Source organism: Symphalangus syndactylus, chromosome 10, assembly GCF_028878055.3.
Source record: "Symphalangus syndactylus isolate Jambi chromosome 10, NHGRI_mSymSyn1-v2.1_pri, whole genome shotgun sequence".
Classification (NCBI taxonomy): domain Eukaryota; kingdom Metazoa; phylum Chordata; class Mammalia; order Primates; family Hylobatidae; genus Symphalangus; species Symphalangus syndactylus.
This window is the reverse complement of record NC_072432.2, coordinates 21,172,083-21,316,261: the sequence shown is the minus strand read 5'-3', so window position 1 is coordinate 21,316,261 and position 144,179 is coordinate 21,172,083. Positions and strand designations below refer to the sequence as shown.

The 144,179-nt window shown below is 36.8% G+C and overlaps 1 protein-coding gene, 1 long non-coding RNA gene and 1 other non-coding gene across 8 annotated transcripts; 1 reads left to right on the top strand and 2 right to left on the bottom strand.

The window, feature by feature from the left end:
- Positions 1–34,249: 34,249 nt before the first annotated feature.
- Positions 34,250–34,353, bottom strand: LOC129492444 (small nucleolar RNA U13). Its single transcript, XR_008660891.1, has one exon. It is a non-coding gene; the product is annotated as a small nucleolar RNA U13 (small nucleolar RNA).
- Positions 34,354–53,406: 19,053 nt separating this feature from the next.
- Positions 53,407–58,711, bottom strand: LOC134731503 (uncharacterized). Its single transcript, XR_010113812.1, has 2 exons — positions 58,188–58,711; positions 53,407–53,594 (listed from the first exon to the last, which is right to left on the bottom strand). It is a non-coding gene; the product is annotated as an uncharacterized lncRNA (long non-coding RNA).
- Positions 58,634–143,031, top strand: MINDY3 (MINDY lysine 48 deubiquitinase 3). Of its 6 annotated transcripts, none has more exons than XM_055296661.2 (15): positions 58,634–59,013; positions 71,358–71,437; positions 76,003–76,063; positions 77,676–77,849; positions 81,011–81,062; positions 81,965–82,079; positions 84,676–84,749; positions 85,580–85,659; positions 97,841–97,911; positions 102,640–102,720; positions 125,049–125,121; positions 132,004–132,076; positions 134,634–134,721; positions 138,950–139,021; positions 142,055–143,031. In XM_055296661.2, exons 1-15 carry the CDS (start codon positions 58,920–58,922, stop codon positions 142,202–142,204), a joined length of 1,338 nt encoding a protein of 445 aa, XP_055152636.1. In that variant the 5' UTR covers positions 58,634–58,919; the 3' UTR covers positions 142,205–143,031. The 6 variants fall into 6 exon arrangements, with proteins under 6 accessions (XP_055152636.1, XP_055152638.1, XP_055152637.1 ...); XM_055296666.2 differs by lacking the exon at positions 58,634–59,013 and adding an exon at positions 61,111–61,195; XM_055296663.2 differs by lacking the exon at positions 102,640–102,720 and having other exon boundaries at positions 58,663–59,013.
- Positions 143,032–144,179: the final 1,148 nt, after the last annotated feature.

Below are 144,179 nucleotides of genomic sequence, written 5' to 3'. Positions count from 1 at the left end.
TAGAGCAATGGGAATTATCAAATCTAAGGGATGGAGAAAAAAAGATTGAAGAAAAGTAAGCACAGATGAAAAGACCTGTGCCTATGGGACACTATCAAGAGGACCAACATACAGACTGTGGGGGTCCCGTAAGTAGAAGAGAGAATGAAAAAGGCAGAATATTTAAAGAAATAATGGCTGAAAACATGTCACATTTGATGAAAAACATAAACATAAACCTGCAAGAAGCTCCACAAACTCCAAGTAAGATGAACTCAAGGAGACCCACCTCAAAACACATTGGAATCAAAATTTTGAAAGCCAAAGGGAAAATCATGAAAACACCAAGAGAAAATGCAATTTGTCACATACAAGGGATCCTCAATAAAATTATCAGCAAATTTTTCATTAGAAATTATGGAGACCAGGACCAGGGCTGGTGGCTCACACCTATAATCACAGCACTTTGGGAGGCCGAAACAGGCAGATCACTTGAGGCCAGGAGTTTGAGACCAGCCTGGCCAACATGGCAAAACCCCCTCTCTACTAAAAATACAAAAATTAGCTGGACATTGTGGCCCACACCTGTAATCCCAGCTACTTGGGTGGCCAAGGCCTGAAAATGGCTTGAACCCAGGAGGTGGAGGTTGTGGTGAGCCAAGATCACACCACTGCACTCCAGCCTGGGTGACAGAACGAGACTCTTGTCTCAAAATAATTTTTTAAAAGAATTTTAAAAAGAAATTGTGGAGAACCACAAGGCAGTGATCCAATATATTCAAAGTGCTAAATAAAAAGCCTGTCAAACAAGAATCAAACATCTAGCAAAAGCTCACTTAGAAAGTGAGAGAAAAATTAAAAGGTTTTCAGATAGACAAAACTTGAAGAAGTTCACTACCACTAGAACTGACCTACAAGAAATGCTAAAGGATGTCCTGCAGGAAGAGATACATTGGACAGTAACTCAAAGCCAAATGAAGAAAATAATCTCTCCATAAAGGTAAATACATGAGCAATTATAAAATCTAGAAGTGTTATAACAATGCTATGTAAGTGTACTTTTTTCCTACATGATATGAGACTATTACATTAGAAAGTAATTACTGTTCTAAAAGCTAGAATTATTGTAACTTTGGTTTATAATTCTATATCTGGTTTTCTAAATAATTTAAGAGGCTAATGCACTAAAGGGAATTATTTATGTTATTTAGCACACAATAAATAAATATGTAATTTTTTACCTCAATAACTGAAACAGGTGAGGATGGAGCTGTTAAAGGAGCAGCATTTTGTCTATTATTGAAGTTAAACAGATATAAATTCATATTAGCATGCTATAACTTTAGGATATTAAATGTAATTTCCATGGTACCAGCAAAGGAAAACTATAGAATACATACAAAGAAAATAAGAAAGGAATTTAAACATTTCACTATAAAAAATCAACTGAACATAAAAGAGAGTAATGCAGAAAATGAGGGACAAAATTGCTGTAAGTCATGTAAACAAGCAGCAAAATAAAAAGTATCTTCTTATCAATAATTACTTTAAATATAAATGGATTAAACTCCCCAACTAAAAGGTATTGACAGAATCGATTTTAAAACAAGATCCAACTCTATGTTGTCTATAAGAAACTTACAGATCAAAAAACATAAACAGATTGAAAATGAAAGGATGAGAGAAGCTATTTCATGCAAATAATGATGAAGAGAGAACAGGGGTGGCCATAGGAAAATCAGACAAAATAGACCTTACATCAAAACAGATTACAAAAGCCAAAAAGTACACTATATATCAATAAAAGGGTCAAGACAGTAAGAAGATATAACAATCAAAAACATATATGCAGCTAATGACAGACTATCTAAATATATGAACCTAGAACTGACAAAATTGAGGAGAAGAATAGGCAGTTCTATAATAGTAGGTGAAGACTCCAATACCCTACCCTCAATAATTAATAGAACAACCAGAAAAAAAAAACTAAAATAATAGAGGACTTAACAGCAACAACAACAACAAAACCTAGATCTAACAGATATATAGAGAACTCTCTACCCTAAACAATAAACACATCCTTCCCAAGTGCATGAGATATTTTCCAAAATAGAGCATGTGTCAGGCTAAGAATTAACTCTCAGTATATTTTTTAAAATACGTATAACACAAAATACTGTCTTTGACCACAATGGAATGAAGTTAGAAATCAACAAGTGAAACTGGAAAATTTATAAATTTCTCAAAATTAAACAGTATGCTCTTAACCAATGGATTAACAAAAGAAACTAATTCAAAGGGAAATTAGAAAATCGTTAGATATTATATAGCACAACTTATGGAAAACAGTAGAAGTGTCAATGGTTAAATTTATAAACACCTATATTAAAAAACAAGAAAGGTCTCAAATCAACAACCTAAGTTTATAACTTGAGGAACTAGGAAAGGAAGAGCAAACTAAATCCAAGGCTAGCAGGATAGAAATAATGAAAATTAGAGCAGAGATAAATAAAATAGAAAATAAAAAAGCAATGGTGAAAATCAACAAATCCAAAAGTTGTTTCTTTAAAAAGATCAACAAAATTGACAAACTTTTAGTTAGACTAATTAAAAAAAACAGAGAAGACTCAAATTATTAAATAAGAAATGAAATTGAAGATATCACCAATTCTAAGAAAGAATAAAGATTATAAGAGAACACTCTAAACAATTGTATGCCAAAAAATTGTATATCCTAGATGAAATGGACAAACTCCTAGAAACACAAAACCTACCAAGACAAAATTAGGAATAAATAAAAAATCTGAATAGACCTATAACTAGTAAGGAGATTGGATCAGTAATAAAAAATCTCCTGACAAAGAGATGCCCTGGACACAGTGGCTTTGCTGGTGAATCCTTCTAAACATTTAAAGAACACAAATTTTTCTCAAACTTTTCCAAAAAGTTGAAAAGGCGAGAACATTTTCTAACTCATTATGTGAGGCTAATATTACTCTGATACTAAAGCCAGACAAAGATACTAAAATTTAAGAGAACTATAGGCCAATATCCTTTGTCACCATTGATGCAAAAATCCTTAACAAAATACTGGCAAACTGAATTAGGCAGCATGTTAAAATAATTTTACACCATGACCAAATATCATTTATTCCTGGGATACAAGAAGAGTTAAATATAAGAAAATCAATCAACACAATGCAACACATTGACAGAATGAAGAAAAAAACGGTCATGTCAATTGATGTAGAAAAAGTACTTGACAATATTCAACACTGTTTCGTAATGAAAACACTCAGCAAACTAGTAATAGAAGAAAACTACCTCAACATAATAAAAGCCATATATGAAAAAAACACAATGAACATTTTACTTCATGGTGAAACACCAAAAGGTTTTCCCTAAGATCAGAAAGAAGGTAAGAATGCCAGCTTTGACCACCTCTATTCAATATTGTACCGGAAGTTCTAGCCAGAGCAATGAAGCAAGAAAAATAAATAAATGCATCCAAATTTGAAAAGAAGATATAAAATTATCTCTCAATATAAGTTTGTATGTAGAAAACTCTGAAGATTCTACAAAAAAAAACTGACAGAACTAATAAATGAATTCAGCAAAGTAGCAGAAATTAATGCACAAAAAATCAGCTGTATTTCTATGTACTAACATTTTAACAATATGAAAAAGAAATTATGAAAAACAATTTTATTTACAATAGCATCAAAAAGATCAAAATACTTAGGGACTAACTAAGGAGGTAAAAGACGTATACAATGAAAACCACAAAATCCTGCTGAAAGAAATTTTAAAAGGTAAGTAAATGAAAAATGTATCCCATGTTCATGGATTGAGATAATTAATATTTTTAATATGTTAATTCTATTCAAAGTGATTTACAGATTCAACACAATCCAATCAAAATTTCTATTTTTTGCAGAAAAAGAAAACCTTATCCTAAAATTCATATGGAATCTCAAGGCATGCAGAATAGCCAAAGCAATCTTGAGAAAAGAACAAAGCTAGAGGACTCACACTTCCTGGTTTCAAAATTTGCTATAAAACTGCAGTAACAAAATAGTGTATTACTGGCATAAAGACAGACATATAGAGCAATGGAATAGATTAGAGAGCCCAGAAACAATCCCTAATATATAATCAGTCTTTTCAACAAATGGCCCTGGAAAAAAAATGTATATCCACATGCAAAAGAAGGAAGTTGAACCCTTACCTAACATTATATTAAAAAATTAACTCAAAATAAATCAAGTATCTAAATGTGAGACCTAAAACTATATAACTCTTAGAAAGAAACACAGGGAAACTTTATGAAATTGAGTTTGGCAATGATTTGAATGTGACATCATAGTATAGGCAACAAAAGAAAAAAATAGAAAAATTGGACTTCGTGAATTTTTAACATACGTCAAAAGACACTATCAACATAGTAAGTAGACAACGCGATTGGGAGAAAAGATTTCCAAATTGCATATCTGATTCTGATAAGGGATTAAAATCCGGGCTATATAGAAAACTTCTAAAATTCAAAAACAACAACAAAAAATCCCAATTTAAAATTGGTGAAATAAGTAATATGAAATAATAAAAATTACATACAAATTATCTCAAGAAATAGAGGAGGCAAAAAATCTTCTCAACTCATTTCTTGAAGCCACATGGTTTTTTTAAAAAAACTGATTAGAACATTTCAAAAATATAATTACAGACAAATAACCCACATGATCATAGACACAAAAATCAATAAGATACTGCAATTTAAACCCAGGAATATATCAAAAGAATAATAAATACGTCATTACTAGGTGGGGTTTTCCTCCCCTGATCCCCAAAGTGTAAGGTTGACTTAACATTCAAATATCAATCAGTGTAATTCAACATGTTAACAAAATGAATGAGAAAAATTATGTAATTACCTCAAAAGATGTAGTAAAGTATTTGACAAAAGTCAGCACTCCTCATTGATTAAAAAAATTTCTGCTGCTACAATTATACCAATAGTTAAATATTAAGCCCTGCCCCTTACAATCAGGAAAACAGTGAGACTATCAATTTTCACCATGTTATACAACAATGTAGTAAACGTTCTAGCCAAAGCATTAAGAACAACAAAATAAATATTTTAAAATTTTGTAAATATTGGGAAGTAAAGAATGAAATTGTCACTATTAGCAGAAAACATGATATGTACATAAGAGAATTCAGCAAGGATTCACGATGCCAAATCAATATATGGAATCAATTGCATCTCTATATAAGAACAATAAATAAATGGAAAATGAAACATAAAAATAGAATACCATTTACAATAGCATTTAAAAAAGCAAATACCTAGTAATTAATCTGACAAAAGATATGCCAGATCTCTATGACAGATTTCTACAATGTTCTTAGAAAACTATTGCTGAAGGGTTCAACTTCATTCTTTTGTATGTGAATATACATTTTTCTATTTCTGATAGAAATGAGAGATCTAAATAATAGAAAGATAGGCCGAGTTTATTGTATGTGTATGCTATTTAGACACCTATTCTGCCCTAGTTGATCTTTGGATTCAGCACAATTCCAGTAAAAATTCCCGCGTGATTTTTTGAAGAAATTAACAAGCTGATTCTACAATTTATATTGAAGTGCAAAGAACCAAGTGTATTAGTCCATTTTCATACTTCTGATAAAGACATACCCAAGACTGGGCAATTTGCAAAAGAAACAGGTTTAATGGACTCACAGTTCCACATGGCTGGGGAAGCCTGACAATCATGGCAGAAGGTGAAAGACACATCTCACAGAGTGGCAAACGAGAGGAGAACTTCTGCAGGGAAACTCCCCTTTATAAAACTATCAGATCTCATGAGACTTACTCACGATCATAAGACTAGCACGGGAAGGACCCGCTCCCATGATTCAATCACCTCACATCCCTCCCACAACACGAGGGAATTGTGAGAGCTACAATTCAAGGTGAGATTTGGGTGGGAACACAGCCAACCATCTCACCTAGAATAGTCAAGATATTCTAGATGTAGTAAAACAAAGGTGGAGGAATTACCCTACTGTGATGATTAATTTTACCTGTCAACTTGAGTGGGCTAAGGGGTGCCCAGATAATAAGTAAAACATTATTTCTGAGTGTGTACACGAAGGTGTCTCTGAAAGAAATTAGTATTTGAATCAGTACATTGAGTATAGAAGATCACCCTCACCAATTCAGGTGAGCATCATTCAATCTGTTGACCTAAAGAAGCAAAAAATCAGAGGAAGGGTGAATTAACTTCCCTGTTTGAGCTGGGACATCCGTCTCCTCCTGATGTCAGACGTTGGTATTCCTTGTTCGTGAGCCCTTGGACTCAGGCTGAATTATACCACGAGCTTTCCTGGCTCTCCAACTTGCAGATGGTAGATAATGGGACTTCTCAGCCTCTATAACTTAGTGAGCCAATTCTCATATTAAATATATATCTGTGTTCTGTTTTTCTGGAGAAACCTGACAAAAACAACTATTTTATTTCAGAAGAGTTACTGGTATTAATTAGTTACTGGTATTAATCTAGACTGCACATTGCCTTAAGAATAGATAAATAGGTTGATGAACCAGAATAGATACACCAGATATCTCCATGCATTTGGGATCATTTGATTTTCTACAAGAGCACATGTCATTTCAATGGGGGAAATAAAATATTTTCAAAAAATCATGCTATGAATAGAATAACCATGATTCTATTATATATTCTATAAACCACAAAAATTCTATTTAATCTATAAACCACAAAAATTAATTTGAGTGGAATTATAGGCATAAATCTAAAAATATAAAAATCTACCAGAAAAAATGTATTCACAATCAAGGATGGGCAAAGATTTAGAAAATAAAAAGTATTAACCATCAAAAAGATAATATAGACCTCATTAAAAATAAAATGGTCTGTTTGTCAAGATGCCATTAAGAAACTAAATGGAGGCCAGGCACGGTGGCTCACGCCTGTAAACCCAGCACTTTGTGAGGCCAAGGCGGGCAGATCACGAGGTCAGGAGATCGAGGCCATCCTGACTAACACGGTGAAACCCCATCTCTACTAAAAATACAAAAAAAAAAAAAAATTAGCCAGGCATGGTGGCAGGCACCTGTAGTCCCAGCTACTTAGGAGGCTGAGGCAGAAGAATGGCATGAACCCGGGAGACAGAGGCTGCAGTGAGCTGAGATCGCACCACTGCACTCCAGCATGGGCGACAGAGCGAGACTCTGTCTCAAAAAAAAAAAAAGAAAACAAACTAAATGGAGAAGTCCTTGACTGGAAGTGCTTGACTGGACTGTCAATGCACATATCTGGAAAAGAATGCATACCCAGAACATCTAAAGAACTCCTTCAAATCAAAAATAAAGAAATGAACAACCCAAATTTTTTAAACGGGCAAAAGATTTGAACAGACACTTCACACAAAAAAAATCTTATACTAAAAGCCGATAAGCAAATGGAAGGCTCTCAAAATCATGATTAATTGGGGAAATACAAATTAAAAAACAATGAGATACTACTACACACTCAGCAGAATGGCTAAAATGTAAAAGACTGGCAACACTCTATGTGAGGATAAAAACAATTGGAATGATCACGCATTGTCAGTGGCAGTGAAAAATGGAACAATCACTTTGGTAATTTTATATAAAGCCAAACATTTAGCTACCCATATTCCAGCAATTTTATTCCTAGAAATTTAACCACAAAAATAATAATAATCAGAGCAGCCTCATTCACAATAACCAAAATCTAGAAACAACCTATCAAAGGCGAATGGGGAAACAAACTGTGGTATATTAGTATCATTTAATATTATTCAGCAGTGAAAAAAATGAACAACTGAAATATGCAACAACATGGATGAATCTCAAAAAAAATTGTGAGCAAAAGAGGAGGACACAAAAGAATAGATACTTTATGATTTCATTCATAATAAGTTCTAGAACAGTTACGGTTAACCTTTAGTGATAGAAATCAGAACACTGGTTGCTTCACAGGTTCTGGGTCTGAAAACCTGGGTTTGCAATTGTCTGTGATGCTATTTTTTTAAAAAAAGTTCTACAAACGAGGTAATTTATAAATAATAGAAGTTTATATCTCACAGTTCAGAGGCTGCAAAGTCTGAGATCAAGGGTCCAACAGATTGAGTCTCTGGGGAGGGCTGGTCTGCCTGCTTCAAAGATGGCACTTCTTACCATATCCTCCCACAGTGGAAGGGACAAACACTGTGTTCTCACAGGAGGAAAGGGGGCAAAGTCATCTTTTTCAACCCCTTTAATGAAGGCACTAATCCCACTCATTAGGGTACAGCCTTCATGATTTTACCAGCTCCCAAACGCTGCGCTTCTTAATATCACCATAAGGGTAATTAGGAATAAATGAATGTTGAAGGGACTTATTCAGACCACAGCAAAGTTTCAGTGTCACCAAAAATTCCCCAATCTTCCATCCCACCCTATTCCCTTATTTTCTTCCCATCCCCTCTCCTCAGTTCATTTTATCATCATTACAATGTTTACAAGGGAATTCCTAGTTAACTCATAGTACAGTCATCTGCAGATTGGAGACATGTTTTCTGTACAGTTTGGCCAATGAGTTTGTTACAGAAGAGAAGGATGTTTAGTATTTTTTAATGAGCTTCAAGACAGACCCCAAACTGTCACTTTTATTCACAAACCTTTTTGTAGTTTTTTCTGATCCAGGTTCCCTGGCACTATTATTTTTTAAATAGCCTGTACTCCCTCAATAATCAAAATTTGTTTCATATACCTTTTCTTTTCCATTTCTTCTTTTCTTTCCCCTTCCTCCTCCTCCTTTGTTTTCAGGCCACTTTTCCACTAGAAGTGATGCTGATTGCAGAGGGAGTGGCTGAGAAGTGGAGGGACAAAAGAACTGTAACAGGCAAATAGGATAAAGCTGATGGGGATTAAGTAGGGACCCTCCCCCACATTGGGGAGGAGAGCTTGCTTTAGGATGGAAACCCAAAGTTTGGCATCCCCTAAGTAACCGTGACCCAGAAGCCGACAGGCCCTCCTAGGGCATGCAGTCCAGCTTCAGAGCACTGCAGTCTCTGAAACTGGTCTGAGATGATCCTAGGCTGCTACAGCTCTCAGGGGCCTGGAAAAGGCACATATAAAGCCCTCTCAGGAGGGAAGATATCATCCTAGGCCTGAAATTATTTCTATAAACAATTCTGCAATTGCAACAACTGGCACAAACTAAACAATAGCTAAGCACCAAAGGAGGTATGAAAACAGGAAGGAACATGAGCAGAAATGTTACACAACACATTGAGACCCAGAGGAGCTCCAGTGATGTTAACAGACACAGATTCTAAAATAAGAATGAATGAATCAATCAAACAAAATGCATTTTCATTTATTAAAAATAGCCCTTAATTAATGGACTTAGGAAGGATCCTAAGAAAAATGAGAAGTGAGGCAAGGACCAGGAGAGCTTCTGCCTTCAAGTCCTGTTTCTGAGCACTGAAGGGAGGACCCCAACAAGGCCTTGGTAAGGTACAGTCATGGTGGTGGTGGCACAGCGAAGCTGCTTGACTGTAAGCTTCATGTCATCAGTGATGGCCACAGACAGGGATGCAGAAGGCAGGACTGGCACGCGGAATATCACATTGCCCATTCTCTTCTCTAGGTGCTGTGTCTATGGTATGTCTTATTCTCTGGATACAATTCAGGATTATTGACCTAGAGTTTTAAACTTTGAGGGGCTCTCTAGAACTTGAAGAATAAGACAGGACATCCTTGACAATTTGGAGAGATACAAGATTTACAAAGATGGTTTTGGAGCTGGAATCATTCATAAGATAGGAGATTGGGCGTCATTCAACTCTCAGACCCAATTATATCACTATGAGCTCTACACACCAGAGTGTCAACATTGCCTGTTTGACTGTAGCTTCATGATAATGGAGAATCTGTCTTTCTTACTCAATATGTTTTTCCCAATATTTATCACATTGCCTGGCATTGAGTAGAGGCTCAATAAATGTTTGTTGAGTAAATACATAGTCACAAAAACATTCAGAATTAGGTGAGGCATCCATTAGCATATTTTGATGTCGATTAAATTGAAATGTACTGAGACTAGGTAACCTACACAAAGTCACTTAAGTCAGTCAATAAAGTGGTACTCAATTTAATCATTAATAATGATAGCTAATGCTTACTTAACACTACTATATACCAAGCACTATTATAAGAATTTTACATACAGTAATTTTAAGGCCCACTGCAATCCCATTTGGTAGTTAAATGAGAATCTCTGTTTTACAAATAAGAAAACTGAAGCACAGAAAGGCTAAATAGGCCGGGCGCGGTGGCTCACTCCTGTAATCCCAGCACTTTGGGATCCTGAAGTGGGCAGATCACTTGAGATCAGGAGTTTGAGACCAGCCTGGCCAACATGGTGAAACCACATCTCTACTAAAAATACAAAAATTAGCCAGGCATGGTGGCAAGCACCTGTAGTCCCAGCTACTCGGGAGGCTGAGGCAGGAGAATTGCTTGAACCCAGGAGGTGCAGGTTGCAGTGAGCCGAGATCACACCACTGTACTCCAGCCTGGGGACAGAGCAAGATGCCATCTCAAAAAGAAAAAAAAAAAAACAAAAACAAAAAACAAAAAACTAAATAATTTTCTCCAGTTCCTGTGCCTCCTGAAAGAGTTGAGCTGGGATTCAGTTGCAGGTGGTCAGGTTCCCTAGCCTAAGCTATGAACTATCACCTCCAATTCAATGGAAAAATATAACGAGTTCAATCTCAGATTTCCTCTTTCTAAAAGAGTCTCATTGTACCATGCTGTCTTTTTTCTAAATGCAGTCAGTTCAGTCGGGACTGTGTTGATTCTGAACCTTGTCCTCCTTGCAAAAGTTTCATCTTAGATATTTTTAGTTTTCGTAACTAGTTAGAAGGTTAGGCATTCTGTTTATTTTAAAAAACATACAGAAATATTGATGTATTGAGTCAAAGTATGCTGTTACCTAAATGAGTTGATTTTTAATGAAAACTAGTCGGTCCTATCTGTGATAAAATGTAGCCCAACACTGTTAAAAGCTACTCAGTAGCTTTTGGGACAGTGCCTTCTCACTGCAGGAAGTTTTACTTAAAACATGTTGATTAAGGCTGGGTGTGTTGGCTAAGGCCTATAATCCTACCTCTTTTTGAGGCAGAGGTAGGAGGATCCCTTGAGGTCAGGAGTTCAAGATTAGCCTGGGTAACATTGTGAGGGCCTATTTCTCAAAAAAAAAAAAAAAAATTACGCCTGGTAGTGTGCATCTGTAGTCCCAGTGCCTTGGGAGGTCAATGCAGGAGGATCATTTGAGCCCAGGAATTTCAGGCTGCAGTGAGCTATGATGATGCCACTGCTCTCAGTCTGAGTGACAAAGCAAGACCCTAACTCTAAAAAAAAAAAAAAAAAAAAAAAAAAAAAAAAAAAAAAGTCAATTAACTTGCTGGCTATACTAAATTAATCTTTTCCAAAGGGCTTTAAATTTTCAAATTTAGATGTTTATTGTCCAATTATGAGACATCATGTTTGTGATAATGTAGCAATTTGACTCTACTATTTTTGTACATGGGCTAGTGATTTTCAAACTATGGTTTCAGCGAAGAGTCTACTGCCTAAACGGGCTGGCTTTCCTGTTTGAAGGTCTTTGGCCTGTTTGTCAGAAAAGAAAAGTTTTCTGTTCTATGCATACATATTTTTAAAGGCATTTCTTTGCTATATCAGTGTGCCTGTTTCAGGTATCAAATATATGCTTCATATCTGTGATGTGATAAAATCAATATGTATAAAGTCTTCTATTCTCAAATTTATTTAGACATCAATATTCTTTTTAGCCAGATATGTGAAAATTGGTATCTACTTAAGTCCAATATAGAGCATAAAGAGAATTTTCAGAGAACTAAAGCACCATTTACTAAAATTTAAATTGAAGGTGGTGGACGAAGATAATATAGCATTTAGAAAACAAATTGCATTTTGCAGGCAACACAGAGTGAATCCAGCTGGAGAAATCTCCTACATTATTAAAAAAAAAAAAGACTGATGCAAAAGGAAAGCATTTTAGGGCGTTGAGAAATGCATTCTCTTATGGGATGAACTGTCTCATTAGTGCAAAGTGGTCTTGAATTCTATATGAGGGTGAACCTGAGGCCAAAGGCAGTGCCATCGATGGTACACAATTCACTCACATTTGGGCTAATATTATATAATTGAAGGCTTTCTTGGGCTTATCATATCTTGACACCCAGTGCAGTTCCTGAAGGCCAGGATTGCTTTAAATGCACTGAAAAAAAAAACAAAAAACAAAATCAAAAAAAACAGGCAGACCCTACTACATTGAGCATTTGTTTTCCAGTTTTGTGCCTTTCTTTCAGCAGGATGGCTATTCCACAGAGAAAGTACCTTCAGTATAATAAACTGTCATAACTGTATCCCAGATCTGCCATTCCCCTCCACATCCACTCTCCATCCTCCGCCATCTTGTTTCTTGCTTGGGAGGTCAACTCCTAAGGCCCATAGCAATAGGTGCTCCTTTCCTCAGGCTTGCTTTTGAGTTAGCAAATAGAGAGTCCCAGCAGATCATCAAAGGGAGAGAGGAAAGTGTAGTTGGTTGCCTCAGGCTGGTCATGTCCCTCCACAGAAGGGCACAGTTCTCAAAACACACCATTTTCTCCTTTCAATTTCCAATACCATTATCTCAACTCTTCCTTTTGGTCCTAAGGTTGGCCACACCTGGTATATTAGCCCCAAGGCACTGTACTATCTCGGAATTTCTCTCGGCTCCCGCGCTACCCCTTTTACGTAGTCCCCTTACAAAACACCTCTGCCCCCTCATGAATTATCCTAACTTGAGTGTGCCAACAGATTCTACTTGGGCTTGATTGATGAAGTTAACAGCATCAGAAAAAAAAAATGTTTTAAACTCTTAAACGTAATAAAGAGCACTTAGAAATTGTGTTAAATTCTTCTGCAAATCAAGAAGGTATAACCTTCCTTTTGCTTATAAAATAAATAGTTAAAACATTTTTAAGTAAAATGACTAAAGAACTTACTAAAGCCTTACTTTATCCTTTACTGGACAATAAACGTGATGCAATATAAACCTCTGACTTAAGAGACCATCCTTCGGTTTTCACTTAGCACCTGTTATATACCAGACACTCTGCTAAGCAATGGAGTTGCAGCAATTGATAAGAGACAATCTCTGCCTTGAAGGAGCTGACATATATGCACCGATTATTTTAATGCTGTGTGAGAAGGGTGATGAGAAGAGAAAGTGTGTTATAATTCAGCTCGAAATACAAGCAAAAGTTTCCAGCAAGAAGAGGGATTTTTTTTTTTAACTGAAAGAAACTGAACCCTTTTATACCTGGAGGGAAGGAACAAATTTCTGGAAGAGACGCCAAAAAATAAAGTTAAGAGTAAACATAAAATTAAGGTGTTAGAAGCTAATTACATGTCACTTTTTTAAAAAAGAAAAACTTAAACAAGAGACACCTTTTGTTTACGTGGATGATGCAGAGTTGAGTATTTTAAATTATGAAAATCAGTTTCAGCACTGCAGTCCAGAAGGACTCTATCTCCACCCAAGGATTTATGATTACTCAGCCATCTGTGACCAACGGTCCCCACAGAATTGTTCCAAATTTGTTCTCCGAAGTTAAGCCTATGACGGAAAAAAAAATCTGGCACCCATGTAGTACATGAACATCTGGATTCATTTTGAACAGATAAGAACCAGATACCTGATATTTTAAATTTTTAATGACCATAAGGAATAATGTGGAAATATATTACTCTATTGTAATAAGGTAGAAAGAATTAATTAAATATATTGGAAGCAGACTGAAAGTGGTTGCAATGCCAAAAGGTCTATGAAATTGCAGAATACTATTTTGAAGATTTACTTTTAGAAAACAAGAGGCCACAGGGTAAAGATACTGGATCCTAAAAGTCCATTGAATATAGGATTCATTGTCCCAAATTTTGTTTAAATTGGAAGATCAGTCACTTTAAAAATTGTTCTTGAAAATGCATTTCAAATTTGAATGTCTGTAAGTTAGATAACACATACATGATATGGCTGGCAAGGGATGGAGTGGACCTCGTTCCCAGAGAACAAAATATAATTATAGAAAAACTAATTCTAACTTGAAAGGCTACAGCTTTAATTACAGCCTTCCTTAGACCAACACACTAACAGAGGAAGGATAATCAGAAGCACCGGCAAGCAGTCCTGATCACTGGGAAAATCTATCCCAATGTCTACTTTATCCACAGCCCTTTGTGCTTCTCCAGATTCACTGCAGAGATGAATATATTAATAGATGGAGATGGGCTGGGCACAGTGGCTCACGCGTGTAATCACAGCACTTTGGGAGGTCAAGGCAGGCGGATCACAAGGTCAGGAGTTCAGGACCAGCCTGACCAATATGATGAAACCCCATCTCTACTGAAAATACAGAAACTAGCTGGGCATGGTGGCGGGAGCCTGTAATCCCAGCTACTTGGGTGGCTGAAGCAGGAGAATTGCTTGAACCCAGGAGGCAGAGGTTGCAGTGAGCCGAAGATTGCACCATTGCACTCCAGCCTGGGTGACAGAGAGAGACCCAGACTCAAAAACAAACAAAACAAACAAAATAGATGGAGATGTAGTTCTTAATCTTTAAAGCTCACATCTATCTCGATTGCATTCTGTTATAACAGCCTAGACTGAGTAAGACACCTGTAAAATCAGAAGCTTGGACAAGGTACCAGTTCTAAGCCAGGCACAGAGGAATCAGGGATGGGTATGTCCTGGCCTTAAGACACAATCTAGTGTAGAGATAATAGGAAGATTCAGTAAAGCAAAGCAATGAGGCTGCTATGGAACACAGAGAAAAGGAACTTAATCCCAGACTTTTTGTGACTCCATTTCTTCACAGCAGATAAGGCCATGTGAACAATGGGATCATTTGACCCTGAACCAACTGACTCATTCTAGAGTTAGATACAAAGCCGAAACAAGAAGTAGAATGATATGAAAAGTTGCCCTTGCATATTTACAAAATTTAAAAGCCTATAGAGGGAATATACAGAAACATCAGTGGAACAAATTGAGAGTAGAAAATGTTCCACAAATGGTGATCTCATTATAAGTTAAAGGTAGCACTTCAAATCAATAAGGAAATATGATTTAATAAATATTAATAGCCAACTATACAGCCACTTGTTTTCATTAAACATTTAAATATTTACATGAAAATGACAAATTCCAGAAATGTACCTGGAAAAGGGGTGAACATAAAGAGGCCTGCTTTCCAGGCCTCAGGAATAACAGCAGAGCAAGGCCTCCGACTCTACTCCTTTGCGAAATACTAGGACCTCATAAGGCCTTCTGTGCAGTGAGCTGGGGATTAGGGTGGTGGCGGTAGGGGAGAGAGGTCTCAACAAGAGGCAATAGCAGGGCCGGAAATAAAAGGTTGGTCCTATGTGACAAAGCACATCTTGGGCCAATAGTGCCTGTCCCCCAAGAAGCAGACCAGCCAAGGGAGCTGCTCTAGCTTGCCACCAAGAACGATGAACATCCCCTCCTTCCTCCAAATATAATGAGATTATCTGCACATATTCCTTTTTATGAGTTTCTGTATGTTTCCTTCCTGGGAATTTATAAAAAGCCTCTTACTAGGTAAAGTATATGAAGTTTTTAACGTCTGTAATACATATATATATATAAAACCACATATATATATATAGTGATACTAGATATATAGTGATACTAGTATAAGATACTTTCTAGAAGGAGTATACCAATTTTTGCTCCCACCAACAGTGTGTGAAGTGCTGCCAGTATTGAGTAGTATCTTATTTTTTTAATTTTAGCAAATAGGTGAAGAATTGTATCTCTCTGTTATAAATTGTATTTCCTTGTTGCTAATGAGATTCAAATTGCTTTCAACTTTCAGTCTCCTGTGATTATCCTGGTGTGTGTGCATGTGCACACAGATGTGTATGTGTGTGCATGTGTGTGCACGTGTGTGTGTATCCTCTGCTTTAGACTGCTATTCTTTCAAATTGGCTATGTCAGTATAATTTCATCTCTCTATATACCAATGTCGTGTCATGCTGACTGTAATGGAACTTGGTCACAAGATCACCCAGCATAAGACTTCTAACTGTCAGAGGAAGGTTTTACAGACTGTGCAGAATTTACCTGTTGATAGAGGTTAATTATAAATGTCTGTTCTTTTCTAAATCTTTCCCAATGCCTAAGTGACTTGTGGAGAAATGCCCCAGATTTGGTTTAAGGTAGCTAGACTTATAGATATTTTAGATTAAGTATACAAAATACATTTATTCAATCAGGGTACTACCCCTGATTGTATAGCACCTGTACAGCACTTTTTCTTTCCATTTCAAGTCCAAGTATGGGAACAAGCTCATTATTCTAAACAACGAATAGTACTGGTACCATCTCTTTATAATTTATGTCTTGATTCAACACATAATGCATCTTTTAAAATCGTACATTTTTTTCTTGTAAGGGATTCATTTGGCAAGAGACTTTTCTTAATCACATCATGTTTCTTAACAACTCAAAGAGATATTTTAAGACACTTAAATATCTTTCAAATGTTCCCTCCAATTTTTATTTTTAAATCCTTAAATTTCTACTTAGCACAAAGTTTTTCCTTACAACTATTTCTTTTTTAGAATGAATAATAATTCACTGTGAACACGTTAATGTAATACTAGTGCAGATCATTTAAAAGCACTTATTCAAAGTAATAATGCTCATTCTCACTCTCCAATAACTTGGCCACATATTACATCTTGACCCTTTCATTTATTGAGCAACTACTATAAATTGACACGATGCTCTGTGGTCATGAATGTGAACAAGACAAAGACTCAACAGTCAAAGTGTTTATAATTAAGGTTGCCAGGTTTAGCAAATAAAAATATTAAATTTTCGGTTAATGTGAATTCTAGATAAATTCTTTTTAGTGTCAGCATGTCTCAAATATTTTATGGGATTTAGTTATACTAAAAAACATTTAGTGGCATGAACCCAGGAGGTGGAGCTTGCAAGGAGCCAAGATTGCGCCTCTGCACTCCAGTCTGGGCGACAGAGCAAGACTGTCTCAAAACAAGAAACAAACAAACAACAACAACAAAAAACATTTAGTTCAGCTGAAATTCAAACTTAACAGGGCATTTCGTATTTTTTCTGGAAATTTAGTTATGATCTGATAGAGGAATAATAAAAATCACGATGTATTTAATAAACATAAAATAAACAGTTGTATTAAGCACCAGAAAATAGGAGCTTAAGCTAGGTATGTTGGCTCACACCTGTAATCCCAGCACTTTGGGAGTTCCAGGTGAGCAGATTACTTGAGGTCAGGAGTTCGAGACCAGCCTGGCCAACATGGTGAAACCCCGTCTCTACTAAAAATACAAAAATTAGCTGGGCATGGTGGCACTGGCCTGTAATCCCAACTACTCTGGAGGCTGAGGCAGGAGAATTGCCTGAACCCAGGAGGCGGAGGTTTCAGTGAGCCGAGATTGCGCCACTGCACTCCATCCTGGGTGACAGAGTGAGTCTCCCTTTCAATCAATCAATCAATCATCATCAATAAAATAGTAGTTAAATCATGCTATGCAAATTGAGAAGTGGAAGATAAGAGAAGGATTTATTAAAGAGTTGTTTCTGAACTGGGTTTCAAGCAAGCAAGTTATATTCAGACAAATGGCAACCACTGGTGTTCCAGAAAATGGGGAAGTCAGAAGTAATGTTGGACGCAAGAAAAGAGCCACATTTATCCTGATAATTGTGGTCCATTTGGGATGGCAAAGAAGTTTATACTTGGAGATATAAAACAAGCGGTACCATAAATAATGTAAGTCTAAAGTGATAAAGTATGAAAAATATGCACCACATTATATTTCTAGTATATTAATTACAAATTCAAGGGTACAATAGTTCAACAGTACAGGTCGGTGATGTAATTTCTGTCTAGAAAAAACAGCTATTTATATCAAGAGTTATAGCCCCCTCTACTGGTCAGAAGGAGAAAAATCCTCCGTTGATAATAAATGCAATGGTTAGACAGACTGGATATTTCATTATAAACCATTTAGTAATACTGGCAGTTTTGTGGAATGTCTTATTTTAAGCTGCACAAGTGTTTTTATAAATACTGCAATTCAGAAACAAATTAATAATACAAAACACTCCAAAAGTTGGGGGATTCCTTTAAAGCCATTAAATGGAAAATGTTAGATCGTTCAAATGAAGTTCACTCAAGTTCTTGCTTTCCTCACCAAGATTAGGGTTTTTTTCGTCTAATCTGACCAAAAGTCCCCAGATGGCAAACACTAAGTCTGTTATAAAATACATTTTCTAATTACCTATAAGAGAACTATGTGTAAATAAGACTTACTCTGTGGGCCTGTGGAAATACTGCTTTCATCCCAAACCCATGGAAATGAGCACCGCAAGAGCGGCTTAGCAATCTTCAGTTGAAACAATTGGTCCCGAGTGGTTCTTACTGGACCACTTTGGGAGCACTTCTCCACAGGAAATAGTCCTCAGTACACTAAACTTCTTCAGCTGCTAACTTGCTGATTGACTCCTGGGTACCCTCAATTAATCAGCACCACCTGTTTAACAAAAGCAAATCACTCCCTATTGTCTGTTAGATCAACTCTAAAATCTCTCTCTGGCAGGAATTTAATCTCTCTGCCAACTGGTCTTGACTCAGCTGCTCACATTCCTGTCCAAAGCCTGGATTCCAGCGAGGGTTCCTCCTCCTTGGTACCCACTCTGCCGTGGGTCTCCCTGCAAAAAAATGAAATAAAATAAAAAAATTAAAAAAAATCCTACAGGAAAATGTAACTTCTCTCTTTTCAGGGTCTACCTCAAGTCTCGGCATCTACTGTACTATGCAGCTACCACCTATCATGTCTTAACTCTCTAAATCCTTCATGTTCATTATGTTTTAGACTTGCTCCTATATGTCTTGTTGTATTTACTGTTTTCTTGTCAATTTCTGAGCCAATACATGTGTAGGACCCCCTGGAAGGTTAATAATTTGGTACCTTTCTGATTCATGTTAGTTACATGTTAATCCAGAAGAGATTCACGTGGTATGCGGAAGCACATAGGGCAGGGACCACAGAGCTCAGTCACTACCCTACTGTTTCCAAGACCTTCCAACTTCACTCCCTAAAACACAAGCCCTGCAGTATGGCGTGTCTCTAAGGGTCTCACCATCCTCTTCCTCATCCTCAAGAAGCTACTTGAAAACATTCATTCCAGACACACATAGTGCATACCCTCAGAAATGAGTTGTTTATAGGATCTTCTCGGTCTTGTTATTTTTCTACTGATATTTGGCATGCCCTCCAGACTGAGATACAGCGGTTGCCTGGCTAGCCTACTCTGTGGCCAGCTCTGTATATATTAGAGTAGTCCTTGGCTCCTCAGCTACCATGTTTAGATACTTTATTTTAGTCTTCTGTATGTGCAATGGGATCTGTCATAATTCAGCATACACTAAAACTGTTTTTCTTTTTTGTTCTCTTCACCTTTTAAGTTCAGGATTACATGTGCATGATGTGCAGGTTTGTTACATAGGTAAACATGTGCCATGGTGGTTTGCTGCATAGATTATCCCATCACCTAGGTATTAAGTCCAGCATCCATTAGCTATTCTTCCTAATGCTCTTCCCTGCTCCACCCCACAACAGGCCCCAGTGTGTGTTGTTCCCTGCTGTATGTCCATGTGTTCTCATGGTTCAGCTCCTACTTATGAGTGAGAATATGTGGTGTTTGTTTTTCCATCCCTACATTAGTTTGCTGAGGAGAATGGCTTCTAGCTCCATCCATGTCCCTGCAAAGGACATGATCTCATTCCTTTTTATGGCTGCATAGTATTCCATGGTGTATATGTACCATGTTTTCTTTATCCAGTCTATCATTGATGGACATTTAGGTTGATTCCATGTCTTTGCTATTGTGAATAGTACTGCAGTGAACATGTGTGGACATGTATCTTTATAATAGAATGATTTATATTCCTTAGGGCATTATATACCCAGTAATGGGATTCCTGGGTCAAATGAAATTTCTGCCTCTAGGTCTTTGAGGAATCGTCACACTGTCTTCTCTAATGGTTGAACTAATTTGCACTCCTACCAACAGTGTAAAAGTGTTCCTTTTTCTCCACAACCTCACCAGCATCTGTTAGTTTTGACTTTTTAATAATAGGAATTCTGACTGGCATGAGATGGTATCTCACTGTGGTTTGATTTGCATTTCTCTAATGATCAGAGATGTTGAGCTTTTGTTTCATATGTAAAACTGGATAAATACTGGAAAAATTGACCATAGTCATGGACAGTCATCATTATGCTTCTGTCTACCATTCCTGGTTTAAGGGTATTAAAGAGGTTTTACATGAGCATTTTGAATTTGTTTATGTTCTTAGGCTGCAAAGGTACAGTTCTTTAAAGTATATGTGTTACTTCAAGAGAAGAATGCCTTACATAACATATAGTTACTTTAGCAATTCCAAACAACCTAAGAATTTCATTTCTAGCTATATGACTGACAAATTAACCTGACAACACCAACACTAAAGCATTAGAAAAGCTTAATACAAGTTAGCAAACATTCTTCTGGGGCAGAGTACTTAAAAATACATAAGAGAAAAAGGATATTATCCAAAAATGTCAGGCATATTTGACAAAGAACCAAACATAAAATTGGAATATTTATTAGAAAATAAATTTACTTGTTATAGCAGAAACCCCCTAAATATTCAAACTCTAAGACTATTATATTCACTTATTTGACATAAGGTTTGTGTCTGCAATTGTGTCTCAGCCATTGTGACCCAGAACATCAAGCTATTTTGTATATATTATATTCAGGATTGAATCTCAGCCAGGACACAGCATAGTACGTGAGACATGGCAGATACCCAATAACAGTTCGCTACATTATTTGAAATGAACAAACCACCTTAGACTAAGTACTCTAATGTAATTAGCAAGCATAAATTTGATTTGAGAGCACCTATTATCTATTAATTAAACAAAAACAGCAGAATACACACACACACACACACATACACACACACACACAATTTATCTGATGAAGTTGCACACTAGGTATACCAGTCGTTCATTGCTACAAAGCAAATTGCTACAAACATTGTGGCTTTAAGCCATATTAATTTGTTACATCACAGCCAGGCAGATAAGAACTCTAGGATGACCTGACTCATTCATGGCTGGATTCTTTTCATGGGGTCTCCCAGTACTGAAACCAGGGTATCAGCAAGTTGGTCTATTATTTGGAAGATATGGAAGAATCCACGTCTAAACTCGTCCAGATTGTTGGCAGAAGTGGAGGTCCCCATTTCCTTGCTGGCTATCAGCTGGGAGCCACTCTCAGCTCCTAGAGGCCACCTGCATTCCTTGGCCTCTAGGAGCTGGGAGTGGTCCCATCCATCTTCGAAACCAGCAAAGATGAATCAAATCCCCTCCCAAGCTTTGGATCTCTGATTCGTTTCACCAGTCCATTAAAACTTGGCTTTTAAAGGGGTTCGTGTAATTATATTTTCTCCTTTTTTGCCATATAATATAGTTTATAATCATGGGAGTGGTATCTCATTGTATGCAGTTTCCACTGCACTCAAATGGAATAGAATTACACAAAGGTAAGGGCTATTGGGGTCTTCTATAGAATTCTGCCTACTGCATGCCAAGTGTGTTACTTAGTTGGTAGTTACGCTATGTATTAAAAGAAGATAGAACATGGCCAGTTGCAGTGGTTCACGCTTGTAATCCCAGCACTTTGGGAGGCTGAGGCAGGTGGATCACCTGAGATCAGGAGTTCGAGACCAGCCTGACCAACATGGAGAAACCATGTCTCTACCCAAAATACAAAAATCAGCCGGGCATGGTGGCACATGCCTGTAATCCCAGCTACTTGGGAGGCTGAGGCAGGAGAATTGCTTGAATCTCGGAGGCAGAAGTTGCGGTGAGCCGGGATTGTGCCATTGCACTCCAGCCTGGGCAACAAGAGCGAAACTCCGTCTCAAAAAAAAAAAAGAAGAAGAAGATAGAACATATACTTATTAATTTAACAAACATCTATAGCACTCCATGTACCAGATGCTATTACTACAAAGATTAATAAACCATAGTCCCTGCCCCCAAGGAGATTGACTTATAAATACGCCTTTACCGTGGTGAGTGCAAGAATGGAGAACTCTTGAAGATATAACAGATGGGTCTGAAACTTGACATGGGACCCAGATGGGTACTAGCACGAGATAATAAAATCTAAGCAGCATATCAGATGGTAGAGGGCCTTGCACATCATGCTAAGGGATTTGGTTGTATTCTGTAGTTGATACAGAGCCCTTAGTAGTTATCAAGCAAGAAAATGGCATGAGATTCCTGCAAACAGCAGCCATCCAGACATTGACAATGTCACTAGCAATAAATAGTATAATGCCAGCTTCAGCATATGCAGACTGACTCAATATTATCCTTACTGTTTGGGGGAGAAGCAAATTCCAATGACCTAGTGGCCAAAAATATTAGTGCAATTTTCAGAGGAACCTAATTTGTTAACTCGACCATCATCTCGTCACTGAGAAAATCTGACTCAGCCCGGCATCTCCTCCATCAATATTCTGTGACAAATTTCTAATTCACCATAATCTACTATGTCATCCTTCCAAACTTTCATGACTTTCCCACCCACCCTCTGCCAGGCTTTTCAACTACCCACAAAAAAAAGATTTTTTTATAGACTAGAATTGAAGTTTTGCACACATTTTTTTATAAAAAGCTGCACATTTTTTACCTGCTGTTGTTTCCTGAGAAAAGGTTACAGGAATCTCAAGTAAATTTTAATGAGTTGGCTTCTTGGGTCTCAAAACTGATTTATGTAGGGAAGCATTTGAGATTTTGTAGTAAGTGCATGGTTGACATGAATTATCACGTAGGTGTACACCATTCCACATACATAGTCCTCTTAGTTTAAAGAGTATCCAAGTTACAGAAACAGAATAATTTTTAAATGTCACTGTTGGATCTCTGCTAACTACAAAGAACTAAGTATTTAGAAAATCAAATTTCTGCCTCCTAGAAGTGACTCATCATTAACTTCTTGTCAGAGGAATATATTGTTTAAAAAATAATAATCGTGGAGGAGGAACGACTATTTCCTGATTAAGAGGAGAAGAAAAAAAAAATCAAGTAACTCCCTTTGCATGACTGTCCCTACTCGTGAGTCCATCCTGTTCTCCCTCCTGTTAGCAGACATGTGTATGACTCATGAGATTCTATTTGAAGTTTCAGCTCTGCTACTTTCCTCCCAGAGTAGCATTTTCTGGCAAAATCTATGAGGTAATGAAATGGAGAAGCCTGAGCTTTCAAGATTCCTGACTACCAAGAAGACAGGTCAACATTTTTAAACAGGAAGGCTCAAAAATCAAAATAGTACTATTTAAAGGAACATAATGTCATCTCCCCTAAATATTTAAAAAATCCATACCACGATAAGGTAATGGGAAGTTTTAGGGCTTCTATAAATTAACTTCTGAAATATCTAAATTCCTCAAAAAGAATTTTTATTCAATTAAAAAAAATGCTTCTTAACACCTACTATGTTCAGGCAGGATACCCTGCATGGGAAATACAATGTCGAATGAAGCGCCTTGTCAAATTCTATTTTAACCATAGGGTGTGGGGAGTTTATATGCTGGGAAACCTTCAAATATCAACCCCCCACCCACGCATTGCAACCATGGAAGATTTAGTGATCTTCCCAACTGAGGTAGAAGGTAGGTGGGGCTTGACTCTGGAACAGATTGAAGACTGGCCAAAACCTGGAAGAGGCACCAAAAGCACCTTTCCATAAGACACACCTACCAGTGCCATGACAGTTTACCATCACCGTGGCAACACCCAAAAGTTACTGTCTATTTTCTAGCTATTTCCTGAACAACACACCTTTTAATTAGCATGAAGTGGGTATTAACATGACTGCCAAACTTCCCCTAAGCTGCTACTCTCTGCACGCTGCCTATGGGGTAGCCCTGCTCCACAGGGGCAGTCACGGAACTGGAACACCACTGATGCCTCAATTAAAGCCGTTTTCTTCTACCACTGGCTCACTCTTGAATTCCTTCCTGAGCAAGGCCAAAAACTTGAGCTAAGCCCCATTTTGGGGGCTCATCTGTCCTGCAACACAACCGGATGTTATAACTTCTTCCTGTAAGGAATCAACCGTATGTAGAGCCTTTAGCCCATTCTTCTTCATATTCAAGTTATTTATTCAATTGTCCTTTTAAGCACCATTATCAAAACAACACAGTTCACCATATTTTAATTCCCCCCAACGCATCCCTTTATGAACTACAGATCCTCCAAGACAAAAACTTTTCTTCTGTAGCCCTCAAAGCAGAAATGTTAAGAAAATATTAGACAAATTGAAATATTTCAGTTAATTACCTTTCATTTTCTATAACTCTGACTCAATGAAGAGTCCAGTTGTACGATGTGAGGTCATAGTCATAGCACCTATTCCTGTGGCCTTGTAGAGTTACAGAAGAATCTATTATTTTGCCATTCTCAGGGTTAGCAAAATTTCCTAAAAACCTAAATTCCATTGAATAGTACTAAGAATATGTTATTTTCTGATATAATAGTAGACAATAAATTTTCTATAATTTAAGGGATGTCTTGTACAATTTCAAGAATAATTCCCGGTCGGTTGGCATCTACAAAGCACGGCAGGCAAAATTCTATAGGAAAAGAGCTTTGTGAAATTTCACAGGTGGAAAAGTCAACCTCTCCTTATCTTACAAAAATACAGTAATTAGATCATTTTTCTCAATATATATAAGGATACTTAAGCCTTCATTTCAATATCAGTTAAGATATTGGATATTTTGGATAATTAACAAATATATGCTTTCTGTACCTTTGGAAAATTAAATAATAGGCTTTGAAAATAATATTCAGTTCATTTAGTCTATTAACAGGGTCCAAATGCATGAACGTTTGGGGCAGACTAGAACATCTGTCTTTTGACTGGAGTTCTGCTGATTGCTAGATAGATGCCACGGTTGGTACCAACAGCTGTGGGAGATAGGTTGTGAGTGATTTTTTTGCTGGTTAAGTATGTAGTCTTACATTTTGCAGGAGGTATAGACATATTGAAAATAGCAATATAATTGCCACACTGAACCACACTCTACTATTCTAACACTCACCCCCTGAAATCAGAATCCTTGCTGCATTGACAAACTTTTTAACAATGTTCTATTTTAGCTTTATTCCCCTAATATTATTAATCATTATTCATATTTTGGAAGAAAAATCTACCAGAGCACTTTCAGCCTAATCCTCTATTCATCAATAGGAGAAGTTTCCCAAGAAGTGCTCCTTCTTGGAAAGGAGAGTGGAATGTTTCATAAGGTTCTGGCAAGATAGCATCACCAAAGTCAGCAAGCACAAATTATTCTTGCATCTTAGCAGCCATTACTTGGGCAGCTTGGTTTCATCAAGAGAAGTGAAGAGAAATAGTCACTGGATAAATTCAAGTGAAGGCAAGGTGGGGAAGGACAGCTGCCAGGGACAATGACATGCAAATACCACAGTGGGTAATTCTTTTTTTTTTTCAACTTTTAGTTTAGATTCAGTGGGTACATGTGCAAATTTGTTACATGGGCATATTGTGTGATGCTGAGGTTTGGAGTATGAATTATCCCATCACCCAGAAAGTAAGCATAGTACCTAATACCTAATAGATAGGTTTTCTTTTTTCCTTTTTTTTTTTTTGTGAGGCAGAGTATCACTCTGTTGCCCAGGCTTGGGTGCAGTGATGCAGTCTCAGCTCACTGCAACCTCCGCCTCCTGAGTTCAAGCAGTTCTCCTGCCTTAGCCTCCAGAGTAGCTGGGACTACAGGCACCTGCCACCATGCCCAGCTAATTTTTGTATTTTCAGTAGAGAAGGGATTTCACCATGTTGGCCAGATGGGCCTCGAACTCCTGACCTCAGGTGATCCACCCACTTAGGCCTCCTGAAGTACTGGGAATACAGGCGTGAGCCACTGCCCCCAGCCAGGTAGTTTTTCAAACCTTGCTTCTTTCTCTCCCCACTCTTATAGTCCCCAGCGTCTATTATTTCCATTTTTATGTTCATATGTACTCAATGTCTAGCTCCCACTTATAAGTGAAAATATGTGTTACTAGGTTTTCCATTCCTGCATTAATTCACTTAGGATAATGCTGCATCCATGGTGCTGCAAAGGACATGATTTTATTGTTTTTCTGGCTGCATGGTATTCCATGGTGTATATGTTCCCACAGTGGGAAATTCTCAAGTCTCAAGTCCTGCAGGGTTTCTCACAAGATTAAGCTGATTGAAAGTAAAGGCTAAAACAAAATAAGAAAATTGACCCTTAGCAATAAGTAACAACAAAACTCCACTATAAGTAGATAGCTTCGGCCGGGCGCAGTGGCTCACGCTTGTAATCCCAGAACTTTGGGAGGCCGAGGTGGGCAGATCACGAGGTCAGGAGATGGAGACCATGGTGAAACCCCGTCTCTACTAAAAATACAAAAAATTAGCTGGGCGTGGTGGCGGGCGCCTGTAGTCCCAGCTACTCAGAGAGGCTGAGGCAGGAGCATGGTGTGAACCCGGGAGGCGGAGCTTGCAGTGAGCCGAGATCGTGCCACTGCACTCCAGCCTGGGTAACAGAGCGAGACTCCGTCTCCAAAAAAAAAAAAAAAAAGTAGATAGCTTCTAGCTCAGGACATTACTTACATCACTATAGTACTGTACATACGATAGTACATATATACTATATATGTAAATGTAGTATATGTGCATATGTACTGTATATGTATATGTATTATATATAGTACACATACACAGTGTACTACTATACACATATACACATATAGTACTATATAGTCCTATAGCATACATGTATATATATGCTGTATATAATATAGAATATATGCATATATGTATACTATCTATATACACTACATGTAGTATACATATACATATAGTATATATGTATAGTATATACTATCTGTAGTATACACATGTGTATATATAGTATACATGTACTATAGTATGTACAGTACTACAGTATATATATACTATAATAGTATACACATATACTATATACATATACTAATATATACAAATATACTATCTACATATAGTATATCAGTGTATACTATTATAGTGTGCATATATACATAGTATACCTATGTAGTGCAAAGTATAGATCATTATATAATAATGAATTTTGTTAATATTTATTCAACTCCTGCTGAGCAAAGGATATTAATTTTTGTCAACATGTTGCACAATTATGCAGTTGCTTCTTGGTAAGAGGCAATTTGGTATAATGACTACACTAGGTCTTTTTTGTGATTTGAAAAAATATTAGCCTTGGTTACATGATTTTATAGATTTTTCTGTTTTGATTGTTGTTAAAACTACAAAATTAATTTTGCTTTATTTGTATATTTAGTTGTTCATTTAAAAATGTATGAGTGCTATATGTAAAGTGTTTTGCTAGGGCATTATAGAAAATGAAGTATTTGACTTGGCGGCTTTAATATGCTTGGGATAAAAGTGCTAAGATAAAATCTGTTAGCAATATCAATGAGAATCTTTGGCACAAGATGAGTAACTATATGTTTATTTTCCATATCATGCATCTTTACTTCTTTATTTACAACTAATAAAAAATGAGAAAATGTAATGCCTTTAAAAATCATCCATAATTTCACCTTCTGGTAATAAATGATATTAAGACTTTATATCTTTCAGCCTTTTTTCCATACATGTAAGTGAATTATATGTGATAAGGAAAAAAGACAGCATCGTCAGTTCTGTGCTGGCTGGGAATCCCATGGCTGACAGCAGAGTGCCTTGGCGTTTACTGTCCAGAGTGGGGTTGTAGGGGATGGGGAGATACAAGAGGAAGCAAGTTTGGCTTGAATAAGCTACGTAGAAAAGAGCATAGCATAATAAAATAGATCTGGAATGTGGAAGGAAAAGAGAAAAGACCAGTCCAGTAAAGACTGTGGTGTGAAACTTTAGGTGATCTGGAAAGACCCAATAAAGCTTTGAGTAGAGGTGACAGAGAGAGAGACAGACAGAGAATGAGAGAACAGAAGAAAGTTTAAGAAATGTATGCCATTTACATTTAAATTGCATTTCAAATTTTGGGAAAATGTCACACTTCTAATTATTGAATGAAGACCCATAGGTGACTCAACTGAAATGAATATGTTTCCATGTTTTCATGACACCTGTTGGATTTGTGCCCAGCTCTACGCATTCCCTTTTTTTCCAGTAACAGCATCAAATCCCCAAACCTATTCCTGGCAGCAACACTTGAAATGACATAATCTATTTCCCTGGCCATATTTAATACACTAAGGATAGACATCATATATGTATATATTCTTGGTCCAAGTCTCTCCAGGAATTTGAAGCTGGAATTTACAGAATGCCAAGCAGTGTCTAGATACAGCTGGACTGTAATATATAAAGTTGGGAGTTCTGGGATAGACATAACCCACCACATGGATCATGGAATTAAACAGAGAGAGAGATGAAAGATGAAGAATACTGACAACTTTTTAATACATGGGTGAGACTTTTCTTGGGACATTTCTCATAAGAAGTAGCCTTGGCATCCTTGAGATCTCTTTGTCTTGTTAAAATAAATTCCTTTTTTTGTTGTTTTGACTATTCAGGTTAGCATCTTTTTTTTTTTGCAACCACACACACACACACAAACACACACAGATGTTTGGTACCTGTCTTTTCTCATTCAGTAATATCGCAGGAATCTTTTTCATATTAATAAATATAGATTTACCTCTTCTACATCAATTACTGCATAATTTTGCATTGAAAAATGCCCCATAACTTATTTAAGTAATCCCTATTTTGTGCATGTTTTGCTTTAATTAACAATCTTTACACATACATCTGCATACTTATTCAATAATTTCCTTAGGATAAATTTATAGTAGCATACATGCTGGATCAAAGAGTGAATATTTCTTTTAAGACTTTTGAGACATGTTGACAAATTATTTTTAAAATATGTAACAATTCATCAAAAATAGCTATAAGTATTTACTAGTTCAATAGGAGGTGAGACATACATCCTGTTTTAAGGTGCATCCCTTTGATCACTAGAGCAGTACAATATTTATTCACATGTAGGTCATTTTCTTTCTTTGTTAATTATACTTTCACATTCTATTCTTAATTCTTTTTTTTTTAGATGGAGTCTCACCCTGTCACCCAGGCTGGAGTGCAGTGGTACAATCTTGGGTCACTGCAACCTCCACCTCCCGGGTTTAAGTGATTGTCCTGCCTCAGCCTCCCAAGTAGCTGGAATTACAGGTGCATGCCACCACACCCAGCAAATTTTTTGTATCTTTAGTACAGACAGGGTTTCACCATGTTGGCCAGGCTGGTCTCAAACTCCTGACCTCATAATCTGTCCGCCTTGGCCTCCCAATCTTAACTCATTTTTATAAAGGTATGTGGTTTTGCGTCCTTGATTTGTAAGAGATCTTTTAACTATATTAAAAGTAAGGAGTTCAGAGATAGACCGGGATCATGGAATTAGAGAGGAGATGAAAGATGAAGAATACTGACAACTTTTTCATATTTTAAATATATTAAAAGGTATTTTAAATATAAATCTTAGTCCTTTTTAGCATATGTGCTACACATATATTTCCCTAGTTTGTTATTTAACATTCACTTATCTGTCTGGTGGATTTACGACCATTTTGTTTTAAATTTTTCTTAATTTATCATATGGCAATCTTAACCTTCTACATTTCTGCCTCTGAGAATATGCTTAGAAATTCCTCTTGCATTCCAAGATTATATAACCAGTCAATTGGTTCTCTTAGTTTTTCCAGGAAGGGAATCATATGATCATCTCCGTTCTATTATTTAAAACTGTTTTTCCTTTCTTCTTCCTTCCTCCTTTTTCTGTGTCTCATTACATTGACTAGAATTTCCAAAACAATAGTAAAAAAGAAAAAAGCAACATAGATAGTAGGCATCCTATGTCTTGTTCCAAACTTCAGTGGAAAAAACAGATAGTGTTTTTCTGTTAAGTCAGTGTTTGGCAATTGGATTCTGAAGCACACTGTTTATACTACCAAAGTAACTTGCTGTTCACAGCTTCCTGGGAGGTTCTGTGCAGATTGGAAGTTGACTTTGCTCAAATGCCTCTTCAGCATCTCTAGAGCTAATTTTTTCTCCTTTGACCTATTGATGAGATAAATTATATTAATAGATTTTCTGATATTGCACCATCCTTAAAATCCTAGAAAAAATTTAATTTTGTTGTGATGGCATTATATGTTTTAATTCCTCTTTGAAAACCTTAAGATCTATATTCATAAGTATTACTTGTTTATAATTTTTATTTTTCTACATCTTTTTCAAGTACTTATAGTATGAATACACTAGCTATAGAGAAATAATTCAATAAGTAATTTCCTATTACTGTCTAATAACAGTTGGCTGTGCAGAGGAGGTCTGTTGTATCATTCACCTTTTCTCTGGTGATAGTAACTACCCCTCTCTCTATTCTTAACCATGTGGTTTGGTGGGGGGTTTTTTAACTGTTTTTATTATGGAAATTTTCAAACATATGGAAAAGTAGGGGAATTGTAAACTGAAACACAGTGAATCCATCATTTGGTCCCAGCTTCAAAAACGACCATATTCTTCACAATTTGTGTGTGTGTGTGTGTGTGTGGTTTTAACGAGCAGAGAGTTTAATAGGCAAGAAAGACAAGAGAAGGCAGAAGGAAGAAGCTCCCCTGTACAGAGATAGGGTGGTGGGGGGGGACTCCAAAGCCAAAATAGGAGGTCCCTCCCCAATTTTTTCATCTATTCTCCCTCATGTTTTAAAAATTTAATGCTTGGCCTCATGTGATTTCACAGTAAATTCTTCATGATATATCTTTAAAGGATGCAGTGAAATGAACCAATAAAGTGCCCTAGTTCTTTAAGCTTAGAAGTTTTTTGTTTGTTTTTTACTTCAAGCAAAACATCTTAACTAAGGTAGATAGCACAATTTGTGTGTCTAGAACATTTCACAGGCCTTGCTTATACATTCCTGAGTCTAATATGTTTGAGGGACCACTCCTCTAATGCAGTCTTTGCATTTCTTCTATGATTATTAATCAGAGTTCCTGTCATATGCTTTATGTGTTGTTTCAGAAATAAACTTTTCTCTTCACTGCTTTTGGTTTATTATTTTATCCTTTTTTCTCTATTTCTCCTATACCTTTCTCCTATAGCTCTTTGGTATATTTTAATGTTCCTTTATTAGGTTTTATTGAATGGTACTTTAGTTAACTTATACCTATGACTTGTTGCCTAATAATAAACAATGAGGCCATGAATTTCTCATATTTTATGAAGTTAATAGTTTTACTTTGGCCCAGAAGTTATACAGGAAATAATTTACATGTTTCTAAGTAGTTAATTTTTATTATTTATCTTTTGTTATTAATTTCAATGTGATGGCTTTGTGATTAAAGAATGTGTTCTGCACACTTTACACATTTACTGAGAAATATATTTGTGTCTGAATACACCATTGATTATGAGAAATGTTCTAAGGCACTGCTTAAGAGAATGTACATCCTCAATATAAAATGCAAAGTTTATAATATTTATACATGTGTCCTAATCTGCTTTGTGTTGCTATAACGGACTATTTAAGACTGGGTAATTTAAAAAGAAAAAAAGGTTTATTTGGCTCATGGTTCTAATGGTTGGAAAGTCCAGGATTGGACTTCTGCATCTGGTGAGGGCCTCAGGCTGACTCCACTTATGGCAGAAGGTGATGGGAGCTGGTATGTGCAGAGATCACACCGCAACAGAAGAAGCAAAAGGGAAAGTGGGGAAGTGCCAGGAGCTTTTTAACAACCAGCTCTCTCGGGAACTAATAAAGTGAGCACTCACTAACAGCAAAGGAAGGGCATTAATCTATTCATGAGGGATCCTCCCTCATGACCCAAACTCCTCTCATCAGGCCCCACCTCCAACATTCGGGGTAAATTTCAACATGAGGTTTAGAAGGATGAAACATCCAAACCATAGCAACATGTATGTATGTAACTGTAAAATCAACATTTGTTGTTGTTATATTAGTCACACTGTATTTCCAGAAACACAGAGGACCATATATCCTGAAAAATTCTCCCAAACTACCCAGGAATGAAATATACCTGTAATCCCAGCACTTTGGGAAGCCGAGGTGGGTGGATCACCTGAGGTCGGGAGTTTCAGACCAGCCTGACCAACGTGCAGAAACTCCATCTCTACTAAAAATATAAAAAAATAATAATAATTGGCCGAGTGTGGTGGCATATGCCTGTAATCCCAGCTGCTCAGGAGGCTGAGGCAGGAGAATCCCTTGAACCCGGGAGGCAGAGATTGCTGTAAGCTGAGATTGCGCCATTGCAATCCAGCCTGGGCAACAAGAGCGAAGCTCCATCAAAAACAAAAGAAAGAGAGAGAGAAAGAAAGAAAGGTAGATAGATAAAACAAGCCTCTTTAAATGAAGAGCCAAGCATCCAAGAATAAGAAAAATTCTTAGGAAAAAAAATAAGGTGTTTAGAAAGCTGAAACCTGAATGGTAGCTGAAGCTGAAATTTATGGATTATGTGTTTTGCAAAACTTCTAGGGAGCAGGAAACAAGGCCTTGTACCTACTTAAGGGAGCTGGGACTGAGGCGCCCACCAGCCATACTTATTAAAGGTTGCAGAGTCTATCACATACATAGAAGTAAAAGGACTGGCAATAATAGCCCAAAGAGCAGCAAAGATGAAATATAAGTACAACATTGTGAGATTCGTATACTCTGTATGAAGTGGTGAAGGTAGATTGTAATTTATTAAAGATATATAGGAAACCGACCAGGCGTAGTGGCTCAGGCCTGTAATCCCAGCACTTTGGGAGGCTGAGGTGGGTGGATCACCTGAGGTCAGGAGTTCGAAACCAGCCTGGCCAACATGGTGAAACCCCATCTCTACTAAAAATATAAAATTTAGCTGGGCGCGGTGGCGGGTGCCTGTAATCCCAGTTACTTGGGAGCCTGAGGCAGGACAATCTCTTGAACCTGGGAGGCAGAGGTTGCAGTGAGCCAAGATTGGGCCACTAACTCCAGCCTGGGTGACAGAGTGAGACTCCATCAAAATAAATAAAATAAAATAAAATAAAATAAAATAAACCTAGAACAGCCACTAAAAAATAAAGCCAACAAAGGAGATAAAATGGAATTCTGAAAAATACTAATTTGTTCCAAAAGAAGGCAGGAAAAAGAGAGGGGAAAAAAACAAATATAGGACTAACAGGAAACAAATAGCAAGAGTTAAAGATTTAAAGCACAGCGACTTGATAAATACATTGGCTGTAATTTAAGTGAGCCCAGTGGACTCAGAGTGAAACAGACCTGGGCCAGGACTTCATCGATTTCCTTTCCCCTGTATACACGTGTCTGGGGCATGGGATGGGGGCTCTGTGGGGAATGATACCACTTAGGGTCGTTGGATATCAGTTCCACCTTGGATCTGTATCCAACAGCTTGCAAGTCTTGTCCTTTCTCCAGTGTACATTTATCCAAATAAATGGCTCTAGGCATCTTTGTTGAAGGATGAATGCAATCACTATTTCATACACTTGCTGTGGAGTTGTGGAGTTCTTTTCTATGAAGACTGTAGATCTTCTTCAGTCGATGAGTTCAGAGTGAGAAAGCTCAAGCCTGGATACTGGACAAGGGCTAATTTTTTTTTTTTTTTTTTTTTTTTTTTGATACAGGATCTTTCTCTGTCACCCAGGCTGGAGTGCAGTGGTGCCATCATAGCTCACTGCAGCCTTGAACTCCTGGACTCAAGCAATCCTCCTGCCTCAGCCACCCGAGTAGCTGGGGCTACAGACATGTACCACCATGCCTGGCTATTTTTTGTTTGTTTGTTTTTAGTAGAGACAGGGTATCACTGTGTTTCCTAGGGTGGGCTCAAACTCCTGGCCTCAAGCAATCCTCGTGCCTTGGTTTCCCAAAGTGCTGAGTTTACACACATGAGCCACTGTACCTGACCTATTTGCTTTTTCCATGTCAGATGGGTAATGTGCCCATGTTGCAATAAGGTTTGGGAGTGACACATCTCACACATGCATGTGAATACTCAATCATCACACTTACAAATTACCAGAAGATCTCATCATTTTCTGTCAGAGCACCCACCTCAGCCTCTGCTCATCCATGCTTTTTTTTTTTTTTTTTTTTTTTTTTTGAGATGGAGTCTCACTCTGTCGCCCCTGCTGGAGGGCAGTGGCATGATCTCGGCTCACTGCAACCTCTGCTTTCTGGGTTCCAGTGATTCTCCTGCCTCAGCCTCCCAAGTAGCTGGGATTCCAGGTGCGTGCCACCATGCCCAGCTAATTTTTGTATTTTTAGTAGGATGGGGTTTCACCATGTTGGCCAGGATGGTCTTGATCTCTTGACCTAATGATCCACCCACCTCAGCCTCTCAAAGTGCTGGGATTATAGGCATGAGCCACTGCAAGCAGCCTGCTCATCCACTCTTTATGTCTTTTGACTGCATACAGCAGGCAAGGCCTTTATTGACAACTTCTTTGGACACTGTGATGCACCGCTCAGATGCCCCTTCTATGAAAGGCTTGAGGTCCCAGATGCTGGGATGCTCTCTGAAGACACCTTTGAACTGCCAGCATCCTTAGGTATCACCCAGCTGTAGAGACACTGTCAGCTAAGGTCATGCTCCTTCCCAGAATGGCCTACATCCAGTGACTGCTTGGTGCAGGAATGTAAAGGGCTAGCATCCCTACTCAATTCCAGACAATACTAAAGGGCCATTTCAGCTCCAGCACTCCCCTGTAGTTGGCCAAGACTGGTGTTGGTTCTGCCACAGAGCTGGATTTCCATCTGCCCAATCCTGCTTCCATAACCTGCCTTCCACAGGTATTGACTCCAAGTGCACTCTAAATTCTGCCCTAGAGCCTGCGACAGTTGATCCCAGGAGTATTCTGTTAAAGCAGGAGATAAGATGGGGTTTTGAAGATAGCACCTGCCACTGGCTGCAGTAAGGACCACATCCGTAGGGGTAGGCAGAACACAGGTGCTGCCAGAAACTTTCGCTGGTGGTGAAACAGGATGGCAGATCAGTAGTACAGGGGTGCACTAGCTGGTATATCAGAGATTTGAGAAAGATAGAGGGAATCACAGCTACAAGGTCAAGAAAATTGGATGAGTAGGGTTCAACTGTGTTAAACTCTGGAAATAAATAACAAAAATCTGAGACTTATTAATGGAAAACTATGTCTGAAAGCCAGGTGGTGTTCTTTGTCATATACCTCTCATTGGGAGGGCAGTGAGAACTGAGGGCCATGTCCATGTATGAATTGTGGAGGTGACTGAGCTCCAGGGAGAGTTAAACTAAAATCAAAGACAGATCCACTATTCTGAAGTCAGGGTTTGGTTTAGAAAGAATAGATCCTGGCCAGGCACAGTGGCTCACGCCTGTAATCCCAGCACTTTGGGAGGCTGAGGCAGGCAGGTCACTTGAGCCCAGGAGTTTGAGACCAGCCAGGCCAATATGGGGAAACCATTTTTCTACCAAAAATACAAAAATTAGCCGGATATGATGGCCCATGCCTGTAATCCCAGCTACTCAGGTGGCTGAAGCAGGAGAATCGCTTGAACCCGGGAAGCGGAGGTTGCAGTGAGCCGGGATAGTGCCACTGCACTACAGCCTCAGTGACAAGAGCAAGACTCTGTTTCAAAAAAAAAAAGGAAGGGAGGAAGAGAGGAAGGGAGGAAGGAGGGAGAAATGGAGGAAGGGAGGAAGGAAGGGAGGAATGGAGGAAGGGACGAAGGGAGGGAGGGAGGACAACGAGAAGGAGGGAGGGACGGGAGGGGAGGAAAGGAAGAAAGGGAGAAAGGGAGAGAGAGAGGGAAAGAAAGAAAAAGAAAAGAAAAAAGAAAAGGGAAAGGAAAGAAAAAAGGAGAGAGAGGGAGAGCGAGAGAGAGAGGAAGAGAGTCCTGACACACAGGAAGGGGGTATCTGGTTTGATGCTGTCTCCAAATCTTGAATTCCTAGATGTCTTTGATTCCTTCGAGACTGCACAAATGTCCATTCTTTCTATTAAAAGCTAGCATGCTCCACCTTGCCTGAAGACAATGCTAGAAATCTTTCCCTTGCAAGTCGAAATGTGCCCCACCTGAGATCTGCCTTTAAGTCCTTTCCTGGCCTCTCTAGGCCTATAAGCCAGGTGAAGTCCTAACTTAAGCCAGTCAAGAATGTGCAGGGCCTGATAAGAAAAGAAAGCAAACTATACTTCAAAAGGAGCTGCAAGACTTAGCCTGTGCACACTAGAAATATATATACAACAGTGAGCTCTGTAGTTGGTCCCACTAACCTTCCTCTTCCTGGTATCCCACAGACACACCAGCTGGAAGAGCAGTTCCTAGAAAGCCTGTGACAAAGTAGACACAAGAGGTAGACTGTACTGAACACTCTAATACATCACCCAGGTCCCCAGTCAATAAAGGGCTCATGGCTCCATATTTTAGGGATGTTATTGTCAGATATGCTTCAGTTGACAAACCTTTTGGGATGTCAGTGGCAGAGAGCTGCCTTACCCAACATTATACCCTATGATGGTTCATTTTATGGCTCAACCTGCCTGGGCCAGGAGATGCCCAGATATCTGGTGACACATCCTTTCTAGGTATGTCTAGGAGGATGTTTCTAAAAGGGATTAGCATTTGACAAAGTAGACTGAGAAAAAAGATGCCCTCCCCATTGTGGATGGGTATCATCCAATACATTGAGGACCTGAATAAAACAAAAAAGTGAAGAAAGTTTGAATTCCCTCCTTATCTGATTGCTGGAGCCTGGACATTGATCTTCCCCTGCATTCAGCACTCCTGCTTCTCAGGCCTTCAGTCTTGGAGTGGAACCTACAGAACCAGCTTTCCTGGATCTCCAGCTTGCAGGTGGTAGAATCACATCTGCCTCCAGAATCAGCCTCCATAAGCCTCTATAGTCATATGAGCCTATACCTTAGAATACATCTCTCTCAAGAGAAAGAGAGATAGAGATTTAGATGTCTGTCCCATTGGTTCTGTTCCTCTGCAGAATCCTGACTAATACCTGCCCCTTCCCAAGGTGGCCAACATCCACTGATTGATCAATGTGGGACAATAAGGCCTGGCCATCCCAACCCAACTTGGAACACTGCTAAAAAACCATGTGAGTTTCACAGCTCATCCTGCAGGTCAGCCAGGCTTGTATGAAGTTCATTTCCCCTGTTTAATGCCACTTTCTTTCCCTCAGTTTCAATCCCAAGGACACACCTGAGTGAAAAACCTGCTTCCTAAACACCAGCCTCTTTCTAGAAAACCCAACCTGTGACAGCGGCTCAGCACTCTTGCCCTTAGGAAAACCATATGTCATCTCCCAAATCCCCTGCAGATCAGGTTCCCCTGAATGAAATTCCAGTCTTGCTACCTGTTATAGTAATTATGTTCATCTTTCTTCTGATTCTTAAAGGCTGCCTCCTGGCCTCTGCTTTCCTGGGATCTAGTATCCTCGTTGCTACTAAATTGCTCAGTTCTGCAACACCATCAGCTACCTTCAGCCCCAACCTACAGAAGACAGACTTTCCTGAGGTTCTCAAAATGCTGGTGCCCCTTCTCCTCACCAGGGCATTTCTTATCAATTTGGCAAATGTAGTATTTTCTAGACCCTCCTGAGGACAGTCAGCTGGTGGGATTTCTGATTAGGTACAGTAGACTCGTTATAGCATTTTCAAGTCCTTGAACACCCCTTTCTCCACAATCTCTCATGGATTTTCTGGCATCTCTACTTCTGTTAAGAGGTGTATCAGTTTTTCCAAGCTAAAAGCATGCTTACTAACTGTTATTTAGCAACACATCAAGAAACTTTATAATAGAGAAGTCTTGAGAGTCACCACTTTGGTCACCCAGATGATCAAAGTAAACACCACTGGACAAATTAAAATCACGTGAGAGAATGCAGTGAGAACACAGTATCCCCTGTGAGAGACTCCCACCCAGAATCCATAACCTAGATCTCCTCATGATGAAACATGAAACAAACTCAGATCGAGTGACAACTGCAAAACACAACCGTCCTAGTGTTAAGGTCATTGTCATGGGCTGAACTGTGTCACTCCCCAAATGCATATGATGAGGCTCTAACTCCCCAATGTGCCTATATTTACAGATAGTGCCTTTAAGGGGGTAATGAAGGTTAAGTAGTCATAAGAATGGGGCCTCCCATAGAACTGGTGACGTTCCAAGAAGAAGGGAGAGCGAGTGTGCTCTCCAAGCTTGCATAGAGGAAAGGCTGTGTGATGACACAGAGAGAAGGCAGCCGCCTATTAGCCAAGAAGGGAGGCCTCACAAAAACCAACCCTGATTGCACCTTAACCTTGGACTTCCAGCTTCTATAACTGTGAGAAAATGAATGTCTGTTGTTTAAGCCACTCCATCAGTGGTATTTTCCATGGCAGCCCAAGCTATCACAGCCACATTTATGGAGATCTGCATTTTTCTACCATCCCTCTCTCTTTTCTTCCCTACTTATTGACATTTTAGCTAATATTTCCTAGCTTCATGATCCTTTTTCTAAATAAAGAACATTTCTTCTTGTATCCTACTAGGGCTGTAAACAATGTCCAGAGATTTACTTCTTGGAGTATTTTCCAGGGGAAGTGTGTTGTGTTCTTGCTGCTCCAAATCTGTTTTCTATGAACTTCAACAATGATAAATCAAACTCTCATTTTTATCAGTTCTAAGTTAAAGAATATGATGTAATATAATATATGACCACTTTGCATAAAATTTCTGTAAAAACAATTAAGAGCTATAATTTTTAATGAATCAAAAGCATGCTTACTGCTATCAAGAAGTATAAAGTCTCGAAATTAAAAGTTCATCCTCATTAAAAAAATCATTATTCACTTCCCTGACATAAAGGAAAAAGGGCAAAAGTGTACTCTGTTATCTCTCACAGAATGGATAAGAAACTGCAAACAAACTTTACAGGAGTGTAATGGCAGATGGGGATTGAGTAATAACAAAATAAGTCTTAGATCTGCCCTCACTCTCTTTTGTGCCAGGCAAAAGTATATTTTCCACTCTTCACTTACTACCCCAGTTAGAAAAAAATGCCAGATCTGAAAGTTGAAGAGGTCCTGCATGCACAATTTAAACCTTAATGAAGATAGAACCATATGGCAACACAATTCATGGAAAGGAAAGGGGGAAAATATCTATTATCACAATTTAATAAAAACAACATTTGGCTGGGGGTGGTGGCTCATGCCTGTAATCCCACCACTTTGGGAGCCTGAGGCAGGCAGATAATGAGGTCAAGAGATCAAGACCATCCTGGCCAACATGGTGAAACCCCAGTCTACTAAAAATACAAAAATTTTCTGGGCATGGTGGTGCTCACCTGTAGTCCTAGCTACTCGGGAGGCTGAGGAAGGAGAATCACTTGAATTTGAGAGGTAGAGGTTGCAGTGAGCTGAGATCGTGCCACTGCACTCCAGCCTGGTGACAGAGCGAGACTGTGTCTCAAAAATATATATATCTATACACACATATATATATTTTTTATTATATATATTAAAATATATATGCAAATATATATATGTGTACAAATATAAATATATATATTTTAAAAATATAGATGTACAAATACAAATATATATATATTTGTAGCCAGATGCAGTGTCATGTGCCTATAGTCCCAGCTTCTCAGGAGGCTGAAGCATGAGGATCATGAGCCCAGCAATTCAAGGCTGTAGTGCGACATGATCACGCCTGTGGATAGCCACTGCACTTCAGCCTGGGCAACCTAGTAAGACTCCCATGTCTAAAAGGAATAAACAAATAAAATTAACATTTGTACTATTCTATACACTGTATTTGTCCTCTAAACTTATTCACTTACTCTACAACAGAGAAACTATAGTTAGAGTTAAAATTTCATCTGTTCAGTCTCCATTGTGGAATAAAAAAGAGAACATAATTTAGAGAGAGCTAGATTTTAGTCTGGGCTCCAACTCTTACTTTCAGTGTAACTTTTGAAAATGTATCTTAATTGTGAAATGGGGATTGTGACAGAGTTGCATAATAAGAATGAACAAGAATAAACTCAAGAATAAATTTCAGAATGTGTCTGTGAACCACAGATATATGCTGTGTAAATGAAAACTACACATTCAAACTTAAACCAAAGGAAAATGATTTTAAGAATATTTCCCAGTTTACTAATAAAAGAAAAAAATATGTTCAGTGTATTAATAATTGCATCGTTTAACATATAGCCCCTAACTTGGATGTCTGCTCCCAAACAAATCCTATTTTGTCTACTTTGAAACTGAATTTTTCATCTGCTGACCTATTCATCTAATTTATCCAAATGGTTCTAAGTGTTTGTTTCATTTCTTGATATTTCTGTTGTTTACAGTTTTAGCATTACTAAAGAACTGCATCATTTTCAATTACTGTTTTTTCTGATCATCCATCACAACAATGTAGGACTAATTAGCTTAGAAGAGCTGGCTGTTCTTGAAATCCCTGAGGAGAATCACAAGAAGCCTCAAACTAATTTTTCTGTCAGTGGCTCATGCCAACTTCCTATTACCACCTCCTGTGATCATGCTGTGACTTTGACAACTACCCTTGAGGAAATAGCTTTGCCAGTTTACAAGAGTGAATTGCAGGCAGAACAAAGCATGGGGTAGAGTCTGATGTCATCCTTTCTTCCTTCTCTTTATGACAGGGCATATGAGGTTACCCATCTCAAGCTATCCCCACATGACTGGCCACAACTCGAAAGGGATCGCCACAGTGTTGTTTATGGCAACACATAGCTACAAAGAGATCTTCTGGCAGAGCTGTGACCCATGTCCCATGTTATATTTAATGGTATATGTAAAGAAAAAAACACAACTATTGTCTTGCTTTCCTTGGTATTGCAAAAAAAGTGAATTTTTTTTTTTTTACTAATACCTAGTAGTTTTTTTAAATTTATAAAATGAAAATAAGATGAGAATTTTCAGGATCAAAAATATTAAAGCAGATATTCTCTATATATCAGAGTATATAACTACCTATTATGAATATTATTTTGGGTTTTTCATGACTTTGTAGACAAAATAGCAGACATATAGTGTGCAATTTCTAGACTTAATATACATGAGAAGAATCCAGCCAGTTTTGCTCTGCAATATAACTTTAACCATGTAACATTTTTTAAAACCCTAAAGTCAAAGTTTCTCAGGGTGCAAAAGCAGCTCTAAAAAAGCTGAGATGCTTATCAGTGCAACTAATGACAAAATACTTTTCTTGCACAACATTCAAATTATAGTACAATGGCGCCACCTGTTGATGGACTGGCAGAATTGACTCCTAAGACTACAGCACAGTATCAAATGTTTACTGGAATTTTAAATCAAGGGATAGAACATAGGTCATTGACCATTGAACAGATAATATATCAGTGAGATGGCTAGCTCACATTTGATGTGGTTATATCAATTGCTACTTTGACTTTCTGGCATTCTGTAGAATGGCACAGCATTTCCTTAAGGGCTAATCATTGCATGAACATAAGAAAATGTATAATTAAGATTAGTTTTCTTACATATATTTAAATGTAAGTTTTAGAGAAAAAGTTTTTCTAACATTAAGTTTTTTCTTCCAACACATAGTTACACTGGATTGAATATGAGGGTTCTGCAGAACACATTTTGGGAAAACTAAACTCATTTTTTGGAAATATGCTGGACTGGATAAATAACCAGTAAACACATTTAAAAATTACTCTTATAACATAGCAAACATATTCTTAAAAAAAAAATCTGTCGGAGGCTTCCAAGATGGCCGAATAGGAACAGCTCCAGTCTGCAGCTCCCAGCAAGATCAATGCAGAAGATAGGTGATTTCTGCATTTCCAGCTGAGGTACTTGGTTCATCTCATTGGGACTGGTTGGACAGTGGGTTCAGCCCATGGAGGGTGAACTGAAGCAGGGCAGGACGTTAGTTACCTCACCCGGGAAGTACAAGGGGTCAGGGGATTTCCCTTTCCTAGACAAGGGAAGCCGTGACAGTCTGTACCTGGAGGAATGGTACACTCCTGCCCAAATATTATGCTTTTCTCACAGTCTTTGCAACTGGCAGACCAGGAAATTCCCTCCTGTGCCTGGCTCAGCAGGTCCCAGGGCCACAGAGTCTTGCTCACTGCTAGCGCAGCAGACTGAGATCCACCTGCAACGCCGTAGCTTGGTGGGGGGAGGGGCGTCCGCCATTGCTGAGGCTTGAGTAGGCGGTTTTGTGCTCACAGTGTAAACAAAGAGGCCAGGAAGCTCAAACTGCATGGAGCCCACTGCAGCTCTGCAAGGCCTACTACCTTGCTGTAGATTCCACCTCTGTGGGCAGGGCATATCAGAACAAAAGGCAGCAGACAGCTTTGGCAGACCTAAGTGTCCCTGTCTGACAGCTCTGAAGACAGCAGTGGTTCTCCCAGCATGGCATTTGAGCTCTGAGAATGGACAGACTGGCTCCTCAGATGGGTCCCTGAACCCCTGTGTAGCCTGACTGGGAGACACCTCCCAGTAGGGGCTGACAGACACCTCATACAGGAGGGTGCCCCTCTGGGACGAAGATTCCAGAGGAAGGATCAGGCAGCAATATTTGCTGTTCTGCAGCCTCCACTGGTGATACCCAAGCAAACAGGGTCTGGAGTGGACCTCCAGCAAACTCCAACAGACCTGCAGCTGAGGGGCCCGACTGTTAGAAGGAAAACTAACAAACAGAAAGAAATATTATCATAATCAATAAAAACCACATCCACACCAAAACCCCATCTGTAGGTCACCAACATCAAAGACAAAAGGTAGATAAAACTACAAAGATGGGGAGAAAGCAGAGCAGAAAAGCTGAAAATTCCAAAGACCAGAGTGCCTCTTCTCTTCCAAAGGATTGCAGCTCCTCACCAGCAAAGGAACAAAACTGGACGGAGAATGAGTTTGACGAGTTGACAGAAGTAGGCTTCAGAAGGTCAGTAATAACAAACTTCTCTGAGCTAAAGAAGCATGTTCTAAGTCATTGCAAAGAAGCTAAAAACCTTGAAAAAAGGTTAGACGAATGGCTAACTACAATAAACAGTGTAGAGAAGACCTTAAATGACCTGATGGAGCTGAAAACCACGGCATGAGAACTTCATGACATACGCAAAAGCTTCAGTAGCTGATTCAATCAAGTGGAAGAAAGGATATCACTGAATGAAGATCAAATTAATGAAATAAAGTGAGAAGACAAGATTAGAGAAAAAAGAGTGAAAAGAAACAAACAAAGCCTCCAAGAAATATAGGACTATGTGAAAAGACCAAATCTACATCTGATTGGTGTTCCTGCAAGTGACGAGGAGAATGGATCCAAGTTAGAAAACACTCTTCAGGATATTATCTGGGAGAACTTCCCCAACCTAGCAAGGCAGGCCAACATACAAATTCAGGAAATACAGAGACCACCACAAAGATACTTCTTGAGAAGAGCAACCCCAAGACACAATTGTCAGATTCACTAAGGTTGAAATGAAGAAAAAAATGTTAAGGGCAGCCAGAGAGAAAGGTCAGGTTACCCACAAAGGGAAGCGCATCAGACTAACAGCGGATCTCTCAGCGAAACCCTACGAGCCAGAAGAGAGTGGGGGCCAATATTCAACATTCTTAAAGAAAAGAATTTGCAACCCAGAGTTTCATATCCAGTGAAACTAAGCTTCATAAGTGAAGGAGAAATAAAATCCTTACAGACAAGCAAATTTGGAGAGATTTTGTCACCACCAGGCCTGCCTTACAAGAGCTCCTGAAGGAAGCCCTAAATGTGAAAAGGAACAACCGGTATCAGCCACTGCAAAAACATGCCAAATTGTAAAGACCATTGATGCTATGAAGAAACTGCACCAATTAATGGGCAAATAACCATCTAAGATCATAATGACAGGATCAAATTCACACATAAGAATGTTAACCTTAAATGTAAATGGGCTAAATGCCCCAATTAAAAGACACAGACTGGAAAATTGGATAGAGTCAAGACCCACCAGTGTGCTGTATTCAGGAGACCCATCTCAGGTGCAAATACACATATAGGCTCAAAATACAGAGATGGAGGAAGATCTACCAAGAAAATGGAAAGTGAAAAAAGAAGGGGTTGCAATCCTAGTCTCTGATAAAACAGACTTTAAACCAACAAAGATCAAAAGAGACAAAGAATGCCATTACATAATGGTAAAGGGATCAATTCAACAAGAAGAGCTAACTATCCTAAATATATATGCATCCAATACAGGAGCACCCAGATTCATAAAAAGAAGCTTTAGAGACCTACAAAGAGACTTAGACTCCCACGCAATAATAATGGGAGACTTTAACACTCCACTGTCAATATTAGACAGATCAACAAGACAGAAGGTTAACAAGGATATCCAGGACTTGAACTCAGCTCTGGACCAAGCAGACCTAATAGACATCTACAGAACCGTCTACCCCAAATCAACAGAATATACATTCTGCACAGCACCACATCTCACTTATTCTAAAATTGACCACATAATTGGAAGTAAAACACTCCTCAGCAAATGCAAAAGAACAGAAATCACAACAAACTTTCTCAGACAACAGTGCAATCAAATTTGAACTCAGGATTAAGAAAGTCACTCAAAACCGCACAACTACATGGAAACTGAATAACCTGCTCCTGAATGACTACTGGGTAAATAATGAAATGAAGGCAGAAATAAAGATGTTCTTTGAAACCAATGAGAACAAAGACATAACATACCAGAATCTCTGGGATACATTTAAAGCAGTGTGTAGAGGGAAATTTATTGCACTAAATGCCCACAAGAGAAAGCAGGAAAGATCTAAAATTGACACCCTCACATCACAATTAAAAGAACTAGAGAAGCAAGAGCAAACAAATTTAAAAGCTAGCAGAAGGCAAGAAATAACTAAGATCAGAGCAGAACCGAAGGAGATAGAGACACAAAAAACCCTTCAAAAAATCAATGAATCCTGGAGCTGGCTTTTTGAAAAAATCAACAAAATAGATTGATCGGTAGCAAGACTAATACAGAAGAAATGAGAGAAGAATCAAATAAATGCAATAAAAATGATAAAAGGGATATCACCACTGATCCCACAGAAATACAAACTACTGTCAGAGAACACTATAAACACCTCTATGCAAATAAACTAGAAAATCTAGAAGAAATGGATAAGTTCCTGGACACATACACCCTCCCAAGACTAAACCAGGAAGAAGTTGAATCTCTGAATAGGCCAATAACATATTCTGAAATTGAGGCAATAATAGCCAACCAAAAAAAGTCCAAGACCAGATGGATTCACGGCCGAAATCTACCAGAGGTACAAAGAGGAGCTGGTACCATTCCTTCTAAAACTATTCCAATCAATAGAAAAAGAGGGAATCCTCCCTAACTCATTTTATGAGGCCAGCATCATCCTGATACCAAAGCCTGGCAGAGACTCAACAAAAAAAGAGAATTTTAGGCCAATATCTCTGATGAACATCGATGCAAAAATCCTCAATAAAATACTGGCAAACCAAATCCAGCAGCACATCAAAAACCTTACCCACCATGATCAAGTCGGCTTCATCCCTGGGATGCAAGGCTGGTTCAACATATGCAAATCAATAAACTTAATCCATCATATAAACAGAACCAATCACAAAAACCACATGATTATCTCAATAGATAAAAGGCTTTTGACAAAATTCAACAGCTCCTCATGCTAAAAACTCTCAATAAACTACATATTGATGGAACGTATCTCAAAATAATAAGTGCTATTTATGACAAACCCACAGCCAATATCATACTGAATGGGGAAAACATGGAATACTATGCAGCCATAAAAAAGGATGAGTTCATGTCTTTGCAGGGATATGGATGAAGCTGGAAACTATCATTCTCAGCAAACTATCACAAGGACAGAAAACCAAACACTGCATGTTCTTACTCATAATTGGGTGTTGAACAATGAGAACACATGGACACAGAGCAGGGAACATCACACACCAGGGCCTGTTGGGCCTGTCGGGAGGTGGGGTGCTGGGGTAGGGATAGCATTAGGAGAAATACCTGATGTAAATGACGAGTTGATGGGTGCAGCACACCAACATGGCACATGTATGTATACCTATGTAACCTGCACGTTGTGCACATGAACCCTAGAACTTAAAGTATAATAAAAATTTTAAAAAAATAAAAAAACACTCATGCAAAGAAAAAAAAACACATTATACTTGCAAGAAAGTAAGGGATACCCCATAGGCAAAACCAGAAGAAGAACCCAGAAAATAAGAGCAACAAACCAACGAACTTAATATTTTTCAGCTGTCCTGGAGGAAAGAATATGCATTTTGAGTGGTGGTAACTGGTTTCAAAGTTGTTTGGTTTGAAGGGCTCAAGCCAAAATATAATAACTTGAACTCGACTAGTGATGTCACTAGTTGAAACCGAGCCATTCAAATGGCTGTATCATTAGTGCAAGTGTGGAATAGAAAAAAGAAATATCTGCCAGCCCAGGAAAAAAATAAGGATGCTTGTAATCTTGACCTGGGATCTAGATGGATAAGTAAAATGTCGCATCTGAGAATTTTTGATAATGGAGTTCCTGGCATGGGCTCAAGTTCTTCAGTCCATTATCTATGTGGTCCAGGAATGTTTCAGCTGAGAAAGCAACATAAAATTGGCCTGTGGTTGCATCATGCGTAATATCACTGGAAGTACCTGGATTAACCACATTCAAAACCTCTTTAGGGGACACATACTCTCTTTAGACCATATAACCAGATAGGATTCTTGAGAAAAAAAAAAAAAAAAACAAAAACCTCCATTGAACATGAGTTCATAACTCAGAAAACTAACAAGAAAATATTTTATTATAAGTGAGTTAGTAAATACTATCATGAAAGTTCAGGCAAATTTGGAAAACAATGAAATGGAACTTGTATAAATAAAAATATGTTATTGAAATTAAAAACCCAATAGGTTGGACAAAACAGATAAGACAGAGCTAAGCAGAGAATTAATACATGGAAGACTTTATTGCAGATATATAATGCTCCAGAGAGAAAGGAATGGAAAATGGGAAAGAGAAGTTGAGCCATGGAAGATGGAAGAACTAAGCCCAATGTATGTCTATTCAGATTTCCATAGATGAACAAGAAATGAAATGATGGAGAGAAAATATTAAAAATGAAATGGTTGAAATGTTCTCCAAACTGATGAAAAACACAATTTCCCCAATTGACAACGTATAACACTCCCAAGCAGGATAAATAGAAGTGAAATACCTAGATAATCCAGTGGAACAGCAGAAACTTAAAGATGAGGAGGTAATCCCAAATGCAAACAGAGAAACAAGACAGGTTTCCTAAAAAGGAATGACAATCAGATAAACCACCGACCTTTCAAAAGTAACAATAAACGGCAGACAACTGTAGAATGCTATCTTTAAGGCATGAGAGAAAGCAACTCACACCTTATTCATTTATTTCACGTATTTTATTTTTAATTTATTAGAGATGAGGATTATTTTTTCCTATTCCACACTTTCACTAATGGTACAGCCATTTGACTGGCTCAGTTTCAACTAGTGAAATCACACAAGTTCAAGTCATTATCTTCTGGCTTTAGCCCTTAAAACCAAACAACTTTGAAACCAACTCCTACCCCCAAAAACATATACACTTTCCTCCAGAACAGCTGAGAAATATTGAGTTATTTGGTTTATTTCTCTGATTTTCTGGGTTATTCTTCAGATTTTGCCTATGTGGATATCTGTTACTTTCTTGCAAGTATAAGTTTTTGAGAGTATGTTTGCCATGTTGTACAAGTAATTTTAAATGTGTTTACTGGTCATTTATCTAGACCAGCATATTTCCAAAAACAGTTTATTTTATTTTTAATTCAATAATCATAATACAGACAAGGTCTCATCCCTAAAAATAAAAAACTGTACCTACCTTATGTCAGTTAAATGAGTTAACATTTGTAACTCTTAAACAGGGCTGGCTCATAGTAAATGCCATGCAAATGTTTGTTAAATAAAAATAAAATACATAAAATCCACCCTCCACCTCTGCCTCCTGAGTAGCTAGGACCACAGGCGCAAGCCCAGTGGTGAGCATACCCTTAATTTTCATTTTACTGGTGAAAAAACTGAGGAAGAGTTAGGCAAAGAACATTCTCAAAGTCACATGGCTAGTAAGAATTTAGACCTTGGAATTTTATCCCACCTAAATTATCACATAAGAATAATGACAAAATAGGTCAAGTGTGGGGGTACACGCCTGTAATCCCAGCCCTCCAAAAAATTAGCCAGGCATGGTGGCATGTGCCTGTAGTTCCAGCTACACTGGAGGTTGAGGTGGGAGGATCACTTGAGCCTGGGAGTTCAAGGCTCCTGTTAGCCAAGGTGGTGCCACTGCACTCCAGCCTGGGCTACAGAGTGAGTCACTGTCTCGAAAACAAAAAAGAATGACAAAAATAAGCACCTTCTTTACAAATCAATGTTTAGTGACAATAAAATTTATCATTAGAAGAATACAAAAACTATATGCTTTACGAAATGGGAAAAAAGTCCAAAAAGAAAGGTAAGCAAAGAAAGTGACAACTAGGACAGTAAACCTGAACAAACCTTGACTATAAAAACATAATACATATGAAGACTAATTATAGAGATTACACAAAGGGGAACTAAATATTGGACACTGCCTCTATTCTAATATGATCTTACAGATTAAATGAATTATTTGTTAGATATAACAACTCTAAATGTGTGAATATCAGATATATAAATATAGTGATATATAAAGCAATGCTCAATACAACAGCAAGAAAAGTATTGACAAATCTACCTCAACAGTGGGAGATTTAACAGTCTCCTAAATGATTAACTAGATTTAAACATTTTTTAAGGCTGTGGATGGATAAAACAATGAATTAATTTCTTAAACTCTTAGTAATACATAAAATCCTCCACCAAAAAATCAGAGAGCTGATATTCCTCTCAATTATGCATGAAATTTTTTTTAAAAATTGACCATGAACTAAGCCTAAAAGCAACTTTCACCGAATACCCAAGTATCAGGATTATAAAAACAATTGTCCTCTGAACAAAACATAATTAAATTAAAACAATAACAAACAGATAACTCTAAGAGACTGAAGGTTTAAAATCTACTTGTACATAACAAATGGGTTAAGAAAAAAATGAGAATCATAAAACATTTGAACTGAATGGTAATTATAAAAGTATTATATGTCAAAATTTGTATGATACTTAGATTGTAATTTTATAGCACTAAATGTTATATTAGAATGCAGTAGGAAGGTTGAAAAATAATGGACCAATCATCCAACTCAAGGAGTGAGAAAAACAACCACCAAAAAACAGAAGGTGATCATTTTGCAACTCTCAATGGAATAATTGATTCAGGCAAGAATTTTTAGTGGCTGCTAAACCATTAAATAAAAGGCTAACAGAGAATTGAAATGACACAGAGCTAAGGTAGAGCCCACAGGTTACTTGCAGGGGGACACCTTACATGAATAATCAATGTTAGCAACACTAGTAATTAGATGACCAGCTTTTGATGTGATGCAGTAAGAAAAAACACACCATTATTCTTAAGATATTCTTGCAAAGAAGTGTTTTGCCATCTGATTAATGTACTCAGATTAAATCGAATCAAATCTTTCCATCTAAACTTCTGATTTATGGGAAATTCCAAAACCTAAGCAAGGTACAAATCAAACATTCCTACAAGGAAACAATCAGAATCAAATGTTCTAAAGGAAAATTGATACCATCTCTTCAACAGATTAATGTCATGAAAAAACAGGGGAAGAGGAATGTTCTACGTTAAAATATTCTTTAGAGAAATGCCATATGTTGTCATTGATCGTATCGTGACCTGTCAAAATTAGTTCTAAAAGGCGTTGTAAAACTTAATGGAGACATGCAGATAAAGACTGACAATAAATTACTTTAGGAAATTATTAATTTTCTTGGATGTGATAATGTGGTTATGTGGGAATGTTTTAATTTTTAGAGATGCATTCTGGAATAACTAGGGAAAAATTGTTATGACATCTGTAATCAGTTATTCTAAAATTTACCAAAAATAGATGAAACAAATGACTTAATTATTAAATCTAGGTGTGACAGGTGTTTATTATACCTTTCTCTCCATTTTTTCATATGTTTGACATTTTTAATAACACATTTCAAAAATAAAAACCAAAGAATGTAGAAGCAGCCTTGGGGGCTCTACTGTTGTTTGCTTTTGAAGGTGCAAAAGACCTCTGTCTGTCCATTTAGGCTCCAATCCTGCCTAAGGCTGCTTCCCAAAGCAGCAGAATGTGCAACACGATGCCCAGGGGCAGAGGTCATTCATTCTTCAACAAGCATGACCTTCTGCCTGGACAGACGCCATGCTGGTGATGATGACATGAATTGAACCAGGGAGTTTGTTAATGATCATATGCCTTTTCCTCCCCGGGTTTTCTATGCAACATTCCAATATCGGTTTTTAGCCAAGCAAATCTGGACAGCTTCTAAGAGAACCAAGAAAATTGGGAGAGAGACTGGGATAAAATTAAAAGCAGTTTCAACTCATAGAATCAATTTTGTTTTACTATCGCTGACTTAGTTCAAAACTGCCAGACGTTCTTTTCTGGGCATCCAAATCCATTCAGTTTCTGAGCTTTCCCCAACAGAAATTGTCATTCTTCTTCCAGACTATGGAAGAAGAGTTCAATATTGTACCATAATCCCCCACCTTAGCCACAGTCTCTCTTTCCATATTTGTTACCCATGGTCAAGAAGGTTGAGTATAATACAGTAAGATATTTTGGGAGAGAGAAAGGAAGAGACCACATTTACATAACTTTTACTACAGTAGTTCATTATAATTGTTCTATTTTATTTTTTTGTTCATCTCTTACTATACCTGATTTATAAGTTAAGGTTTATGATAGGTATGTATGTATATGAAAAAACATAGTATTTTTAGGATGAAGTACTATCTGCGGTTTCAGGTATCCACTGGGGGTTTTGGAACGTATCCCTCATGAATTTTTGCCATATTGGCAAAAGTTAAGCTGCTGGATTTGGTATGTTTTTATTGGAGTCTCCATTCATCCAGAGGGGATTTGATCAGTGCTGTGAGGGAGTCACAAAATGCACAAAAGTAACAGTATGAGAGAAAGGTCTTAAGGATTAAGGGCAGAGTGTGCTATAGAAGTCCAGAAAAATGCTAATTACAGAATCGAACCTGAGACAGGCTATGAATCATGAAGCTTTATTTCTATTAGTCTTTTTATGTATTCTTCTTGCCTTCCTTTATTATATTGAATAGAAGTGATGGTTGTAGGATGTCTTATATTGTTGCCATTCTAAAAGGGAAATTTTTCTTCATTAAGTATGTTGTTGCTACAGACTTTTTGATTTTTGGTATGTGTATGGATGCTGTGAGTTTCCACCTAGATTCCTTTCATTGAACCAGTCGGTATATCCATCCCCCAGCTACTGTAAATTCTTGGCAGTTAAAAGTTTATTACTCTTTCTACAAGGAGTAATTATCCTTGACCAAACTAGAGCCACAGGGACAATCCGTGGCTAATCACTGACTGATATTGAATTGCAAAGACTGTCTGCTTTTTAAGTACCATTGAAATGATAAGGAAAGAAAATGACAGGCTTGTACTTATTAATCAGCAACCTAAGATGAAATATGAGAGTCAAAAATGGTCCCTGGCAGCATTTCAAACAAACACGCAAAACCAAACAAAACTTACTTCCTGCAGTGGCAGAAACAAACAAAGCTGAAGGCCAAGGCAGAATTTATTTTTTGAGAGTAGGAGAATTTCAGAAAAAGCTGAATTTTCTTTGTCTTGGTGAAGGTCCTAATAATAACCAAGTGGGATCTTAGAGACTGGGGATGGGAACACCTAGCCTCAATTTCTCTTTATGTGTGCCTGTCCATAGACAACTTGAGTACCCTCACAACATGGCAGCTGGCTTCCCCCAAAGAAACAGAGCCACGAGACCAGGCAGAAATTGCAGTGCCTTTGAAAATCACATCCCGTTACTTTCACAATATCCAGTTGGTCAGGCAGTTGGGGTCTTTTCAATGTGGAAAGGAACTACCCAAGGACATGCCCATCAAGAGGCATGGCCACTGGTTGCCACCTTGGAGGCTAGCATTAAGAACATCTGTGATTCATGGAAGGATATCAATGTATCAACAGGAACAGGAGTTTGGAAGAAATTGATTCTAGCTTTCATAGATGACTTTGAAGGGATCAAGACCTCAGTGGAGAAAGTAACTGCAGATGTGGTGGCAATAGCAAGAAAATGGGAATTAGAAGTGGAGGCCGAAGGTATGACTGAATTGCTATAATGTCACAATCAAATTTTAATGGATAAGGAGTTGCTTCTGATGGACGAGCAAAGAAAGTGGTTTCTTAAGATGGATTCTACTCCTGGTGAAGATGCTATGAACACTGTTGAAATGACAAAAAAGGATTTAGAATATTCCATAAACTTAGTTGATAAAGCAGCAGCTGGGTTGGAGAGGATTGACTCCAATTTTGTAAGAAGTTCTACTGTGGATAAAATATTATCTCATGCCTCAGAGAAACCTTTTGTAAAAGGTCAATGAATACAACAAACTTCACTGCTGTCTTAAGAAATTTTCACAACCACCCCAATCTTCAGCATCCACCAACCTGATCAGTCAGCAGCCACCAACATGGAGGCAAGACCCTCCACTAGCAAAAAGATTGCAACTTGCTGAAGGCTCAAATGGTCATCAGCATTTTTTAGCAGTTGAGTATTTTTTAAATTACAGTATATATGTCCATTGTCTTTATTAGACATAATGCTATTGCACATTTAATAGACAACGGTATAGTGTAAATATAACCTTTATATGCACTAGGAAACCACAACACTTGTGTGACTGGCTTTATTGCAATATTCACTTTATTGTGATGATCTGAAACTCAATCAGCAATATCTCTGAGGCATACCTGTATTTAACATTTAATATTTTTAAGAGACTGTATTAGTTTGCTTGCGCTGCCGTAACAAAATAGCACAGACTGGGTGGCTTAAACAGCGTAAATTTATTTTCTCACAGTTCCAGAGTCTAGAGGTCCAAAATCAAGGTGTTGAGAGATTTGGATTCTTGTGAGGCCTCTCTTCCAGGCTTGTAGATGGCCACCTTCTCACTGTGTCATTACATGGCCTTTTTGGTATAGAGGGAGACATCATGCTCTGGTGTCTCTTTCTCCCCTTTGAAGGAAATCAGTCGTATTGGATTAGAGTCCACTCTTAGGACCTCATTTCATTTTAACTACCTTCTTAAAGGCTCTATCTCCAAACCCAATTTAATCAGGGGTTAGGGCTTCAATATATGGATTTTGGAGGGACAGAATTCTGTCCATTACACCCTCCATAACCTGATATTCCTGACTCATCTCTCTTTACTAACACAAATGCTAAGATTCTGCCACGAGAGTATTTCAAGCATAAAATGCACATCCTCCCCTTCTTCTCTAGTCAAGATTTTATCCAGCTCAAACTTCTCTGGTTTTCCTCCCTTTCTTCTCTAGTCAAGATTTTATCCAGCTCAAACTTCTCTGGTTTTCCCCAGTTCAATGCAGAAATAATTCATATGCCATCTTTGCTCCTTTATAATGTTTTGCCTAAATCATTAATAAAGCTAACATAAGAATAGTATTTTTCAATGCTTTTAATTCTTTCATGCCTAATGTTCCCTATTAAATATCACAGTCGTTGTATGATGGTTATTACTAAGATCACTTTATGAATGTAGTAACTGAACCTGAAAGAGGGTATTTATTCATTCTATTACAATCGAGAACATTAAAGAATGAGCTTTTTGTAGATCATGGCACCATTCACTGATATATGAAACATTGAGAGTAAAGCAGGGTTTGTGGGAAGAGTCTTGTTTAATTTGGCACATATTGAGTTTGAGGTGCCTATGACACATCCAAGTGTGTAAATATTACATGCTTACTTTATATAGCTAGTCTTGTGTTAATGTACAAGTTGGAATTTTATCTTCTCATTTCATAATGTTAGCACAAGTGCTAAAATGGCAAATGACCTCTTTTATTCTATGTCTTAAAGAATAATGCCATAATTATTTGTCTATTCCATATATGTTTCCGATATGCTTTTTCTCCCCATTATCCCCATACATTTCAAGTTAAAGACAGCCACTTTTTAGAATCATAGAAGTGAACAGGACCTGCAGTGAATACGACCTTAAGAAATAACCTATATTTAGTTCTCTTATTTTACAGATGAAGAAAGCAAGGTACAGCTAGTTAAATGATTCACCCAACATCACACTTACTGCCCATATAGGGACTAACATGCAGATTTTCTAATTCCATTTCAAGAGACTATTTCATTAGACCTCTGATTCCCTAACAGTATTTTGCAGAACATAAATGATATAAGAAGTTCAGTGAATGAAATGATTCAAATGTGTCTTTTAACATTAAACACAATCTCCACTCTTGGAGAGTTGCGAGAATGACTTGTTTAAATTTACTTAACCCAGCATTTAATGACAGATCCCCTTTGCCACCATGTATTAATGTCGGTAGGAGATGCAATGGGGAGTGCTGCACTATGCCACCCTTGAATATGATGTCGGTGAGTTTGAAAGGGACTTGTATGCTCAGGTGGACAAGCATTATCCTGCTGAGATAAGGTTAGGATGATGCAGAAGGAAGTAGTTTCATTTGCTTTGCTAGATTTATGCTGCTATTGGAAGGCAGAGGACATACAAATGAAAAAGTTTTAGTAATAAATGAGTATGTGGTTGTTTTAATGACCCACCTAAAATTTATTAATCTTATGACAGGGTGAGTTTTTGAAAGACTTGATTTCTTCTAGGTAAGGAGTAATGTAAATACACTAAATTAGGAGTCCAGGGTTTCCAACTGGAGAATTGTACTTTTCATGTTAGTTGCTAGGAACTAGGCAATAAAGCTGTTGTGCTTTTATTTGGCAAAAAGGTTTGAGGAAAGACAGGAAAATAATTAAACAGAGTTAGAGTTTAATGCTGAGTAATTAATTTTGTTGCCTGAAGTAGTAAAGATGGATAAAAAGAATTCATTATAATGGAAATCTCAGCCCAGTTTTATGGAAGCACCCTGACTTGAATTTGAAAGAAACAGAAGTATTATTAATAAAACTTACATATAAATAGGAAGTGAAAGATTATTAATGCAACCTATATACACCTCAGTGATACAAGTTTAATCAAAACCATAGACAGTCCTGAGAAAAACAATATGCTAAAATATGAAGTGTTATAAATACATGAAAGAACATTTACATAATTTTCCAAGTCATTATAACAAGAGAAAGGCATTTTCATCCAGCACCAGGTATAGATGCAAAACGTGATTCATTTAAATATTTATTTTATAGATAATTACTGAATAAGAACAATTTTAATGAATATTAATTTCTATTTAAATGTTATACCTAATGAATAATTAAGCCAATAATTTAACAGTAAAATATTCCTTGTTAAAGATATGTCCTGCTAATTAAAAAATTAAAAAGATTTCAAATAAAAATTATAATGTGGGCCAGGTGTGGTGGCTCACACCTGTAATCCCAGCACTTTGGGAGGCTGAGGTGGGTGGATCACCTGAGGTCAGGAGTCGAAGACCAGCTTGGCCAACATGGTGAAACCCCATCTCACTAAAAATACAAAAATTAGCTGGGCATGGTGGCGGGTGCCTGTAATCCCAGCTACTCAGGAGACTGAGGCAGGAGAATCACTTGAAACCAGAAGGTGGAGATTGCAGTGAGCCAAGATGGTGCCACTGCACTCCAGCCTGGGCAAAAGAGCGAAACTTCTATCTCAAAAAAAAAAAAAATTATAATGTAAAAATGGAAAGGACATTCATATAAATGTCTATCCAAGATTTTGCCAGCATCACTGTAGCTGGAAACTAAGAAAAATCATAGATCAAAAAATTTCTTGTTTAAAAAAATACAGTTTGAAAGTACAATTTTTTCTTTTTTCATAACAAAGTAATCAAAGTTATAACTACTATCTGTATAATAATGTAAAGGAAACAAATGTAGTGTTATATATACTACACCATTAGTATTTACATACATTAATGGAGAAAGTCAAATATGGAAACACCTCTGAACTTAGAAGTCTGCCAGTTATGAGCTCTATGTACATAGACCCTTCTTTGTCTTTCAGGAAGTGGAAGAATTACATAAATTGTAATCAGCGTGCAAATATTAGATATTTAACTGGAGCAGTCAGTACTACTTCCCCGATCTCTCACTTGCTGAGAGATAATGAATTCTGAATTTCCAGTAAAGCCAAGTTTTGTTCCTTTGAATCGTAATTATTGAGATCCAGTGATGTTCAAGGCCCCATGCTAGAATTATGAATAGACAGCTCTTTGCTTCTCTAACTTTATATCCCAAGAGAAAAGCAAATAATTCTTTGCAAATACAATGATGATAGGAATTGTCATAAGCAAGTTACAGATAGGGTACTATGAAGCCTCAGAAATTATAATTATTACTTTGAATTGTAATGACGGGAGAAAGCTTGGCATGCACACTCTGACATGAAGGATAGGTAAGATATGATTTGCAAAAATAAGGCAAGGGATATTCTAAAGGGAATAAAGATCAAAAGGAATGCTATGGCTCTACTACAGGCACTTTGGGCAAGTCCCTCTAATTACAGTAAATGGTATCAAAGAAATAAAATAAAATTAATTAAAATAAAATTAGAAATAATGTATAAATAGGAAAAAATAGCTAGTAATAAAGTATAAATTAACAAAACCTTATCTGCAATCTAAAAGATTTTAAATGAAGGGTTAATTTTAATTAGCCAAATGCAAAGGTATTCTACAATGAAACTGCATGTTTTTGAAATTAGACAACATAACATATTATACTAAAATACAATTGGCTAGAACTTATGAGTAAAAAAGTCAGAACTACTGTTGCATCAAATTCCCACAAAATGGCTTCTTGAGGTAAAAAAAATACCCACTGTTCCATAAATGCCTTCCATGTGCTAGGAAGTACACCAAATCCTTTGCATGTGTTACTTTTTCCATTTATTCCTTACAATATATGAAATGTATGCAATTTCCCTTTTAGAAAGAAAAAAGCCTAGGTAGATAGTAGGTAACTTGCTAGTAAGTGCAAAAAGTAGGAATATGGACCAGTATGACCCATAGCTTGGCCTCTTAACTATGCATTACTGCATCCCAAAGTAATATGGTTTCCAAGGAGTACAGAAACCTTACAGAACCAAAATAAAAGCATATATTGTTTTTTAAAATCAGATTTTGCCCTTTTGTTTTAAATTCAAAGCTTGGGCAATACAAGCCCTCTTTTTTTTTTTTTTTTTTTTTGAGACGGAGTCTCGCTCTGTCACCCAGGCTGGAGTGCAGTGGCGCAATCTCAGCTCACTGCAAGCTCCGCCTCCCGGGTTCACGCCATTCTCCTGCCTCAGCCTCTCCGAGTAGCTGGGACTACAGGCATCCGCCACCACGCCCGGCTAATTTTTTGTATTTTTAGTAGAGACGGGGTTTCACCGTGGTCTCGATCTCCTGACCTCGTGACCCGCCCGCCTCGGCCTCCCAAAGTGCTGGGATTCCAAGCCCTCTTTTTTTAAGCAGCACAAAGTTAAGTTTTCACATGAACTCAATTTAACTGCTAGTTAATGAGTGAAACCTAAGCTTTAGTCCAGGTGTTGCCCACACACTCTGCGGTCTCAAAAACTGGAGATGAAAATGCTGTAACATTTACAAACAGGTTGCTCTGAATTTGTTTCCCTACAAATACCTTGTAATTACGCGTTGCAGCTGGCAGAAGCATTTCTAATGCACATTATGTATGCCACATTCTTTGCCATGTTTTTAGGTACTAGTTGGTCTTTGATTTATTGAAGTACAGAGGCAGATAGCCTCCAGCTTATGAGAAGCGCCCTACAAAGGCACGGATGATACCGCACTGTGACTCAACCATTGCCTTATAGTTCTAGTTTTGCAAAATTAATATTGTAAAATACAAGCAATGGGCATATGTTCTAGTTCCTAGGGCCTGGGCCTCAGAGCCTCCAGCTTAGCCCAGAGCAGTGCATAGAGGAAGGAGGTATTCCTGGAGGTTAGAAACACGCCGACGCTCCTTCCCAATACAAAAACTACCACCCCACCAAAGGGTCCCAGACGGTTCAGAAAGGTCAGAAGCTACTACCACCGCTTTCCGTGGCTGTTTCCGCCTCCAATTTCACTTCCGGGGAGGGTACTTCCGGGCCCTCAGCTTCTAAGGGGCGGGAGTTAAAGAGGAGTCGGAAGTGGCACCAGCACTTCCGGTACGGAAAACTCGCTGCTGCCCCAACCTGGCTTGACAGGCGCGGTCTCTGCAAGTGGCTCTCAGCCCCTTCTCCTTCTTCCTGCCTCACCTTCCAATTCGTTTGCCGCCGCCGTCCCGCAGCTGCTGTTTCCGGAGTTGCCCCTTCCCCATGTTCCGGGGCAGGAGTCCGCAAAGCGAAGATCCGCCCGCCAGTTCCCCATCATGTCCGAACTGACTAAAGAGCTGATGGAGCTGGTGTGGGGCACCAAGAGCAGCCCCGGTCTCTCGGACACCATTTTCTGCCGCTGGACGCAAGGTACCCTGGCGGGGCTCTCTTACTTGCAGCCGCTGCTTCCTTTGCCCTGCGAGAGTCCGCCTGTGACGCCTCTCGCTCCAGTCCCTCGCGTGCCCCGGTCTCTGCCCCAGTCGCCGTGCTCAGCGCTGAAGCTGGACTTTCTAGACACGCCCTGCCTTGCCTTGCCTTGGTGGGGAGAGTTTGAGTAGGAGAATGGTTACAGCTGCCACTAAATACCCGCAGCGCCTTTTCCATCCTCCGGGCTGCCCTTCGGCTGGGGAGGAGGAGAGGGTGGCCCCTTGCTGGGTTGCAGGGCGTGACACGGAAGATGCGCCCCGTGCCCCGGTGTCACTTTCTCAAGGGGGTGCTGTGGCCTTCCGCATCTTTACCCCCTAACAGAGCTCTCTATTGGTGGTGGTTGGTCTATTTTTGGTGAGAAGGAGGGACGTCCACGGGAAAGTCCAAGTGGCTAATTCCAAAAAGCAGTTTTTTGTTTGTATTGTCATGTGGTTAGGCGTGGTACTCTGTGTATAAACACTGTTACTTGCTAAAAAGTGTACTCTTGGCCCAAAGTATCCCCGTTTTTGATATGGTTTATTATCTGTCACGGTTAAAAAAGGAATATGGATCATAGTACTTCATCGGCCGGTATACTTGTAACCCAGACAGGATTTTTGCTTATATAAAGAGTCTTAGTACAAATAATAATGAAATAAAATAAGCATTTATTGAATTCCCGCACTGTAACAGGCTGGACGCTTTATACTAGTAACTATCCCTAATTCTTAAGTTTCAATAGGCAAACAACTGACACATTCCTAAAGGTGACTTAGGAAAGATGATGATGAGGTTAAAAGCATAACCTTGAGTCAGAAGGATCAATAATTTATGTATGTAAAACACTATTATTATTAAAACATCTATTTAGGGAACACCTGTTCCCTAAATAACTGCTGTTTCCGGAGTTGCCCCTTCCCCATGTTCCGGGGCAGGAGTCCGCAAAGCGAAGATCCGCCCTGTTCCCTAAATAGATTGGGCGGAATTTTGGCATAGTAAATATAAACCCCTATTTCCAAACGTGTATTTTGTAACAAAAATTCAGGATTCACGTAATCTCTCCCTCCCTCCCACATGTTTGTTTTAAGAGCTGGTAAAATTACAATTATGATGTATTATAAGTTGGGATATTTAGTCCCTCACTATTGCTTTGTAGATGAAAAAAATTAGTTGTAAAGGTAAATGACTGGGCCAAAGTTGCACAAATTGATAGAACTGGGAGTGGATTCCAGGTCTCTCGGTTCCTAATATACCTCTGTTTTCATTATCTTCCTTTGAGTTTCCAAACCCTACATGTAATGACCTGGGCTCTTTTTTTCACATTCAATTAAGTCAGTTACCTAATCTTGGGCATCTTAGAGGGAGATTTTATTTTAACACTTCCCGCTTTGACTTACTTATTCTAATAGTAAGCAGCTCTAAAATACTGTGAAAGACTAAGAAAAAATTTACTTCCATTGTAATCAGTTAACATTTATTAAACATTTTACAAAGTAGAATAAGATAATATTCAGCCCTGTTTATATTTATACAGTAATGCAAACACAAGGAAGATTCAGGGTGGCAGTTCTAGTAATGGTTAAGAGCACAGTCTTTGGAATAGATGTACTTGGGTTCAGGTTCATGCGATTTAGCTTATTTAAGCCTCAGTTTCCTTCTCTGTAAAGTACAGATAATAGACCTTACAGAGTTGTTGTGAGGATTAGAGGCCATGTAAATAATTTAGGCGCTCAGCACACTATCTGACATATAGTGAACACTCAGTTTATGGTAACTGTTTTTATATTGTTTTAAAAAGTGTTTAATTGTAGACTACGTCAAATTCACTCTTTGGCTTTTTCCTGACAATTACAATAAGTTGTTTATTTGATGGATAATCATTATTCTAAATAGAACTTTATAATGACTTATTAGAATGCTCTGCCACCTTTAATCATGCAGAAATTCTTTAACAGGATTAGTTCCGTCAGTACCATTTCAAAATAAAGGATTTCTTTCTTTCTTTTTTTCGTTTACAGGGTGCAGTTAGTTATATTTTGGATATGTAGCTCTTCAAGACCTTACACTGATTAAGATTTTAAGGCAACCAATCATATATTTTTGAAGTTATCACCTCTGAATCAGAGGAGTCCTTTTACTAGTTTTGGTATGTTAACTGTTGTATTCATTTGTTTGTTCTTTGAGGCCATTGCTAAATATTGCTGTGGCAGTCCTTTGGGATTGTGGGAGCAGGCACAAGACACTGCTTTGCTGCATTACTAATGTGACATCAACTCTGGCTTTATTTCATAGTCTGTGATCGTGTCTTCAATTGACAACTGCAGTCTCATTAGTTTTCTGGAAGCAAGATACAGGTGTAAGATGTTTGGCATGAATATTTATACAATTATGTCTAGAGATATTTCATCTATGAAATTATATTGATTGATCAAGTTAAATTCTTTTGATATGGTTGTTAAAACAATAAGCTGCAGGAGTGGCACATAGTTGTTTTTAATTGGCTTGACATTTTTGGATAATTCTTTTCTACAAATCCTTGTTCGTTTTAAAAAATGTGGGGTGTTTTTTTTTTCTTCTTCTTTTTTTGGGCAGTTTTAATTTTAAAGGCAATAAGCCATGTAATTTAAGGGCTTAAAGTTGGCAGGGTTTTATTTTAACTTGAAAATTTATTCTTCTCTCTGCTTTCCTCCTGCTCAATTGCCTGTAGTACTTTTTAAAGAATAGCATATAATTTTCACTTCCTTAGCTCATTAACACTATTTATTCTCCCCCCTTCCCACAAACTACACCAGCATTCCAAGCTTTTACAGTTGAGAGTCAGTAGGGTGGGAGGGAAGACAAACAGTAAACATAACGTAGCATAAATTACACACGTACAATAAATAGTTTGAAGATGAGGAAATACGGAGTTCTGGGTGGGGTGTCCTGGTCAGGCCTCATTTTAAGATGAGATTTGAGCAAACACATGGAGTCACTCAGCTAGTCACGCAGAAGTCCCATGGTAGTTATAAAAAACTTCACAGAAAATACACTTGGTCTGTTCAAGGAACAAGAAGGAAGTTACTGTGGCAGGAGGGGGAATAAAGGAAAAGGAGGGTAATAAAAGATGATATAAGAAATGAAATGGCCCAAATCATATAAAGCTTTCTAGGCCATTAGAAGGACTTTCACTCATCTTATACATGAAATGGGGGTCCTTCAAAAGTTTGAAGCAAAGGAAAGGTACCACTTGACAAGTTTTTAAAGGATTGATCTGCCTGCTGTGTTTGAGGATAGACTGTAGTGGATTGGGACAGCAAGATCAGATAAGAGACAACTGTAGCAGTCCAGGGGAGAAAAGATGCTATCTTGGATCACAGTAGTAGCAGTGGAGATGGTAAGAAGCGGACAGAGTGACCACAACCAAACAGAACCAAAATGAGAATCAGCTAGACCTAACAGAGGTAGTATTTCTTGTATAAATAAAAACATTTTGACTCATTTGGAATTTATTTTCTTTTCAATATTGATTGCTTAGCTCAGTGTTTGGCAAACTTCTTTATAGGGTGAGTGGCCTTTTTATTGCCTCTCAGCTCATTAATGCTATTGCAGCAAAAGCAGCCATGGTTAGTATGGGTGTGGCTGCATTCTAAAACATGAAAGCAGATGAGGGTTGTAGTTTGCTGACGCCTGAGGGAGAGTATAAACTCTTATAAGCCATTTTTCTTTCTTCCAATTATTTTCCTTCTTCCAGCTATTTTATTGTTTCTCCTAAAGACTAGTCAGAGAGAGATTTATTTTTGCTATTTGTAGCAGTATAGTGGGTGGGATTTTTTTTTTTTTCTTTTTCCCCAGGGGAAGAGGGGCGTGTAGGTGTAGTCGATTGAAATTAGAGCTTTGGGCTTTCAGTGTAGCACAATTTTTGTTACGTAATATGAAAAAAATGATAATTAACAAATGACTTAGGAAAATTGAGGGATCCATTAAAATATAAATATAAAATATATTAGGAGTTAATACAATTGGGTTAATTTAAGGTTTAAAGGCGTGTTTGGGTATTTATTTTGATGTGATTTACTATTTTATCAAAGTAATAAAATGACACACCAGCATCGTTAATTTTTCTTCCGAAGTGAAGCTAATACTGTGGATCACATCGTTTCAAAGATTTTTGTTGTTTTTGGAAGTTTTTAACATTCTCTTATATATATTTTTCCTTTCTTCAACATACCTAAATTATAATTTGCCTAACAACCAATATTTCTTAATTCGTAATTGGTAAGCATATATGATAAAATTAATTCCTTAGTACTTTGAATATATAATTTGTTTTATTTTTCAAATACTTCAGAGTGTCTGTGATAATATCTTATATTTGTATTATATTTTACAGCTTTTGAAAATCTTACCTAATCTTTGCAACAACCCTGAAAGATAGGAAAGAACAAAGGTAGTTATCTTCGTTTTTTTAGAGGTGAAGTCCAGTTGAGATATTTGACTCAGCCAGGATGTCAAACTAAGACTTTCTATAGCCTTGTTTACATGGAAGGCTAGAATTGTAGAAGGTATAGTTGTCAAAATGGTGTGCAAAATGTGTATATGTATAGTAAGTAATATGAAAACAAGAGATTGAACAATTGCGATGAGGTTCATGGCTCAGGTTTACCCTGGTTCTGAGCTATAAAATGTGAAAATGAGAAAGACTTTTCTGTGATCTGTAGTACTGTGTAATGTGATACAAAATTGTCTACATAGGATTAGGTGTTTTAAGATGGATAATTTCAGACCTAATCAGGAAAAACAGCCATTTATGGTAAGTTAAGTCCTTTTAAAACTAGAAAATAATTTGAGTATAAGAACTCTTGACAAGAAAAGTAATGCTATGTCCTGAGAAATTCAAACTTAAGTAAAACCTTATTATAAAAAGAGAAGTCTACTTAGCATAGTCCTGTTTTAGGATAGAATACTTTTCATTTAGCTGACTTTATTTCATTTTGGCTCTACTAGCCTTTGTCCATTATCAGTTAACACACTCAAACATGTGTCTTGGAATTAAACAGAATTTGGCATGAAGCATAACTGCTTAGAATTCACTCCATGGGCTTTTAATATTCAAAGTGCAAAAGCAACTCACTGTAATGCAATTCCAACTGAAAGCCCCACCCGTGGATAATTGAGTTACATGATTTAAATTTTTAAGGAAGGCAAGATCCATTACTAATTCACACTTTAATTTCATACACAAAAAGTTTAGCAGATCTTAATTTCGCCTCTGCACTTGGATACAACACTAGGCGTCCTTTCCTTATTCTCAGTAGGAGAAGAGCTGGCCAAATAGTGAAGATTTCATCTCTTGTTCCTAGGTTGGACCTTAAATTTGGTTGTTTTAACATAACCAGAAACCGTAGTTGTCATTTTCTTATTAAATTTGTTACATGCATCTTCTCTATTCCAGTTCTCCATTTGTCCTATTTTTGATCTCCCAGCCTGCTGTGTATTGCTGGAGAAAATTGTGTCCAGCACCAAGAAAAATGTAGTTAAATCTTAGCTGAGCCCTCAGTGCTTCTCTTAGTTCTTTCCTTATGTTTTTCGGAATTAACACTTTCCTCAATTCTGTACCCTTCTCATTCCTCTCACTCTCAATATAACACCTGTTTACTTTTTCATTTTTCCTCATACGTTTAACTTAAAAGACTTCTAAAATTTACTTCTTCTCCTAGGCCAGTGGCTCTCAAGTTTTTGGAACTCAAGTCCCCATTACAGTGTTAAAAATTATTGAGGACTTCAATTCAAAAAATTTAAAACTTAGTGAGACTCTTGGCATTGTTTTACATTTTTGCAAATCTCTTTAATGTTTATCCTATTAGAAGACAGCTGGATTCCTACATTTGCTTCTCCAGTCTGTGGCAATATATTATTTTGGTTGAAGTGGATGCAGAAAATCTGGCCTCACATATGCAATTGGAAAAGGCATAAGAAGTATGGTAGTAGCCTTTTCAGATAATTACACATAATCTTCTTTAATACCACACCAAAACTTGACACGTCAGAGTATTGTAGAGATCAGTTGCAATATGAAATCTAAAACCAAATCATGTAACTTTTCATCCTCTGTTAAATTGAAATCCGTTGGTCTGTCTTGCAGTTTGAATAGATCTCTTACCTCTGCATTAATTTATAACAGTATACATCAGTGATTTGGAAATTATCAGTCTACTGGTTTATGACAATCTTCCAAATGTTAATGTATGTCATTATACCATACCAGAAGTCACGTTTGTTTCTGTTACCAATGGTCTCATCAGAACAATCTGTAAGCATTGAGAAGCTGTCAGACTCACAGTAGTGGACACAAGTGTTCCAAATTACTGCTTGAACACTCGAAATTTTATCACTGGCTGTTTTCCTTGAAATGTCAAGCTCGCTTATTTTTGAGAAAATGTCAGCCAAATACTCAAGTCTGAATAATTGTAGCTTATTGGTAGTTATACTAGGTAAAAGCAGCACTCCATTAAAAAAAAAAAAAAATAGCTAGTTCAGCTTGCAGTTTAAAAAAAATTACACATATACTTTTCCTTGAGATAACTTTTGACCATCATACCCAGTATGTAGCAGAAGTGTTTTATGGGTAGCTTCCATTTTGTTCCACGGAATATATTTTTAAAAAGACATTGTACTCAAGTTCAAGATATAATAAAATTAGTAATTTTGACTGCAGCAGTGTGTTCTTAAATTGGCTCTGTAGTTGTGTGAGGGTATGGGGGTGTTTTTTAGGACAGTGACCACTAGGACAGCTTGATGTTACTGTCTTGATGTGTGCTAAGGAACCAGCAATGTAATACACCATAGCTTTTGTACCATCACTGTGAATGTCAACACAGCGAAAGGGGCAAATCATGTCTTAGTTTCATCATGTAAATAATTGTAACCTCCAGTGGGCCCCCTGAAAGGTCTCTAGGATTTCCAGGGTTATCTGTGGACCACCTTTAAAAGTCTTTCTCAGCTCTTTTTCAGGACTTGGAGACCTTAAACTTTCTCTTTTCCATATAATCATTCTTTCCCTTTTCTAAGTCACGCCCTTCAGTCTACAAAATTAATAATTCTTTATTCAACTACCCTTCAAGCTATCATTCTTTTTACCCTTCTGCCAAACTTAAATATAGTTGTCTGTTGGTGTCCGAGGGGTAGTGGGTTCAAGGATCCCCTGCAGATACCAAAATCCATAGACGCTCTGCAGTATTTGCATATAACCTACATACAACTTCCCCTACACTTTAAATCATCTCTAGATTACTTACAATACCTAATACACTGTAAATGCTATGTAAATAGTTGTTACATTGTATTGTTTAGGGAATGATATGAAAAAGAAAGTCTGTACATGTTTAGCACAGACCCAACCATCCTTTTTTTCCCACCCTCAAATATTTTCCATTTGTGTTTGGTTGAATCCGTGGTTGCCAAACCTATGGATATGGACGGCCAACTGTAGTTTGCTTTTACTATTTCTGTTTCTAATCCAAATTACACTTCAGCCTTTTAAAATTTGGCTACTCTCCCCAGTGCTGTAAATTTATATTTTTAGTATTCTCAATGACATGATTAATCTAGTATTTTAATTTATATCTTTATTCAGCAGCATTTGTAATAGTTGACTACTCTTTGCTTCTGATTTTTCCTTTCTAGGAGCTCAGTTAATGTGCTTTACTCTTATCCTTCTAATATTTATCAGTCTCCTTTGCTGACTCAGCCTCTGCTCACTTTTTAAAGTTCCCAACTTCATTATTTTTATTCTACAAGTTCTCATTCGCTTTAACTGACATGTTTAAGATGATTGAAATTGCTGCCTCTAATCCTAAGTCCTGCCCTGAACTACACACTTAAATCTCCGATTTCTAAAAGTTGCCAAATGGTTATCTCACATTTTTGAGACTGAACTTGGTATTCCTAGAAACAAACACTGCCATTATCTTCCGTGCCAAAACGTCAACAAGCATTAATTGAGCAACAGCCACAGTATGTTGTAAACACACTGCGGGAAAACGGTGACCGGTAACACAGATACAACACCGGTCAGGCAAGGCAGATGATTAACAAGTAAACAAACAGTAACTACAGATTATGGTAAGTACTGGTTGTGCTAGGGGATGACAGGAGAGACTACTTAGATAGGTTTGTAAGGAAATATCCCTATGAGGAATTAACACCTAAACTGAGACCTGAAAAATAAGGATTTTTCTATATGGAGAGTAGAGGAAAGAGCATTTTCATATAGAGAGAACAGTGAGCATTGAGGCTACAGGTAAAGTCTCTGGGTTGTTCTGAGGACCTCAGGTCACAGTAGATAATGACTGTAAGTGTAAACAGAGTCAGCTGGATTGATAGATCATACAGTGTCTTCTAGACCACAAAAAGAAGTTTGGGTTTTATTTTAATTGCAATGAGAAGCCATTGAAATGTTTTTAAGCAGGCTGTGTCAAAATCTGATTTCCATTTCTAAAATACTCTTCTGGCAACTGTGTGGTGAATAGTTGGGGACTGGACAGGAGGGAGGAAGGAATAGGGAGACATGGTTGGAAACTCTTGACAGTATTTAAGGTCAAAGATGATAGCAGTTTGAACTATAAGGTGGACTGGAGATGGGATGGAAATGAACACATTAAAGATACGTTTTGAAGCCTTGAAGCAGGCAGACCTTATCTTAGGGTGAAACCTATAGATAAGTTTGAGTTTTCCAGAGAAATGGTTAGCAGATGTATCAAGCAGAAGAAACATTTACAAGGGGTAAGAGATGTAGAGAAAACGAAATATCTCAGGACCTGAAAGAAAATGTTCCCAGAGTCTAAAAGGGAGAATGGCAAAGGGTGAAGATGGAGATGCAGGCAGAAGCCAGGTAATACAGGTCCATGTTAAGGGACTTAGACTCTGTCTATGTCTGGAGTCCTAATCTGGGCTATATTGGGGAATTACATGGTTGTAACCAGTAATGGATGTCTGGGAGTAGATGAGATTACTCAGGAAAAATGCATAGAATGAAAGGAGCATAGATCCTAAAACCAAGACCTGGGTAACATTAGCACTTAAAAGCAGTGATCATGGAGACAGAAGAACTAGAAAAGCAAAACTTGGAACAAAAAGCCAAGGGACAAAAGTTTCGCAGGTTTGTGGTCAGCATTTCAGATTGATTCTTTGGAAGGTTAAATAAGATGAGATTTGGGAACTGGCCTGTAATGATGACTGATGAACTTGGGTGAGAATGAGTTTGGTTCACTTACTGGGGGAACCAGCCCCCAGTATTTCAATGTAGGTTCTTTTCTATTTTCTCTAAATGTTGGCCAGTCTGAGAAATAAAGGGACAGAGTACAAAAGAGAGAAATTTTAAAGCTGGGTGTCGGGGGGAGACGTCACATGTCAGCGGGTTCCATGATGCCCCCTGAGCCGCAAAACCAGCAAGTTTTTATTAGCAGTTTTCAAAGGGGAGTGGGTGTACGAATAGGGTGTGGGTCACAGAAATCACATGCTTCAAGGGCAATAAAATATCACAAGGCAAATGGGGGCAGAGCAAGATCACAGGACCAGGGCGAAATTAGAGTTGCTGATGAAGTTTCATGTCCTACTGGGCACGCATTGTCATTGGTAACATCTTATCAGGAGACAGGATTTGAGAGCAGACAACCAGTCTGACTAAAATTTACTAGGCAGGAATTCCCTAATCCTAATAAGCCTGGGGGTGCTACAGGAGACCAGGGCTTATTTCATCTCTTATCTACAACCATATAAGACAGACACTCCCAGAGCGGCCATTTTAGAGACCTCCCCCTGAGAATGCATTCTCTTTCTCAGGGCTGTTCCTTGCTGAGAAAAAGAATTCAGCGATATTTCTCCTATTCGCTTTTGCAAGGAGAGAAATATGACTCTGTTCTGCCCGGCTCCTAGGCAGTCAGACCTAATGATTATCTCCCTTGTTCCCTGAACATTTCAGCCATCCTGTTGCTTTTGGGTGCCGAAATTTCATATTGTTCAAACACACATGCTCTACAAGCAATTTGTGCAGATAATCATCACAGGATCCTGAGGTGACATACATGCTCAGCTTACAAAGATGATGGGATTAAGAGATTAAAGACAGGCATAGGAAATTAAAAGAGTATTGATTGGGGAAGTGATAAATGTCCATGAAATCTTCACAATTTATGTTCAGAGATTGCAGTAAAGACAGGCATAAGAAATGATAAAAGTATTGATTTGGGGAACTAATAAATGTCCATGAAATCTTCACGATTTATGTTCTGTCACAGCTTCAGCAGGTCCCTCCATTTGGGGTCCCTGACTTCCCGCAACATTCACTCATGGGTTGAAAACCAGATTAGTCAGGGTTAAGTAAATTGTGAAGTAAGAAAATTGAAACAGGGCATATATAAATGACTAGCTGGACTTTGGGAGGACAAGGGTGATGGAGTACTGATTGGAGTTTTTGATGGAATCTTAAGGTTTTGTTTTGTTTTAATATGTTAGATAAATGTTTATATGCTTCCTGGAAGAGACTGAAGATAAAGAGAGGAGATGGGATGGAATGGCACCCTCTCTGGCGCCCTCTCCATTGCTCTCACCTGGTGTCTCAAACTAGAAACTTCGGAAACAGCTCTAATTTCTTTTGTACCAAGCCTTTGTCCCACTTAACACATAGTAAATAAATCTTATTTTTACCTCAGAAATATTATTTGAATATAGTTTCTCTTCTCCACAGTAATGTTGCTTTCATTACATCAGCATCATCTCTATAGGGATGTTGAAACAACTTCTTCCTGCTTCTCTTCCTTTAAAAAAGGAAAAAGTAAAAAAAAACCCAGTAAGATGTTATTACTGTTTTACTGAAAGATCTCTGCTGGTTAAGTCCTGGTTCTTTGGCCCTTTGCAATGTTAACCACTTGTCATCTTTCCTGCCGCCCATTTGCTGGCACCTCCGTCCTACCCCCTTACTACCCTTTAGCTGTGTTAAATTTTCTCTGATTTGTAAACATTCTGTCCTCTTGGAAAACCTTTTTGCTTTAATTAAGGTATTTTCTTTAGCTGAATTCCATTCATTCACCTTTGCCTCTCTGGCAAATTCCTGTTCAAGATGAGCCTGGAAGTTATCTGTTAGAATAGAGCATGGCTTTCTGTATCCACAATACTCTGCATTCTTCTCTTACAACATTAATTTATTCCTTTATTTTAGTAATTATCTGTTTGTATGTCTCTCTTCACCTGGACTAGTGGCTCCTCCAGACCCGAGACTGTGTCATCCAGGCATATATCCCAGATGATTGGCATAATATCACATGTTCGTTAACCTGAACTGGGTTTGGCTGAATGTCTGAATAGTAACAATTAATAGAATTTATAGGTTGTTAGCATTTTGGAATTGGGATTGATTATTTTAATGAGAACACTGAAGCCCAAGCAGGTGAAATGATCTTCACAAGGTTATCTAGATGGTCACTGGATTCTCCTAACTTCTGACCCAGGGCCCTCTGAAGAACTTCCGCTAGCTGCTGTCAGTCAGTGCTGGTTGGGTAATATTTAAATTAAGGTAGAGGCAATATAAACACATGTACTGTCTACAATACCGTTTAATTTTTTTTTTTTTTTTTTTTTGAGATGAAGTTTTGCTCTGTGGCCCAGGCTGGAGTGCAGTGGCGCGATCTCGGCTCAGTGCAAGCTCTGCCTCCCGGGTTCACGCCATTCTCCTGCCTCAGCCTCCCGAGTAGCTGGGACTAAGGCGCCCGCCACAATGCCTGGCTAACTTTTTTTTGTATTTTTAGTAGAGACGGGGTTTCACCATGTTAGCCAGGATGGTCTCGATCTCCTGACCTCGTGATCCGCTCGCCTACGGCCTCCCAAAGTGCTGGGATTACAGGCCTGAGCCACCGCATCCAGCCAATGCCATTTAATCATTAGCTTATAGAATGTGACAGAAAGATTGAAATGATAGAATGATACGGTATTTAAAGAGTTCTAAAAATTGTTTGAATTTAGTAGACTATCTAGTCCTCCTTAGATGAAAAGTCAGATTCAGTGTCATTTTACTAAAGTCCATACTCTATCCTCCTAGAGGAGTTCCTGGGTGCAAAATTGTGTGAGTATATGTACTCTTATGTGCATTTGAGAGTGGGGGTGGATAGGTTCTATAGATTTTTTTTCAAAAGGTTCCTTGATCCACACCTCATGACTTGAAGATATTTTGCTGTTGTGATAAGTGATCATTCTCAAAGCAAAGTACATGAAAGATTCTTTTAGCTGCTACTTGAATTATATTTTTAATCTTTCCTACTTGCTTTCATTTTTAGGGTTTGTGTTTAGTGAATCAGAGGGATCTGCATTAGAACAGTTTGAAGGTGGCCCCTGTGCTGTTATTGCACCTGTTCAGGTAACACAGACTCCTTTACCAACTCCTTAGAGGGACATGTTGAAATGTTTCATACTTGTCATTTTCTAATATCTGTACTCCATATAGTAGTTATGAGACATGATCAATTAACTCTTAACTTTTGCTCATGTAAATTACAGTAAATATCCAAAATAAAAATGAATTCAGAATATCGATGAGTTGTGCAATAGTAGCCTTTTGACTATCTTTATTTTCAAGGAAAAATAATAGGCATTCCCTGACTTTCAGAAAATTAGGAAGTTTCTTGACTTCTTTAACACAGAGATCCTATTAAGTAATAACATGTTATACACTAGATAGGTACAATCACTGTAATTGTACTATTTTCATTATTTCAGTCTGTAAAAGTTACTTTCCTAAAGCTGAAGATGATTGCATATTTTTATGGTCTATAACTTTTTCAAATTTGAAAAAAGTTGGCAGCTTATACTATTTTATGCTATAGCTTTGGCTTTTCTGAATAAAATTCGTAACAACCGATTTCAAACCATTTCAAAAACCAAAAAGGTTTTTTCTTTGCACAAAACATAGTATTTATCGGAATGTCTTTATTTGATTTGGAATCTTGGTGTGTTACATTGTTTGAATTTCAAAGGCTGATTCGCTGTAAACTGTTAAATTGTTAAAACCAAGAATTGAATTCTCAGTTTACTGTAATACTGATGATGTCTGTGAATGACAATGTAACTTCAGAACTGTTATAAAATAACTGTTACAAAAATTACAGCTAATTTATTGTTTATGTTTTAACCATCGTGTTTTGAAAATATATATTTAATATGGCATTTATTATTCATTGGGTATTAAGAATGCATTCTGGCTGGGCGTGGTGGCTCACACCTGTAATCCTACCACTTTGGGAGGCCAAGGTGGGTAGATCACATGGTCAGGAGATGGAGGCCATCCTGGCTAACATGGTGAAACCCTGTCTCTACTAAAAATACAAAATTTAGCCGGGCGTAGTGGTGGGCGCCAGTAGTCCCAGCTACTTGGGAGGCTGAGACAGGAGAATGGCGTGAACCCGGGAGGTGGATGTTGCAGTGAGCCAAGATTGCGCCACTACACTCCAGCCTGGGCAACACAGCGAGACTCCGTCTCAAAAAAAATGTGTTCCTAAACTGTTGGCTACAAAGTAAATTTGTTTCTCAGAACTTATGCTCTATATAGAGCATAATAATACTTACATTATTAAAAATATATTTCTGTAGAGAAAAAAATTATGGTTGATTCCAAAATACCTTTTATGGATCTTTTTTTTTTTTAAGTTGACTTTTTTTTGCATTAGGAGAATTTTTTTAAAATGAGGAAAAATTTGAATGTCTTGAATCTTGCCTTGGAATTATGGAATGTGAAGAATGAAATTTAACTACAAGTTAATAATTATAGCTGTTGTACTGAGTAACTGAAACAACTTTTGGTTGCCAGTAGGAATGTTACCTGAATTTGAAGATTCCTTGTTATGTCCATATGTAAATTAGATTATGTAAATACTGCCCCTCTTGGTCAGTAATAGCAAGGTTTTTATTGCAAGTGCATGAATATAGTTAAATGGAGGGTATACCACAGGAGTTTCCTGTTTTATAAAATATAGTATATTTCAGTAGTGGTAGTTATTTTTGCAAGTGGGGTGCTATGCAATGATGGTTATATTCAAAATCTTGAACCTACTTTTCTATACCTTTGAGGTAGTCATTAAGAATCACGGCCGTGCATGGTGGCTCATGCCTGTAATCCCAGCACTTTGGGAGGCCGAGGCGGGCGGATCACGAGGTTAGGAGTTTGCGGCCAGCCTGGCCAATGTGGTGAAACCCCGTCTCTACTAAAAATACAAAAATTAGCCGGGTGTGGTGGCAGGCACCTGTAATCCCAGCTACTCAGGAGGCTGATGCAGGATAATCACTTGAAACCAGAAGGCAGAGGTTGCAGTGAGCCGAGATCATGCCACTGCACTCCAGCCTGGGCGAAAGTGAAACTCTGTCTCAAAAAAAAAAAAAAAAAAAAAATCACATATGCCAGGCACAGTGGCTCACACCTGTAATCCCAGCACTTTGGGAGGCTGAGGGAGGAGGATTGCCTAAGGCCAGGAGTTCAAAACCAGGCTGGACAACATAGTGAGACCCCCTGCTCTAAAAAAAAAAAAATTTTTGAAAAAATTAGCTGGGCATGGTAGTGCATACCTTTAGTCCTAGCTGCTCGGGAGGCTAGAAGGGGAGGGTCTTTGAGCTCAGGAGTTCAGGGCTGCAATGAGCTATCTATGATCATGCCACTGCCCTCCGACCTGGACAATAGAGTGAGACCCCGTTTCTAAAAAGGAAAAAAAAAGTCACATAAACTTTGTAAAGAATTTTGTTTGTATTAATATTTCAGTGTAAAAGTCAAAACTAAGTTATTAAGGAGACCAGAAGTGAGCAAGTACATATATTAAAACTTTTTTAGAGTATAAAAATTAGAGCATGATACTGTGTAAGAAGAATAGGCAAAATAATGGAACCAAATAGATAATACAATCATAGACCTCATTACCTGTAACAATTTACCATGAATTTATCACACCAGGAATAAAGAAGGAACTAAGATCAGTGGTGAAATAAAATAAACTTTCATAAATCCCATCGATATGACTTGTTAGCACTTTGAGGGGAAGATAAGTTTAGGTCATTTTGTACCATATATCAAAAGTATTCTTGGAATAATATTTAACCATAAGAAACTTAATGTATCATCAACACTCTAAGAAACACAATGACTTCCAAACTAAGGAATATTTGCGGTAAATATTAGCAATAAAGGGATATTGTCTTTCTTATATAAATAACTTGTAGAAGTTAATTAGAAAAACGCTAAGATTCAGGGGTGAAATGGGCATAGATGTGCTGTCGTAACAGGCGGAATGATGCTTTACAGCCGAATAATCAGGATGCTCACCCTCACTAGGAAGCCAGGAAAGTAAAAATAAAACTGTAACTAGATTCTATTTCTTACTTTTTCTCATCTTTAAAAATAAAATTACAATTGCCAGCGCATGTAAGGTGGGACGATGCTGGCACACTCATATACTGCTATATAGTACAAATTTGTGGGTAGGAATTTTAAATTATAATTGGAACCATGACAATGCAGATTCTGATGCAATAGTTGTGTTTCTGTGAGTCTTTTCTAAAGAAATATTTAATATGGAAAAAGTTGTATTTAAGAAGGAACTTATATATTAAAGTAGCAAAAAAATTGCAAGCAACCTAATGCACAATAATGTAATTTAAATAAGTAAACTTTGATAAATAGCTTGATGGACAAGTAGTGATTAAGAATTATCTTACAAATTCTGTAGAAAAACAGAAAATACATTCATATACCCATTATGATTTTTCACTTGTAATAAAATTAAAACTAGGTATTAAAAAAGATGTGAAGGAAGCATGTCAAAATGCTAACAGTAGTTATATTGGTGGTGAAATAATGAATATCCCCATCTCACTTCTAAAATGTTGTGATGTAGTTATACTGTTCCACTTGATGGTTGTTGCCATTTTGGGGAAAATTAGAAGCACTTGATTACCGTATTTGTAGACTTTATGCCTATGTAAATGGAATATTACTTAGTTTTTTGTTGTAATACCTTGAATTGTTTATTGGTGCCAGGTACTGTGCTAAGTGCATTACATAGATTTTCTCATATAATCCTCACTGCAACCTTCTAAAGTTTGTACAATTATTTTTAGTTAGTAATAGTGGAGCCAGGATTCAAACCTAAGCTTGCCTGATAAAAAGCAGTCTTCCTAATCTGTACACTAATACTTTCAAACACAGGTGAGGAAAAGTCATCATTGTAACCTGTTTTTCTTGGACCTGCCCTCTAGAGATTCAGATAGAATAGGTGGAGTCCAAGAAACTGCAGTTTAAACAAGTCAGGTGACTGGGATATAGCTGCCGTTGAACTACACTTTGAGAAGGAGACACTTCACCATGCAGCTTTTTATCAAATAATCAATGTAACATCGTTGACTCGCTTAAGGGGAAGTTTAGAAATCCATTTGTCTTTTCTTCTGAATCTTGTAGCTTTTTGAGTTAAACTTGAGCTCCTGATAGTAAAGTGACGACTCTAATAGTGTTATTCTTGTGTCACAGATGAAGACTAAGGGAACAGAACCACTTTTACATTGAGATTTCTTTTACCTGAAGGAATCTAAATGAAATGTAGACTTGTTCCTGTTCTGCAGAGCTTTCACTTTGTGAATAGAGCAGTAAGTTTGTGTGCTTTTCAGTTATTCTCTTAGGTGAGTTAGTTCTTCTACTTGTCAGAAAACATGTATTGTGGAAGAAGAATAATTTTATTAATCTAGAATCAAGTTCAGAGCAGTATACTCTGAATAAATAACTCTGCACATTTCCTGTCAAATGTCAGGGGAACCCATTTGACATCTTTACAGAACTAGTCAAAAGATTAGAAAGGGAGTGCACATTATTTTTTCCCACTTTAAAATTGAAGAATGATATGATGTATGGTTATAATGCATTTCACTAATTATTGCTTTAATTGTGTAAAGGCATTTCTTTTGAAGAAGCTCCTGTTTTCTTCTGAGAAGTCTTCTTGGCGGGATTGTTCAGGTATGATAGCTGTCTTTTAAAACTTTCGATTCCTCCTCTGTTTTAAGAGATGATCTATGCAGCATTCATTGGCAATAGTTTAATTAAAATTATCTGAGAAAGTTAAGTATCAGTGGGAATTTTTTTTCCTGAGGTTTCCTTTTAAAATGTTTTAGAAAGTTTCATGAACAGTGACTCCATATTTCCAAATTTGGTTTTCTAACCAGGGGTTATAAGACATGATGGTATAACTAAGGGAAAAACCTTTGGCCTCTTGCTGAAACATGGTGCATTTCCTAGAACTGTTAGGTGGCAGCATACAATAAAGAATAGTCTTTATTTTTTGGTCTTATTCAGCTGTGGGCAAGACCTCGGAATTATCATTATATTCCTGCATGTTTTAGTATAATGCCTTACACAATGCAAATACTGCAAATAATTTCGGATGAAATTGCAAATGAAGCTGTCATAGCTTCTGTAACATGAGCTTCTGTACCCAGAGAGATGTGTGGTGCCACCTTATAATAACAAGAATTTGCATTCCATGTGACAGTTTACAAAGATCTTTCCTTCACTTTCACAATTTCCTGTGAACCTCACAACTTCTAGAAGAAGGTAGGACATATTACAATCCCAGTTTTGTATCTAAGGATGTAACAGCTTACATTCCAAACCATGACTATAGAATCTACGAATAATTTTGAATTTAAGAGTTAAGAGATCACTTCCATAAGTTTTAAATTAATAGGTGAAATACAAAACAAATTTTAGTAGAGAAGGAACTATTTGAGATACTGTTTTTGAAATGAACTTTTAATAAAATTTACAGTATTTCTTACACAGAACTATATTCACTTTGATAAAACATTTGTAAAGCATTGTCGTGTCATAAATGCTGTGGTGATTATAAAGTGAACAGCATAGTTCCTGCAGTTAAAGAACTGTTAATCCATTAGGAGAGACAGAAACCTTGTATCATAAAATTTTTGAAAGTTTCAGAAAGTAATACTACTACTTGAGAGTAATACTGCTTGAAAAGAGAGTGTGGCTAAAGTTCACAAAGAGATGGCCTGAGCATTTGCACTATTTTCTATAAAATTCTAATGCTCAAATCTGTATTCTAACCACTGGCTTCTTCTGATGTAATGGATTGTGGTAACATATGTGCTGACGGTATCTCATCTCATTATTCTTATCCCTTTGGGACGGGGTGATCAAAGACGTTAGACTAGTTCAGATGTGAGGGAAAAAAAATAGAGGTTTCAACAGGCCTTTACATTGTGCTCAGTTCTTCAGTAAAGGAAACCTCATGGCTTAAATGCTGCAGTTGCTAAAGGTTTAAGAAAATGATGATCAGTGTCAGATTATGATCTTTCATAATGTGTAGTTCTGCATTTTTCAGGATTCTTTTTCTACTTGATGGTTTTATTTGGATGGCTTTGTTTAAAGTGGTGATATTTTAATCCACAAACACATTGTTTTTCTAAAACATAATTTAAAATCTATTTAGAGATTTTTCCCCATTTTTAAAATGCTTGATTTTCATCATTAACCCATTCTTACTATTGTTATTCATGACAGAATTTTTTTTTCCAGAGGAAACCATTATAACTTATGCTTTGGTTATTTTTAGAGGAAGAGCAGAAGGAACTCCTTTGTCATACCTTGTGTGATATTTTAGAAAGTGCTTGTTGTGACCACTCTGGATCATACTGCTTGGTTTCATGGTTAAGAGGAAAGACAACTGAGGAAACTGCTAGTATTTCTGGGAGTCCTGCAGAGTCTAGTTGCCAAGTGGAACATTCTTGTAAGATATATTTTTATTTCCTGAAGTTTTTTTCTTGTTCCTTTGTTTTAATGAATCTATTGAATATTTTGAAGAAAAAATTACTTTAAATTTTCATAACATGTATTCTTTTCTAGCTTACACTTAATTACTGAGCCTTAATATTTTTTATTTCCATTTCATTTATTTTAACTACTAGAAGATACTACATTTTTGCAAAAAAAAAATGCATCTCTTAAAATAAACTTTTAAAAATGTTCTGGTTAACTTCTGCTTGATAATAATCTCTTTTGAGCTTTAGAACTCTTACTTAGAAATAATGATATGCGTCAGTTTCAGATGCCTTAATGTTTTGCTTTGGTATTGCCAAAACAGATTTTTTTTGACATCAGAAGGTTTCATAAATTTATCTTTACTTGCTTTCCAGAGCAAAGATGGGGACATTTCTCTTCACTGCAAGCTGTTTCTTTTCCTTCTGAATTATTTGGATATTTTTCTACGTATAGATTATTTTAAGGCAATATTAATTACGCCTTAAGTTTTTCATACCTTGATTGAAGTTAAATAATAGAATAATAGCTGTTTAAGTTAGATAATAGCTATTGTCATTATTCATAAAAATTATATATTCTGTGGTTTTTAAGTTTTGAAAATTCTTATGTAATTGACTGGAAAGCTGCCAGTGTGAAATGGAGACAGCTAGTGGTATGGAAGCTAGTTAAGAGTTGCTTTTCTGATTTGCTTTTCAGGAATAATCTTGCTAGTTGATGGTTTTTGATAATTGGTAGTCCCAAGTGCTTATGTTAAATAAGTGACTTATTCTACCCACAGAGCATCACATTAACTATCATCTCTGTAGAAAGTTTTTATAAAGAGATTACGTACCTGAAAGTACATTTCAATTGTATGGGATACACATTTTGCTTTCCGTATAGTATTATCTATAAGGTGCTGTTGCCTCCCTGGACTAAAATGTCTCTGTGTTGTCAGTATCTTTTTTCTCCTACCTCTACAGTTAAAATGCCTTAAGCCTGGCAAATTCTAATAGTAGTACATTTGCAAGGAATAATTTTGAACATTTAAACAGCTGAATGATGCTTCCTTTTGAAGCCTTTGAAACATGGCCTTTCAAAAAGAACTTAACGTATTTTAGAGTTTATAATGACATTTGAAGACAACAAGTGGAAAACAGTCACAAGGATGGTAGTCCAAAGTGTCATTAAGATTGGTTTTAACATATTCTCCAAGTTTTACTGTGTGGATGTTAGCACTCTTAATAGTTTCATTTAGGATATTAAAATTTTGAAAGAGGAATTGTTGATCTTTTGAAAGGGTATTTTAAAGATTATGTGCTTAAAGCCAGTCTGTATATTGATGTGTGAGAAAATAGTAAGATCTTTTTATATAACATTTTCCATTAGTATCTTAATAGTATACTGAGTGCATACTGTGAAATATGCTCTGCAGTTCTGTAGTGATAGGTCACATTGCTGTAGGTTAAAGGGCCTTATAATGCATTCCCTTTGGTACTTCAGTAACTAATTTAGATGGGCATATTATATTGAATTACCCTCCAGAAAAGATTTTAGTAATTTTTCCAGTTTACTTTGTATCTCATTTTAAAAGTTGCCATGAAGTAAACCATATTTTAAATTTTTTTAATAATGTATACATTTGAAATACTTTATTAACTGAAAATTTGAGAATTTACCTTAGTGACAAATGAACTGTATTTATATTACAATTTTTATTCCATGTAACAATCTATTTTACCTGTTCTTTCCTTTATTCCCAGCTATGTTCTTTTTCTTGTGTTTTATATTTTTTCACCATCCCTGCCTGCTAAGCTTTTTATTTTGCTTGCCTCTTTTCTCTAAATTATTATCTTTATGTCTACTCTTGCAGTATACCCAGTAAAACTGTTTAGATAATCTAACATTGCAGAACAAGTAGTATAATTTGGAAAAGATTAGGTAGAATTTTCATTTTCTGAAAGTTTTAATGTAAAGTGTTTTCCCCTCTTGTTAATATTACTTTCTCTACAAACATTAATTTCATTGGCTTATGTGGTGTGTATAGTTTTGGCTTATTGGTAATGCACAGTCGTTTGCAGTAGTGAATACTCAGGTTCAATTTCAGTTTGTTTCCCACATAAACCAAGAAATAACTTAATCCATTTAGACTGCTAAAGATTTTAAAATGAAATATGAAACACTTACAGCTAGGCTTTGGAAAGCTAGCATAACGTGACATTTTAAATCGTAAATAAAAATTTAAAATTTTGACTTCATAATGAATCAATTTTCTTAACTCACCAGTGAGAATTTATATTTGATAGTAGTAAGATTTGCTTTATAAAATATATGTGAAGTTATTCATTGTGATAAATAACTCCCTGGAGCCAAGACTATCTGGGCTCAAGTCTCATCTCTGCTGTTTAATCCTATGTGCTCTTGAGAGGATTTTTCTGTGTGCCTCAGGTTCCTCTTCTGTAAAATGGAGCTAAGAGGGTTTGTATGAGGATTAAATGAGGTAAGACATGTAGGGCATTTAGAAAAGGGCCTGGCACTTAGTAAAGTGCTCAATAAACATTACCTCTGATTAAAATGCTTTCTTCGATTTCCTTTGATTAATAAACATAATCTAAATAAGTTACTGAAAACTTTTTAACAGTTATACAAATAAATGAGGAAACAAACTTAAAGCTGTCATTGAACCTGTGTAGTTTGAAAGTGTTACGCCTTTTTATACATGTTTGTTTAATAATTAAGCCTTAAACCTAAAGATTTTATATTATAAAAAGGAAGGTTAGCTCTGATGATATTACTTGGATTTATATAATCTGAAAGATTATTTAAAAGTGCAGGACACATTATGATATGTGAGGCACTGATTATCAGTAATTTTTCATACTTTATAAACTGCCCTACCATAGCTGAATTGAAATGTTATTTAATCACCCTTCTACATTCTCAGTATTATATCCATTTTAGTTATATTCATGATAACAAAGATGTTGAAATATAAATTCATGTTATAATAAAGTTGAAAATAAACTGAGAATTTTAAGGGAGTAAGGAAATAGGGAAAGTTGATTGCTTGAAAGTATTTACAGCCTGCTGTGTGTATCTTGTGTCATTTATTTGCCATGTGTAGTGCTGAAAAGTGTCTTTTATGTATAGCTGCCTTGGCTGTCGAAGAGCTTGGCTTTGAGCGATTTCATGCATTAATTCAGTAAGTAACATTGGAACATTTCAAATACTTACTTTGTGGACACATTGCCACTTTAAGTCTTTACATACTGTGGAAGGGTTCTTAGTTTTACATAGAAATGCGCTACTTAAACATAAATTTTAAATCCATTGCTTCAGGATTAATTTGCCTTTAAATTAAAATAGTTTGTAAATGTATAAACTATGCTGAGTCCTTAATTAACTATCCAAATACGCTTTTTAAAAACATTAAACAGGATGAAAAAAATCATTTTAGCGTAATGTGTCTGTGTCCTAAACAAATATAAAGATTTCTAGTAGGATAAATATTAGAATTATTTCTTATTTGCCGGTATCTGTTTTCTATACCTTTTATTAAGAATGCCGACATTTTTGTTTCGTTAGAGCATTTAAACTTTCTATTACAAAGTAAAAGGTAAAGATGGCTGTTGATAGAATTATGGGTGGCATTTGGTTTAAAATGTAACATTAATTTCTTTTAAAAGAAGCCACAAATGTGTAAGTTATCTTTGGCATTCACATATTTGTTAAGTGACTTCTAGGATTTAAAAAATGAAGTTTTCTTTGTGTTTACCCCCTCTTACAAGAAGGCCACTCTATTCTTTAAATAACTGTATATTATTGAAGAATTTACTGATGCCAGACAGTTCACCTAAGAGATGAAGAGGTTCCCCGCCAAGTAGGTGTTCTTTCTTAATGATACTTATCATATATAGTGATAGTTGTCAGAAATAGCTTTTGGTTTTAGTGGCTAAATTTGTATTTGAAAAATTTAGAAACGTCCCAAAAGTTTCCTGTTTGTATGTATATGTTTTAATGTATACGAAAATTTAAAAATTTTCCCTTTTATGAATGTAGTTAATCTCATCATGATACCAATGCTGAATTCTTTTTTTCCCCCAGAAAAAGATCGTTCAGAAGTTTACCAGAATTAAAAGATGCTGTCTTGGACCAGTATTCAATGTGGGGAAATAAATTTGGAGTATTGCTTTTTCTGTATTCTGTATTACTGACAAAGGTGTGTTCAAGAAGATGATTTTTCTGCCTTTGATTAATGTTGTTTAGTGCTGTTTTTCCTGCTGTGATGAGTAATTTTATTCCTGATGGTGTTTTTAAACTCTTAGAATAAAAATATTTTACCCTGAAAATGAGTTAATTTCTGTTTCCTCAGCACTCACTCATTGCTTAAGCAGTTTCACCTCTGCTCTTTTGAACTACAGAGATTATCAGTAATGTTCTAGTTGTGAAATGCTGTCAGTTCTTCCAAATTGTGTCTCCTTTGATCCTTCCATGTAGCATTTGACCCCTTAACCCCTTCTGGAAGCTGTTTTTGACCTTGATTCCATTTCTTGATTTTTTTTTTTTTTTTGAAAAATCACTGTGTGAGTTTTCTTTTTGTAATGTCTCACCCTTCTTATTTTGTTTTGTTTTCTTTGATAGCTTCGTTTCCTTCTTTACCTGTTACCTCCTGCTCTTTTCTCTCCTCCTCTAAATTTTTATGGTCCAGAAACTTTCTTCCCTGGATCCAGTATGCCTTTTATGGATATTTCATTTGCTCAGGTTACCTTTATATAGCTATTTAATAGTTCCAATATGTCCCCTTCTAGTCCTACTCTTTTTCCCCAAATACCAGTCTCATAGCTCTAGTAACGTGTTAGCCTCAGTTGACTATGCTATTATATCTATCATGTCTGAAATTAAACTTCTTTTATTTGACAAATGTTTTTTGAGCATTGATTGACTCTATGCTAGGGACTATGTCTGTATTAATAATATGGGATGCATTTTTAATGGTATCTATTTAGCACTGTAAAAAAAATTGGCACATTAATAATTCCATTATGGCAGTGTGTTTTGGCGTTTGGTCTTCTGTCTGAACCTATTAGATGGAATCAAGGGCATACTATTTCTAGTAGGGACCATCTGACAGAGATAGGACCTTGATGCATGAGGGCAAGTTTTCTATATGGAAAAGCTGGAGGAAATTTTTTCCAGCAGTGGGCACTGCAAGTATAAAAGTGTAAAGGATTGAGGGTATAATGCAGGTTTGGGGAGATCTAAGTAGTTGAGCCTTACCGTAGCATAAGACACCAGAGAGGCAATTGTGGAAGATGAGACTGGGCACGTATGTAAGAAAAGACTTAGAATATGAAGGCCTTTCTATGTACACTGTACAAAGAGTAGGTTTCATCTGCTCAGAATTGGAACACAGTAAAAAGTTTGAACAAGGGAGTGACAAGATCTTTTTGTTGATAAAAGATCTTAAATTGGGATAGGAGTTGTGATGGATGGAGTTGGTGTTTGTAATATAAGACTGGAGTCAGGAAAACTAGAAAATTGGGTATTGAAATAAGAGAAGCCTAAAGTAGGACAGGTCATGGAATGGAAAAGAAAGGGAGTATATTTAGAAATGTAAATAAATACCTATTTGGATTATTAGATATAAATAAATAAGAGAACCCAAAGTGCTTAGTTGTGTAGATGTTGGGAGTAGCAGTGATGGTGGTATCTAAGATGACTGGTTTCTTATAAGCTCTTCTTGACTGTTCAGTAATTCTCCAGCTTTCTTATGCTCAAAACGTTTGATACCTCCTGTTTCTTCTTCTTTACAGCCAATAAATTATCATGCAAGTTGTCCTTCCTTGACCTGGTCTTTAAAATGATATCCCCTTCCTCAGTAGTGATAGTGTCACTTGCTGATAGTATTCATCTTGACTTTATCATAGCCTGATTTGTATTGTTTACGAGGATGGCACATGCAAGAGCTCATGCTTCTTTGTTTCCCCCTGTGGGATTTAGTCATTCATTAAAAATCTTGGTTGTTAATTAATCATCTATTTAATTCTTAGAAATGACCTCTAATATGATAGAAACAATGGCTAAAGTTAAGTGAATAGAACAATGAATGGCAGTTTATCTTTGTCCTTCTGGAATTGATGAGGTTACAATAAGTAGGTCTTCTTGTACTTTTCCAGTGTCTAGAACTTTTGGGAGTTGAGTGCCCTTCTGAAGGTTTAAAAAGTATCAAGAAATTGGTTTTTAAGAAAAGAAGGCACTTCCTGCCCTCCTAATTTGCATTTTGTCAGTATACATTTGAATGACCCATATTTGTGAGAAAATACAATCAGAAGTAGACCTTCCATTTTATGTACCAGTTAAATAATTAAAATGCAAAGTATTTAATGTTATATCTCTATCAATATTCATGTGTGTGTGTATTTACTGCAATAAGTTTTTATATGATCTAAAAAAAATCAGTTGCCTTAACAGGCTCATATTCATTTAACTTTTAAATAATTCATTTAACTATTAAATAATTTCTCCTTTCTCCTATTAAAAGTTAATTCTCTCTCCTTGCCCTTTTAACCAACAGTACATATTTCACCCATGAGTGTTCTTTATATAGAGCCCATGAAAGAAAATAAAAGATACTTGAGGAACTATTTTTTATAGTTATCTCAAATGCACCCCCATTTCAAATCTGAGTTACTCGTGGTAGAAAAGTTACTTAAATAATTGTATTAGTTTATAGTGTAAACTAGTCAGTTTTTTAAAAAATCATAATTTTCATTTTAGTTTTTTAAAATAAGTCAATGAATTCCTTGTTTCTTTAGGGCATTGAAAACATAAAAAATGAAATTGAAGATGCAAGTGAACCCTTGATAGATCCCGTATATGGACATGGCAGGTAATTAACTAAAATCTCTTATCTCCTCATGTGAACTCCAGTTTTTAGAAACTTGACTTCAGATAAAACATGACTGAGTCAGGTAATTTTGTTTGTCAGTAGTGTTGATGGTACAACATGTATGGATTTGAGCACTTCTTTGTTTTATGCATTGTTTGCTTGATGTATGAAATGTTAATTTCATTTTATATATGTATTTATTGGGGCAAATATTTTGTTTTAAGATAACAGTGGGGAGGTATTTTAACAAATCCATTTATGATTTTTTTAAATGATAAAATTTCTTCATTTTGACTTAGAAATAAGTATATCTTTGTAAATGCTTCTATGCTTGGGAGAAAAAAATTCCCCATTTTCCTCTCGGACCACCCTCCTTCTCAAGCTTTCTATGGCTATTTTTACCAAAACTCAATGAAACAGTTAACGTACTCTGATACGTGAGTCCTTCTTTTTAGACCTTTCTGCCTCAAAGATGAAAATTCATGTATCTTTCATCAAAGATAAAATGTTAATAATTATATATTCATTTTTAAAGATTGTAAATATTAAGTAAATTATTAGTCTGTCATTTTTTATCCATTTAAATATATATTAGATAAAGTTGTTAAATGTATGTGAATATGTAGAACAATAAATACCACTGTGCTGATATATTTGGTGATACATTTAGCAAGGCCGAATATATAAAATGGAAAATGTAAGGTTTTCCCTAACTTTGTAAATCCTTACATAATTTAATGTGAAAAGTCATTACTTTATACCTTGCAGTAGGAATTATTTGATTTGGCAACTATATTCATATTTAATTGCTTTTTAATATTTATTAATAGCCAAAGTTTAATTAATCTTCTGCTGACGGGACATGCTGTTTCTAATGTATGGGACGGTGATAGAGAGTGCTCAGGAATGAGTAAGTATATTCTTTGTTATGTTGCTGTCTTTGATGAATAATATTTCATTGGAATACAGCTGATTATTATTTGCCTATTTAATGGCTCTACATTACCTAGAGGTTAAGTGTTTTCTAATAGAAGAATCCTTTACAGTTTTCAAGGCACCATAATGTTAAGACTATTAATCTTGGAGCCAGGTGATCTTGGGTTCAAATCCCAAATGTATGACTTCCGTCAAGTTACTTCTCAAGCCTTTCATTTTCTGTGGTATAAAACTGGGATTTACGACTCTTAATATGTATAAACACAGTGCGTATTTATTCAGAGATAGTACTGCATTCTTTGCTTAAAATGCAGCGTTACAAAGCCTGGTGATGTGAAATAATTACTTTGGGTTTTTGCCTATAATACTTCTAATGTGCGCACTTTAAAACACTGAGCAAATTTAATACTGACTGAGACTTTTAAATTACCAACTCTTCCACTACCACTTCCATTTCTGGTCTCTATTATTTCTTTCCTGTGGCTTCATATGTTGTTAAGCACATTGAAATGGATCCCATTTTGGCCAGTCCATTCTGTTAAGGAGAGCTGATACATAACTGAATAAAATTCCCTTCACTTTATTACTGGGTCAGTCTGAATTCATTTATTTATTCATTTAACTGACATTAAGTAACCACAGTGTGCCTCTCTGAAGTATGTAGTATAGGACACGAAGCTCCAGAGTTCCCAGAGCTCACAGTCAAACAGAGCAAATATAATTGAGAAAATAATAGTTACCACTTTTTGCTCCCATTGAAGTGATTCATGATCTTCCCTTTGAATTTTTCTCAAATTCGGAAATGTGTAGTTAATTAACAGAAACATGAAAGGGTATAATATTAAGGAAAAAATCAGCAAAATTAAAACTTCAGAATTAAAAAGCACCACAGTACAACCCATTTTACTGTTTAAAAAATTTAAGAACTAAGTTTGCTTTTTATTTAATTCATATGCAAAATTATTTACTTAGTGGCGAGGTTAAAATGAGAACCAAGTTTTGCTGATTTCTAGTAAAGGGTCAGAGTTTAAACAGTGAAATTCATGAACAAAAAACTACAAATTATCTTGCTCGGCTCTCTTTAATTGAGCTCATCCTGTTCTTCAACCCTTAATCTGATTAATAGCTGAAAGCATTTAATCCTGTCAATGAAAAAAAATCTCATTTCAGTGTTTCTTGGGTAATATACAGGGTTTTTTGGTCTCTCTGTTTCTCTTTCACCTGTGATGGCTTCTGCACACTCCCCTCTTTCTTCTTCTTCCAGTTGTTTCTGGACCCTCAGGTATCTTATCTCATATGATTAGGGAAGCAATAGGTTCTTGCTGAACTTGGGTTGAGGTGCCTCATCCCACTTGGCCCTCTGTCCTTGATACTTCTTACTGTGTGCTCTGGCCTGACCCTTCCCACACCATCTTTAGCGCATCACTGTCTCTCGCACTTGGTACGCATCAGTGTGGTTCATCTTTCTACGCATTCTCCGGATTCTCAATAGCTTATCCTAGTCCCCAAACCAGAATACTCCTCTGCCTCTCCAGGCTTTTCCTCACCCAACCTCTCGTAGACTGAGATGAGATAACTTTCATTGGCAGGACTAACAGAATGAGATTTCAAGAATAGGAGGCTCTGTGTCCAGGCACAGTGGCTCATGCCTGGAGTCCCAGCACTTTGGGAGGCCGAGGTGGATGGATCACCTGAGGTGAGGAGTTCGAGACCAGCCTGGCCAACACAGTGAAACCCTGTCTCTACTAGAAATACAAAAATTAGCCAGACGTGGTGATGCATACCTGTAGTCCCAGCTACTCAGGAAGCTGAGGCAGAAGAATTGCTTGAACCTGGGAGGCGGAGGTTGCAGTGAGCTGAGATCGCGCCACTGCACTCCAGCCTGAGCAACAGAGCGAGACTCCATCTCAAAAAAAAAAAGAATAGGAGGCTCCTTAGGCAGCTCTTGCCATGAAGTCGTTACTTCCTTTACAGACTATATTAGTCAGTTATCAGTTTCGGTTCTTGAGATGTACACATACGTCGTTTTTGTTTCTTGAAATCGTGCTTTTCAAGGCTGTCATCTTGCTGTGGACCTTTTTTCTGTATAGGTTAAAAGCCAAAACTAAGCAATAACTTTGAAATAGCTAACATGGAAAAGAAAATAGGGTATATTTCTTGCATTTTGGAATGTTTATTTGAAGCGAACTTTCAGTCGTCAAACTTAAAAATGAGAAAAATACCCCATTTATGTTTCACTGAACCTTCTTGGTTTTTCCTGGATAACACATAGTACACATTTTCCCTCCCACTGCCAGGCTGATTATTGCTAGAAAAGAAACCTCGTTACAAGTTTTATTGGTTGGGCGTACTCTAAATTAATCCTCCTTAAACTCATTTAAACTCTTACTGCTGACTGCACATTGTAACCCTTTTTTCTACTCCTCATAACTCCTTTATCTACCACTGCTTAAGGCAGTGAATTCAAATCCCTTCTCCTCTTTGTGAGTCTCTAACTTTACCTCTGCCCACTCACTCTCAGCTGACTTTAGAATCTCAAGTTGTCTTTTTTCAGCATATTCTTTTTTCCTGTTTTAGAAGAACTGTGTATCTTTCCAGAGTTACTGTTGATTCCATTTACGGTCTCTTCTGTTAAATGTGACTCTCTTCCTTGGTCTACACAAAAGTTAGGTGGCTTCTACTGCCTAAAACAAAAACCATGGTGTGTAACGACCAGGCAACAAAACTCTTTCTCTCCATCCTTTCACCAGCAGAATTTCCTTGCCTGCATTGCTAAAATATTTACTCTCTATGATCTGAAATCTGTGTCATTTGTTCTCCTAAAGCAAAGACCTCACTACCTGCGAAAATCATAGCCTTTTCCTACCCCTCATTCTCCCTGAAGGTGGCACACTGCACGGCTCATTTACTAACTCTGTACCACAGACAGAAATCTTTGGATTAAAATCTCAATCTCAGCTTCTTCTCTATAAATGGGGCAGATATCTGCCTCTCAGGTGTACTGTGGAATTTAAAGAAGATGAACTCCCATGCCATCTCACATAGGTATTACAGCACTCAAGACTAACATGTAGTGTAAGAGGCAGTGTATCATTAAGTATGTTAGCTGTGTGGAATTAGACTACTGTGGTTGGAATCTCAGTTGCGCCATTTATTAAACTGTGTGGAATTAAACAAGATGCTTCACTCAGTGCCTCTTTCTCATCCTCCAACGGGAATGATTATCACAGGATAGTTAGAATGAGGTGAGAAAATGGCAAAAAAAGAGATATTCATCAAGTCCTTAAGCACCGTTCAATACATGTTTGCCACTGCTGCATAATGAGCACTCTTACCAACAACTGGTTCTCAAACGTGTCTGCACATCACAATTAACTAGGAGAAATTTAAAATCATCAGTAGTTGTAACTGGCCTTTATAGAAAATTGAAACACTTGAGGGCAAAGATTGGTTATGTAGCTTGCCATGATGTTTCTGATGTTAATTTATTCAACAAGCTTTATTTAAAAACCTGCTAGTTATTTGTACCTTACTGTCATGTATCTAATGAGTTGCTGAGTCTTCGAGATTCTCCATTCTCGAACTTTCTCTCACAGAGGCCAAGTGGTACCTCAGGACACTGTGCCATGGTGGAACAAGCAGAGGCCTCGGGTGTGGCGATGGCACCAGTTTATGCCTCTGCTGTTTGACAGTGGGCAAACTGCTAAATTATCTGAGCCTCGGTTTTCTTACCTGTGCATTGAGGTTAGAAAAAGACATATTCACATATGCCGCCTAGCACAAGCACAGAAATGCTAGCTGCTCTCTTTTTTCTTCCTTTGCCAAGTCTATTGTGGTCTCATTACTCTCACCTGTCTAGACTATCATGCTATAGCTTTCTATCTGTCATTCCACTCCAGTATATTCTACAAACTGACAAGTTAATGATTTTATTTTACACGTCCTGTTAGGTTATTTCTCTGCTCAGTGCCTTCAGTGACTCTCTTGCTAATGCTTGCCAACTAAAGTTTCAGCTTCTTAGCATTCAAGAGCCTCTGTGTTCCTACTCAACCCTATGTTAATAATCTTTTACTAGTCTCCTTCACAAATCCAGTGCCTTAATCCACTGGTTCTCAAACTTGGCTGCACATCACAATTAACTAGGAGAAATTTAAAATCGTATGCCAAGGCCACACCACCTAGATATTGTAATGGAATTGCTGTCAGCTGGAATCTGGGCATTCATGTATTTTTAAGCAAGTGATAACTGTGTAGTCAGGATTAAGAACCACTGTTGTATTCAGACGGCTCTGCCTCCCTGTCCTTAAACACAATGGTACTTTCCCCAAATGTCCTCCTGCCCATTCCATCTGGCCCCATCAAAATGTTAACTCATATTTAATGTCTCTCCACTTAACCCCGACAGCAGGAAAAGTTTTCTCCTCCCTCTGATCATCTATGGTGCTTTACCTCAGTCGGCTTCATTCTATTACACCTCACATCATAGTTCTTTGTGCACATGTTCTTATTTCTGTAAACGAGGTGCATAGGCTTTTGAGGGAAACTAAATTTTTTCTATGGGCCAGTGTAGGCATTTTAGAAGTAGGATCTTAATCTTTACAACAACCCTTCAAGGAAAGTGTTACTCCATATGTTATGAAGAAGGAAACTGAAGCCTAGAGAGGTAAAGCAAGTTGCCTAAGGATTTTCAACGAGTAACTATTTAATTATAATTTTTCTTTCTGTATTACCTACCTCCTACTATGTTGTCAGAGCAGGAAATAAGTCCAGTAAATGCTGAATGAATGTATATCTCATGTCAGTATTTTTTTCCTAGTCTGTCTTTTGCCTTGAGTTTCCTTATGGTAAACAGATTGTTTCCATTTTTAGCTATAAGAAACTGCTGTAGTAAACATGTTTTGTATATATGTCTTTCCGTATATAAGTATACCTACAGGTTAGATTTCTAAAAGTAGAAAGTGTATTAAAATTTTAGGCATCTGTTAATTTTTTTTTTAACCTATAGCTTTATTGAGATATTCACATATGCATGTCACCCATTTAAAATGGACAATTCAGTATTTTAAATATTTTCTCAGAGTTATTTAGCCATCACCACAATCAATTTTAAAACATTTTTATCATCTCAAAAAGAAACCCTGTTCTCCTTATACTTCCTTCCACGCTAGCCCTGGCAGCCGCTCATCTACTTTCTGCTCTATAGATTTGCCTGTTCAGGATGTTTCATAGAAATAGAATCATACGCTATTTAGTCTTTGGTGACTGATTGATTTCACTTAGTATAATATTTTCAAGGTGACCATGTTTTAGCATGTACCAGTACTTCACTCCTCTTTATTGATGAATAACATACCATTGCACAAATGTACCACATTAATTCGTTCGCCAACATGTGGAGTGTTTCCACTTGGCCATTATGAGTAATGCTGTGAGGAACATTCATGTACAGGTTTTTTTTTTTTTTTTGAGGTGGAGTCTCGCTCTGCCGCCCAGGCTGGAGTGCAGTGGCGCGATCTCGGCTCACTGCAAGCTCTGCCTCCCGGGTTCACGCCATTCTCCTGCCTCAGCCTCTCCGAGTAGCTGGGACTACAGGCGCCCGCCACCACGCCCGGCTGATTTTTTTTTATATTTTTAGTAGAGACAGGGTTTCACCGTGGTCTCGATCTCCTGACCTCGTGATCCGCCTGCCTCGGCCTCCCAAAGTGCTGGGATTACAAGTGTGAGCCACCGCGCCCTGCTGATGTACAGGTTTTTATGAGATGTATATTTTAGTGTTTCTTTGCCATAGACCAAGGAGTTGAAATCCTGGGTCATACAGTAACTCATAAGGCTTAACTTCTTGAGAAACATCTGTTAAATTTTGATAGATAATGCCAAATGTCCTCCTAAAATTTGCTTTATCAACTGGTAAAAGTATAAACTTATTCTTTCAAATGTGTAGGAGAGTTTGTATTTTTCTGCATCCTGCCTGACACTTAGAATTGTCCATCTTTAACATTTTGTCAGTTTGTTGACAAGTGATAGCCTGTTTTAATTCACATTTCTCTGGTGCTCATTGAGCCTGAGCTTGATCATCTCTTCATGTGTTTGTCAGTTTTTAGTATTCTTCTTCTGTGAATTACCTCTTCCCATCTTTTTGGCATTTGGGGAGGAGGAGTTATTTTCTTTTGTTCAGTTCTTTGTCTTTAAATTGTCTTAGTTCTCTATTTGACCTTTGCTGCAAATATTGTCACCCAGCCTTCTCTTTCTTGTTAACTTTGTTAATGATATATTTTCTTATATCCAAGGCTTTTATTTATTTATTTATTTATTTATTTATTTATTTATTTACTGAGACTGAGTCTCACTCTGTCACCCAGGCTGGAGTGCAGTGGCACGATCCTGGCTTACTACAACCTCCGGGTTCAAGCAATTCTCCTGCCTCAGCCTCCCGAGTAGCTGGGATTATCGGTATACACCACCACGTCCAGCTAATTTTCTATTTTTAGTAGAGATGGGATTTCACCATGTTAGCCAGGCTGGTCTCGAACTCCTGACCTCAGGTGATCTGTCCACCTCCGCCTTCCAAAGTGCTGAGATTACAGGTGTGAGCTACGCGCCTGGCTGGCTTTCATATTTATGTGGTTAAATCATGTGGTCTCTTTTTTTAGATGGCTTCTATTTGGGCTTTTTTTTTTTTTTTTTTTTTAAACTACCGTTATATCAGTTTTATGTGTCTCCCACCCCCAGATTTTTTATTTTCACTTTTTAGAGACGGGATCTTGCTCTGTCACCCAGGCCGTAGTGCAGTGTTGCAGTCATAGCTCACTGCAGCCTCAAACTAGGCCCCAGTGGTCCTCTTGCCTCAGTCTGTCAAGTAGCTGAGACTACAGACGTGCACCATCATGCCTGGCTCCACCCCAAGATAATAGTCTCTAGTATTTTCCAAAAACGCTTTTGTGGGCTTTTTGTTTTTTAATGTTTGGCTCTTTAGTCTGTCTGGATTATGTATTTATGAATGGTATGAGTTGGGGATCTGCCTTTTGACTTTTTCTCACAGAATTATCTAATGTCCTAATTCCAGTCAGTTCTCCACAGATAGGAAATACGTTTTTTGTTAAACACATTTTTCCATATTTACATGTTTTTATTCTATTCCACTGATCTATTTATTTGTGACTTCTTATGCAAAACTTCGCAATTACATAGTTTTATAATATACTTTGGTATTCATTAGCATGTTTCCTGACGTTATACTTTTACAAAATTGTCATAGTCATTTCTACATTATCTATTGCAATTGAACTTTTCTCCCAGCTTTTCAAGTTCCAATTTTAAGAAATCTTTGAAGATTTGAATTGATTACATTATATTTGTAGGTTATTTTGAGGAAATTACATCTTTACATATTATCTTCCCAACTAGATTGTTTTGTACATTCTTCAGTAAAAATTATTTAGTGTTTTATATAGATTATATGGTCCTGAATCCATATACTTCATTCTACCCCAGCTTTTGAAACCATCTTTTGCTTCTCCAATACAACAGAAATAAGCTACAGTAGAACTAATCAAACTAAATGCATTCTTGCCCACTCTTTCACAGTGGCTAGGGTGATATTTTTCAAACTCAATGAGATCCTGTTTCTCTCTCCCTTAAAACCATTCAATGGCTGGCTTCCCTGTGCACTTAAAATAAAATCCAAACTCCTTCTAAGGTTCTCAGATCCTTTTGTGGTCTGTCTCTCTACCTGCCATCCATCTTCATTTTGTACTATTGCATGTATGTTGAGCTATAATTTTCTTTGATTTTGATTTTCTGTAGATTAATTTTTTCATGGTCTCTTTTTTATCTTAAAGGAATTCTTCAGTATTTGTACATTATTTTTGTCCATATTGTTTATTTTTGTATGCTTATTTGATGATTATTTTTATTTTAAAATTTTCTTTATGGCATAGGGATAGAGGAGTTAACTCTTGTAATTCAGAAACTCGGAGGTTTCTTAGCTTTTTGTGGGTTTTTGTTTTGTTTTTATAAAAAGAAATCAGTATTACAGCCAGTCAAATGCATACCTAATTGAAAGATGATGGACTCATACACAGAATAATGCATACGTTAATTAGCTCAGTTTAGCCATTCTACAGTGTATACATATTTCAAAACATGTTGTACACCGTAAATATATACAACTTTAATTTGTCAATTAAAAAATAAACAGAAACAGATATTATAGTTAGGCCAAAAAATAGTCATGTTTCTCTGGTGCTTGTCTGGTTATATTCCACTTAATATGTGGAACTCCTAAAAATGCAGTCAGAAACTAAATGAGTCTTGATGGTTTGTTTCATTCTCTTTTATAAGATAATCAGTTAGGCTGGGCATATTGGCTTGTGCCTTTAATCTCAGCAGTTTGGGAGGCCAAAGCGGGAGGATCAGTTAAGGCCAGGAGTTTTGAAACCAACCTGGGAAAGATGGCAAAACCCCGTCTCTGATAATAAAAGATAGTAAGTTAATTCTGGCAAAGAAAACAAGAATATAATCACAAAGTAATTAGAATTTTTTGCAAATGTAGAGTACATGCTTGGGACCAGAAGCATTTAAGATTTCTGATTTTTTTCAGATTTGGAAATATTTGCATTTTTCCTCACCAGTTTAGCATCCCTAATCTGAAAATCTGAAATCCAAAATGCTGTAATGAACATTTCCTTCGAGAGTCATGCTGGCTCTCAAAATGCTTCAGATCTTGGAGCATTTTGGATTTCAGATTTTCAGATTAGAGATACTTGAAAATAGACACTTTCAAGGCTTATTGAGAAAGTCTCATACAAATAAATTCTATAAATCATAACGTGAGAATATTAAATCCTCACTGTATTATAACTTGGCATAAAAGTAAATTTTCCCAGTGTGATGCTCTTGAAACTATCATAAGAAGGTAAAAATATTAAGTATATATTCTGTTTAAGAAAACAGGCATAATACATTTTTAAAATACTACCATCCAGACTGGATGTCTAAGCATGTGTTTACTGATCAAATCGAAATAGTTCATTACCCAAGAATTACGAACAACTAGTTTGCTGTATTTTAGTAACATGATATTATTGTTAGACATTTGTTTAAAAATCCAGGGAAATAGATGATGTAGTATCTAATTGTAACACTAGGTGGCGGTAACTGATTTTAGAAATTAAATTGTGAAACTGTTTCCCAATGTATGTATTCTTTTTACATGAAAACATTTGGTGTTGCTTACATTTAAGAAAGAAAGGGAGAGAAAAGCTTGCGAAGATATGACGTATCGATTTATACCTATTTGGGCTGTTCTTCTCCTCTCCCTTTTTTTGCTTTAACCTGAAGATTCTAAGACCTTTTAATCTCATTCCCTTTACACTCTTACGGATGATCCCAAAGCAAATAATCAATGTTTTTCAAGTTAGAGATTGAGAAATTTTTAAATACGTATTAATTCACTTTAAGATAACAGGTATATGAAAAAATGTTTAGCATCACTGATCATGAGAGAACTACAAATCAAAACCACAATGAGATGTCATCTTACTCCAGTCAGAATGGCTATTTAAAAACAACAGAAGCGTGGCGAAGATAGAGAAAAGAGAACTCCTATATGCTATTGGTGGGAATATAAACTTTTACAGCCACTATGGAAAACAGTACGGAGATTTCTCAAAAAACTAAAAATAGGATTACCAGATCCAGCAATCCCACTACTCAGTATCTACCCAAAGACAGAGAAATCAGTATATCAAAGGGATACTTGCACGTGCATGCTAATTGCAGCACCATTCACAATAGCAAAGATAGGGAATCAACCTTAGTGTCCATCAACAGGTCAATGGATAAAGAAACTGGAATTCTATAAACAATAACAATGTATGAAATCCTGTTATTTGCAGTATACATGAATGGAACTAGAGGTCATAATCTTAAGTGAAATAAGCCAGGAACAAAAAGACAAAATCACTCGCTCTTACTTATATGTGGGATCTAAACAGATTTGATCACATGGAGGCAGAAAGTGGAACGATAGATAACAGAGACTGGGAAGGGTCAGTGGCAGGCAGTGGGGGAAGCATGAGGGGAGTGGGTTAGAGTACAAACATACAGTAAGATGGAGTAAATTCAATATTTGATAGCAGAGTAAGATCACTATGCTTAAGAAAATTGCATTGTACTTGAGCGATGGACACTCTTCATACCCTGGCTTGATCATGATGTAGTATATGTGTTTAAAGAAATTTCACATTTACCTCCTAAATTTGTAGAAATGAAACATAATTTTTTAAAAAAAACAAAATGTACTCCTTATTAATATTAACATAAATAACATTTTTAATAAACTTAACAAAAATTAAGGAGAGTGACGTTGTTTTAAATTTTTGCAAATCCCTTTAATGCTTGGCTTCTTAGTAGACAGCCGGATCTTCATATATGTTTATAAATTCAGTCTGATACAATATAACAGATCAACCTCCGTAAAACTCTGTGCTTACGAGAGAGTAAATGTAAAAAGGTAATTAACATCATATTATGCAAATCGTGTTGATCTCACGTAGTCTCTAAGAGGGTCTTGTGGTCCCCGAGGAGTCCTAAACCACAATTAAAGAACCATTGCTCTACCCGATCTGTGCCTGTAAGAAGCTAGTGACAAAGTATAAATTGTATGTATACGCACCTTCTATTAATTTTGGATTTACCAATCCAGAAAGTTAAACTGTCAGCTCTTGCCTTACACCATCTAGATGTTGTAGTTAAGGCTACATAGTAAAATGTTGGCCACAAAAATGACAGGGTTAATATTCTTATTACATTAATTGATAAGAAAATATATCCTAATGGAAAAATGGACAAAACATGACCAGATGGTAAAAAGGATGCAAAGTTATATATACATTATGTTTACAGTGAACATAATTTTTAGCCAGAAAGAAATGCTTTTTAGATATATTATGGACCCAAATATATTATTATATTAATGTATGTTAGCTGAAGGGTATCTTTTATGAAAAGACTTTATTATCATCACATTTTTATTCTCTGTGTTATGTCTGTTCTGACTTACCCATATCCATAACTTTAACTCTCATCTCTATGCTGATGATTCCCAAATCTTTATCTGCAACCCTGACGTTTCTCTCCTGTATTCCTGAGCCTTACTTCCGGCTATTTATCCCTCTCTAGCTAGAGCATGTAAAGGTACCTCAATCCCAGCTTGTCTAAAACCAAACTCATGTTACCTCTTCACAGGAGTCCAGAACTTACTTCTTAATTCTTTGTGTTAATCACTATTTATCATGTCCCTCCAGGCCAGAAACATTTAAGGAAACTTTGCGAAATTCTTCATTCCTTAAATGCATCGATTTTTCATACCTGTTTGTTGTTTCCTTCTGCTTTGAATTTTCTTGTCATCCTCTTTTTGGCCTGGAAAACTGTAATACGCTTCAAGATTCAACTCCCTGTTACCACTTTTATTAGCCTTCCCTAACACTGTAAGCAGATGCTCTCCTACCACTCCGTGTGTGTGTACAGAGAGACCACGTGTTTTTTTCGTCTGTCATGTTTGGTAAAGTCGTAGCCTTTCTAAGGCGGAGATCATTTTCTATTCATCTTTATTTCGCCAGTCTTAAGCACACAGCCTGTGTTTATAGGAAAGAGGGATGGCTTTAAATGTCCATGTTTTAAGTATTAGGCAAGTAGAGTCACTGCTACCTAATGATAAATTTTACCAGTGATTAGCATATCCATTTGTTTTTCAAAATCAAAGTCAATTCAAGTTAGCCCTTTTACATAGGTATTAAGCCTCTTTTTCTTGTTGTATTTTTGTCAACAATTGCATGAATTTCAGGGAGTAAATTCTTTCATTTAAAAAGTTAACTTGAATATCAAGTTTTGTAAATACATTTAATATACATCTAAAGTATCACATTTACCCACCACAAACCTGATCCAATGGTATTTTATAATGAGCAGTACTGTAATGATTAGTTGACATTACCTCCTAATAAATACATGCTAAGTTTTAAAGTATAGTTTTGGGTAAAAGTTAAAAAGTTTTGGTGTAGTATAAATATATATACATATAAGTACGTTTCGAGTTTATACACACTACTACAATGCTAAGTTTTCGTTTTTTGTTGTTGTTGTTGTTTTTGCAGAACTTCTTGGTATACATGAACAAGCAGCTGTAGGATTTTTAACACTAATGGAAGCTTTAAGATACTGTAAGGTAAATTGATTTTTAAGGTACTTTGAATGTTTTTTGTTTAGATGTCCACTATTGTGGATACTGTTTTGTTCCTCTGACAGCACATTTGAGCACAGCACTATTGTTCGGTACCGCTCTCTTCTTCCTTCCTATCCCCCACCCTAAACCAGCAGGGTTATTAAGTGTGGTTAAGCCGGCTGATTATGCTGAGTTTCCTATGCTAGGTCTATTGTTATTTTTTGTAGGAGGAGTGGCAGAACCCAGTACAAAATAATTCAAAAAACATCTATTATTGAATATGAATTTATTTTTGGCAAAATGAGGATGAAGAAAGCACTGTTTCTTTATTACCTAATGAAGAATATGCTTCACTAAAACAACTGGTAATACTTTATTAGGCAAAGAGAAAGAATTGCCAGATGCCTGAAATTCTGACTTTTATCTATTCCATCTGAAAAATGATTTCACACTGAAAAAAATTTCAAGCATTTTACAGCATTAAACTCTTTGACACGTGCACTAGGGTTAGGAACTGCCATGGAACTCTCATTTATTGCCGTTTATTTCATTCTCCTCCTACACAGTCTGAAACAACCTGAAATGGGTATTGTAAATCGTTTTAAATGGAATTTAAACCATTATTGACTTGCACTTCATAAGATGTCATGATTTGGGAGAAAGAAGTAGATCTAGTTTTCTTTTTCATAAAAAAAATTTTTTTAAATAGAGACAGGGTCTGGCTATGTTGTCCAGGCTGGTCTCAAACTCTTGACCTCAAGTTATCCTCCTACCTTGGCCTCCCTCCCTAAGTGCTGGGATTACAGGCATGAGCCTAAGGCAGCTCGCCTTCTATTTTAGAACAGGGTTCCATAGCAGGGGTTCGGATGGTGACGATTATATGTAATAACAGTAATCATGGTTGATCCTCTTTTTTGTCAGACAGCGTTCCTTTTTCATGTTTCACTTGAACACTGGGTGATATGCATATGATAATCAAATCTGATTTGTCCTGCCCTTACTCCTTTAGTAGTGGTCATATGGTTAAACAGTATTTTCAGTGACTTTTATTTTCGGTGACTTTAATTGTATAAACTAAAGCTATTCTGAAATAGCCTGGCAACTAGAGCATCAAAGTGTGTCCCCTTCCCCCTAACGCATATACACACACATTCTTAGATCCTAAAGAAAGTTAAGCATGGAGATGGGGGTGGGGCAGGTGGGATGTGCACGCATGCCTGCATCTTGTATGAGGCTAGGGGGTGGAGATTTTATATTTGGAAATATTTCCTATGTATCCCTTAAGACCCTGATGGTCTTTGCAGTTGCGTTGCTTTCTCTACTGCTGTCCTCCAGCCACACTGGTGTCCTCTCACTTTCCCAGACATGCCCAGCCCTCTCCAGTGCTTGCTGTCCTTTCTGCCTGGAGTCGTCCAGCTCTTGAGATGGATGGCTCACTGTCCCCTTCACGCTGGACTGCAGATCGTACCTCAGAGACTTTTTTCTTGACTACTCCCTCAGTTATTCTTTTCCACAATATTCAATAGGAATAATTAATGACCGTTTTTGTTTACCTATCTTTTTAAATCTTGAGTTTGCTTTTCTATTGTCTTCTGTAATGGAATATAGACTCTGGAAACAGGGACATTGCTAAGTACATATTAAGTGCCAGGTGCTCAGAAATATTTGTTGAATGAATGAATGGACATATTCACCAGAATTGTAAGGTTTTCTAAATGTAGGCTTTACTTTGCTTTAATTTTTAGGTAGAACAGAAGAATGTTCTTCCCTTCAAGATCTTAGTGGGAAGTCAATCGCTGCTGTATATTCTTCTGTTTACATATTGCTATAGCGTTTTAGCAGTTAACTATGGTTTTAAATAAGATTTAAGGATTCTGTTAATGGCACAACAAAACACACTAACACTTGGTTAGGTGAAAGGCAAAACTCTCTTCCTTCCAACTGCTTCCAACTGCAAATGAGGGAGGGAAGCTAGGCAGGGCCACATGCAGGATTACATCTGGGGACTGGGGTACAGCAAGCTCTAGCCATAAGAGCAGCTTATGTACCTGAAGTGTAGGATGGGGTCAGCTAGATTGTGTGGGCTCCCCTGTGGATTGGCTAATTTGGATAACTCTGGGGGGCTCTTGGGTTATCCCTAGTAGTCTGTCTGGTACCTGACTCCAGGGTGATTAGGGTGATCCCTGGAGTGTGAGAGACCTATAATGGTAGTGGCTGGAGTAAGAACTTAATTAGCTATCTTTTTCAAGGGAATGACTGGCCTCTAGCCAGGGCCTCAAAAGTGAGTCAAGACAGCATTTTTTGAAAAACTGTATTATGCTACAGTGCTCATCTCTATCTAACTTCTCAAATTCTATGTATGTTTTACATTTACTTTTTATCAGATGCTTGGAGGAATGGCATTAAGGAAGTCATTGAGCTTGTGTTAATTTTGTAAGTCTGAACATTTCCCCGTGCTTTGATAAGTGTAGCAGATTTCCCTTTAAAGATGAAATTAACATTTTGCAATATCATTTTGACTATACATGCATTAATACAGTTAAGGTGATGAAATAATCTCTTTCTCCCTCCTGCACTCTCTCTCCTTCTCAACACACACATACAAACCCAACAAAGAATAAGGTGGCTATGGCTACTTTTGACTCTACTTTTAAAAAAAAAATAGATTTATAACTCACATACCAGAAGATTCACTATTTTAAAGCATACAATTCAGGGCTTTTTAATATATTCACGATGCTCTGCAACCATTACCCCAATCTAATTCCACAGTATTTTCCTTACCCACAAAAGGAGCTCTAAACCCATTAGCAGTCACATGCTCCTCCCACTCAGCCTCTGGAAACCACTACTCTGTTTCTGCCTCTGTGGATTTACCTCTTTTGTACATTTCATACCAATGGAATCATATGGTATATAGCCTTTCGTTTCTGGACCCTTTCACTTAGCATAGTGTTTTCATTGTTCATCTGTGTTTTTTACATGTGTTAGTATTTCATTTTTATGACCAAATAATATTCTTTTGTATGTTAAACCAGTTTTATCTGTTCATCAGTTGGGTTGTTTCTACTTTAGCTGTTATGACTAGGGCTGCTGTAAACATTGATGTACAAATTTTTTGTGAACATGTTTTTATTTCTCTTTGGTATATACCAAGGAGCGAAATTACCAGTCATACAGTAATTCTGTTTTTAACTTTCTGAGGAAGTGTTAAACTGTTGTTCAAAGTGATGACATTTATGCATTCAATATATTTTTACTATTATAAAACATTCCATGAGTTTAGCGTTCATTTATTCTTTGATCTTATCCTTTTTTTTTTTTTTTTTACTTCTACCTTAATTTAAATACACACTTTTTCTAAAAGAAAGGTTAATATCTAATCTCTTCACCACACGAGGCACCATGTGATGTGATGGAAATTTATCAGAGTAGAAGTCAGAAAACTTAAGTTCTAATTCTAGCTCTGTACTATTTAGTTGCTTGAGATGAGACCAGGCACAGATCCTGTGTATTTCTCTGGTTCCTTATGTATAAATTGAAGGACTTGCACAGCTCACCTCTAAAATCCTCGTCCACTCTGGAACTGTGATCTTATCTTTCCCTCTTTCTTTGTTCCTTTTCTTTTATTCTTCTCTGCTGTTCCCAAACCATCCTTCCTACTTTACTGGCTCAACATTGCCACATTATCACATCTAACTCATCCCACCCATCATAGGACAAAGATACTAGTTTCTCTGTCCATGGATACAAAAGAATACCCATTTTCCACTTCCCTTCTAGTGATAAGAATAAATTCCACAGGGCCAGGGTGGTGGTTGAAGCAGGGGCTGCTGGCTGATTAGGAAAGAATTTTTGGGCTGACTGCCGCAAACAGCCACTTGGAATTCCCCAATTATAGGCAGTCTGTAAGAAAAAGGAAAATGCAGCAAATTGTATTGGTAAGATTCGTCATTTTTAAGTTAAAGTTTCTGTCTTCATATGAGAGTGGAATTGAGTGGTGTGAACGTGTTGGGTTTCATAAGTCTATTCTATTTGTTTAGTATTAAGCTTTCTTTTTCTCAGTCACACACACACAATCGTGTCCTCAAGTTTTTGGTTTAGTAGTGTTCACAGATTATGTAACCTTGAGAGCAGAGTACAAATATGGCTTTTTATACATTTTAAAGAGACTGTTCGTATTGTGAAACTTTGAACTTACCTTCTATCATGAAGAGTCGAATAACAGGACACTTACAAACTTAAATGGTTTAAATTGTAATTTTTCTGGATTATTTGGGAACAAAGATATTCTTTCCCTTTGATTATTCATAAATATACTCATTTGATAAACTATAATTATTTTCCTTATAAAGTTATTATCGTCAAGTTTATACTTTTAGGGTTTGAGGTTTCATGCTGAAATTCTAAGAAGTGGTCATTTTATCTAGGAACTTTAGCAAAACCTGAGAGTGACTCTTAGGGCTAAATAGTTATCTCCAGCTGTGTTAAATCTATATTGTTGTTGTTTTAATGTCAAAACACAATATAAGCTCAGTACTGACAGTCTTCTAACATTCATTTTTACATTCAGCATTTGCTCTCTATGGGTGAAGTGCTCGGGCACAATACATTATTTCAGTTAAATACAAATTGGACACTTTATGCTTCAGATATTTATGGGCAAATATTTAAGAGGCAGTATAAATTTTTAATTTGTTTATTTGTTTTATTTTGCTACATTTGTTCTAGGTTGGTTCTTACTTGAAATCTCCAAAATTCCCTATTTGGATTGTTGGCAGTGAGACTCACCTCACCGTATTTTTTGCCAAGGTATGCTTATAGCAGGATTTTTTTTTAAGTTATGACATCAGGCAAACAAGTATTATAAGTTCATATTTGGTTTGGATCTTTGTGCAAACTTCAGTCCATTCCCACAACAAATGAATTGTTCGAAAATCTCAAAAACTAATACTGAAGAACACACTGTTTTCCTGCTCTAAATCTGGAATCTTTTAATCAAAATCTGTCATGATCTAATTATTTCTTTTTCTTTCTTTAGAGCTTTAGCTTTTGATTTTTTTCAGAAATCACTTGTGTTATGGAGAAAACAATTGAATTTTAAAGTTTTAGATTGCTTTTTTTGTAAGTAGGATAAGAGATTTAACTTAGATGATACATGATATATAAAATGTTTTAATTACAGCATCTCTTGAAAAAATTACAAAATCTATTAATAATTCAATGGTATTAAAGTCAAATGCTCTTTTAAGATGTAATACTTCCCACAATTTTAATATATACCTGATTACAATATTGAAATAGCTGAAATATATCTGAATATTTCTTTTCTTTTTTTTTTTTTTTGAGATGGAGTCTCATTGTGTTGCCCAGGCTAGAGTGTAATGGCACAATCTCGGCTCATTGCAACCTACGCCTCCTGGGTTCAAGCGATTCTCCCACTTCAGCCTCCCGAGTAGCTGGGACTACAGGTGCGTGCCACCACACCCAGCTAATTGTGTTTTTAGTAGAGACAGTTTCGCCATGTTGGCCAGGCTGGTCTCAAACTCCTGACCTCAAGTGATCTGCCCACCTCGGCCTCCCAAAGTGTTGGGATTACAGGCATGAGCCACTGTGCCCCGCCATATTTGAATATTTCTGTTTCAAAATTCTTATAACAAAGCTATTTTTAAATCTCAACTATAATCCGTATGTCATGTTTTTCCACCATTGGGTGGTTAAGAGCTTTGGCCTCAGATGACTTTGGTTTTAATCCCAGCCTTGCCACTTCCTAACATCTCTCAGCCTCCTTTCCTGTGTCTTTAAAATAGGGATTCATAATAGTACCTAGCTTTTAGAATTGTTGTCAGGCTTAAATACAAAGTATTCAGCAGTGCCTAGTACAAGTTAAATGCTCAGTAAATCTTAGTTGTGGTCATCGTCATCATCATCATCATCATCATCATCATCATCATCATCATTTTTAGTATTCAAGAAACATGTATTAAACATCTCTGGGATCATAGGTAACTTGATAGGTTGCCGAATGTTCGTAGGAAGATACAGAATTGTATTTTTGAGGTTTCTTCATTGCGATGTGCTTACTCCTTGAGCTTTTTGAGCATATATTTATCAATCTAAGTTTATTATTTGTTTCTGTAGAAAGTACAAGTGGTATAAATTATACCCTAGTCTGAATTGACAGTGCTAAGTTTCATGAATGTAATTATGTATTATTGTATTTACTTTTATTGTGTTGGCAAAAGTCCAGATAGGGGTTATAGAGCAAGATACATAATTACCTTTTCTCAAGCACAGAAAGCTTTAAAATTAAACGCTAAAAGTACAGAGTTACTGATACATTGCATTTAGTTTGAAAGCTTTTGCTATTTATTTCCTTCCTGTAGTAGAGAGAGGAAGTTAAAAAGCACAATATGAACTACAAAAACTGACAATTACTAATTCCTGAGTGAGGATTTTATTTTTTAAATTACCATAAAAGAAAATTAATTCCGACTTACACACAAAAATGTATTTTCAAACCAATTTTTAATCATGTTTATCTGCAACCTTATTCTTTAAGGAAAACCAATTATATGAAACTAAAAGTGTTAAATGTAAAAGACTTTTAAATCTTAAATTTTATAATTGATATTTAAGAAATGATTTTGTTGTCAGAACAGTAGGACAGATTTCACAGAAGGTATAATAACAAGGAACAGTGTCAAATGAGCTGTGAGTCTGAGGACATTATCTGAAAAAGTTAGTGATGTTGAGGGAGTTCCTAAGAGTGAAATAGGCCCTTCTTTTTATGACATACACTCTTCCTACCTGTCCTGATACTTTTGTGGTTCCCATAGCACTTGCCCATTGTGCTGTCGCATGTGTCACACCGCACACAGTTTCTAATTCCCAACTGTTTTCCGCATGTCCCATGGCAGCCGTGAACTTTGTCTGGGGCAGGGGCTGTCTCTCGCCCACCTTTTTATTCATAGATCCCCGTCATGTGCAATAACGTGTTGAATTAGAGACGTGGAGTTAAGAGAAAAACACAAAAACTCCTGCCATGTGGGTGTAGAACTCTTGAATTTTATACTAATTGTTACTGTTTTGAGACTTACCTGTGTAGTCTCAGGATCTGGTATATAGTCTGGCACACTAGGGGTGGGGGGAATTATTAGTTGAATGAATAAAACTTTTGTACAAATTTCCCTCATTTAGGTTCCAGTGACATTTATATCCCCTAAGAATATTTTACACGACTCATTGTGATGCTTCATTTTGTAGTATCTATAGTTATATACTCTCTTAGAATAGTCAAATTTGGATTGTTTGAGATGTTACCTTTCAGAGGAGTTACCAGTGAAGAGTTGTTTTTTCCTCTTGAAATAAAAGTAAAACAAAGCTGGAAGATCACCTAAATGGTAAATAAGAACAATAATACTTGATCACATTTATTGAGTCCTGTTTTAGATTTGTTAAATGTAAACTGATGTTCATATAGTCTTCACCACGTAAAAAATACTGGAAATTTTGCTCTTCTTAAAATTATAACAAGAACCATTATTCGGCCATTCCTTCTTTAACACTTCTGCATTTGAGCAAGCAGTTTTGGCTGTGAGTTTTTCTTTTTTCTTTTTTTTTTTTTTTTTTTTTTTGAGTTTTGGTGAGTTGGTTTTATTATACATTCAGTGGCCTGAAACAACATTGTTTTAATATTTCCCCAGCAGTTCCTTGTAAATATTTGTCTTTTTTTATAAAACTAATATGTTTGTTGGTGTATTTCGTGTGCTGACTTCTTTGTTCTGGTTACAACTAAGTAAAAAAGTATGTTTTATTTGCATAATTTGTAAGGCAGTCTGTAATTTGGCGTTGTGAAATGCCTGTGAAGAACAGTGGAATTCTTCGTGTGCCTTACGCGATGAAGGTGGTAATAGTTGCAGGTGTCTTCATTCATATACTCATTTATGAGCTTTTTACTGGACTACAGTATGTGCCTGGCATTACGCCAGGTGTTGTGAATACAGTAGTGAGCAAAAATAGATATGGGTCTGTTCTTAATGGAGATGGACATTCTCCTTGAGTTACTCAAGGATATCCAAATAACCACATAAATTTACAAGTGTGATGCGTGCTGACAAAGCACAGGTCCATAATTCTGTAAGAATTTATTGTAGTTTTGGAAAATTGGGATGTTTACTTGAAAAATTGATGCCTAAAATGAGAACCTGAGGTATCAGATCAAACCAGAGGAAGAGAGGGGAAAGAGCATTCTCTACATCACAAATAGAGCAAATTCATGCCTGAAGAAAGAAGGACAGACAGATGAACTGGGGTGAGAACAAACTGAAAGACAAGGGCTGGAGGGAGCACTGAGAATTAGGGGGACAAGATGAGGCTGGATGAATAGCAGGCCATGTTACTCTTTGATACTAAGAGTTAGGACAACTGGACTTCTTAAAAATTGGTAGTGGGAGTAGTTTTGGGGGAGGTGGGAAGGAAGGGAACAGGATTAAATTCACATTTGGAAAAGATACTTCTGGCTAATTGTGGAGAATGGATATATTGAAGGATAACCCAGGAAATAGGTAAACAAGACTTCTCTAGTTGTATTTCAGGTAAGCAAAGAGTGTAATTTGGTCCAGGGTAGTCAGGTAGAGAGGAATAAAGTGCATGGATTTCAGAAATTTACTCCTGAGGTAGAATGACAGGACTGGGTGATGGACAGGATTTGGCAGCGGAAGGGTAGAAATGTCTAATAAAATAGGTGTGGCTAACGATTAGATCTTAGAGCTTTAGAAAATGTGTACTTAGCAGCTTTGCTGTTGTTGAATGTAACTGCTTGTTATTAAAGCAATTTGTTCACTATATGCACATCACATAGTAAGTGGTATTGGGGAAATGAGAAGTACCTCTCAGACAGGCATGTGGAGAGCTATGCTGTAGCTTCTCTGACATCACTTTCTTCTTGTATTTCCCTCCAAAGAGCAGTGATGGGAGACAGTCTGTTATGTAGACTGATGCATCATATAAAAACTGCTTAGTTTTTTAATTTAAACTTAGCACTAGTGAGAGCTGTCAGAATCCCTTGACCCACATCCGTTCTTTATGCCAAAGGAACCAGTCCATAGAGGAATTAAAAACTTTTCTAATGTTGCATGGGTAGGAAGGTAGAAATGTGATAGCTAAGACAGAGTAAAATATCAGAAGCTGTATTGAATTTAACCTTCTGTATGGGGTAAAAAGATATGTGTTAAGTGAATTAATAAAGTAAAAGATGTTGTGAGTAATACTTAATGCATGAATAATTGAGAAGGGATAATTATACTATTTCCCAGAAATTACAGAACATTGAAATTTATAGAATAAGATTTTGCTTTATTAAAATCAAGAATTGGCCGGGCGCAGGGGCTCATGCCTGTAATCCTAACACTTTGGGAAGCCGAGGCAGATGAATCACCTGAGGTCAGGAGTTCGAGACCAGCCTGGCCAACATGGCAAAACCCGTCTCTACTAAGAATACAAAAATTAGCTGGGCTTGGTGGTGGGCACCTGTAATCCCAGCTACTCAGGAGGCTGAAGCAGGAGAATCACTTGAGCCCAGGGGACGGAGGTTGCGTGAGCCGAGATTGTGCCACTTCACTCCAGCCTGGGCGAAGGAGCAAGACTCTATCTCAAAAAAAATAAAAATAAAAATAATAAAATTTTAAAAATGAAGAATTAAGCATTGTTGCAAATGTACATGGAAAACTGAATTAAGCATCTAATTAGAAAGTTTTATTCTTAAGTTTTAGGTTATAAGTACTAGTTTTATATGTTCTATACACATGTAATTAAATTTTTGTAGGAATGAAAGCTTCATGTATTAGACCCTAGTAGTAAGGAGAAAGTGCACATGTGTTAATTTTTTTCCTGAAGCAAATTAATGGCTTTGGGCAAAAATTATGAGTAATGTTAACTATATTATAGGTAAGATGAAGCACAAATTGACATTTTCTTAAATAGTAGCAGTTTTGAGTTCTATTCATTTTTCATGATTTAAAAGTATTTCTTTTAAATCGGTGACATTCAAATACATATACCACTACTTTAAATACATTGCAGTTTTGGAATAATTTGTGTTTGTGTTGTGTTAGAAGTAAATATCACCTCCAAATTTTCACAAATATTCATCTATACATAGTCTCGTGACTAGCACTGAAAATACTGTGATGTCAAGTGGTTGATGGCTTTGGCTCCTTTTTCTAAATTTTGTAAGTAAATTTTTCAAAAAATATATTTTGGTATATTTATATACAGGATGAACTAAGGTCTCAGCGATTAAATATGATGAAAGTAGTGTAGTATATTGGCTAAGTTTTGAAATTATAGCATTTTTCTTTCTCAGAAAAAATATCTTTGACATTTCAACTTTGGTTTTATTGTGAATCATGTTTATTTAAATTTGACTTGATTTTCTTATTGAGTTGTTTTTTCTTTTCTTCTGTACCGTTATTCCTAACCTACTTTCCTTTAGAAGTCGAGGCTTGTGGCCCATGTTCATTTGCGTTATCAAAATAATCGGCATAGTTTGAAAACTGAATTTTTCCACATCTTTGTCAATACTGGATTTTTAAAATTATTATTACAGTCATCCTAGTGGGTGTTAAGTGGTAATTGTAATTTTGATTTGCATTTCCCTAATGACTAATGAGCATCTTTTTATGTGATTGTTGTCCACTTCTACATCTTCTTTGGATTAACGTCTGTTCCGGTCCTTCACCTGTTTTTTAATTGGGTTGTTTGTCTTTTTGTTATTGAGTTATAAGAGTTTTTTAATATATTCTGGGTACTAGATTCATACTGTGTATTTACTTGTTTCCTATATTATCTGTCTTTCTCAGTAGTAAGCTCTGTGAAGGCAGGATTTTTGTGTTTTGTCACCTACTGTTTGCCAGTTCCTAGAGCAGTGCCAGGCATAGTGTAGGTGCTCAATGGCTTTTTGTTGACCACATACATTATTGAACACACTGTAGATCAATCTTTAAAAAATTGTGAGATAACTATGTTATTACTTGATAAGTTGGGGGTCGGGAGGTGCACTTAAGATTGCTGAATAGTCTTGGATCATCAGAATTCAATAGATCTCTATCTTACGTGAAGGGCAAATAGAAAAACTAGCTTTTGCTAGCCTACATGACCAATTCAAACCACCTGTATTATTGATTAGAAACAGCTGTCATGAGTATTTACAAATAGGCTTTGTCAAACTACCTATATGCTGTAACATATTAAAAATTTACTTTCATGATTTGAGGATGGTTAAGAAAATTATTTCTGTCCAGTGAAACAACCCCTTAACTATCTGTTTTTGTTTTTGAAATGAACAATTTACTTTTAGGACTTAAAGTAATTAAATATAATTTTTTTAAAGGGCACTAGTATAGCTTCATGATTTTAATTTTCAGTGCCAAAGTATTTGCTTAATATACTTACCACTTTGTATTTGATATATCCAGTGACCCAGAATTTACCTTTTTAATTGTACTGAAGCCCTCTTCCTGACCTATAATCATCCAACACATTTTGTAGGATTAAAAGAGATTTTTCACAAGTCAGTTTCACTTGAAAATCATCATTAAAAATAAATTTAATAATTTTATGAACAGGTTGTAAAAATGTTCAGGTTAATCATTTAAAACATTTCTTTCATGAAGAAATATAATTTTAAGTTTTTAAATTTAAACTGCCATGTTTTATAAATCATCTTTTCTGTCTGATATAGACAAAGTCATCTTTTCTTACTAACCCTCTGTCTCTGTCAAACAACAAAACTGTTATTGTACTCCTTCACATAGATAGTATCCTAAGGAATCTGGTTGTGAGAAATGCATCAAAGCCACCCTATGTAAATAAGAGTTTTATAGTTACTACTGAGGGAGAATATCACAGAATCTAACTTCAGGAACCTTATAGGAACTGCAGAGTCATCAAGCAGCAGGGTTCCCACAGAACTTCTAATAAGAGGATACGGATGAGGTGAAATGCAGTACATAAATGGACCTCTTCAAAGAGGGAAACTTAATTCCTATTAAGTACGATGGAGAACTTTCCAAGCAGGTCATCTGAGCTATGGCAGAACAAAGGTCTGTACATGGAGACAGAATGTGCCCTGTGGGCATGGGTCTTCAGAAATTGTATCATGGCACTTTCAATGAGGTTACTTGAAAACATGCGAACCTACTGCACAGGTAAAAAGAAATGTATTTTGAAAAGTAGACGCTTAAGGAATACAGAACTTAAACTTAACTTTTTGAATTGTTTTTCCTTAATTTCAGAAGGAAAAACTAGCTCTTATTAGATGAAGGCTGTGTAACATTTGTTTTATAATATGTTAAATATGTTAGGAGTTAGGTCTTTCATAATAATACATAATTATTTAAGTGTTCAAACATTAGGGCATTTGTCCTCTTTTTTCTCCCTAACCATCGTTTTCCTCATTGATTCTTCGTCTTTTATTTTTATATTTGGGTTTTAAGAATAATTTATTTGGGTCACTTTCTTAATTCCCCTTGAATTGGGAACTAATTAGGAAATTAATTTTCAATGCAAATTCAAAATGGGCACTTTAAATCTGAAAATCTACTTTAAATATTACTAGAATTTAGAATGTATAAAATGGAAGACATAATAAATGCCTTTTTTGTTTTTATTGTGCATTTGAATCTCAATGTGGAGTGACAGCTGTTGATCCAATCTAAAAATAGTTGGACCCTACCTATAGCATCTAGTTTCATCTTCAGAAAATCAGTAGCTAATTTGCTTGGTACTCCATTTAAATTCCCCATTGAAGTTGGGGAGATGAGTTTTACATCCCTTTTTTGTTCTCTTTTATAGTTATAAAGGGATTCTATGTGTGTGCAGAACTTCACCTTTGACCTTTCCTTTGATAAAAGCAGTTTTCTTGTCAGGTATGAACACATGAAAATCCATGACAGAACTGTTTATATAAAGAAACTGAATTTAATGCTAAGGAGGAAAAAATTATGTAACTGCTGCTGTGTGAGCTGACATTGTTCTTCCAGTGGGATCTGTTACTGGGAATGTAGGGAGAATTATTTCTACAGCACAAGCTGCTTTTATTACTCCTTGGTATAACAGGAAAAACACTGCAGTGAACTGTTAGAGCCTTTCTGTCTTAGGTGTTTAAAAATTGGACAGTTCTACTTCGACATTTCTCTGCATGTAATAAAACGGTGTTAAGGAAAAGTAGTAAAGTGATGCTTTATACACTTTACTCTTCCAAGAAAATTCACAGTTGGCATTTTGTTTTATTGCAGTTAAGTTACCTCATCTTTTTATCTTAAGTAAATTCTGGAGTTTGTGCATATATTGAGATTTCGTGCCTCATCTAATACAGAAAGGAAATAGGCAAAATGCTAATGTATTTGTTCTTGTAGTTTAATCATAACTTATGTGACTTTTAACACCTTAAAATAGCAACTTAAAGGATCCTGAAGTTAATCTCTTATCTGAACTACTTGGAAAGTCTGGGTAGACATCTGGACATCTTAATTATTCTCAGTGATTTGAATTATTACAAGCATGTAAATTTTTTTTTCTTTTTATTATTATACTTTAGGTTTTAGGGTACATGTGCACAATGTGCAGGTTTGTTACATATGTATTCATATGCCATGTTGGTTTGCTGCACCCATTAACTCGTCATTTAGCATTAGGTATATCTCCTAATGCTGTCCCTCCCCCATTCCCCTACCCCACAACAGTCCCCGGAGTGCGATGTTCCCCTTCCTGTGTCCATGAGTTCTCATTGTTCAATTCCCACCTATGAGTGAGAGCATGCGGTGTTTGGTTTTTTGTCCTTGCGATAGTTTACTGAGAATGATATTTTCCAGTTTCATCCATGTCCCTACAAAGGACACGAACTCATCATTTTTTATGGCTGCATAGTATTCCATGGTGTATATGTGCCACATTTTCTTAATCCAGTCTATCGTTGTTGGACATTTGGGTTGGTTCCAAGTCTTTGCTATTGTGAATAGTGCCGCAATAAACATATGTGTGCATGTGTCTTTATAGCAGCATGATTTATAGTCCTTTGGGTATATACCCAGTAATGGGATGGCTGGGTCAAATGGTATTTCTAGTTCTAGATCCCTGAGGAATCACCACACTGACTTCCACAATGGTTGAACTAGTTTACAGTCCCACCAACAGTGTAAAAGTGTTCCTATTTCTCCATATCCTCTCCAGCACCTGTTGTTTCCTGACTCTTTTTTTTTTTTTTTTTTTTTTTTTTTTTTTTTTGAGACAGAGTCTTGCTCTGTCGCCCAGGCTGGGGTGCAGTGGCGCAATCTCAGCTCACTGCCAGCTCTGCCTCCCGGGTTCACGCCATTCTCCTGCCTCAGCCTCTCCGAGTAGCTGGGACTACAGGCGCCCGCCACCACGCCCGGCTAAATTTTTGTATTTTTTATCAGAGATGGGGTTTCACCGTGGTCTCGATCTCCTGACCTCGTGATCCACCCACCTCGGCCTCCCAAAGTGCTGGGATTACAAGCGTGAGCCACCGCGCCTGGCCTCCTGACTTTTTAATGATGGCCATTCTAACTGTTGTGAGATGGTATCTCATTGTGGTTTTGATTTGCATTTCTCTGATGGCCAGTGATGATGAGCATTTTTTCATATGTTTTTTGGCTGCATAAATGTCTTCTTTTGAGAAGTGTCTGTTCATGTCCTTTGTCCACTTTTTGATGGGGTTGTTTGTTTTTGTCTTGTAAATTTGTTTGAGTTCATTGTAGATTCTGGATATTAGCCCTTTGTCAGATGAGTAGGTTGCAAAAATTTTCTCCCATTCTGTAGGTTGCCTGTTCACTCTGATGGTAGTTTCTTTTGCTGTGCAGAAGCTCTTTAGTTTAATTAGATCCCATTTGTCAATTTTGGCTTTTGTTGCCATTGCTTTCAGTGTTTTAGACATGAAGTCCTTGCCCATGCCTATGTCCTGAATGGTATTGCCTAAGTTTTCTTGTAGGGTTTTAATGGTTTTAGGTCTAACATTTAAGTCTTTAATCCATCTTGAATTAATTTTTTGTATAAGGTGTAAGGAAGAGATCCAGTTTCAGCTTTCTACATATGGCTAGCCAGTTTTCCCAGCACCATTTATTAAATAGGGAATCCTTTCCCCATTTCTTGTTTTTTCAGGTTTGTCAAAGATCAGATAGTTGTAGATATGCGGCATTATTTCTGAGGGCTCTGTTCTGTTCCATTGATCTATGTCTCTGTTGTGGTACCAGTACCATGCTGTTTTGGTTACTGTAGCCTTGTAATATAGTTTGAAGTCAGGTAGCATGATGCCTCCAGCTTTGTTCTTTTGGCTTAGGATTGACTTGGCGATGCGGGCTCTTTTTTGGTTCCATATGAACTTTAAAGTAGTTTTTTCCAATTCTGTGAAGAAAGTCATTGGTAGCTTGATGGGGATGGCATTGAATCTATAAATTACCTTGGGCAGTATGGCCATTTTCATGATATTGATTCTTCCAACCCATGAGCATGGAATGCATGTAAATTTTTAATCACAAACTCTTTCCTACCTGCTTAGCACACTTTGGGGCTGTCCCCCATCAGCAATCTAGGATTATGCCAATGACTTGTACCACCATAATACTAAAGCTTTTTCTATTTATTTTGACCAGAAATCTTTCAAAATATAAATGTTCTTGCCTCCTTAAGCCCAGTGAACATCAATTACCCTTATGTACTCTTTGCCTTATGCAGCTGTATTTGTATACCTGGTTTTTGTGATTTCCTTGAATTTTCTTTTTCTGTTAGTTATTACTTCTCAGTCATCAGTGATGTCAGCCTTCCTGGAAGAAGTCTCTCTCTTCTACTGAATTTTTCTTTTTCTACTACAGTAGTATCCAAATAATTGTCTAAAGATAAAATACTGATGGAAGAGCCTAGAAGTATTCTGTTAGGAATGAAGCCTGTGAGTTTTAATTAAGAGTCAGTATCATTAAGCCCACACCCCAGCTATCTGTTCAAAATTGATAGAAAAAAATTGTAGCCAGTAGAATTGATAGCAGAGTACAAAAAAAGGTCTTGTATGGTTAATAGATGACCGTCGCTAGGTCTACTAAGTTTAATTTGGGGGATTTTTGTGTGTGTTTGCACACACTTTGCTTATGTTATCCTCTGCCCACCATGCGCTTATCAAAATCTTGCTCAGCATTCCTGGTCCAACCTTCCACCATTCGTATTGTGTCCGCCGATTCTCCTACTCTCTTGCTCTTGTTCTTTCTTCGAACTTCCTACCTTCTTGTGGCACTAACTGATTTCCCACACTACCTACTGTCACATACATTCAGTATTGTGGTAAGTACTGTTGAAACGTAAGGAGTAATAATACATGGTAATAGTTTACTGCGAACATTTACTGAATGTTGTCTGTGTGTTAGGCAGTATGCTAATTAATCATCTCAGGAGCATTCCTCATTTAATCCTCAAACCAACCCTGTGAGCTGCGTGCCATTTTTATCTGCGTGTTACAGCCTGGGGCCAATGAGAAAAATGACATCTCCAAAGTTAGATACTAGTGAGTATCAAGGCAGGATTCAAACTCCAGTCTTCCGACTTCTGAGCTATGCATTTAACTACTTCCCTCCTTTAAGGAAACAACTCATTCTGCTAGAGTAGAGTAGACCCTGGAAGAGAGAAGAAATAGGTGTAGAAGAGATTACACTTGAATGAAAGGACATGGTAACTTTGAGACTGATATGAAATGAAGGCTGTATAGATGTAGTGTTATAATGGGAAAGTTAATACTGTATTTGGGGAATAGTAATTGGTAGATTATAGCTAAACCATACTAGTTGTGCTAGGATATTAAGATGAAAGCAAAGGTTGACGATCAGCTATAGGACCAGCTTGAATAATCAGATTTATTTACAAGTCATTCTTACTATGTGAAAGTCTGTCTTAATAAGGAAAGCTAAACAGGAATATCCATGGCATGAATGTAAAGCAAATTCATGGAAGTAGAGCAGCCTTCTCAATCAACAATCAAAGCTTCTCTGTACAGCTGTGATAAAATTTTAAATTATTAATGTGAGTACTGTGACTAATTTGTAATCATGCAAAACTTGTTTAAAATTGTAGAAAAGGAGGTAAGATTGGTTGGAGGCCCTCACATTGTGTTCATACTAATCCAAGCCTCCCAAGGTTAAATTATTGGTATTGAGTGAACTATAGTTTCACTAATCTTCTTAAGCATTCATTTTCATAGGAAACATGAAGTCTGCGTATGTGGAGATTCCTCCATGTGCAGCTTACATTGTTAAGGTCAGAGTCACTGGGTAGCATGAGGGAAGACACAAGAGGAAAATGTAGACTGTTCTCAATAGGAAGATCAAATAGAGTACATGTGGCACAAGCAACATACAGCCCCAGCCAGAATATTAGGTTTTAATCCCCTTTGCCAGCTTGCTGCAGTAACCAACAACCCTGACATTTCAGTCATGTACACAGTGGTATTCAAGAAGGGGGAGATGAGAACAGCCCATCCTGCGGGTAGAGGAGTATTTGACTACTGACATTGGTTAGATTTGCCTGCATGTGGTGATGGCAAAAAGGAATTTGAGAATGTTTTAACGTCTCTAAAAACAGTGTACCCTCTTTTTGGCTGTACTGGAGCACACCACTGCCACCATACCTCTCTCCCCAACACACCCAGCCCAAAGCTTACCGCCCTCATAACCTACATGTCGGCTGCAGGTGTGCTCCATGTGTCTCTTTTATTTTAAGATCTGGGCTGAAGGAGTAGCCTCTGCCTGGAATGTGCAGTTCTCATAAGAGAGAGAAAAGAACAAGACTTCTGGCCAAACCAGATAGTGGCACTTAAAGTTTCTGCTAGGACCTAGCATAATGTCACTCCCAGTTATATTTCTCTGGCTGAATCTGATGTCAATGAGGCAAGGAAGTAGGCCCCTTTCAGAGAAAAGTACTTCAGGTCACTTAGCAACAGACAGTGACAAATAATCCTCTTAGAAGGAGGAAGCAGCAACTAATTGGGAACAATAATATTATCTACCACCATTGATTACCTTGTGTCACTAGGTGATTGAACAGTTTAATTCCAGTGATACAAAGAGTCCTAACTTTGAAATAAAGAGAAACTTTATTTTTTCAGGTACCTCTATCTGTATTACCAGTATAACTAACTGTTCACCATTCACCAGAAACCTTTTAAAATGTAACATTAACTATCCTTCTAAACACCTACTGAATTATAAGGCCTGTGTACAGTGAATTGGCTGGGGATAAGTAATTCATTACTGAAAAGGTCTTTAAAGTTTATTCATTAAGCCTTTCATCATTATGAAGAGCAATCTGCTGTCATGAATAATGAAAGAACCTCGCCTAACTTCAAGAAAAGCTCGACGGATTTGTTAAAGTTAGTTGGTCAATTATGATAATTTGGAGAGTCAGCAGCTCACTCATTAATGCTTCTAATAATTACGGCACAAGAGTAGATCACATCTGTCGGAAACTTCTTCTCCCACTGTGTTATTTCCACTTGTGCATTTAGAGTCTGTGGCTCTAGAGGAAGAACCTCAGAGGGCTCTCTGCTGTGTGTTTCCTACCCTGACTTCTCTGCCTATACTACACAGATTGGTGCCTCACAGCAGTGGGCTGCTGTGGAGGTGACCTGGGCTTTACACATTATTTGGAAAATAAGGAAAGAGTAAGAAAAAAGACCACCATCCTTCCTGCTTTCAGATGTTGGTATTAACTTAATTCTGTTAATCCTGCTGGCACTAATGACGTTCTATGTTTTGAGATAATTTGATTTAAAATCTGTTTCCCAAATTACTTGTTCATAAATATAGATCATAAGCAAAGACTAAAGGTGAAACATTATAAAGTAAAATTTTGCTTAAAGGTAAATTATATACCAGTTACCTTTTATTTATTTATTGGAGGGACTTTTAACACTATAATATGTTGTCTGCAAGCTAAAATGTCATTTATATATGTGCAATCATTCTTGAAGTTAGATGGCGATGCTCTTGGTGGTTCTTTGATGAATCATGATAGCAGATTGCTCTTCATAATGAGGAAAGGCTTAATGAATAAACTTTAAAGACCTTTTCAGTAATGAACTACTTATCCCCAGCCAACCCACTGTACACAGGCCTTATATTTCAGTAGGTGTTTAGAAGGATGGCTAATGTTACAACATTTAAAAGGTTTATGCTGAATAGTGAATAGTTATACTGATAATACAGAGCTATGTGAAAAGGAGATATCTGTTTCATGACTGTAGGCTATTAGATAGTCCCATTAAGAGCTTGGTCCACCTACCTCCATCCCCCGCCCCCCTCCCAAGCGTTTGCATTTAAGCTGAGTGAGGCTAGATAATTTTAAAAGCTATATTGTTTAGCAATCCCTGTTGACCAGTTAATTGGTTGAATATAAATTCCTCTGATAAAATCATGTGATTATATCAGACTAATGTAAAGAACTGCTTTTACAATAAAAATAATTTTGATGGTAAATCAGAGCTTAAATTGCTAACTAAAACAGTATGTAATCGTTGAGTCTTATGTGTAGGATCTCTTCCTACTGAGGGTACCTAAAAGAGTTGCAAATGCAGTACACGTTGAAATTTTCTCCTAGGTATTACAACTAGGGATGAAGAAAAGAAAATGCAAGTATATTTGCTGACCTTGGAATCCCTTTATTTCATTATCATTCGTGGGTTTTTTTGTGTGTGTGTCGGGGGAGTGTAGGATTAGTGTATATTTGTTAGAACTTTGTCTTAGAAGATAATTTTCTTAGGATAATTTTAATAAGATTCATAGAAGTAAAGATAGAGTAGCATGTTTTTCTCTCTTCTATTAGACTGCGACCTTAAGTGCACAGACTAGGTTTTTCTCTACCATCTATTAAGCCTGCCAAATGTTTAAGAAATTAGGGTTTTGTGTATAGTTAGATAGAGAAAATATACTACATATGGAACCTAAAAGCTGTAGCTGTATTAAATTTTGGAAATGGAAAATCTGAGGGGTAGAGTCCTCCTCGACATTTATAAAGTCATTACATTCTTTCTAACTAAACCGTTTTATGTACAGTAAGAAAAATACAGCAGTTATGCCTCTGAAATGTTTTGTCTTGATTGTAAAACACTCTCAATTGAATGGAATTCTATACTTCAAACTTGCTATGCAAATATGCAGTATATTGAATATTAATATTAAGTTTGCTACATGGATTATTCTACAGATCTTTATACTAGGAACCCTGTTTACAAGTGTTTAAGTTAAATAAATTGGTAAAAATTAGTGTTTATAATTTGAATTAAAATTACAGAGTTAAAAGAACTGCAACATGAAACACTTTAACGGGAATAGAAGGTGGTTTTATAACTTTTTCTGATTACATCTCTAAACATTTAAACATCACATGAATTTAAACAAGGTTTAACTAAAAGATCATTTTCTACGGTGATCCAAAAAGCATTGTAAACACTCAAAATAAGCAAGCCAGTAATCACTTTAGAAGACTGTGCTGGTTTTGATTTGTGGAAGAAAACTTCTGGAATGTTTCCATTTGAATTTACAATAATCTCTTAGGTTTTTTCTCTCTTCATTTTCTTTTTTCATCCTCTAGTATAAACACATCTTTTTTAAGTGGCATGATTAAGAGTTAATGCCTAAGGAGTTGACCAAATTAGCTGTTAGTAGTATTTGAGACCAAAAGAGCAAAACACGATTTTTTTTTTAATTGTTCAAGACACAGTTTGTTTTATTAGTAATGACAGTTATAGTTGGTGGTTTTGTTATTTGGAACCTAATCAATATCACTGGGTTGTATGTTGGGAGGAAAGACTTTCTGTTTAGATAGCTAACAAATGGGTTTGTTATCAAATCCCCACATACAGGGTTTTGAGTTACTTGTTTTACACTTAACTTCAACCAGTAAGTTGCCTTAATTCCTGATACGATTTGGCTCTTTGTCCCTACCCAGATCTCATCTCACATAGTAAGGAGGGACCTGGTGGGAGGCGATTGAGTCATGGGGGCTGTTTCCCCCATGCTATTCTTCTGATAGTGAGTTCTCAGGAGATCTGGTTGTTTGATATATGTCTGGTGCTTCTCCTGCATGCTCTTTCCCCTGCTGCCTTGTGAAGAAGGTGCTTGCTTCTCCTTCGCTGTCTGGCATGATTGTAAGTTTCCTGAGGCCTCCCAAGCTATGTAGATCTATGAGTCAGTTAAACCTTTTATTTATAAATTACCCCGCCTCAGATAGTATCTTTATAGCAGTGTGAGAACAGTCTAATGCAATTCGTTTTTGAAAACATAATTGACCCTTGAGCAACATGGGAGTTGGGGTGCTAACCCCCTGCATAGTCAAAAATCCACATATAATTTTTGACTCCCTCAAAAATTTAACTACTAGTAGCCAGTTGTTGGCTGGAAGCCTTACCATAACCAACAGTAGATTAACACGCATTTTGTATTTTATATGTATTATATACTGTATTCTCATAAGCTGGAGAAAAGAATATGTTAAAATGATAATGAATGTCAGTTTGTATTCTGGCCCTGCTTCTTCTACGTCATCTTCCTCATTGTCCAGCACTGGTTCAGAAGCATTCATCTCTGTCAAGCCATCTTCTGTTATTTCTTCTGATGTGGTATCTGTTAGCTCTTGAATTTCTCTGAGCTCTTTACCTTGAAACCCTTTACTCTGATTGGCTGTGTAAATCCTATGAAGTCATGCACAATATCTGAACACAGTGTTTTCTAGCAGGAATATGTTTTGGGCTGGATGGATTAGCTTCTTCTGTAACAATGATGGCCTCTTCAGTACTGTAATCCTACGAGACTTCCATGTTGTTCTTGCTGTTGGGGTTCTCTTTAATGGCAATAACCATCTTTTCTGCAGAGTACTGTGTGTAATGAGCCTCAAGGGTCCTTATGACCTCCTAATCTAGAGGGTGTATTAGTGATGTTGTGTTTGAGGGCAGTTAACTACTTTGGTGCCTTCGGTGGTGAGGTCATGGGATTCTGGGTGGCCAGGGACATTGTCCAATATCAAAACAACTTTAAAAGGCGGTCTCTTATTGGCAGGGTACTATGTAACTTCGGGTACACAGCATTGATAGAACTGATCCAGAGAAAGCATTCTCTTCTAGGCCTTCTTTCTTATACAACCAAAAGATTGGCAGCTGGTGTTATCTTTTCCCTTCAAGGCTTGGGTTTAGCAGTTTTATAAATAAGGGCAGTCCTGATCATCACCCTGACTGCATTTGCATAAAACAGTAGCCTTTTGCTTCCTGTCTTAAATCCCAGTGCTTCCTTCTCTTCCTTACTTATAAATGTCCTTTATGGCATTTCCCCTCCCCGCCCCCGAAAATAGGACACCTTTGTCCACATTAAAAACCTGTTCAGGCAGATATTCTTTCTTCACAAAGATTTTCTTAATGGTTTCTGAGAACTTAATTGCTGCCTCTTCGTTAGCAGAAGCTGCTTCTCCTGTTACCTTGATATTTTTAAAGCCAAACCCGTTTCTAAAATTATCAAACCATCCTTTGCTGGCATTAAGTTCTCCACATTTAGCTCCTTCACTTTTGTTTTGCTTTAACTTGTATAATGACTGTACTTTTTCTTGAATCATATTAGAATCTAAAGGTGTGCCTTTCCTATAGCAACCCTGCACTTATATACAAGTTGTATTTTTTGTACAAGGAGGTATTTTGCAAAAAGCGGAAGGTTTGCATGGCTGCAGCAATGGCTTCATGAATTTCCTTTTCTTTCTTTACAATGTTCTTTACACTGGATTCATGTATCTTGACATAGTGAGCAACCACAGCAACAGACCTCAATCCATGGTGCGTATCAAGCAATTCCACTTTTTCTTACGTCCTGACTTTGGTTTCTTGGGAGCACTTCCAGATCACTAGTAGCACTTCATATAGGTTCCATGGTTTTATTCAAGATTTACAGTATTGCACTAAACATGATGAAAAGTATGTGAGAACTGCTTAAGATCACTTTTTACTGTGATGTGGAACTCACTGGAGTGATGGGCTGCACATGCGGAGATGATTAGCGCCACACTTGTGCTCTAAGCAGATACAACACAAGCTCACCACAACAGCATCAAGAGATGGTGATGAAATTATTCCAGTAGTACAGTATGCACTAAAGTTAATTTTATGCTGTTATGATCTGATACTGCATCTTTACATTCGTTTACATCTCTTGACTGTGAATGGTACCAGGTACAGTCTGTATGCCCCTGTTTTGATACATTTTAACTTTTTGTAATAGATTTGTGGCATTTCATGGTAGTAAAAAAAAAAAAATAGACTAGTATCTACATATATTTTATGAATGTATGGCATACTTAATTTTTTCTTAATTTTTGAAAATATCTCTAGGCTGCACAGTTTGCAAGTTTTTCAAATTGTCGCAAATTTCCAAGAAAAATTTACAATATATTTATTGAGGAAAAATTCACATATAAGTGGACCCATGCAGTTCATATCCATGTTGTTTGAGGATCAACTGTACTCGCTTCTTAGTTCTTTGAAAGAATCTGCTTTCATCAGTTTTCAATATTTTCCCTGGCAGGTTCCCCAGCCATAACCACAATCTAACACTATTGTTAGATTAACCTCAGTCTAACACAATATTCTATTTCTAATAGCTCATGAGAAGCTCGTAGTTGGCTAACAGTGAGTGTTCATAGTGTGCCAAGTATTAAGATAACTCCATGTATTCTACTTGGATGTTTAACCATTACCTCCAAACTCTAAAAGTTCAAAAATCAAATTCATTCTTCTGTCAAAGCTCATTTCCCTTCCTAAGTCCTCCTTTTCTGTCACAGTTCTCAGTCCTATTCACCTTTTTCAGTTTCCCTGTGTGCTATGAAGTCACATCTCCCTGCCTTTCCTGATTCCATTCCTTCTAGCTAGAATTCCCTGCCCTCTTTTCTATTTCTGATAATAGCCAAAATACATTCTTTGTAAAATCTGTAAAGGTGATTAAGATGTCTTTACTCCCCCCATATATCAAAAAGTTGGCATGTTTAATAAATGTTAAGGGCTGGTCGCAGTGGCTCAAGCCTGTAATCCCAGCACTTTGGGAGCCCAAGGCAGGTGGAGCATGAGGTCAGGAGTTCGAGACCAGCCTGGCCAAGATAGTGAAACCCCGTCTCTACTAAAAATACAAAAATTAGCTGGGCATGGTGGCGGGTGCCTGTGTTTTGCTGCTAAGACCATGTGCCCTGCAAAACATAAAAATTTACTCTATGGCCCATTACAGAAAAATGCTTGCCAAACCCTGCTCCAAATGAACATGTGTTAACTAGAGTCCACCAAGACTTTTGCCTAAGCTCCAAAAGCTCTTTCTATAGCAGGCGAGCTCGTATAGCCTATTCAGAACCAGAGGCAAGAAAGAGATACACGGTATACTTTTCATTAAGGTTTATTTTAATTTCCTTCTACGTTGGCATAGTTTTGTTTTTTTTTTTTTTTTTTTTTTTTTTTTGAGACGGAGTCTCGCTCTGTCGCCCAGGCTAGAGTGCAATAGCACGATCTCAGTTCACTGCAACCTCCACCTCACAGTTTCAAATGATTCTCCTGCCTCAGCCTCCCAAGTAGCTGGGATTACAGGAGCCCACCACCACGCCCAGCTATTTTTTTGTATTTTTAGTAGAGACGGGGTTTAACCATGTTGGCCAGTCTGGTCTCTAACTCCTGACCTCATTATCTGCCCGCCTTGGCCTCCCAAAGTGCTGGGATTACAGGCATGACCCACCGTGCCCAGCCACTAGCAGAGTATTTTTTAAGAAAACACTTGGCACTTAGGTGGTTTGCTTTAAATTCTTTTTACACTCCCGAACTTTCAGCTCCTTCATGCCAGAGAATCTGATCTAAGCCTTCTATGGCTAAAATCTGGAATTTTACTTGCTTCCCTCTGCTATGTAAACAGTGATAATTTCCCAAACTTTACTTTGTAGCAATATTGAAGTAATGCTTCAGTTACATTTCTACCTTTCCCCCAAAAAGATTTAGTTTAACCTGATACTCCCTTTTCTTCTGTTTAGATCATAGTTTTGAGTAATACTCAGAAATTACCAGCAACATCTTAAAACTCATTTCAAAACTTTTCCTCACTCATTAGTGACCCAAAACAAAGGTTGAGAATGGAACAGATGGTGAATAGAAAGAATAATTGTATCCTGATTTTGTACCCCTGTAAGTTCCCCTCTGCATAAAATTTGATCTGTAACCATGTACCTTCTCAGCCACAATTTCAAAGGTTATGGTGTTCATCTACAAATTTCAACAGTCTAACGGAGACAATTGAAAAAGAAAAATGTATTGGAAATAGTTGAGGGAGCTAAAGCTTATACGAGAATAAATGTAGAAATCTGCAACTAAGGTTTGGGAGTGATAAAGGGAACTGAGGAATAATAATTAATAACTCACGTGTCAGCAATTGCTCCCTAAATCTAAGAGCCAACACTGCAGTCCTAGCTTTGGCATAAAAGTTATAGAGCTAAGGCTGTATTGGTAATGTATCAGAAAAAGGAAAGAGGGTTTTTAAGAAATATTGTTCAGGTTCAATAAACCTTTCTTTGACCCAGCCATCCCACTCTGGTGACCTGCTGTGCAAATATAACTGCACGTTTATGATGTTACATGTTCAGGTTTATTTGATTCAGCATTTTTTGTAACAGCAAAAGACTAGATACAATTCAAGGGTCCAGCAATAAAGGACTAGATCATAAAATCAAAAAGGCATTGAAAGTTAAGCCAAAGGAAAACATGTCGCTTGGGCATATACATTATCAGCAAAATAATGTTGGAAATGCGGTGAAGGGTGAGCCTAAGAAGTTTCTAGCAAGGGATGGTAAATGAGAGACAATTACAAAATTTTACAAATGTTAAAAAATGTCAAGTGGTTTTTAAGTTGCTTTACCCTTTTATTGTAATACATGAAAAACATGTAAGGGCTTGCACAGGTTGCCTTGTTTTAGTTCCCATTCCTGTTTTTTATAAATAAGGTTTCCAGGAACTGAGTCCTCCTGGCTGAGTTAGAACTCCTCTGATTCTTAGTTTCTTCACCTTGAACAGGGTAAAGGTGAGATACTAGAACAACAGTTACGAAGTACATTTCTTGCAAAAATTGTGTCCACAGGGGAACAGCATTTTAGATTTTAACATTTGTACCCCATAAAAAGGATTCAAGGCAGTAGGAATGGATACTTGGAAACTTACTCTCTGATGACGTTTGTCTGAGTGAACACCATTATAGGCAAAGACAATTATAGGTAAAAGCTAACCAGTGGTAAACAACAGGAGCCTACATTTTAGATTCATGTGTGTCAAGGAGAATTTCATAATGTCTTAGATATGTGAGGTAAATGTAAAGAATCAAAGATAACACAATTTTTGTGCTTAGAATCCTGGTAAATGTTGTCTGTGATAAATTAGTCATGGTAGAGAATTTGTTTTAGGGGGTAAAGAAATTTCTGTCTCTAGGGTGTTTCCTTTGAGTTCAGAAAAATTAAAATTCTGGACATGTAGAACTTGATTGAGCTTTGACTAGGTTACTAAATTAAAATTTTTAATGCATTGCTATCTAATTGTATCATTATTTGCTATAATAAATCTCTGGATTTTATTTTCGAGTTATTTGAAAACTGGAGTATATTTCTTCTCACCTGAACAAAACCATGTGGAAAAAATGGTTTGGGTTTTGTTTTTGTGTTTGCTTTGTTTTTTGTTTTTTTTTCATGCTACATTTTTATAGTAACTACCTGTATAATATTAGACTTTTTTCCCCAGTGTTTTAAGTATGTAAAGTAATTACCTGTATTAGATGTTTTTCCCTAGTGTTTTAAGTATTTATATAAAGCTTCACATGTATTGTTCACAACAATTTTCTGTGTTTAAAGTTTTACTGCCATTTTTCAGATGTAAAATAAATGGCCTGGAAAGTTTATGACCTATCTCGTTACACGTCTGTGATGCAAATGTAACTCAAAGTCTTCTGACTCCAATGTCATTATGTCTGCCTACCGTAGTATCTGTTTTCTTTTTAATGTCATAATACCGTAGCTCGTTGACAACATGCTTCTTATCTTTTCAGGATATGGCTTTAGTTGCCCCTGAAGCTCCTTCAGAACAAGCCAGAAGAGTTTTTCAAACCTATGACCCAGAAGGTAAAAGATTTTATTAACATCATCTCTGTGTTTTATGTCTTCATATGTTTGAAATACATTGATAGCGACCTGATTTTATTCAAAAGATACAATGGATTATTTAATGAAACGTAAGTTGTGTTTCTTGAACATTTTAAAAGGAAAATAGTGAAAATGGGAACAAATGAAATGGCACACAAGTCCTTGTTGAGTTGGGTTTCTGTGTTTCTTGGAGTACTGAAGGTATAGTTGACCTCTGATTAATCTTGACCCCAAACAGGGAAAAATACCACCTTTTGAACAAACTGTTTGAAAAGTAAGTCATTTTCTTCTTTACTTATCCAAATGAATATTAAATAAACAGATCTTCCAGGATATTTCTCTATAATTGACCTCCCAGGATAAAGAAGCAGAGGAAGATCATCTGAATCATTCACTTTGGAGCCTATGCTTAGCTAGTCTACCTAACAAAGTATAGTTTTTAGAAGTTCACATATATATCATTAAAATGTCTGCTGAGTCATTGTCACTGAGGTTGTTTTGATCACTTTTGTGTTTACATATTTAGGTAACAGTTACGACTTTATTATAGCTAACTCACTGACCTTTCAAGTATAGCTTCAAAACTAAGTTGTCATACTTGAAAGTTCCCTTACAAAGTACCATGTAGAAATGGAAGTTGCTGGATCGGTGAAGTCCTTGTAGACACCTGAATGGATTCAGTTATCTTTACGTTCTTCTATCTTGAAACTTTTTACACTTAGTGATCTTCTCTTTTCCTCTCTGAAAATCCATGTCATGCAAATTCTAAGAATGTATCTTCTCTTACCACTTACTAGCAGATAACTTTAGGCTAGTTACTTTTAGGTCTACTGTTTTCTTAGGTATCAGTCTTAGAACAACTGTACTTAGTTGTTAGAGGCATTATGAATATTAAATGAATAATGTGGAAAGCACTTTGCCCAGTGGTACAAGCGACTGTCCAAGGTAATAGTCATATTCTTAACCCAGTATAACTACGAACATTCCGAAACCAAACACATGGCTTTCATGTAATCATTATGTGTTTTGTTTTGTTTTACTAGGGAAGATTTTGGTACCATAGTTGAAACTGGGAGTGAATGAGTTTCTTGAGAAAAGAAACATACAAGGAGAGGATCAGAAAATCTTAGGAGATAATAACTATTAAAGAATAAAGGCATGAAAAAATGCCTTCAGAGCAGACACAGGAGCCCTAAACTTTAGAAGGCTGATGTTGTAAGGCTAAAAAAATTTCGTCAATGCTGCAAAGATACTGAAGTTAAGGTTGTTAAAGTAGGAGACAGTTGTCATAAGTAGTAGCTTTGTTTGCTTTTAGTAATCACTAACGAGGTAGCAGGCTTGTGCTATTTATTTTCTTTTACAATGTACCAAGGAAAATGAGAAATTCTCATATTACCAATACTAAAACATAATTTATAATCAGTGCAATTTTTCCGAATTGAGTTGTGAGAGATGCGTATGAAAATAAATTTGTTGTATTTCTACTAGACAAAGAAAATTATTAAATGGTTTTAATCTACAGAGTTATGTATGACAGCTTATGGCTATAAACTGAATTATTAAAGCAAGCAAAATTTATTCAGATAGCTTAGAAAGTATGCCTCTATATATATTACTTAGGAAGAAGATAAAATCCACTTTTCGTCTAAATATCACACTGTTCGTGGTTTAGCTGTGTGAATAGTCAGCTCTAAGAAGGATTAAAAGTAGATTAATTTTTCAGTTTTTATTCTTTTCAATCACTTACAAACTAATGTGCTAATTTAATTTTCTTTCCCCAAATGATATGCTTTTGTTTCAGGATGTAAGCAAATCATGCTTTCTCAGAACACTTAGTACGCAAAAAGTTCTTGCAAGCATTTAGATACAGTTTCCATTTAGCAGAGGCTAGTATAGGGACAGTTATCCTGCATCACCCTCCTCAGAATGCTTGTAGAATAACTGACCTAGAAGGACACTGAAGGTACCCAGGAATATTTTTATATCTTTATCTCACTTTTAGCTCCCACCCTGGTTGCTAAACCCAGGTATCTGACAGGTAGGTGGATTTGTAGTCATGCTGTTAACACTGTGCTGTGGGTATATTCCTAATTAAATAGAAGTGTACAGGCCAATCACCATTTATAGCATTGCCTCTATGAGACCACATCTTCTATAGCCTAAACAAGTGATTTAGTACTGATCATTTGGAACATAAACCTGGTATGAAATTGGGGATCTATCTAAGAATGATGTGTGGCATTTGCGTGGAATGTTACAATTTCTAAAGCACTTTACCTCCATGACCTCATTAAAACCTTGCCACACACCTAGGAGATAGGCAGGGATCATCATCCTTGTTTTTGTTCTTTGGAGAACAACCTTGTGATGGTTTGAGTCACTTCTCCAGAGCCACATACCTAAATGTGAGAACCAAGACTAGATTTTAAGTGTTTCAGCAGTCTTTCCCCTTCTCTCTACTACCAGTATCTTTCTCAAAGGCTAAAGTCATAAAAAGGTACTTTTTAGCCTTTCTAAATTTAAGTTTACTTTGGACTGTTAATTTAATGGAGTAAGGATTTCATATTCTCATTTCTAGTTGAGCAATTTCTGCCTGTTTCAGAATCTTGAGGATCTTAGGAGCCCAATACTTATTTTGATATCAAGCATACTTATCAAACAAGGTCAAAAATATAGTTTTTAACTGTTAATTTCTCATTTGAATACTAGCAAAATTGTACTTTCTGCGGGACCTTGATGTATCACCTCTAGATAATTGGCTCAGTTTAATCTCAAATTCAGAAAGGCGAGACGAGCATAGGTAGTCAGCTTAAAGAGAAGCAGTTATCAGGCCTATTCGAAGTGTTGCACATGAGCTTTGGAGAAAGTCCACAGTATTTATTTTTGTGTGTCTTTTTTGTGGAAGAAAATGTTTGGATATGTGCTTCGTATTCAGGTACATGTTTTATAGCAATTTTTGTAAAATGATAAGGATAAAGATATATTAATATGATCAAAGAAAGATACTGGACAACAAGAATTCTCTAGTGCCTCTGGATACCAGGAAAATGGCTCCATCTCTGTTACTCCTCACTAGCTGTTGATGTTGGACAAGTTCCTACCTCAGTTTTTCATCTGTAAAACGGACTTAATAGTAACTTTATATGATTGATTAGTCGGTACTCAATACATTAACCATGGTGTTGTTTTTAAAAAATGTGTGGCACAGACCTTATTCCATAATCTCCAAAGACATCAAGGTCTACATAGGTAGTGTTTGAACTGCTAATCACAAGTTTTCACATTATACATAATGAATTTTGTTTTCTTCTTTCTCCTTTATCCCCACCCCCTTGTACAATTACTTGTCAGGAAGCAACACCATTTCTTTTAAAAGATCCCTTTAAATCTGATGCTGTTGTTGTTAAGTTGCTAAAATATGTTGACAGCCATATTTTGTCTGATTTCAGTGTACTGCATTTTTTTAATCTTTAAGAATAATTGGACTATTGTAGATAGAGCTTAATATACACCACTCCCTAGACATCGTCTAGAATTGCCTTGTCTTTTCTGTTCCTTTTAAATAAATGCTCCTCCCTGTGCCCTTGCTGTGGCCTTCTTGCACTCCTGTCACTGTTATCACTGTTTCTGTTAGGCAGCCCCAGCTAGCAGTTTTCTGTATAGTGACACCATATTTTGTACCTTTTCCATCCCATAATAAAAGTGAATTTGCAGTACAAGCTATAAATGAGCTACTTATTTATGAGCTTGTATCATTAAAAGTAACAAATGTTAACAAGCAGCTATGAGTCAACCACTGTGCTAGGCCCTGGGGATCTGGACTCCCTGCCCTCCAGAACTCATTGCCCACTGGGGAGCCAGAAGTAATGCCAAAGAGGTCCGGAAAAGCCCAGCTCTGGTGTGTGACTTGGCCTTGGGGAAAAGGTCACTTCCTTTTTCAATAGGAATATAGATCTATAATTTAATAAATACTAAGGCGTTAATGGTATATTGCTACATAAATATAATACAATATTTAAAATAAAATTACTTAATATTTGACTAAAATGACATTAAATTCTATTTTTTTTTTTTTTAATTCCCAAGAAACTGTAGTCTCCCTCTCCCACAGTGTATGGAAAATGTTAGTCTCAAGTACGCTGGGCTTCACAGTTTCCTTATAAGCAGTTTGTTGCAAAACTCTGAGAAACCTTTTTCCAGCTTCTGTGTTAGTTTTGAGTATCTAACATTTGCCTTCTTTTCCTGCAGTGTCCAGTTTAGCTAGTATCTCTGTTAAAATTGAGACCTGCTGGGCTCACCTGTTTATTTCTTAATCTTTCAGAACAGAAATCCTGATTGTTTTATATTTCCTTCGAAAGCCCAACTCAGGTTTCCTCCCAGTTAGGAAATAGTTATCTTATCCAGGAAATTACACGCCTCACTTTCACTGTCCTTCATCAGCACTCTTTTGCATTGAGTTATTCCTCCCCACAATCTCTAAGGACTTGACACTTTTAGCAATCTGGATATTCAACTGGTAAAAATCTTTAAAAATTTTAAACCAAAAACTTTTTTCCTCCTTTCAGCCACAATCCAACAGCATTACAGTATGTACGCGCTGGCTGTTTCCCATCCTGGCTGCTCCGCCCTCTTTTGCTTGGCCTGCCTCATAGTCCCCATTCTTTTGTGTTGATATCTACGTAGTTAATTTACTAATGCATGCAAGTTCTGTTTTTTTCTTTTAGTTCTTCATAGATCTGCTTGACTAATCAAATGGTGTTCTCTGAGATTTCCTTTGCTGTTGACTTTCAGGTTGTCGTTTCATCTTTGTGCCTCTGTTTCCTTATTCTCTAGAGAGTCAGTTGGTGAAATGTCAGATGACCTAGGTTTCATCTGTTTTTACAGTTAACGGTTCTAGTCTTTTTCTAAAGAATTTTTTTGTAGGTATGGTTAACATGTCAAAGTAAGTCTTCTACAAAGGAAAATAATTTTGAAATCTCTTCTAATCTTGAGTATATTAAAAGTCTTTGAATTTTTGAGAAAATTCTATTACATCTTTAGTTTTAAAATACTACGTGTACAAAATGTAGAGTTACTGACTGGGTACAGTTATGGTTACACTTCAGAATATCCGTGCTTATGAGTTGTAAATCTGATAGCTACCTTAAAAATGTTTAAGCTTGAGGTTAATCATATATAAGCATGTTGTTAAGAAGGTCACGTTGTTGTTTTTGTTGTCATTTGCCAATGAGCTCTTTCTTGGGGTGGGAACTGAGTTGCAGGTTATGGTTTCTGCAGAAAGGCTGCCAGCCATGACAAAGTACATGCTGTCGGTGCCCCTGAAGAACATTGTACAGATTGAGCATCCCTAACCCGAAATTCTGATCCTCCAAAATTTTGAGTGCCAATAGGACACTGTGGAGCATTTCAGATTTGGGACCAGATTAGGGATGTTCAACCATTGTATATTTGCAAATATTCGTAAACCAGAAGAAATTTGAAATCTAAAACATTTCTAGACCCAGGCATTTTGGATAAGGGAGACTCCACCTGTAATATCAAATGGATATGGCCTATAAACACAGAAACCTAATTGTTCCTGTCTGCTGGTGGCCACGTAAAGCCTGTTTCCCATTTGGAGATGCTGAGCCTTTAGCTATGACTTAAGCAAAATTAGTGATCAGACTCATCAAAGCTAAGCCCACAGAGCTTGAATGTTTTTACCAGTCCCTTCAACCAAGGTCTTCTTTATTCTCAACACCTCAAATTATTGGTAACTTAACAAACTAGAATTACTCTAACCCTTCACTTAAAAAATTGCACATTTTTAATTATCCTAGGTGACTCATAACCTTTTAGTCAAGGCCAATCTGTCTTCAAATGGATAAACAGCTCCTTATGAGGTTTTAGAAAAGACCTTTTTACAATCATAACTTCATTCCTTTCTGATAGAGATAGTGTACAATTCCACATCCTGAAAGAGCAACTGCACACTTTATTCTGTAGTTTGATTATAGGAGCAGGGCTTTTGGACATCTTGTTCTCCATGACAAGATTTTTTTTTTTAATCATCTAATCCCTGAAGGACATTGGAAGCTGATTTAAAGCAGAGACAATCTTCAGGAATGAGTAAATGGATAGGGAAAATTGGGCACTGTACGTTTAAGGAATAAACAACTTACTTGTTTAAAACCACTCTCATTTCAAACTACCCCACAAGGACTTTGTGTGTGTCATGGTCTGTTGCATCATCAGAGTTTCGACCATTTTCCATAAAGTAGTCATCATCAGCATTAGTTTGACTCTTCATTTCAGGGGTTTTTTTTTTTTTTTTAAACCTACAGCTTTTATTTAAATCACCAAGTCTGTTTTAGAATACCTTTGCTGTTAATCTGTCAGTTGTCTAAATATCAGTGGATCACTAAAATTCCTTCAAGAAACTAAATAACATTGTGACAAAGGGAATTTGTTGGTAAAGAATTATTTTAATTGAATTGTTAAATGGGAATGTAAAGGTTTACTTTGTTTATTGAAAGATATACCTAAGATTTTAAGTAGAAAAATATTTTACCGACTTAATGCTGTAACACTGTTTAAAGATGAAATAATTTGACTTTAAGCTTTCATCAGAGTTCTCAAGTTACAAAATATTTTTATTTGAAACTAACCTAGAAAATAAGCATTTGCCAATGTTTCCAAGAAAACAAATAGAAGAGAGTCTCTAATAACAATAGGCACTATGCCTAAAGTAAACTTAACATACTATTCCTTAACTCTTTGTATTTTTTATGCGATTTTTTTTTCCTGGAATCTGATCAGCAGTAATAGCATTTCTTGAAGTAAATTCTTATTTCAAATTGTTTCTGATGTTTCCCCCCCTAGATAATGGATTCATACCCGATTCACTTCTGGAAGATGTGATGAAAGCGTTGGACCTTGTTTCAGATCCTGAATAGTAAGCTAAATAGGAAGTGTTATTTAGCCAACTCAAAAAGATTCGATTAAGTTTAAGACATATTGTACATTTTTTGCCTTTTTAAAAATCTATATCTGCATATATGAAGCATAGCAATCTTTGTAAAGCAAAGATTTAGAAAGAAATCGAACTAATCCAATATTATAGCAGACTTGACATACTTAAATTGAGTTTCCTTTCCCACCCAGCAGTTACTGTCCTGCTTTTTAAAAAATGCTAAAACTATCTTTCTATAAACTTTAAAAAGTTTTTTCTCTGCAAGCACTTCCCCACGTCTTAAAATTTTATGTGACTTTAGTATCTTCAGTAAAGTAATGACGGTTCTGTGTAGATAGTGCTAGTTGCGCTGCTTAAATAACCAGCAGGCCTCTGACTTTCCCTCTTAAATAAAGATGATCAAAGATATCTAACATTTCTAAATGATTAAATTAACTGACCTGAAACTTTTAGGGATGGCTGCAGTATATTACGGCATATCGTTTTTCAGTATTTTCTTAGGATCCTGTCATTGTCTTCATTCTCACTGTTATGTTTTATACATTGTTACATCTACAACTTCCTCTGTAGATTAAGATCTTTAGTTATTATCCATGAAAAAATAACTCTTGTTAAGTGGATACATATATTGATCAAATATGGGAATAAAAGTTAAGATAGGATCTGTACTCCTTTTTTCAGCATAGTTTTTCCTTCTGCAAGTTTTTCTAAGAATGAAAAAACTTAAGCTTATCAAACATTGGTAGACACCGTTTTTAGAATTTGGTCCTGTTCTGTTTTTAGATGAGTTCAGTCATACTTTCTTTGAAAGTGTGCAATACATATAAACATTTATAAACTAGCCACATCTGAATTAATCTGTCTCAATCTTACTAGAGCTGTGATTTCATCCATTCTCAATAGTTAGAAATATTAATAAATGAATAATTGTTTTCAATTTAAAGAGAAATTCAGAGTGTTGAACTAGTCCAACAAATAGTATGATAGTAATTACTGTACTTCTTCTAACTTGACTTCCAAGTAGAGACCATGTTGTTTACACTGCTCTAATTTACAAAAGAGAATTAGCTCGAGTAATTTTTGTTACTGATCAGCCTAAGACAAGGAAGAGAAAGAAGAAAAAGTTTTTTTTTCCAAATTCTTACATAGCTATATATCATCTACTTAATTTTCCTTGTTTTATCAGATGGAAAACGTACCTTGAATCATAAAGTTAGTACAATTGATCCAATCAGGTTGTTTTTCTTGAAGTAGCTGAAAGATTGGACTGAAGTATTCACTCGACTTTGGCCTAGTTACAATTATAATACAGGATGGCCCATAAAATAAGTGGGCCATCCTAAGGATTTAATATAATATGACCCTGCCTTCATTTGTTTCATCATAACCTCCTGGCCTTACTCAGACTCATTAAAATGCCATATCCTTTGTACAGTATGCTGTACAAGAATGATAGCCACAGGCCCACAAAAGCATCTCACAGGGCCAATACTACATGTCAGGTAGCAGGATGGTGAGGCAGCCTGACCCTAGGTGTTTCCGGGAGAGACGGCTATGTCAGTGCAGATGCAGCTTTCGTAAACCTTAAAACATAGCTTACCCTCACAAGAATAGCTTTAACTCCTTTTGTGAAAGGCACACCTGGTAACTGACCCAGATGGAAAAGGCAAACTCAAAGGAGAGAAGTTGCCCCTCAGGAAGCTGGTTGACTAGAACCACCTGAAATCCCCAAACACAACACTGCATGTTGTGTAGTAAGGTAGATTTAACTTGACCTTTATAGTTTGAGATAGCATGGAAAATAAAACTTTTCTGAAGACTATTTTCATTTTTAAACCCATTAAACTGCAGTCTGCCTTTTTCTGCCTTCTTTCTAGTCACACATAACACCACCTGTCACCAGCCTTGGTACACCTACATTGTAAGGGCTGGTACGCACTTTAGGCTGCTGCTGGACCAATATAGCATATATCACCCACCCATTCATGACGCATTAGCCCTTTGAGAATTAATGTAGCTCTTTAACCTTCAAATTACATTGTCTATGAATTTTAAGCTGCTATCTCATTTAGTTTTTAAAAGTGAGCTTTTTAAGAGATGTTTTCTATTATCTGATGTACCACTGCCTTTTGACCCTGTTTCTTTTTCTCCTTGGGCTTAAAATAAACATTTTGTTACTTAAATGCCTCATTTGTTAAATTCAGGCATACCTATGAAGCAAAGAGAATTTGCCTTTGGGAAGTTACAAGCTTGAGTTTATAAGCCTTGGTTTTTAAATTACTTTACCTAATAAGGAACAATATTCCAAAGTCGTCACAATTTAAATTTTAAATAGTAACAGATTACTCTAGTTTAAAAATAACCAAGTTTTGGCAAATTAGATGTCATTCCTGTGTATTTGTCATTAAGGTTCTAAAAAGAACAGCTCTTAGTACTTTTGGCAGCTGAATGTGTTGTAGTAACATTAATTTAATCATGAAAGAAAAGCAGCTATTTTTTTTCCTCTGGTATCCACTGTTTTTCTTTTTTCTCCCTGTAGTATAAATCTCATGAAGAATAAATTAGATCCAGAAGGATTAGGAATCATATTATTGGGCCCATTTCTTCAAGAATTTTTTCCTGATCAGGTAACATAGTTGAGGAAATATATTTATTGTTATTCTGTTGGGATGATTACCTGTGATTGTTTGCAGCATTTTCTCTTTGTGTACAATGTCCTAATGTGCAGATATGAGACTGAGAAAACACCGTTACATGGAAACCTTCCCAGACAGAGGGAATGTGTGTTCAAATACGGTAACGCAGTGCCTTGATGGGGAGGGTAGCAGAAGATGATGCAGACACCAGTCTATACACGTAATGATACGGAGAGAACAGTTCGGAAGTTTGGAAAGATTCTTTCTCCACTCCCACCCCCACTTTTCTTCTCTCAGGAAACTGTTAAATACTGTGAGAAGAGGTCAAGGTGGCTGTGGGTAGTAGAAGCCCCTAGCTAGTGAAGCTAAGCTCCTGGAGAATTAAAACCTAAGTGGGTCTGGGCTGTTTCCCATTGGGACATGTCTTCCACTGGGCTTCGATAGGAGCTCAGTGACCTGGAATAACAGAGGCATCTGTGCCAACCTTAATGTTTTTGAGTTACATCTGCATCATTGGCAAGCCAGTTCTATATCCAATACCTATCTGTCTTTGTTCTCTAAGTGAAGCATTTTACCACTAAATTAAATTACTTATCTAGATAATAGATATCATGGTCATTTTATCAGCTATCAGTATAGTTTGCACTGAAGTTCGCTGTTGCAATAGACATTCCAATTTCTATTTTACTGCTATTATTAGAGATATTGACAAATAGAAAAAATTTAAAAGCTAGAGGGAAAATTTCAAAATGTAACTACTAAAATTCAGGATGTAGTTAAGATTGTTAAACTCAACATTGTTAAGAGGTAAGATTCAAAAAGTAACTGAGGATATCACAGTGTAGACAAGGTAGACTACTGGACTTTTTAAAACTTTGGTAAAGGCTTCGTGAAAAATTAGATTTTATTTTCTGACATTAGACCCTTCAGTGTGGTATCCTCTTTGTTCACATTCTGACTGCTAGATTTTTTTTTATTGGAATCTGATGTTCTAGATATGTGGATTAATAATACATTATAGCATTTTGAACTTTGAGACAGTATTAATTTTATTTCAAGGCTGCTATCGGAATCTTTGATAGAAATATTGATTCTTAGTTATAATACAAAGAATATTCCTGTTAATTTGGGGAAGATTTTGAAAAGTGAGAAATGTAAAGTGAGACAGTTACTTGTAGTAATTTTTTAAGTAATAAGACGGTTCTAGTCCCTTCTCTTTCGCCTGTAACAGACATTTCCATTTGGTTGTACTGTTTGTTCCCTCTGTGTTCCTCTCTCACTGTTTGCTTGTTGCCTGCTATTCTGAAGACACTCTCCACCTGGGCCTGGTTTATCTCATTGTGTCTGTATAGTTCATGCTGTTTCCCTCCCACGAGCATGTGATCCTGCTCTTGGTTACCTTTAGAGCAGTGAGTTCTCAGTATGATCTCCAAGAGCTTGTTAGAAATGCAAATTCTCAGGTTTCTCCCTGAAGCAGAGACTTTAAGGGTGGGTGCAGCAATGTGGTCTAACAAGCCCTGCAAGTGATCTGGAGGCCCAAGTTAGAGAACAGCTGCTTTAGAGGAAGACCTGTCACAGTCCTACCTATTCCAATCTATTCCTATCCTATAGCAGCTCAGACGCCTCTGTGTCATAGATCTTTTCCGATCATGCCCTACATACCACTGATGTCCCCTTTCCCCTGTGGCCAAAAAATGCATAGTGACTCAACACTCCTTTTGGCAATTAGTCACACACTGCCTTGTCCCTAACAGATGAATATAGTGATCATTCCGTAAACTATTTATTTATTTAAGACGGAGTTTCGCTCCTTTACCCAGGCTGGAGTGCAGTGGCACGATCTCAGCTCACTGCAACCTCCGCCTCCCTGGTCCAAGCAATTCTCCTGCCTCAGCCTCCTGCATAGCTGGGACTACACATGGTGGCCTGGTTAATTTTTGTATCTTTAGTAGAGATGGGGTTTCACCTTGTTAGTCAGGCTGGTCTCAAACTCCTGACCTCAGGTGTTCCACCCATCGTGGCCTTCCAAAGTGCTGGGATTACAGGCATGAGCCACCTCGCCTGGCCCAGTAAACATTTATTTAATCAGCCACAAATAAATGAAGTTGTAAAACTGGAGTGACAAGGACAGCCAGGAAAATATTTAACTTCAGTAATCTTTATAATGCTTCACGTAGGTCCTATGGAAGAACATTTATTTGCTGTGATGTAGAGGCTGATGTAGGAAGAAAAAAGTGGTAATATTTATAAGCTTTTCAAGGCCATTCGTTTAAATAAGAATAGCAGAAGCAGCTCCCATTTCCCAAGCACATACTCTCCATCAGGCACTGTGTGCCTTCTAAACACCATGCTATTATTTTCCCCATTTTGACAATGAGGAAATTGAGGATTAGAGAACTTAAGACAATTGTTTAAGGTCATACACTAGGTATTTTAGTAGCTGATTCAAGAATCCAATATAGTCTGTCTAACCACAAAGTCTATGCACTTTACCACTGGGCTACACTACCTTTTGTTGGTATTTCTGTATTTTATGCCAGTTAATTACTGGAAATACAGAATATAAATTATATTCAGTTACAGGAAAATGGTTATTTTTTAAGTTTAAATAATTTAACTCTGATAGTCAAGAGTCAAATTATGTAACTAATTGCATTGACTCCTGTAATTAAGGAACCGATCAAATTGATTTTTCTATTTTCTGTAAGGCATTTTGAGTGGGATACAAAAAAATTTTAGGCTTTAGTTGGGAATGTAAGACATGAAAAATTAAACAGTCTTTCAAAATAATAGAAGAGATGATACAAAGTAGTACTATATGATTCATTCTCAAATTATTTAGACAATTGTTATGGTAAAGGTTAAGTTCCACTGTAGTATAAAAACTAACTAGTGTGTTCAGGAAAAACTTTACAGAAAAATTAAGATTTAAACCAGGTCTGGAAAAAGGAAAGAGAGGAGGGCATTTTAGAGAAGAGTAAAAAAAAAAAATCATGAATGTGCAAAAGGCCAACAAAAGGTCTTTTCATGGTGAAATGAGTCATGCTTGTCCAAAACAGAATACAGAAAGGTGAGTAGTTGGAGATAAGACTAAAAAGGTAGATTAAGCCCTGTAGGATTTTAAGACTCATGATTGCAGGTCACAGAAGCTCAGCCTAAATTGGCTTAAGTGGGGGGGAAATACATGAAGGGGAAGGAGTAGCTGAGGTGAATTGAAGAAGCAAGCACTGGGAAGGTGCTCCTGGAGTCCTCGAACAGCACTGGGAGGTCTCCACCTCCCATCCCCCGTCTCTAAAGTGGCTACATTGTCACAGCCTATCTTTCTGTAGGAGCTGAAGCTCCAGTTGCCAGCAGCTGTGTTCCCTTAATTCCAGTTGGAAAAAATTCTAAGGAGGGCCACGTGTCTGCTTGTATCCATCGGATATGGCCAGGAAGACAAGGGGGATCGATCCAGGCAGACTCAGCCGGAGGCCCTGAGGGAACTCACTGGGAGCCAGGCCTGTCATTACAGGTCATTACAGCCTTGAATGCCAGGTTAAGAGGGTTGAACGTGGTCATTAGCTAATTAAAAAGCAAGGTTAAGATAGATAGTGGGAATACCACGACCCATTTTTCTACAAGCTTACTCTGTTAGTGATATATAGGATATTCTTTTTTTATTGAATATTACTGAAATCGCCCTAAGCATTATGAGTATGTTTTCATTTCTCACAGTGCTCTTTTCACTAATTAATGGTTGACAGTATTTAAATATTGGATATTTTTTGAAAAAGAAACCACTAATTCAATATTGTGGGCCAAACTGGAAGTATTGGTGCATACTGAAAGTGTATTTAGTCTGAGTAAAAGTGATGCTACTGCTTTTCTCAATTCATTGAGAGGAACAAATTATTTACATAGAAAAAGATACACTTTAGGAAATGTTTTAGAAGCTTGTCTTTTGAAAAACGTTATAGTGATACATGCATAATTAAAAACATAAGTTAGTGCGGAAGAGCTTATAATGGAAATCAACCTTCCCTACGTTCCAGCATCTTCTTCAGAGGCAACGCTTTCAGCTTCAGGGCTTTCTGGTAGTTGTAACTCCATAAACCTAAGTTCCTTCTTTTGTCAAATGAGTCCCCAGTCAAAGGATAAGGATTTGAGAAACATGCATTTTACTTTCAGTTGATTAGAAATTGCCTGATATAAAGTTTTAATAGTCCTTTATTTATAATAGGGCTCCAGTGGTCCAGAATCTTTTACTGTCTACCACTACAATGGATTGAAGCAGTCAAATTATAATGAAAAGGTATGATCATTCACGTAGTCGTCGGTCTTCAACTGGGTTAATGAAATAAGTATGTGAGTATATAACAATGTTCGATTCCCATACAATTGCTACCTAAGATTATTCCAGGAGTCTCTTTACTATGAGGACACATTTTAGAATCAATCAGTCATCTTTGGATTTGACCAGTATATGTTAGTCTGCATTGGAAATTGACATTGGACTTCAGAGCAGTAGCTTCACCACGACTAAATATACCCCCATACAAATTGTTACCCTTGGCAGTGTAGCATGTTTCTAAATCAACATTGTAGTTAGTCCAGTGAAAGTTGTTACTGATCCATTTAAAGGAAGAAAGAGGTAACACTGAGATTTTTTACTGGAAGAAATATTTTTAAATAAATAACCTTCGTAGCCAGCATTTACCCGAAATTGTATTAACTACTTTGCCTAAGTTTCACAGCACCTTATGAAGTAAGTGTTGTCTGTATATCCCCATTTTACAGGTCAAGCAGCCAGGAAATGACAGAGCTGGGAGTGAAACTTAGTCCAGCTCAGAGCCCATGCTCCTACCCATGATGCTTTGCAGCTTTCCTTTGCTAACGTTGACGAAGCACATAGGTGATTCACTGCCTAGTGTACTCAATGTGGCTTAAAACCAGAGTTCAGTTGCATCGATTTCCCCTTTTTGAGTGTCTATTATCTTTGCGTTTATTCAAGTATCAGTTACAGTAGATACTAGTTATAGTATATATGTATTAGTTACAGCTAATATTAAAGGAATAAGGTCTAACATTCCTTTTTAATTTGATCTGCCCATGCTGACTTCATGTATCTAAATTTTGGAAGGTTACAGAAAACAGATAGTGTAAATTAAGTACATAATTTTAATTAGACCAAATCTAAAAGACTAAAATTTACTGTTATCTTTACAACAAAATATAAATCAGATGTTTTTATCAGGTCTAAAGATATAGATATGTATATACACACACACACACAAAGAATATACATTGTCAAGAAAACTTGGATACTGTTTTCTAATGTGCAAATGAGTGCTTCATCTAGAGTTTGATGTTTGCACAGCTTTGTAACAGGAGGTACTTTATAATCACTAATTATTCACCTACACAATCCCTGCAAGATAGGTCAAATATTACCCATATTTTTACAGATGAGGCATCTGAGACAGGGAGATTAAGTGACTCACCCTGGGTCACACAGCAGGTCATTGGCAGAGCAGGGATTGGAACTGAGTTCCTGATTCCCAATCCTGTCCGTGGTCTGCTTGGCCACTCTACCTGTATACAGTGTAAGTTTTCAAATCATGCTTGTGACAAGCTTCTGACACATCAACAAAAAGATAAGAAAACAAATAGGATGAACTGTTAAAATGACGGTAATATACAACAGCTATCAAATAGGATGAACTGTTAAAATGACGGTAATATACAACAGCTATAAAGCAAAATAGGGATGTCATTAAGTCACAGAAGTATGTTTTGAAGTTAATCAGGAGCTAAAATTATAAGCTGCATAGCAAGGACCTATTAGAAAGGAAACAGACAAAAGGAGAATGCTGGCAAAGTGAGATGGAGTCTGAGCCACCAGGCATCCGAGCCTGATTGAGGCCATGGAGGTGGGTCATGGTACCTTGCCCAAGCATTTCTGCTCTAATGACATGAGCACGTGAAGTTCTTTGTGAAAAATAGGGCCAGTTGTATTTAACTTATGTATTTAACTTAATAACTTGAATTATATTCTTTGTGTATAACATTTCAGAAAAGGCAGTTTTGCTTTGGGGACTGAAAAGCTCGAGTTGTAGTTTCAATGTCAATTTATTTCAACACCAGAAACTAATATATTAACTAAAATAAAGATGCCAAAAAATGTATTTCACATTACAATGTATCTTTAGCACTTTCTTAGGAATGAGTAGATTCATGACACAAGATTATCTGATCTGGTAATATATTCTATTCCTGTATTTAATGTGTTCTAGAGGCAACTACCATTTAAGGATAATAAAGTTGTTGCTTTTGGCTCCTTAAATAACTTATGGCTTTTATTTTGGAAGAACATAATTACACTCGTGTATCAGCTAGCAAATGTGTAAAAATAATTTTATACTCTTTGGAAGAAGACAGTCTATATCTGTTTCTTTTAAATTATACAGCATCAGAATTTCTGTTGGTACAAAAAAGAAATTGACCACCAAGGAGTGCCTTAATGTCCACAGTGAGCCCTTGGTCATGAGTTAGGGTTTTTGTTGATATGGTATGTCCAAAATACTTTAAGTATGTTTCATTGTAAATTAATCAGAATAAAATTTTTCTTGCTACTCACCTGCCAGTATATATTTCTGTGATCATTGCCACTGCATATACATTATCTGGTTAGTTTGATCTTTCAACCTCTCTTTTACTTTTTTCTTTCTGTCCTGACATCCTTTTTAATTTTTTTCTCCATGATTTTTCATGCTGTACAGAATGCACTCATGAATTGCATTTCAGGAATATTTAATACCATAATAGCAAATTTTGATGACAAACATTCAAATTGGTTTCAGCTCTAGAAATCCAATACTTAAATTAGAAGGAGAAACATGTTCCTCAGAACATAATAGCTATATTCCTTTTATAGCTCTCCATTTCATGAGGCAGCATGAGCATCTGAGAACCTCAGTATTAAAGCAGTAGGACCTGTATAAATTATATGTAAATATGATAATTAAGCATTTCTTTCCAATGGTATAGATCCGTTGAAGACTATTTTTTTTTCTTAGAAACAGTCTATGTGTTTTAGGATTCACATGATCTTGAATTTTTAAAAATCACCTGGCCAGCTAGCAATTAAATATCGTTTACAAATTTACTTTCACATTAATCAGTAAGCAGATATTCCTGCTCATTTCTAGCAAAATAAAATTACATGTAAAGTTTCATTTGAAACTATGTAATACCTTATTTGCTAGCCTCTAAAAATTGTTTTCATTCCACATAAGAATTTGCTAAGACTGTTGATTGACCTTGGTGGCTTTATTTTGTTCAACAGGTCATGTACGTAGAAGGGACTGCAGTTGTGATGGGTTTTGAAGATCCCATGCTACAGACAGATGACACTCCTATTAAACGCTGTCTGCAAACCAAATGGCCATACATTGAGTTACTCTGGACCACAGATCGCTCTCCTTCACTAAATTAATTTGCCTAAGTATTTATAAGGAAGATCTTAATAACAGATGTTGAAAGAGGGAGTCAAGACTGGCAGTTGGCTGGATTAAGCTAAACACTGGTATCATTGATTAACTGTAAATAACAATTAAAAACACATTTTCAGTGTTTGTTTATGTTTAAATTATTTGTCCTAAAGCTTTATGTTAAAGATTATCCTATTTTAACCCTTTGTGTGAAATCTACTAGCAAAATTAAGCTTTAATCAAAGTTCATCACTTTTGCATTCAGATACTTGGTCATTTACTTACCAAATTACAAACGCAATACTACAGCATTTGTATATTGAGTATCAGACTTACTATTTATAAACTTCTACTTTTGGGTTTTATTTCATTGAGGCACATTATTTTTTTTGTTTGAATGATTCCGGCTTGTAATATATCAGCCTCTACACTGAAATGCAGAAGAGTTCATTTTTCTAAGATCTGTTTTTCATTAGAAATATTGACAAATAACAAATTGTCAACCTAGATCCTTTGACAATTGACTTAACTCTGGCATGTTCACAAAAAGTAGAAACTCTACAAGACCATTACCATTTATTCACAGATGTATAGGGGATGTATTCTAAAAACTGATAGAAATGAGAATCTGATAGTTAACACTGTTAATTTTTACTGTATAATTGCCAAATACACTTTTCCAAATTTGTCCCAACAGCCCTGTAAGCCAGCTTGCTTCTATATTTATAAACACAATAAATGCATGAGAACATCTGTTATTACATTAGTATATTGCGTTATTTATTATGATCCTAGTTGATGGCCTAAATAAACACCTTTTTCTTTAACTGTACCCTTGCATTTTTTACGTTTGTGGCTCAAAATAAACAAATACGTACTTCTAAATGTTTCTACCCAGTAACCCTGAGAGCACAGAGTACTACAAATGGCTAAGTCATACAGGACCTCGAATAAGAGACCAGGCCTTATGCTATCCTAAGAGCTCTGCTAACTCAGCCAGCCAGAAGTATGAGAACCCACATGGCAGCTGTCTAGACCAGTGAGCAAAGATGCAGAAGCCCGTTTACTTGAGAGAGAGATTTGCTGTATTCTGACGGGTTTGTGGCCCAGCAATTTGAAATTCACAATAGCCATTAATACTTCTTTTCCTCCACATGTAAAGCAGATAATTATGTAGTATCCTCTTTTTACATTTCAGAACTGAACATTACCTTCAATATTATAGTTCCTGTGTGAATTTCTGTTTGGGTTTTGTTTTCTTTCATACACACACACAATTACAATATAATTAAGCATAGGGAAAGGCATGAGATTCTGTGTATAACTTTTGGTGACATTCTGTTCAGGAATATGATACTACTTACTAAACTTACAGCTTTCAAATGTCAATATTTAGTCTAGTCTTGGCTACTTCCAAATCTGTATAAAATATATAATGCTAGAATTAGTTTCTCAAAACTCTGGTTTAATAATCCCAAATTCCATAAGGATTACACAAAATCATAGATTGTCTCATAAACATCAAGCCTACAAAATAGAATGGTCCTCTTACCATTGTTACATAACAAATCATCCCAAAACTTCATGGCATAAAACAACCATTTGATTAAATGTACAAATTCTTTGCTCAGGAATCCAAACGGGGCAAGGTGGGAATGCACAGCTTGTCTGCTTCAGTCAGCAGCCAGGGGCTAGAATTTTCTGAAGCTGTCTCTTGTCACATGGCAAGCATGACTGGACCTTAACTTGATATCATTGCTGTCCTTAATTTGATATCATTTAAACAGCCATGGGAACATTTCCTTTCCATTGCTGACCTTAACTTGGTATCATTTAAACAGCCATGGGAACATTTCCTTTCCATATGCACTTGGGCTGCTTACCAAACTAGATTATATGCTGGCAATAACATAAGTCTAGAAAATCGCAAAATCTTGGAAATTGACACACTAATGAATTACACCAAAGGGTCAAAGAGAA

Coding starts and splice junctions, on each gene's coding strand:
- MINDY3 (XM_055296661.2), top strand. CDS start 58,920: ATGTCCGAACTGACTAAAGAGCTGATGGAGCTGGTGTGGGGCACCAAG. Junction 97,912..102,639: donor AAGCTTTAAGATACTGTAAG/GTAAATTGATTT, acceptor CATTTGTTCTAG/GTTGGTTCTTACTTGAAATC. Junction 132,077..134,633: donor CTTGTTTCAGATCCTGAATA/GTAAGCTAAATA, acceptor TTCTCCCTGTAG/TATAAATCTCATGAAGAATA.